Below are 102,493 nucleotides of genomic sequence, written 5' to 3'. Positions count from 1 at the left end.
TGATGTTCTTATCCGAAGCATTTTAACTACTGTATTTCACTCAACAAACGTATTCCCTACCAGTCTGTCAATTAACGTCAACAATGACAATTGCATGCTCTACTCAACTAAAAGGTTTGGATTACAAGTGTGTAGCCTATCTGTACGTACAGGCAGTGATCTCTTGGCCGTTGGTTATTGGGTAAACAGTGTTAAGTTGCGCAATTATTTACTTTCCCTTGAAGCAGTGTCGGTTTGAAAATCACTGCTGTGCTCCTTATCGCTTTTAGTATTTATGATAATGTTTACTTAAGACAACTCCCTACATCTTTAGTTTTAAATTGGAAAAGTGAGAATATAGTCACGGACATCGTGGTAGTAAGTTACAGGTCTGAATCAATACTAACATTTTGCCTACTCTAGCAAGGACGAATTAATACATCAGGTAAGCTTTCTTGGCCTGATTGACTTGGAGAAATGCTCAAGGGAGTGGCAGGTGCACCTGTTGGACCAGTTTGGGACCACATGACTCCGGAGGAATTTGTCTGTGTCGCAGCCGTCCTTTGTTGAGCCTGGAAAGCACCGGAATGATGTCGGAGCCTACAAATCCTGCGGCGACTTCTTTCCCGGCACCAACCATTTCTTTGCCGCTGGGTTTGGACATTTTGAGGACGTACTCTGGAGCGCTTATTTGCTTGGAGATTGTAAGTCAAGTGCTGTTTTACGATTTTGTTTACGTAGGCTATAGCAAATAGCATTGCTTTTGAAGAACATATAGGCCTAATTCATTCTATAGCATAAGCGGGGTTTCGTCATCCACCCATAGGCTATAAACTTAATAAACTTTAAGAACAACAAAAAAGGGTTACGTAGCTTATGTTCAGTATTTATAGTATTTATGATTAAAGATTTGCCGTGTCACTGGTTGTTATCAGTGTACCTCTGACCACAAAAATCCTAATGACCTCAGATTTAAAGTAGCCTACGTTAATAGTTACAAAGTACAATTGTTTCCTAAGGTTTTAATATTATTCTCTTGGCATGATGACATGCCAAGAGAATGCTATGACATGCTAACCCTCACACACTATGCCAAATTGAATGAAGACCAAAATAAATTATAAACATAAAACAGCCTGATTTACTGGTTTGAATTCAAAAATCACTTGTTCCAAGTGTGGCTCATCTTGCTATTTAATGCTGTTCTCCCCTCTCTGCCACCTCCAGGTGTTTGGAGGGCTGGTATGGATCCTCGTGGCTTCTTCCAATGTGCCTGTGCCTCTGCTTCAGGGCTGGGTGATGTTTGTCTCGGTCACCATGTTCTTCTTCTCCTCTGTCTACCTTGCTGTTTTCCTGTTGGGCGTTGCTGACAAGGTCCAAACTGATTGGAACTTTTTGGTGAGTTTGGTATACAGGTCTCGTAGTTTGCAGCAGGTAGTTGTGTAAGTTGGAAATGAACCAAGCTTCTGCATGGGAACCACATCTTCAAATTGACTGAATTTTAAAAGGTCAGGGGAAATTTTTGCTTTACACAAGTAGGACCAGTGACACCTAAAAGGTTCTGACGTAAACTTTTTTTAGTGCCATCAAGTCAAAAAAATCACTTGAATTCAAGGTTTTTCTCCAATTTCAATAGTTAAGCTGTGAAGATCAGTCAGTTTTTACTTTAAAGGTGAACCACCATAATCAGACCAGTCATGTATCCAGTTGAAGGGAATTTTCAGGAATATGAAAAGAGTACAGAATAAAGATTACAGTAAATGCCCCATTCCCTGTCTGATTTCCCTGAAAGCAATGCACACACGGCTCCCCCTCCCCTGTGTATGACCGCATCACTGCTTAGGCCTGAAGAATAGCCCCCTTTTTCCTACAGGTGTCATAGTCACACACATTGGCCCTAGTTCTGCCTCTGAAAAGCCTTGCTTCTTCTGTCTGAACAACTGGCCCATATCCAATGTTGTGCCACTCTTCACCATTGTTTCACTAGAATGTCTACTTTGTCTTCATGTATAACCATGATCGACGCCTACTCATTTCCCTACATGAACACTACCCTCAGCCTAGTTTAAATACACATTAACCATAACATGTCTAGTGAACTACTAGAGGTGACTTGAAGGTCTGCATGGCTTTCTGGAGACTCAGACAGCGCTCAGGTGCAAGGCTACTGCTCTTCTAAACAAACATACTCAAGCATGTGATATATTCGTCAAGCGAACAATCAGTGATAGTGAGCTGAGCTCACACTGATTTCACAATGGACAGTTTGTAAGCCCAGACCCCTATTGTCTGAAAACAGCAACAGAGTTAAATAGACACATTCCGCCTGTGTTGACATTGCAAACAATTGACCTTTCATATTGAGTTGAAATTAAAGAGAGTAGGCAGTTGAAAACAGAAACAACAAAACAGAAAACAGAACAGGATCTTAATGTGTGAAATGTGAAAGGCATTAAAAACATGATAGTTAGTCTTATAAGGAGCATCTTGACTAGCAACAAGACGCTTGGTTGGCAATAGCAACATTACAAATACAATTCTGAGTAAGACTACATGTCTTGATTGCACCTAAAGAGAAAAACATATTTTGCTTTGTACTGTCCATCTGTTCATACAGCACAGGTGCTAAAGCTGAATATGCCAATACAGTTGAAATGCATCACATCAACATAATCAAATTTGTCATTCATTTTGTGCTACTCAGGATGTGGTGTACCACTTCACAGCATTGCTATTCTACTTTGGAGCATTTGTGCTGGAAGCTGCCACCACTGCAGCAAATGGAGGTCGAATCATTGGGACCACCATCACAAACAACACAACACTCTGCATGACCAGACCGAGTGGGAACATATATGCCTTCCTGGACCAGCGACAGTACAATATCAATGTGGCGGCTACGGTAAGGGTTAAAGATTAAGTGTTCTCATAATTGTTAGTAAGCTAACATATAGAACAGCTACTGTGTGGAGGGTTAGCTAAGCCATGGGTTGAACATGGATCCACTCCATACTGGACATGCACTGCATTAGCTTTTCACATACATTTCTAAAACATACTGCAAGGCTCTGTCAAATTCAGGAGATGTTTATATTTCTCTATTTCAGATATTTGCGTTTGTGGTGACTGTAAGCTACGCATGTAGCATGTTAATGGGTTTCAAGAGATGGAGGATGTAATGCTGAACAAGAAAGTACACCACAGGACAGCTTAGGTCCTCTGCATGGCAGAACGTGATATACAGAAGACTACACATTTGTAAACTTAATCTGTATAGTTGTGGATATTCCTAGGGCTAAGATGTGATCTTAGTCATGTTAGCATCATACCAGTGTGTTCACAAAAGATTGAATTCCTGGTATGCTTCTTACAAAGGACCTAAGGTGATCTTAGTCATTATAGTGTTTTGCCTATGTCTTGCACAGAAACCAGTGCTTTGGGGGGGAGTTCACTCCATGGTATTTTTTATGTGCATGTCTTTTTGATACATGTTCAACAACATTATTTAATGAGAATACTAAGTATTATATTAATGGCATTCACATTCCTTTATTGTTATGTGATTAAGATCACCTGTTTATCTTTGATTAGAATGTTATGTATTGATTTTTCAGATGTAACTGGTACAGTACAGGGGGATTTGAACATGCAAGCTCTTGAGCTTTTGCAGTCTAGTGCCCACCATATGACTGACTTTATAATTTATAATTATCTTAATTGTGGTCTGTTTATTGGTGTGTAATTGTAATTGTTATACAATAGTAGTAGAGGAAGCTGAAGCATTTGTAGAATCCTATTCCTAGAACATTGTATAGCTAACATTTAAAAGATTATTGATCAACGTTGAAACAATTATAGTCTTTGAATGATTTACAAAAAAAAGTTTGTACATTGTGCATTGTTTTTAATTGTGTATTTGTGACATTTTTAATGGATTTATGCAATTAAACTGAACTCATTTTCTTACCCTGGTGGTGTGTAAGGTGTGGTCCCTGCATTACACCAGTATGGGGCGTTAGTGTTTAACAATGTGCATTGAATGGAAATCTGTTGCCTCATACAGTACATGAAGAGTCAGTATGAGCACTGTAAGCAGTTAGTAGATCTGAAATTGTAGTATTGTTGTTATTAGATCTTTTAAGATCCTTTCGGCACACACATTTAGCAGTCCATGACTAATCCGGCTTTACCAAGACTCCATTAATAAATATTGAAAGGGGTTAAACTATGCCCTTCAGTCTTTTCTAGAGTCCTAGATTTATCTGTTTACAGTTTGTAAATTCAATTACAAGTAAATAGTCTACATTCCAGGCTAGATAGTAGAATTGCATAACTGATGTGACCCCAGAACCTGAGAGAAACAACCTGGGAAATGTATGTGTCTGGGTCCTCACATAAATGACACCCTCCCATACCAAGGGAATGAAATCTCAGGTGCCACCTAGCTATGTGGAACCTACAACATTGACAGTGTGTCATCACTTTTAACACAACTCATCTCTCTGACCTCTCTGGCTTCTCTGAGCCACATTAATTCACAGCTCTCCTTCATCCCAGACAGGTTCACTTGCGTCAGGGTCCAACCAATGGCTTTGTCTGAGTATTTGCGTATGTGGTGAGAACACAGATTTTTTTTTTAAAGATATAGGGTTGGATATACGCCTTCTTTAGGCCTTGGATGCTACAAAGCACACAGAAGGGTCTTTGAATATTAGTTTCCACCAGTGAAAAGGAAGAGGAATACAAGGGATAAGCATGTCTTTGAGAAAAAAACATTGATAAACCTGTTAAAACGTTTACCTGCGTGTGTGTTTTTGTGTTTCATGTGTTTTTAAGAGTGACCACCCAATATTATGAGCAGACATCCTCATCTGTCTGTCTGCCTTACAAACCTGGCGCCTCCAGCCTCAGGAAGAAGCCACATAGCTGACCACTGACCCGTCCTCCCATAAACAGATGCTGTCCACTTCCATGGTGCTGTCCACAGCTCTCACCCACTCTGCCTTGTCCAGCACGTCTAGGAGCTGCACTGTGGAGCTACATTCATTTCTCATGATAACTCTTTCTCCAAAATGACCCTGAACATTGGTTTTGGCAAAGCGTCGGCCCATCCCTCCCTGGTTCCATTACACACGACCCTACAACCAAAACCCAAAGAAGCTACGCCCCGGTGCTGCTGTGCTGTTCTTTTCTGGAATCTCCCAATTGCCAAGAACATCAGTTGCAGTTCTGTGTTGTCTAATTTATAGAGGACACGGCACCAGACACTTCCACCGAGCAGACGACGACCCAATAAATAATCCCTTTTTCCTTACCTCTCTCTCTTTTCTCTCTACCATCAGAGAGGATGCTGAGCAAACAGCATTTAAGGTTGTGCTGTAAAATGTAGTGCCCCAAAAACTGCATTCATGGCCTTCTCCTAGGGAGAGGTCTGCATTCCCCAGTCATTGCCAAAGAGCATGGAGTTCACAGGACCTACATCTGCCTCAGTAAAGCAGCACATTCTACAGACCAAGGGTCACCCAGGCCTGGTTTCCAAGATCCGGCTGCATCAGAAACAGAACTATTCACCGCCACTGGACAAAAAGCAACTAGGGTCTGCGTCTGCATCACACAACATTCTCTCACCTCTTTCTCACCTAATCCTAACCCAGTGAATGACCAGAAGCACTAAATTGCCTCTAAAATTGCCATGTTTTGTGTATAGACATTTAATGTCAGATTTGACACATGCTGCAGTCTGGATTATCTTTATATATGTGCAATTGGAGGGGTAATAGTTTGTTATATAAATATAACAAATATATAATAAATATAATATTATTCATAAAACTCTCTGTACTGTGCTGTATTATGCCCAGGGAACATCATTACACATAAACATCATAAATAAAGTTCCATAGTGTAATGGCTTTGGGTTAGGGACGATACGTTGTATAGTCTGTGCAGCCAGGAAAGAATGTTGTTACCCTTCAGTCTTGTCCAGGACCTCAAAGGGAGTAAAACGGGCAAATGGATGGCAATCTACTGTTACATGTCAAAGCTGATTTAGTAGGGAACATGGAAAACTAGGCTCACTTTTTCCACCTGAATACATTCAAGGATTTCCATTTTATATCTGGCTGAAGTGTAAGGAATTTGACCTTTTCTTTAAGCTTTTGATAAATCATATCAATGTTTATATTCTAGAGGAAGGTGATGATGCATGACTCTTGAAGGATGGACAAGTTGAACACAATCCAAACAACACAAAAAAGAAGATCCCCTTTAGATGTTCATAGCATGTGTTTCAAGAAAGGAATCTTCTCCATAGAAAGTCAAGTTCACCTCAGAGAAGCCAGGAAGTCTGTTAGAGGTATGTTTGGAGGCAGAAGACAGTCATTCCTGAGAGGAACATGCTGTTCACACTGAGAACAAGAAGTAGCTGTTCACAGTGCTGGCTTTAACTTTCAGTAAGTCCCATAGATGGGACATTTTACAGAACTGTCATGCACATAAGGTAGGAGAGGAGGGCAACCCCTCTCCCTGTAGGTCAAACAACTTGTGTCTTTTATCAAAGGTAGCCAGGCAGAGCATGACATCAATGGCATCCACTTGTAATGTTTTTTTCTAATACAACCCTCAGTAACCATCTGAAGTCAACTAACTAAAGTTCTTCCATGGCCCATAATAAGGTCATACAGAGATGGTCTTCCATGCACATCTCACATGGTAGATTGTCTGCCTTCTTTCCAGTCAACCTTCCTTCACATCCCTGGGTCTGTTTCAGTTTAGGCACATGGTTAAAAATAACACCTGTACATGCAGGTCATAAATTAACTTGTTATTGTTTTCACACAAAAAACTCTAACAACCCCCTGTGTGAAGTGCTACACACTATCAGTACTGAAAACAAACTTCATCACATGGAAGCAGCAGTCGCTGGTTCCATAAACCTGTCTCATGCTGAGGGGAATCAACATGGTGTCCTCTCAAACCAGGCTTGTCCAAGTCCCTCTGGCATATCCAAGCCAGAGGGAAAGAGGGAAAGAGGGAAAGAGGGAAACTAGATTGCTGAAACTGCAGCAAGGCATTGTCAAACAATGGAAATTGTTATGGGCCTATAGTGTGTAAAATTATTTTTTGGGTGCTTTTCACAAAAATGTGTCATTCAGGCCTTGAAGTTATTTTTCTTGTAACTGTGTCTCAGATGGGAGAAACAGTACATTTGACTCCAGTGTTGATTTCCGTTCCACACTCCTTTACGAGAGAAAATCAGCAGTGATTATGTGTTACTGTTTCTCCCACCACCCAGGGCACACAGACAGTCTGTGTCTGAATCCGGTGCCACACATTTTGAGTATCCACCTCAAATAAACTCTGGGTGATGGATTTGTAGTGACCCTTGCTGTGAAAACCACTGTGTTCCCTGTAATTTATGACTCATCTCCATTTGACACTGACCGTAGGAGGAGAGGTTAATGCATCTGTGTGTGGGAGGTAGAAGTAGATTTCTGTGGATGGCTCGCAGTCACTGTGATCCTCATGACATGACCAGAGCACCAGATGCTGGCTACCGTTACGCAAGGAAACTATTTTAGGATCCTGGAACTTTGCTTGATCCCTAATCATGGCCTGACAGAAACTCCCAGAGGGACTTGCTGTATCTAAAAACTTCAGGCCCTTTTCAAGGTTCCCAGTTATTCCTGTTCACAGGAAGTGACTGGGTCAATGCAAGGGCAACAAAAACAAACACATCCATTCAGGAATCTCAATACACTTGTAAACCACTCTTGATTTCGTAGAAATACTAAGGAATACACGTGTTAAACTGTATATATTGTAGTAGAAATCTTTTCTCATTTGTGTACTCTATTCAATTCCACACACCTGTCAGACATGTATTGTAGAGATGTTAGGTACAAGTAAAGGTTTGTTTTCACCAGCAGACAGGGCAATGTAGTAGGTAATCCAATGATATCAAGGTACAGACAAAAGGTCAAAACACTGCAAAAACGAGAGTTGAAAATAGACTGGGTAACATCTTTGATTGAACGACAAAGAACAAGACTTTGCATGGTTAGGATTATTTTTACTTATTCTTATTTTTATATTTATTTTATTTTATATTTAAATTGTTTTATTCTTAGATTGTTTAGTTCTTAGGAATAGTTAAACTTTTGTACTTTTACTTAATTTAAGATTCGTATATGTTTAGTGTTTTGCACCTCCCTGCCACAGTAAATTCCGTGTTTGTATAACATACATGGCGAATAAACCGAATTCTGATTCTGATTTGGAACACGGGGGATATATACATGGACACTCAACTAAACACAGGTGCAGGTAATTACTTGAACTAGTGCACAGTGTCCGTGATGCAGTCGGTGATTAAGATGTCAGCGAAACATGACAGATTCCTTGAACAATAGATAGTGCATAGTTACCATGATAAAATTGGTGGCACACACACACAGATGCCTGGAATTATACATAGACTGAAAAAAAAAACTTGTAGGATATACTTGATAAAATCAATTTGTTAGCTGTATAAAGTTATATTACTCACTATATGGACATTTTCATAAAATTATCTTTTGATAAATGTTACCAAATAAATTTTTCTCTATGCATTCAATATACTTTCATCACAAATCACACAACAAAAATACAATTAACCCTTGTGTTATCTTCAGGGTTAACTGGCACTTTAAAAGCAAAATTGCAAAAAAACATAAAAGAAATCATGTTTTTCTTAGCAGTCTTCAAAAAGTTCCTCTTCTTTCTCGGCAAGAGTTGTATAAGGTTTGCGGATAACAACTTCACGTTTCATCTCAATGCTTTGGTGCTGTGAATAGATTAATGTTGTGTTAGTCTGAATCACAGGGTGTAGGTTTTTGGAGTTAGAACACAAGCAGAGATTTGAGCTCATGGAGTAAGAGCCATGTGTGGATGGATGGAGCATACAGGGGCATTCAATCTATAGAGTGTGAGGATTTGTGCTGTATATGTGTACGCATTGGGCAAAGTGCGTGTGTGTGTGAGTCTCCCATGCAAAAAAGTGAACAAGCAAACTTGACTCAGTTTGTCCAGCAATGGCCTCAGCTTGGTCCCCATGACACCTCCCTTGGCCTTCATCAGGGAAACACGTTTTTGTCTGGTGATCCAGTTTGTACATGAATCTCTGCCTCCAGGGAAATTGTAGTTATTCTCCTGAATTCCTCTTTGATCTGAATGGACAAAAGATTGACAAGTACAACATCAGGAAGCAGGGTAGAGACCGGCCATGACCGGTGTGTAGATGTTTCAATCTATAATGCTTTAAAAGCTCTTAACGTTTTGATGTCCTAAACTCGAAATTTTTGCATGACCATCTCATAATATAAGAGGCCTACTGTTTCTCACTGATGACATCCATCTAACGGACCTCTTACCTGCACCTCAACTTGTATTGGCTCGTCCTAACAGTAAGGTCACCCTGTAAATGAACACACAATTTGTGATATCAAAACAATTATCTAAAACATTTTTCATTTAACATTAACAACAGCAATATTGTTTCATGCATACAGATTTCTACCTGCCTGCTAATGTTACAGCCAATCACTCCTCCAACCTAGCCCTTTACAACTCACTAATAACTGTTGATAGAAACATGTTAAATTACTGGCAGTCTCCTTATCAAGTGCTCTTAAAAACTAACCAATGTTAAAAAAAGAGAGAATAGCAGAAAACTACGGTGGCCCTGAAGTGGACATCACAACAGCAAATAGAAAAATGCAACAGCAAATCATAAAACACAACGGCAAATAGGAAAACATTTCAACAAATCATAAAGCACAACGGCAAATAGGAAAACAAAACGGCAAATAGGAAAACACAACAGCAAGTATGAAAACACTTCAACAAATCATAAAACACAACGACATTAACTTCTACCGGAAAAGGTAGGGCCTATCTAGCAGAAGACGGACCCCCCTGATTGGACAGACGGACTGTCTGTCTTTTAACAGGAAGGAGAGGTGAAAAACGAAAGGCGCCTATTTTGAAAACATGAGTAGTAGAGCCATATAAAAGAGAGTTGACACGCTTTGGTCTCGCCGACACGTGATCACGTGGTTCAAGTAGCTCGCTGTAGTTCCAAAAAAAACTATGCTGTCAACCTGTTTGAATGGTTTTCAACGGGACAAACAGCAGCACCATCTTGATTTACTGACATTTTCGGTATATTAACACATAATATCAATTGGTTACTGGTGTTTTGTATCATGTATATGTCTCATACTTTATTAACATTTATGTATACATGATTAACCTATAAAAATAGGCAGCAATATTGTGAAGCAGAGCTAAAAATGGCTATGCTAGCTACCGTAGCCTAATGAGAACTATTGTTCAACTGAACATTTAACTTTCGACTGTAAATGGGACTTGTTAGACACGTTTTTTTATTCATCAGCCCACTTAGAATTTACCACGTTAACAACATTTATATTTGTAGTACTTGATGCAAGTTGAATCTAATCTAAATAGCAATCACACCAGCAACTGCTCAATTTAAGACACGAATGTGAGTGGACCTGAAATTCCTGCCGAGCGTTGAGAGCTAGCTGGATGATATGGGACCCCTTAATCTGCAATTCATTGTTGCTAGCTCTAATCAGATGTACTAACTAGGCTAAGAGAAGACTAACTTTGTAACAACGAACACCAATAACTATAACTAATTTGACAAACGTGACTTCAAGTGCTTATACTCATCCTGATGCTGTGATTAGTTGACAACATATCAACTATCACATCCTATGTATGCCCTGCATCAAGATAATTCTTATAATAAAAATATTAATAAGAAAATAATAAAAAATAGCGAAAGTATCTTCTGGGGACAAAATAGGCACTTTTCCGTGTTTTTCACCTCTCCTTCCTGTTAAAAGACAGACAGTCCGTCTGTCCAATCAGGAGGGTCCGTCCTCTGCTAGATAGGCCCTACCTTTTCCGGGAGACGTTAATGCTGTTGTGTTTTCATATTTGCTGTTGTGTTTTCTTATTTGCCGTTGTGTTTTATGATTTGCTGTTGCGTTTTTCTATTTGCTGTTGTGATTTGCACTTCAGGGCCACCATAGAAAACAAGGAAAATATTAATCCACCAGTCATTTTTACATTTTAAAGATCCTGTAAAGTGGAATTGAAAACGAGTTTTAAGTTCACCACACCACAGAAGAATGTGTTATTAACTACCCATCCAAATTCGAATACAAAAAAACACCGACAAGTATGTTAAATTAGGCTTCGAAATTGTGAGAAAATCAGCACTCTTCTCTGCTTGAGACCGGAGGTGCGTGTAGCCTGAAGGAGCTGAAGCTCCACCCCTCACTGCCTACCTACGACCCAGATAATGGACGCTACGTCAAGCCAAACAAAATAGTATGGAATTAGAATTTATTTGTTCAATGAGTGAAAAATACAGATGCATATAAATGAAATGTTCCCCTGAGCTGTAACACAGGAGTAAAAATGGACACCAGAGACAGCAGACAGTGAGGTCTCCAACTACTTCTAGCACATTAGCTACCATTTCACCAAAATACCATTATTCTACACCGAGTAGCCTAATATCAAGTTAGAGGTTTGCACTAACTCATAGCAGAGGTACCTCTGGAAAAGTTATCTAGTATAATTATAACAAGCACACAGAACTGAGTGATGAACTGCTGGCGGCGGTGGATGCTCGGTACGGCTCCGCGCTGCAAGAGAAGCCGTGTGTCCCTGAACCCCGTCTGTCTCTGGTCCATGTTCAAACTATCCGCCATGAAATGGTCACTGCAGAGGCGGTTGTTGGAGTTTATCCGAAGCTCTCCATCAGCGTGGCTCTTCACAAAACCAATCCACCTATTTTTCCTTTCCTCATCAGTAGGGAAATTAAATAGCGTTGCAGCGCAGCTGAAGTTCTTGCGTCCAGGAAAGATGCAGTTGCGGATGGAGGGAGACATCCTGAAGCGTAGGCTATGTAGGCTACAATAACAGTACAGCAGGAGGAACCATTCAGTTATCTGACGTAGATGGGTCAAAATGACGTAGATATGTAATTTTTTGGCTCCGCCCATTAAAACCTGATCTGAAAACGGAAGAGAAACTGTTCTACGGTCTAACTCCACATTTCAGTGCGACAAAGTTTTTGCGCTTTGCACATGCTTTTAGGAACTCATTTCACATGTATATAATGTACCGAGAAGCAAATCATGGAATTTGTTTTACAGGATCTTTAACTATGGAGGCATCTGTTGGATAAATGTTTAACTCCTCTGTTGTACACCCAAAATATATTGGGCTAGTTTTGAGCACTCTTTGGGCTCGAAATGTTGGACTACGTTTACTTTCCTGCATTCACAGGTCTGCCCAGCATGTTGTATTATATTTAATGAATAAATGAATTATGTATAATTCATTTAAGTTACATTTACATAACTCACCCACTGAAGTAGGCATCTTGAATACTAAATTAGAGATACATCGTTGGCTAAATTAACGTTAACCTGACTACTTTTTCCATAACGTTGATAGCACATGTGAGAGGTTTGCTTGGTTTCCCATGTGCGGCTAACATTAGCTAGCTAGCAACAATTCCTCATTTCTTTTTAATGTCCCTCTATACTTGTGTGCCTATAGTTTTATAGAAGTCAAATATATAGCGGAGCTTTCCTGCATAGTTACGTGTTACTGATTTGTTACAAGTTACTAATTTGGCCATGTTAGCTAGCTAACATTTACAGCTAGCTCTCTAGGTAACAGAAATGTCTAGCCTAATTTAGCTAACTAACCTTACTGAGTTAGTGATTAAAACTAACGTTAGCTAAGGTAATTGTAAATAGTAACAAGCAAACAAGATAACTATCTTGGGAACTAACTATGAGTCAGGTGGCTGAGCGGTTAGGGAATCGGGCTAGTAATCAGAAGGTCGCCGGTTCGATTGCCGGCCATGCAAAATGACGTTTTGTCCTTGGGCAAGGCACTTCACCCTACTTGCCTCGGGGAAATGTCCCTGTACTTACTGTAAGTCGCTCTGGATAAGAGCGTCTGCTAAATGACTAAATGCAAACTATCAAAATGACCCATTTTAAAAAGAAAGGTAAATATAGCTGCAAGCAGCAATGAGGTGGCCAAGCAGTCAAATGACCCAGAAAACATTTTAGACATCCTTAGAACAGGGTTCCGAGCAGTGTTGCAAAGGTCCGCGGTTTTCCCGCGGAATTGGGCTACTTTTGAAGTGTTGCCACGGGTTGAATTTTTTTCCCGCTGGTTCAGGTAGACCTATTTTGCATGCAAATGACATGAATATCTTTCAATAAAAATCCATATTTTAAATGAAATAATTTATTTATACCCAAATCTTACCAAACTGTCTCCAGATCAGCACGTACACACATGGACATGGGACACGCCCACATACACACACGCGTGTGCTCATGCCTATGCTCTCGATCCCAACTGGTAGTTAGTGTAGCTAGCTAGCTAGCTAGCAACCCCGGGGAGAAACATGACACCCGGTAAGTGGGCAAAATACGGGAAGAAATATACAAAAGAATGGGAAAGTGAAAACGGAATTAAAGAATGGATAAAACGTGTGGCTGGGGATGATACCAAAGCTTTTTGTCGGCACTGCAAAAGCGAGATCCGCGCGCACCACAGTGAGTCCAAAACTACAGCAAAACGGAGAAACACATTCGAAATGCTGCTCTGTTCTCCAGTTGTCGAGTGCGTACATTGTTTGACAGTGGCATAACCACAGTGAGAATTGACCGCTCTGTCAAGTTAGCCGAGCTTAAAATGGCAGCGCACATTGCTTGCCATTCAAGCATTTTTACCGTGGATCACCTGGGAGCGCTTGTTGGTGAAATTGCACAGAAGGACATCAAACTGCACAAGACAAAAGGCTCTGCACTCATACAACATGTAATCGGCCCAGATATGCAGCACCAGCTTCTAAAGCAGGGGTGGGGAATGTCCGGCCCGCGAAATCATTTGGTCCGGCCCGCCATGGCACTGCAGGAACCATATTATTAGGTGCATTATTCGTTGGCAGCAGCACTATTTTAATATGTGGAAGAGGACCGTGGAGGCGCGCAGCGTTGCGTACCAATGTACCAATAAATTTCGCTCGCGCGCTCCCATTAAGTGTGGAATTCCTTTCTAGCACATCAAACCCAGAATACGTTGTTGGTTTGGGCTAAGCCCCAAATGTTTACAACGTATGGCTCCGCGCCTGATTAACACTCAGATCGATAAGCAGTCTCAAAAATTGTAGCAATATAAAAAATAATACGATCCCTTTCCGTAATCCTGATACCCCCCAAGAAATGTTCGATGCACCCCTTGTCAAAGCAGGCTGCATCAGTGCCAGCTAACATCACAAACCTCACCAAAGAGAAGTTCCAGCCATCACATTAGGGGTGAGTTAATTAAATGTTTGACCAAATATAACAGGCACATTCTTAAGTTGATAATACTGTACGGCCCCCGAATGATTTTATAAATATCCAAATGGCCCTTGGCAGAAAAAACGTTTCCCACCCCTGTTCTAAAGGATATAGTGGAAGAACTGTATATTCTTTAGTTCTGAAAGTACCGACGTGGGCATGCAAAAACAGCTTGCTGTTGTAATACGATACTGCAGCCAAACACAGCAGCGCATTCTGTCTACTTTTGCTGGTATCAATTTTTTTTTTTTTTGCAAGAATGCAAGCTGTGTTCAAAACAATGCTTCGGGCTCGCAACCGACGGATGCAATACTGTGTGCGGCAAGAACCATTCACTTCTCACAAAATTTCGAGAGCACAACCCCAACGTCGTGTTTGTGAAATGTGTGTTTCACTCGATTCAGCTGTGCTCATCATATGCAATGCGTGTGTTGCCGAGAAATGTAGAATATCAGATTTCGCAAATTTATGCGTGGTTTTCACATAGTACTCTCTCCCAGCAAAACTACAAGCATCTCTATGAAACGATTAACGTTGGAGAACTCCACAAAAAATCCTCCAACTTTCAGACACAAGATGGCTAGCTGTCAGCGTGTGCCTGAATCGGGTGCTCGACCAGTACGAAGAGCTCAGATTGCACTCAGATTTCCATCTGAAACAAGATTTTTCAGATGGAAAACAGTGGGGAGTCAGGTGGCTGAGCGATTAGGGAATCGGGCTAGTAATCTGAAGGTTGCCAGTTCGATTCCCGGCCGTGTCAAAATTACGTTGTGTCCTTGGGCAAGGCACTTCACCCTACTTGCTTAAGTAAGTCGCTCTGGATAAGAGTGTCTGCTAAATGACTAAATGTAAAACACAAATCCATGCAGGCTTTTCCACAAACTCATCACGTTCTATCTGAGCCTGCTATGAAGAGTCGCAAACATTAGCACCGTGGTCGTGACAGCTCAAGGTGGACAGATATCATAGCCTTTGACGGGGCCATTGAAACCAACCAGCTGCATATCTCCGCTGTTGATTATGGAATTCGGTTCCAGATGGAGCTGGATAACCCAAATCTACGAGCACCAGCAGCAGAGAACGTCAAACAACGTTGCAAAGAATACCTTCTTGAATTTGCGAAGCAAATGAAACAACGTCTGCCTACCAACATGCAACAATTCCAGTCTCTCCGGGACTTGAGTCCATCTACGGTGCTCAGTGTTCAGAAAAAAACTCAGCTTGCATCTATTTCTCCACCTGTACACAGGAAACCTCGGCAAGCTTGATCAACAGTGGAGAGCGCTGGACACGCTTCAGTGGGAGAATACAGAAGACTGCAAAACCGAACAGTTCTGGATTGAAGTGAAAAATCACATGGATGCTGCCGGTGACAAGGACTTTAATGAGCTTGGATCGTTTGCCCTCTCACTTCTGGCATTGCCATTCAGCAACGCAGCTGTGGAACGCACATTCTCGGATATGAATTTGATCAAGACCACATTGCGCAATCGAATGAAAGACAGCCTTCTGGAGAACATCCTTCGCATTCGGGCCTTCATGCAGAGGCATGGAATCTGCTGCCACCAGTTCGAGCCAACCAGAGAGATGCTGGCCTTGTTCAGTACAGACATGTGTGACAAGGACCAAGAGGGCGAGGGGTCTCAAAGTGTCTAAGCAAAAGACATCGGAAATTGAAAATAGTTCAATTTCAAGGAGTTTTTCTCTTTTTTTCTTTTTTATTGTAAGGCACCATCTACAAGTCAAACAGGTAAATGAAATGATTTTAATTCAGTAAATACATAACCTATTTACATTTAGTCATTTAGCAGACGCTCTTATCCAGAGCGACTTACAGTAAGTACAGGGACATTCCCCCGAGGCAAGTAGGGTGAAGTGCCTTGCCCAAGGACACAACGTCAGTTGGCATGACGGGGAATCGAACTGGCAACCTTTGGATTACTAGCCCGATTCCCTCACCGCTCAGCCACCTGACTTCCATTATTACACATGTATGAGCTATAAGTGTATGATTAAAATATAGTGAAGCAACATGATAAGGTGTTTCAGTTGAAATAAGGTATTGCATTAACTACAGTAAATGCATATGAAGTAAAAACAGTACATTCATGTTTTCCAGGCAGGGAGGAAGAGGGAAAAGGGAAGAGAAGCCTAAAGACAAAGCAACAGGTTAGTTTGTCCGTCAGTGAATTGGTCTACACGTTCACAGAGCTATATTTTATTTATGAAAATATACTGTATCTAATTACACAAGGCCATTTTAGGACCTAGGTGAAAGCACTGTTTAGGGAAAACTGCTTTAAATGCTGGCATACTAAACATTTGGTGTTACTTTGTAGATATTACAATACATTTGGCAATGATAGCAATGCTGTTGGACTTTAAAAGCAGTGTATATGGTTTGGCAGGGGCATATTTTGAGTTCTGATTTTGGCCTGGTTTTTGGGCTGGTTTTATTGGCCATTGGGCTGGTTTTGGGCTGGTTTTGATTGGCCATTGGGCTGGTTTTGTCACACAAACCTGGCAACCCTGGTTCTGAGTGCATGCAGTAAGTTTGGTGTGAATCCATGAAAGATTTGCTGAGATACGACCCAACTTCCTGTTTGCTGGCTTAACGGCACATATTGATTGGCTGTACCGGGCAAACGGTTTAGAAAATAAAAAATCCTTGTGATAGCTTTTGTGAGGCTTGGTCTAAAGATAATCTTGAACAAATGTTTTCAGTAATTCAAAATGGCGGCCGCATCAATTCGGCTTGTGTCACGCGTTATCATGTGTCACACACGGGATCTCCCAAGATATCATGAGACAAAGGAATCACTTAATAAAGGCAAACAAATCGAGAGCTATTGGCCAAAACACATTTTTGCTCACTACGGCCACTCCAAGTGGTCACATGACACCAAATTGTTTGGACATTCTCAGAATAGGGTTCCGAGTCGAGGTACCAAGTTTGGTGTTGACATCTCAAAGATTTGCTGAGATATGAGACAACAGGTGCGTTCGACATGGACTGCGGCTGCATGAAACGACCGGCGAAAGTAGCCGCTTGCAGTCGGGGAGGAGTTGAAAAAGGCTCTGTAAAGTCGGACATTCCAGCTTCTCGTGGTTTGCTGCGTTGAAGTCAGTCATGGCCGATCAAGCGCTGTTTGCTTCTTTACTTTATTTATAATTAAACGTAGTCTTTCCGTTAGTGAAGATTCGGACTAAAACCCTCCAACACGTTTTTCAACTCTGTAACTGCAACCAAATTCGGTACAATGGGGCTTAATAGGGAGTGGCAAGGCTCTCCTTAAACAGACTCTGGAGACTCGGGAGAGCCTGTCCACTCCCTATTAATCCCCATTGTACCGAATTTGGTTGCAGTTCCACCAGAGGTCCACTGGGGGTGATCGCGAGCGAGTACATGCTGAATGGGAGTCTATGGAGCTAAACGGCTAAATGTGTCTCTTTCGCCTGATTGTCGTTGAGAAATCTCAGATTCGATTGAAGTTTTTGCATGTTCAACATGGATTATAGGTCAAAAGTTGAATGAACGAGCACTTATGTCCAATTCGATTTCTTACAGGATGAGTCGTTGTTGCCCATAACACGCTAGCATTCTGCTACTGAATGCTAATTGATTAGTGAAGGACTGACTACGACCAGAGATCCCGCTTGATGGTATCCGAAGCAACATCAGAATGTCAGAGCATCAGCAACATTAGCAACAACATTAGCAAGCCAAAACTCTTTCTAGCATGTGTATTGACAGGGAGAGCCTAACCTGTCAGTTGTGTTGTCGATGCCTCGAGAGAAAAAAGGAAGTGACCAGAGCTTGTCGTAAAGCAGTATCTCTGGTCGTATGATGTGTATGACGTCATTGACATTTTAAAAGGCTTTTTAGAACAGAAAAAAAAATCAGAATTCAAATTACTAGACAAAAAATGATATCCTGAGAAAAGTGGATTTTGAGGGTATAGCTCCATAGACCTCCATTCATTCTGCACTCGCTCGTTAGTGCCCTCATATGGAACTAGAGTGGAACTGCAACCAGTTCAGAACCCGGACGTTTCCTGAGAGTGGCAGTTCTCCTCATATTAGACATTCTTTGGTAGTACGGTACCATTTTTGAAAATCAGTCATACGGTTCAAAAGTTACGTGTGTAAACACAAGTCCAAATTTGACCTGTTGGTAGTGCTCTAATGGGAGACATGAAACTTGGTGGAAATAAAGAGGGGCCTGTCCTTAATGAGTGTGCCAAATTTCACAACTTTTTACCATACGGTTCTAGGGGCTGCCTTAGACTCCAATGGCGGAAGAAGATGTGTAATAATAATAATAAGAAAATGTAGCCTGTGGAACTCGTTGCTTGAGGGCACCCTGTCTGTTTTGAGGTTTCTCTCCCCCTTCTCATTCTCTCGTGCTTCTATGACGTCATTATTAGGGGCGGGGAATGGGCAGTGATTGAGACTGACATAAATACAGACACCTGGGGTCCTTAACCAGGTAGCTCTTCCATGCTGTTAGCTCCGTGTTCGTGTGAGGCAGTGTTGTGGGCTCTGTGGCTCGTGCAAGGTGCGTCTAAACTACGTTTCTCCTGTAGCCTTTCAGTCTGTTTGTGCCAACCTATTAAGTGGGTCTCTGTTTGGTTAGTTTGGGAGCCAACAGAGACGTGGCTGTGAATCGTGGTCCCAGCGATGTTCTGATCAGCAGTGAACTAATCAGACTGCACTAATATTGCACAGGTATGTGGAATCACGCCATGGTGTATTGTTGAATGTTAGCTGTGTTATTAGATCATGTAAAGGGATGTGTATTGTGGAAGGCGAACATCATTTTACTGTGTTTTGTTTGTTTTTGTAGACCGACGCAGCTTCACGGTGTGCTAGCTGCTGTTCTTTTGAGATTCGTTGTACGCATGTGTGTGTCTGCTACTCTGAGTGACTGGGCTTTGATTTTCCCTCTAGCCTGGGGACTGTTTGTATGTCTTGGTGAATGTGTTGTGAGCCCCAGTTTAGAGGAATTTTCTTTCTTTTGTTTTGTTCATTGTCTTCCCCATAGTCAGCCCCGGTATTGGTCAAGCCATAACACCCTGTAAGCTTTGGGAAGCCGGTCTCCGTAGTCTAAGTTCACTGAGTGACTAGTGTTGCAATGCTGTGTTGTCCTTAAGCAATTATCCGAGTGTTTCACCAGAACTTGAAGTTTGGAGTGTGTTGCCCTAGGGGTTGTGTGCACTTTATTCACGTGTGGTATCGAGACCGTAGCTTTCATCCTCTCTTTGGCTTGACTGATCTTAACTGGTGGCCGTTAAGATCCCCACCTTTTTATGAATTTATTGACCAACCTGTACGACCTCCTTCAATACATGAAATAAAGAATGTAATTTTGTACTTTTCTAACTTACCTGTGTCTGTACACTCATTGGGGCAGAGTTCCCCTTGCTCTGACACTATTCTATCAGTTAGCTCAAGGGGTGGCATAGTCAGCTGTAGCCTACTGTAGGGGGCGCTACAAAAAGGTAGAAAGCAGCTTTGCTGCTTGGCCACCAATAACACCAATGCAGTTAAACCAAACCGTCTCTGACCAAAGTAAAATCGCGCGTATCTTCTGAAGTCCAAGGGCGCCAGCGCCAACGAAAGCGCTAGTTTTAAGATTAAAATGTACTTAGTATTTTTTGGTGTAGGCCTATGTACAGTGGTCCCCAAACTACGGCCTGCGGGTCGAATACGGCCCGCCCACGCATTTGGACGGGCCCTCTGAAAAATGTCTGAGACATTTTTTATAAGAAAAAGACAAAACAGTTCACACTTACTAATATGCGGAAGTAAATGTTTTGATTTCAATAGCAATGAATATGAAAAAAGGTCATTACGATAGTTATAATGCTCTTTTTTAATAGGCGGATGTACGGTGCATAACAAAATAATAAACTAATCTAGCATAATAAATACATTTAAAATCATAATGAAATCTCCACAATAATACTGGTAGACACTCCGGCCCATGTAATTTTCTGTTACAGACCGACCCGGCCCCACATTAAAGAAAAAAATATCTGGCCCTCGCAGAAAAAGGTTTGGGGACCCCTGCTCTAAAACATTTAAATTGTATTAATAAATGTATGATAACACAGTTTATTCAATGAATTAAATGCGTATAAAATCTGTACTTAAAACAATCTAGTTCACACTGAACCTTAATATTATAATGTACAATTTGACAGTCGAGTTAATATATTTTACTCTACCACAACATTCATTTAATCAGTGTAGATCAAATTGCCAATGCTGTGGTAGCCTACATCCATGCAAATGATTATCTAGCCTTCATTTGTCTGCTGTTTCCTACGTTATAAATTGCTTATGTTGTGTTGATCAAAATGTACTATATTGGTTCTCTGTTAAATTGTCTTACCACAACCAACATCTAAACATTTAGTTCATTACATGCACAATAGTTGAGCAAGTTGTCATAGTTGTAGGCCTAATTCACCTACAGCACTTGTGCATTTGCAATGTGCTGGCAGTTTTGACATCAGTTACAGTTTGACAACACATTGATTTTTGTAACAAAATTCACTGATCTATACTGAAAGTATATCCACTTCATATTGTCGTTCTGTTTGCTAGCCAGCCCCTTTGAAAGCAGTTGATTATCGGTTGTAAAAGCAAATTAGCTTCCAAATAACAAAACAATTTCCCTATTTATTTTTTTTCTACACTTAGTTTCATTTCATTGCGAATGCCTTTGTTAATCGCATTAGTTGAATTGTGGTAGCCTACTGCACTCCAGTGGATTATAAAAAAATATTTACTTAGCAGTGTTTTTTTTTTTTTTTACTTCGCAGAGAATTGCCGGTTCTTGAGAAATATTACCAGACTCGCTGCAGACCAGAAGATCAGAGTGAAGGGGCTGGGACGTGAAGAGAGCAAGCCAAACTGGCGGCTAATTGTTTTTTCATGATTTTTCATGTCGAAATGCTTATCCAAACAACGTCAATCGCAGCACTGCCCTCCATTGGGTCATAAAGAGGACCCATGACGAATATGAACTTTTCAGAGTGCCCGGTTCTTGAGCTGATCGTGGGAAACTAAACCCATTCTAATTGGTACACACGCACACACAGACAGATTCCTGTCATTATGAGAGAGATACACCAGGGAAGCAGAGCACAGCCACCTGGTCTCTCCAGCAGGGGACTTGGGCATGATACCAGGGTAGATGATTTCGGTTTTAGGTTTCTTTGGGTCTAGTATTGTGCTTATCGGACCTCGTTTTTCAACTACTACAGGTTAGGTAAGGATAACATTTCATAGTGTATTATTAATTTTACACTTTTGACGGGGTCTCTATGAACCATCATGATATTTGATCCCCTAAAGAAAATTGACCATAAACACAGTTCCCTAGATAAGACACTGGCTGCTATTATTGTGTAACACCCACTGTTTGTACAATCTTTTGAAGGTCCACACACATGAAGTGTAATTGGTTTTAAACGATAATTACTTGCAAGATTATATTGAAGCTGCTTTGTCAAAAGCCCTACAGTTTAAAGTATCGTATTACAGCATCCACATCTGCTGAAATCATCAGAAACAACCCAGTAAAATAGCACACAATCAAATCTAAATCAGGCACACACAAAAAAAAGATAACCGATCATGTTTACCTTGTCATCCCTAATAAATGGCATTAGTTATGCTGACCATTTAATTGTTTGGCTCTGTTGATGGACTGCAATGGCAGCTGGGTTGACCTTAGTTGGGTGTCTTTGTTTCAAGACTCACTTGAGTTCTCAAATAGTCAAATTTAACTGGTCAGAACAGTTTGTCCGTTTCAAAGATAATTTGATGTGTAACCTCCCTAAACAACGCAAAACCAAGCTTCAGAAAGGGTCAGGCACAGTCATCCTTCTTTGAGGGTTGTTTTAGAACTTAGTCCCTCGCTCCAGGGAACAACGGCAGGACGTCTTATTTTATTAATACCACTTCCAAGATCAGACACACTATCACAAGAAACAGGGTGCTGTAACTACATATACAGTACATAGAATCCCGACAGATTTCAACCAACAACCTTTGGCCAGCCGTGGCCAGCAGGTATAAGGGCAAGAGAGCAGAGAGAGACAGTCGTTCTGAACAGACGCCAACAGCAATAAGACTCAGACGTGCGTTTGGTTAGTCACACTGGGCGCTCTGTCTACCAACCTTCTCCCCCAGTTCAGCGCTCCACAGAAATATTTCACAGCCCACAGAAATGTGCGTAGGTAGACTTCCTACCTCACCCCCCTGAATTATGCCATGAGATACATAATCTGTCATGTTTACCCTGGTGAGTTCTGAGTGAAACATTCCAGAGGATTTGACCAGTGGACCTGTCATTTATAGAAGGAGAGGATGGACACAAGAGTAGACTACAATAACTGGGCCCTGCAACCATTTACCTTTTCAGTGGATACGATTTGAAATTCAGATGATGATTTGAACCAGCAACTTTTCTTTAACGTACAGCTTTGGCAATCATAACAATAACTGCCTTTAGCATTCACAGTTTTCATAATTTCCATCTAAAGCAAATCGCCTGTCAAACACATTCTCCACTTTGGCAAGTATTAAAAAGTTGAAAAAAATTAAAAGTTTGAAACAGACAGCTTGCTGGGCACCAATCGAGAGAAACACTCAACCAGACCCAGTCAGCAAACACAAGACTTGTGAAGTCTGACATTTTTTAACTTCCAGTGAGAGAGGCAGTGAATCAAGCCTTTGGCAGAAAACTGGGTGGAATTACAGGTCATTTATAAGAATCCATCTGCTGCTGCCTTAGTTCTGCTAGTCCTGCATGGAGAGCAGATGGAGTTATACAATATGCTTTTGTTGAGACTGCAAGGAGTGAAATATTTCATTGATTAATACCTGAGAGATAAAGAATGGAGGGAATGTTGAAAACAGAAGAGATGGAATAGATATTAAACTTGAAATGAACTGAAAGCAGTGGTGCCAAAAATATGTTGCTTTTGCCAAGCCAGCATGGAACAAAATAACTACAGGAGTGCAACAAAGTCACCAACCTCACCACAACAACTGAACATTTGATCCGGTCTTTGTTAACAATTGAACACACCCCAGGTATAACATGAATACATGGGTTTGTTGGGTAATGATGGTACTTTAGCAACTCAGTGGTCATGATGAAATCCCAAATCATCGCCTATGAGTCCAGTACATTCCACAGCCCAGTAGATTCCCAACAGCCCACATCGTTGCTACAAAACCCAATGAGTCTCTTCTCAGACACAGAGGCGTCCATTAGAACGTGGCCTGGAAACCCTGGAAGACCCAGCCATGATCTAACAGTGCCGTTCTCTCAGCCATGGAATCAGACACCGCTGGCTCATTTTGTCTGGACAAATACATACACACACACACACTAACCAAGAACCAAACAGACATGTGAAGAGTGTATCAAACACTATGTGTGTATTTGTGTCATGGAATTTAACATTGGTTCCACACTAGTGTGTTTCACAAACACACAAACCAACAATGTAATTTCATTTAACATAAACCTTGGTAAATGTAAAAGTCAGGTGTATAATAATCAAGATAAAGAGTAAGCAAACACTGTTAAATATTCTAAACGACTTCGACTAGAGCAGTATAGTATGCATAACAAGCAGCCTATAGGCTATTCGGTTATTGAGTAGTTAGTTGGATGTCCGATTACTGAAAATATATTTGCAGAACAAAAACTGCAAAGGGCAGGCAACCTGTTTGCAGTTTTTGTGTTTGATGAGCGCTCTTTCAGGATCTCACAGAGAAATGAGACTCCTGTCGTTGTTGCCAGAATTCCAACGCTCCGGGTGATCCCTCCGACATTCCTTTCTCTCGCTCGTCACTGTGTCTTGAGACAGAAGGGTTATAAAGACCAGCGCTTGCTCTGCCACAGCAAACTACAAGGATTACAGAGTTCCCAACACTGTGGGAAGAGAACGCTTAGTTTCTATAAAAGCAAATCTGTAAAACATAACTGAGGATGTCAAAGCTAGCACAGAGAGCTCTTTTTCTTTTCTATGTTTCAACACAGGTAATTCTTTTGAGAAATTCAGATATTTAGGGTGATAGATGAAATTTGTTTATGTATTTGTATATTAATTCGATTTGTGTAGTGTTTTACATGTTCTACTGTTTTATTTTTATGATTTCGTTAAGATACATTGTGGGGTACGAATGGTATCAACATTTCATAAGATTAGATAATTAATTAAATGGCAAAGTGCTAACTTAAATAAAAGTAATCTAAGAAAAAAAGAAAAGTGTATATATTTGAAGTTCCTGTCATCCCCAGGTGTGCACCGAGGTGTGGGCGCAGGTTTGTTCTTCGCAATGCCGCTGTCCTCAGGAGCCTCCTCCATGTGCCCCCGGTGTCCAGCTGATCTTGGATGACTGCGCCTGCTGTCTGGTGTGCGCCAAGCAGAGGGGGGAAATCTGCTCCGACATGAGCCCCTGCGACACCCGCCAGGGGCTGCAGTGTGACTATACAGCTGACGTTCACAAGAGGACAGGCATGTGCATCGGTGAGTTGACATGGGTAGGCTTCTTTTTAAAAACAACTCAGAACTAAGTTACTGCTACTGTTGCTACAAAGTTGTCTGTAAGGCATGTAAGTGCCTTCTTTACTGATGAACCTACTAAAGTTTCAAAGCTGCATCTGCATTAATATTAAGACACTTCTACAGATGCTATATACCTGGACGCATGTACTGACCCAATATTCTCACCCACCTTCTCCAACAGCTAATGAGGGGGATGTGTGCTTGCTGGATGGGTCAGTCTACCAGAATGGGGAGACCTTTTTCCCCAGCTGCAAGTACCAGTGCATGTGTCGCGACGGCCAGATTGCCTGTGTGCCGCGCTGCAACCTGGACGTGATGCTGCCTGGCCCAGACTGCCCCATGCCACGGAGGGTGCAGGTGCCAGGGGAGTGCTGCGAGAAGTGGGTGTGTGAGCCCCAGGTGGAGGCTAGCGCGCTCGGAGGATTTGCCATGGCCGGTGAGGACTCCAACACACACACATGCACACACTGAGATGCAAAGGGATACACTGACAGTTCAGTGAAACTTAAACGCACACAACACTCGTTCACTTTCTGTGACGTTGCTGACACTCAAATGTGATCCACAGTGTCAACAGACAGATAGCTGACCTGAGAGGTTGGGAGATATGGAGAGGTCTTTAAAACACTTTACTTCCACATAGTAAGAGGAACATCTTACTTTATGGAAAAGTTGCCCCCACGTTTGCTAAATCAATTCAAAGTAAAGCTTCAAACTGTTCAGCCTTGACTTGAATTCACACCACAAATATCAACATTGCAACATCTGACCACACCTTGATAATCTGTAAACTTTGCCTCATAACTTTATTGACATCCTCTTATCTTTATGGACATCTCTATTGAATTCTCGCAATTTCCGTTGCCCACCTTTACAGCCTACAGACAGGAGGAGACGGTGAGCTTCGATGCCTGGGACCCCAGCCTCAACTGCATTGAGCAGACGACCGAATGGGGCGCCTGCTCCCGTACCTGTGGCATGGGTGTGTCCACCAGGGTGACCAATAAGAACAGGCGCTGTGAGATGGTCAAGCAGAGCCGTCTGTGCATCGCCCGCCCCTGTGATGAGCAACCACACCAGCAAGAGCCCAAGGTAGCACACATAGAGGCACACACACCCACACGCACACACATCTACATACAGAAACACACATACAAACACACACATACACACACACACACACCTAAACATGCACACACAAGCACATATACACACCTGCACTTTCCATGGTAGCACAGAAGGCAGCCACTCACTTGCCTGCCTGTACTGACAATTCCATCCTATTTGTTTTCTCCCAGAGAGGAAGCAAGTGCCAGCGACTGATTAAGACTACGCTGGCCACCCACTTCACTTACAAGAACTGCACAAGCGTCAAGGCCTACAAGCCACGCTACTGCGGCTCCTGTACCGACAGGCGCTGCTGCACCCCCCACAGCACCCGGACGGCATTGGTGGACTTTCAGTGCCACCAAGGCAAGACCGTGAGAAGGCCCATGATGGTGATCAACAGCTGTGCCTGCCACCACCACTGCCCCCGAGACAATGCCGTCTACCAGTACCAGCAACCGGTAGACCCGGACCTGGTCTACAGCGGCATGAGGTTATAAGAGACACACTTGGCAGATACTGCCCTCTGTTGGATGGTTTAGGGTGTTGGGTTTTAGAGTGTTGTTCGCACATGAGTAGTTGGCTAGGGTGAAAGTCAAGGCACTTAGTGTTAGTCTTTAGAAGTAAACAACGGCACTATTGCCTTCTGACGCTGCTGGCAGGGCAGTTGGGGACCTGCTTGCAAAAGACAGCCTCTGGGGTTGTTTTGAGGTCAGTGTTAAACTGTGTCTGCTTTAGGGCAACGGTATACTGGTTGATTCACAAAAGATCGCTCACAGGGGATTTATAAGAGGTGGGGATTTTAGAGGATGTGAGGAATCAAGACGGCTCCTCCCAAGTCACATATTTGACAGAGTAGTGACCCAGGTGGGGGGTTTCTTCCAGAGCCGAGGTGTGATGACCCACAGGGGCAACCCCTGCCCGAGGTCACGCTCACATTGGTGCGGCAACTTTCACATATGCCTTTCTCAACCCCCCCACACTTGGTACCCCTACCCCCATGCACACAAACCAGACCCTAGAGTCAAAGACTGCAATATTTTTCCTGAAAAAAACAAAAACACAAAGCTCCCTTTTGTGCCTCTGTGGTCCCTTTTTCAAAGGCTTGTAAGTATTTATCTCTACTAGACAGACAAAAGGTATGTAAATACTTGCTGTATAGTTTGTATTATAAGCGTGTATGAAATACACAATATCTGTAATACATTGTAACCATATGTAAATAACTAATGTGTATATAGATATATATAGTCTTTGATAAATATTATTGTATTATACAGCTTTTCATGTAATTAAGAACAATATTGTGCTTTACTCTGTTGGAATTAAATATGTATTTTTTCTATAAAATGGGTATTTATGGTTCTGTTGATAAAGCTGATAAAATGGGGTTAAACAGATAATACAGAGAATATAAAATAATAAGAATGAACCGGTAAGAATAAAGTAACAATCATTTCTTGATAAATTTCAAAACATTCAATGTAATTATATCATGAGTAATGACATTGTATAATTTCAGTTGTGCTTCCTTGAATCACTGCTCTGTTGGTAGACCACAGCCAACTCAAAGAATGGAGCCACATAGTACAAAACTGTTTATTGTATTGAAATACCTGGTTTCTATAAGGCATAAATAAGTTGATCCCACAGGTACATGTTAAAGAACATTATAGAATCATACAAACGTGGTACGCAGAACAGAATTCAAATATGTTTTCTCAATGCTCAGAACCAGCATTTATTCAAATAAAACATAGGCTAACACATTCCAAATTCCAAACACACACACACACACACACCAATCATTTCAAACAAAATCATCATTACAAAAATATTACAATTCATGCTTGTTAAACATACTCAAAGGAGAATGTGCTATGTAGGAACGAGAAATTATGCCTTTAAGGAAAGATAATACATATGAAACACATGTTTATCCTCATAACCCTTCAATAGCCCTATCCCTTGCAGGGGAGGGGAGTGGTGGTGGTCAAGACAGCTAAAAGACTTGATCCTTCAAGTTAACAGAAAACCAATGAGAACAAGCTCTTTTGTCTACGAGCGAACACACTGGGTGTGAGTGATGGCGTGATAATTGTAGAGGTTTGAACACCTTACAAGGCACAGCTAAGGTGCAGGAGGTTATTTGCATAAAATGGAAGCGAGGCGCTTCCAATCCATACACAGCTTATATCGACACACTTTGGGTCAACGAGAGGAAGAGGTAGGAGGATTGGGGGGGGGGGGGGGGGGGGTGCTTGGAGGCCGCAGTGAGAGGTAACAAGAGGTCAGGGGGCTGGCAGGTTGGGGTTCAGGGATGGGGAGGTTGTAGCAGTGGTTCTCCAGATCAGATCTCGCTCTCGTACGTGTGCATGTAGGTTTTCAGGGAGAGAATCTCCGGGTAGCTGCGGCTGGTCCTGCGGTAGAAGTCCAGCCCCGTCAGAATCTCCACGTCTCGGACCCGAGCCGTGTGCATCTTCATCAGGTCCTCCACCCACCGACTCTCATCCTCAGAACTCTGCGTGTGTTCACATGCTTAGGCTTAAACATCACATGTTTAGGGCAAGGCAGCCCCACCTTGTTCCTGACCTACCATCATGCAGGTTTCTATTCCTACCACACTACAGAAGACCTGATTCTAATAATTAGCTGGTTGACAAGCTGTTTCATGTTTGTGACAACTGACGTTGGAGAGAACACCTACAGGAAAGTAGATCTCCAGGAGCTGGGTTGGCATACCCTGTCTTAGGGACCATTTTTTCATAATACGTGTTGATAGTCAAACTTAAATGCACAGGTACATATATACTTAAGACTATATTTATACTATACAGTATATACAGTATTTGTACATCAAATCCCAGGAATTGGTAACTCCTTATTCTACACTAAATATTTTACTTAGTGGTTAGTAGGTAGACAAAAACAAGGATCATGATCCACATCAGCAATCATTTGTGCCAAGTACATATGAGTGGGGCTGGGTATCACTCAGTGGTAGAGGATTTGACTGCAGATCAAGAGGTCACAAGTTCAAATCCCTAACTGTACGTCGCTTTGGATAAAAGAGCCTGCATAACGAACACATTATTAGTAGTAGTAGGTAATGGGGTGTTACATATTTAAGAAGTAATGCTAGAGATGTAGTTTCTTAAATGTCACCCTACATCACAACTTATTACTACATTGACAACGTAAATCCTCTCTGGTGTTATAAATGTTTCTTACTCCTTATGTATGTGGTTTGTATATATACAAAACATGTCTCTATTTATTGAGCCAGTAACCACAGTAAACAATGAACTGTCAACAAGGTAAATCATTAACTATGTATGTAATCCAACAATCTAGCTCTAGGCCGTAGAAATCCTCACAGGAGTGAAACAGAACAAGCAAGGCTGAGTCGGACAGGGGCCTTAAGACCTGCGTTGGCTTTGGCTTTAGCTCAGCTGACTACCAGCCACCACTTTGTGGTAGACTGAGGTCTGGGATGCTGGGGACTCACGTTGCAGCTCTCGTCGTTGTTGGGCCGGTGAGGCAGAATGAAAGCAAAGCCACTGAAAGGCCCCGAGCAGGAGTCCACAGCCTGGGAGTAGTCCAGACAGCTGGTCACCACGGCAAAGTAATGGGTCGGGATGGGAACCGCGCCACTTACATACCTGCAAGCACAGGACAGTTCAACCCACATACTAATGTATCTGTTACATTTACATTACATTTAGTCATTTAGCAGACGCTCTTATCCAGAGCGACTTACAGTAAGTACAGGGACATTCCCCCCCCGAGGCAAGTAGGGTGAAGTGCCTTGCCCAAGGACACAACGTCAATTGACACGGCCGGGAATCGAACTGGCAACCTTCAGATTACTAGCCCGACTCCCTCACCGCTCAGCCATCTGACTCCCATCTGTTATTGTAGTATTTCATAATAATGTTTTATACTACTCATTACTAGTGTTTTATACTACTTATACTACAGTACTGTGCAATATGGAATGATGATACACACAGAGCCACTCACATACCTGCAGGTACAGAGTAGAACTCAACCTCTGTGTTTAGCCCTGTGTTTCTGATCCCTCTATTTTAATGTCCATGAAGCAATACCAGTGAAGACAGATACAACCATGGAGTCAAACAGCCACACAATGTCACAATCTCATCACACACACTTCTTAACATAAACATACAATCCGTATGGCTCTTTGGATAAAAGCGTTGATTTAATGTAAATGTAAATTATGGATTATCATGAATTTCTTTGAGTGACTGTGACAAATTACAGCCAGTAGATGGCAATACAGACTCACTATATTATTCAATCCAACAGCAGTAAGTAGTTTCTTCTCCAAATCAAACTTTCTTTGTATAACCTTTTTTACATGCAACATCAACACAGTACACACTGATTATTTCCTTACTGTTTCATCTTTTCTGCAGAGTCTCTCAGGCCATCATAGTCGTAGTCAAAGATTGGCCCAATAACCACGTTGACTCCATTCCTCTCACTGGCGTATTTCTTCACCAGAGCCTTCTGGAAGTAGCCCCATATCCCTGAGTGAAGTCATTCAGTATGAAAAAATGAATTGTTTCCTCCAATGCTCCAATACAGGACAGTGTGTGTGTCTGTGTGTCTGTGTCTGTGTGTGTATGGGGCTCTGTGTGGTGTTTGTGTGTGTGGCGTTTTTGTGTGTTGCTGTGTTTGTGTGTGTGTGTGTGTGTGTGTGTGTGTGTGTGTGTGTGTGTGTGTGTGTGTGTGTGTGTGTGTGTGTGTGTGTGTGTGTGTGTGTGTGTGCGTGTGAGTGAGTGTATCTGTGTGTGTGTGTATCTGTGTGTGCAGGAATGAGGGTGGTTTAATGGGCCCATAAATAACCCTGAAGGACAGGAGTGGTGTGAAGACCTCTCGTCTATTAAGGTACTTACACACTGGAATGCTCACAGAGCTGAGGTCATACCACCGACCAAATCCTAACTGCTGTCCCACAAACACACACACAAGCACACGCACATGCACACACACCCACCCACACACACACATACACATACACATGCACAAATGCAATTTACCAACCATTACTACTTAGTTGAGTAATCACATCCTTTGCCCTAAAGTCTTATGACAGTTTTAGTAGGTTCTCACGCCAGACTCAACTTAGATTTACCTTCATAGGACACTATATGTTCACTTCACATGGTAGAGTATGTACACTAAGCACCAAGTGTTGTACTTGAGGTTGCATGCACTTACTCTTAAAAGCTGGGTACATGGGTACTGTGTTTGTGATAAGAACAGCATCGTATTTTCCATCTTGCGTACTGGACAATTCTGTTGACACAGTAAAACAAGTCTGAACTTTTAACACTGTTGGGCAGATTTTCTATGTAGATGAAGCTTGGGTCTTTGTGAGGTCAAGAGGTCATACAGTGAGGCCCCACTGAGCAAAATATAGACACGGAACGCACTCGGGCCCAGACTTTGAGGAGACAGTAGGGGGAAAACAGGTACAAATAGGGCTTATGTGAGTAACGACTTGTTCACCTGTTTGTATGTTCTACTGTATCAATGTACTGATCACTGAGACCCTTTAACCCTTGTGTTATCTTCGGGTCGTTCTGACCCATCAGTCATTGTGACCCACCGTCGTATTGCGACAACTTTACCGCATACAAAAATAAAGTGAAGCATTTTCTTTTAACCGTTGGGCTGTCTCAGACCCCCCACATTGCGAAGGTTAAAAGAAAATTATTTTTATTAGTTTTTGTATTGGGTAAAATTGGGTAAACACAACGATGGTTCGTTATGAACCTTTGGGTCATGTGACCCGAAGGCAGCACGAGGGTTAAGGAAATGATTCTGTGCATTCTATATCTGTACTGTCCAGCCATATATAAAGGCCATCTGAGGGACATGTTCCTCACTCATGCTAATCACTCTGTTGTGGACTGATGGTGTGATCCGACGTTGTGTTAATAAAAAACAAGTCAACCCTTCTAACAGACTTCTCATCCTTACACACTCCAACTCAAGTGGTGTGCTGTGTTCAAGTGGTTAAACCCATGAAGGAGAATAAAACACTTGCACTGAGAGCATGATATGGCTAAAATAGGGGTCACCATGAGTGAGGATAGTTGTCAGGGTTCGGTGGTGAGGGTGGTTAGAAGTTGTAAGTAGGGGAGGTTTGTTGGGTAGTTTTAGTGTAAAAGTTGTTGTTAGGGGTATTTGGTTAGTCAATAAGGACAGTTGATAAGGGTGGGGGGGTACTTGGTGTTTTTTTTCATCAGGTTAGCTGTTAGGGGTATGTGCTAGAATTCATTAACAGGGGTAGTTATCGGGGTAAGTGGTATAGTTTGTTTATAGGGTGTTTGGTAGGACTTACGTGGCGGGTAGAGGAATCCATAGGAGATCTGTTTGTCAGCTCTGTATCTGGAGCAAGACTGGCTGTAGGCTGGAGGGATACGCCCATCTGGTCTGACGCAGTTGGTCAGAGCCTCTGGGAGAGGAGTCACCTCTACCTGCAACACAAATGCATCCTTCATTTTTCCTGTGACCTCTCAAAAACCTTAAACCTGAAATTGATAGAGGGATTTTAAATGCTTGCACAGCCCACTCCATTGTTGCAGTACCCCTGTATTTGTACTATATTTATAATATTTATAGTAATGACACTGATTATCTGACCAGGGGGGCGTCATTAGACCCTTTTTACTGAGGCACCTGCCCCAGTATAAATCTGATGTGCCCCAGTAAAATCTAGAGTTTTATCAATTTACTTTATTACTCAGTGCATTCATTTAGATTGATAATCCCGGAAAAAATAAAAGCAGTATCCCAAGCAACGCTTGTAAAATCAAAGCAGTTTAACCGAAAACACAAACCGATGCACTCAGAATTCCATGTTAGCACGCTCTTCTGAGCTTTCGAAATAGCCACAGCACACACACATAAGTCCAGGGGCCTCATGTATAAAGGATTGCGCAGCTTTCATACCAGGGGCCTCATGTATAAACGTTGCGTACGCACAAAAACGCTGGTTTTCACGCACACGGTGTGATCAAGATTTACTTGACGTGAGAATGTGCGGGCCGTCACGGAAGGTTTTGAGCAGACGTGAGAATGTGCGGACCGTCCGCAAAGTCTTGTCTGGCTCTGTAACATGGCGAATTCTAACTGAAAAGTGCCGAAACTCACCAAACATTACAAAATAAAGTTTCCACTATAGTTTCTGTCATACGTAGGCATAACGTTAGTTATTCAAAAAACATATTTGGGCTACCTACGGTAATAAAAGTTTGATCATTAATGGGGATGATCACATCAAAATGCCAAAACCCAAAACGGGAAATGCTGTATAGCCTTCTGTTTAATCCGCCACCACTTAATAACTTCTGTTAAACTTTAGGGTGTCAAACGAACAACAAAATCACTCTGGAAATGCATGTCACGCTAACCCTATAGCTGCCATGCTGTTACTATGCGCCACCACTCGTTTCTTCATTTAAAGTTTTACATCGGACCATTTGTTCTCAAATTCTGCCATGGTCCGGTTCTCTGAACCCACAGCATTTATGGCCCTATAATAATAATAATGATTTTATTTGTAATGCACTTTACATTTAGCTAAATCTCAAAGTGCTACAGGTTAAAAACAAGAAAGGGCGCAAATAGTGACAGTTTTCCACTCCGCCGACTTTCTTTTGTCGCTAATACCTGATGACAGGTCGCCAAACAGGACACATCTTCTCGCCTCCACCTCTGTTGTCAGAACCGTGATCTCACAGTCACCGTGTTTCTTCGAATAAACGCCACGGCGTTTAACGTTCATTTTTGATGCGCCGTTTATTAGAGGGCGGCATTTATTCGAAGAAATACGGTAATTCAGACAAAGAAATGACATCAGGAGAGCATTTATAGTTCATCTGCATATTCATAAATGGGAGGAGGCAAGGCGGGGTCAGTGGCTCCTTCACGTGCGGTCAATCTCACGTTGATTGTGATTTATAAAGGAAAGGTGCGCAGGACCTGGCGTACGACCGGTTTTATACATGTGAATATTTCTGTGCGTATAGGTACTTTTCGAATTTTGGCCGTACGCCATCTTCTGGTATGAAAGCTGCGCAATCCTTTATACATGAGGCCCCAGAAGATGGCGTCCTGTTTGGCGGCCTGTCATCAGGTATTAGCGACAAAAGAAAGTCGGCGGAGTGGAAAACTGTCACTATTTGCGCCCTTTCTTGTTTTTAACCTGTAGCACTTTGAGATTTAGCTAAATGTAAAGTGCATTACAAATAAAATCATTATTATTATTATTATTATAGGGCTATAAATGCTGTGGGTTCAGAGAACCGGACCATGGCAGAAATTAAGAAGAAATGGTCCGATGTAAAACTTTAAATGAAGAAACGAGTGGTGGCGCATCGTAACAGCATGGCAGCAATAGGGTTAACTTGACATGCATTTCCAGAGTGATTTTGTCGTTCGTTTGACAAAACTAAAGAAAGTTCCTAAATGATAGGCATCTTATTTTGACTAAAACATAAAAACAATATTACATGAAGCTAAAAAAAAAACGTATTTGCGTTTAAATGAATGCGAAAAAAATGTGTGCACTTGCAACTATTGATGTCCCTTCCAAAGCTGATATCAAACTTGCGTCCCTGAACTGTTGTATAGTGGGTTAAGCAAGGAGAGTTTCTATAGCCGAGTAGTGCATTGTGCGCAGCACGCTTGGAAAAATGGATATGAATAGGGGCCTGTGCCCCAGTAGAGTTTTATGTCTAACAACGCCCCTGTATCTGACAATAAAACAATGACAATGACAATGAAAATTGAATAAATGGACCACCTACCATTTTGGGAACGGTGTAGGAGGTCCAGAGGGGCATGGACAGAGGCTCACTGTAGCCACTGATATAATCACTGTGGTGGAGGATGCTGTATTTAGTACGAAACAGAACCGCTGGCCGGCCATACGGCAGGTTCTTGCTGTCTGAAAAAGGAGGGCGATGACCAAACCAGGGTTGTAACAAGACAAGGGGCATCATGTAAAACAGCTCACAGGTAACTGTGTATATGTGTTTCTGGTCCCATCGCTCATGATGGTCTATGAACCAGACACATTAAATTAATTTAATACATATTTAAATAAGCAGATTAAATGTAAGAGTCTCAGATATTACATCAATGAGCGGCTCAGGATTTTGGTAACTCCTCAAGCTCTGTTTCTTAAGATGATGTCATATTTCACCTCTATCAAACTGGCAACAGGGTCACTTACAGTTAATAAGTGTACTGGGCCACACTTTATTCTGTGGGTCCTGATGGCCTATAGAAGTTTACTAGCTTAAACTTAATATACAATAAACTAACTATCCACCGGACTGAACTCTAACCTCAACCAGCTGTGGCACCTGGATCGAGTTGCAGTGGAAAAGTTTGCTTGTAGTTTATTGTCATTGACTGCTCATAGATCATCCATAGTGCCCCTCAAAACAAAGTGTAACCTGGTCCAGTTATTAAATGGCTCTGGACTAAGAACTGACCATCAATAGCTTGCCTCAGACGTTGACTGAGCTCCTCCACTTTGTTCTGTAACAGACAGAGCCACAGTGACTCCAGGTTATAGCCTCTTACAAGGGTCACTTTCAAAGCTCTCTGCCCCCTATTTTTTGAACGCAACTGCAAAAGATTGAAGGTGAAAATCTCTTGCCAGAGATCTAAATGATAATGCCCTGCAAAAGCAATGTTACTGGACAGTTCAGTTACAGCAGGAATCAACACACATTGCAGATGGGTGAGACAGCATGCTATCAAAGGAGAGACGAAACTAAAAAGTTTACGTTTGAACAAAGCATAATGGTCACACACACTCGTTCTAAATCATGATTTAGTAGAACACGTAATGTATTTTTTACACTGTAAAAACATTTGTAAGAGACCAATATTTTGGATTGTACTCTTTACGCAAGCATCAAATTATTATAACATCAAGCAATCTTAGACTAGGATTCAATAAACACTCCTTTTATAAAATTACATGATATTATGGAGGTATGATAAAGATTGTAAAATATGGATATACAATCAAGAACAATCTATACATGGTCTATACAGACCAATGAAAAAAAGTAGATACTGTCTGATACAAATGAAGTCTTAATGGCTGACCTTGTCATCACAGCTGCAGCCTAGGTCATCACCCCCAGTGGTGACAAGAATGGAGGGGGTGGGCTTGGAGACCTCCTCTGGCATGATAGGTTTGTGAGACGGGTTTCTTAAGAGGTGGTTCAGACTGCCGTAGGTCCCATTGTTAGGGGCTGGCTTTAACCCCAGGAGATCTGGAATCCAGGAGAATGACTCATTTTGATGGAACTACATATTGAGTAGTCTATGCGGCTACACAAGATCCTAAAGTTAAAGGTTTCCTTGTGGGTTCATTCCCACACCCTCTGTCCATAGCTTTGGATAGAAGTGTATGCTGAATGAATGTGTAAATGTAGTAGAAATTGTCGCCTTACCACACATGACATTGTACAGTTCAATGTTTTCAAAAGCTGGAACTTTGGTCTTGAATTTGAATGTTGGTCCATATCCTAAGAAAATTGTCTGAAATGGATAATTCAACAATTAAGGCTGAAACATAGTTGATAAATGGAGGCCTCTATACATTAATCAATGGATGATGTACAGAATACCTGCATGCTGTTTATCTTGTTGTCATATCCATGATCCCCTGAAAAACCACATTTCCCAGGGTGCCTTTTTGCCTCAGGGGATTTCCTGTTTTAGGGCAAATTAACATGTGGACAATGAGCAATGTGAATATCTAAGCAATTTATGGTTCCCTGTCCACATAGTGACCCCAAATGTCCCTGCCTGGTGATTAGTAAAGTGCTGTCTTTTCTTAGTATCTTAAAAGTGTAGCCAGGGACGAAGGTACTCTAAAGTTCAGAATGAGAAAAGTATATATTGTAAAACCACTTTTTTGGAGGACTACAACCTGACACTGTCCGACATGCATACATTTCTTCTTAGTTTTGTTGTTTATTTTACATAAATGTTGTGGTTTTTGTAGACCCACTGACAAATCAGGGTTTACTGCACCTGCACCATTCCAATCAACGGTGCTCACAGATATTATCAAGTGTTGAGTTCAGCATCAGCATGCACACTAACAATATCTAGCATGACGTTGATGACGTTGATGACGTTAATTAAAAGCAAGAGTTTAACATGAGGCCCTGAGTCAGCAAACCCAACACACTGTAGCCATTATACAGTAGTGGCTAGCAGACCATGGTGTTCACACTGTAGCTCTCCGTGGCCTTGCCCGCTAAACTCACCTCAGCACCGTAATTGACAAACAGACACTTTTTATTAAGTGCGTATTAAACACTGGTCTCAGTGATGTCGGCCCGGGAGGAGAACCCACAGGCACGTAGACCCCGCAAATCCCAAACTGATGGAGCGAACATCGGACAAATACTTCATTTCATTTGCGCCGGTGGTTACAGCATGTGATTCAAACGGACGGGATTACTCTCAACCAGAGGGTTAGGGTTAGGGGGTTCTTCTCATCATTCTGGTGCCTGCAATTAGTCTTTGACTACTGTATCTCAGCGTCAGACATGGAAATCATAGAAACAATTTATTTCATTTTAGCTCTGTGGGTCTCCATTCGTTGGCCAACTTAAACAGACTGACATACCCAGCTGGAGTGTGGCTTGATTTGTCCCCCCCAACCTACCTCCAGGGCCCTCTGCCCTCAACCTTCCGATTCCCAAACATCACCTCTTTCAATCCTACTCTCATCTTCTAGCTTGCTTTTCATGGCAGACAGAAGACAGTCATGACCTCATAGAGTATGGTTTTACTGTGTAAGTGAGAAGTTTCCAGTCAGCTTTCGGGCCCAGTTCACTGATGACACACATGGGCACGGTTAACGTGAGGGAGTCACTGCTCTGCTTCTCCAGCTACTTGAAAGACTGGCTGCCACCCAGCCTTAGAAATCTGATGACTGGGCATTTTCAAGTGTTGATGTTTAAGAGGTGGTTTGAAGCCCCACTCTTGTACCTATCCCTTGGGCAGCCCAAACTGAGATGCTGAAGTAACTTAAGGAACATGCCGTTTTGGTCCATTGGTATACAGTACAATACGGTCAGAGTATGTGACGTACCTCGCGACATGCCACTTCCTGTCCACCATCAAATGGATGTCCTCTATCCGCCGGTTGTTGGCATAGTGCAGCCGTTTGGGGAGGTGTTGCTTAAGGTATGGCTTGAAGTGCTGGTCTGGCTTCTTACACTAAATATAACAGGGCAAAGATTAACACAAACTGTGCATAACATAGATTCTATAACATCTTGTATTTTCATTCTCAGAGAAGTCTAAGAGTAAATATCTGTAGTATTTTAATGTCACATACACTTTCTTGTTGCTTGAGCAGTTTTGATGTAAATAAAAGGTAGACATGGATGCTATACTCACTGTAAGATTTGCAACAACAGATTTTGAATCATCTGGAGAAAAAAAATCAAGAACTTCAAACAACATCCCGAGTTTAGAGTAAGAAATCGCCATAAATTTGATTTGAGTGTAGATAGCAGGACACTGAGCCGGGATGAACAGGTCAGTAATTTGGTAGATTTCTGTACAGCTTTTTGTTGAAGTAAATTTTGCAGCTCAGTACATATTCTGTACAGAACAGTATGTATTCATGTATTCATAGCCAGGGTCAGTGAAGGAAAGATGCCACTGAACAAAATTTACTTTTGTTCTCAACAAATTTGTTTTTGACAATGTTTTGGTCTTGCCTCAAATGTCTGAAAACTTCAAGGGACTTTTTCCCTTCTCTGTCTCTCTACAGTGCTTTCTGTAATATGTATCAGACTTCTCACATGTTATACGTATCATTTTCAACTAATGCACTACAGACTGTTTGCTTAGCATAATGCTACACTTGAAATCAACTTTTCATGATCTCTGCCCTTCTGGACAGCTCACTTTTAGAAAAAGGGTGCAGAATGGGAGTTCAGCTAAAATCTTTCTCCGTTGTCCCTGTGGAATCTGTTCAACTCACATTTGGGGTTGTTAGGGTATCTGGAGCGAATTCTGCCCAAGGAACCAGGGATCAGGATGATGTCATCAACGTTGGACATGTAGGAACTAAGGAACTCTGTTCTGTCACAGTGAGCCTCCTCCATCCCTGAGGGAACACCAGGAACCATCAGCCCACTACAGCAATGTTTATGAGGGCAATCTATGAAGTACTGTGTGTGTCAGGGCATGTGTGTTTGTGTGTGTAGGTACAGTATGTCTGGACCTCACTTCCCATACAGCACAGGTATGTGTGTATGTGTGTGTGTGAAGGAGGCCTGTACCGTGGTCTCCCACCAAGATGATATTAACACAGCGGTGGAGCCTCATCTGCTTCAGTCCATTCATCAGCTGACCCACAATCTTATCAATTTCCTTCAGGGGGTTGTTTAGCTGCACCACAAATCACACATCAGATATCAGATCCACCATCAGATTCTCATTTCACAGGCCTGCAGGTCACGCCTCGGCCAGGTCATGTGTGTGCCTGCATGCATACAGTATGTGTGCATTTGTGTATGGGGTGTAATCAGTATCAGTGTAGCTGCACACAGTGCAGTCACCGTGTACCTGATACAGGTGAATTACGCATGGGCTACTCTGGCGAGTTATAGAAAGCGTGGAATGAATAATACACCTTACAGTTTTATAGAAAATTTGGTGTGCGTATAAACAGGCGTAATTTGTGCATAGTACATTTTATAACATTTGACATGTGTGCATTGATTGACACTGATTACACCCCAGAGTATTACACCTCATATTTGTGTGTATATGTGCGAGAGCGAGCGTGTGTGTGTGTCTGCATCTCTCACACACACCCATCTCACCTCAGGGCTCATGGGCCCCAGCTTGTGTCCAACTGTGTCTGTCTGTTCGGAGTGCATGGCATACACATAGGGCCTGAAACAACACAGACGCTGTCAGCTAAGACCGGCCACACAGCACGGATGGGCTAGTCTGACACCTGGATCAGACACTGGGATGTGACCGTCACAGCCTACATACACAGACACAGAGCATGACACTGAACACCCATTTGGAAAATTGTATCACTAAATGGTGTCAAGAGGGAAATTGGTTCAATAGCAAGTCAACCGCAAACACATGTTTAGATGAACCATAGAAAATAGAACTTTTCTGTGGGGGAGCAGAAAGTATGTGCGTGTGTGTAGAGGAGGGGGCACCGCTACAAAAAAAGTATAAAGGAAGATAAGCAAAATGGACATTAGAACATGCGGAACTTGGTCATAGTGAAAACAGCTGACCTCTCTCCATCTGGAAGGTGGAGCCACTGCAGCATAGTGAGCACTCTCCTCTCTGAAGGGATCACACTGGAACACACACAAACACACACAATCTTTAGGTAGTGCAACGCAAATAAAGCATCTCACTGGCTCATACTTCTACATGCTAACATGTGCAGACTGTTTATCATCCAACCATTATGCACTTTGCTTGTTTCCTTTGCTTAAAATCTTCAATATTATAACTATGTTGGGCTTTTAAACCTCTGCCAGGCCTCTGACGTCAAGAGTGTGGAGATATAACACATTTAAACTCCCCTGCTATCCCACACCCCTCCTTGAAGCATTTAAACCTCAAAGCCTTCCCCTCATGCTCCTACTGTAGTCGAGTGATTGGGCCACCAACAGCCTCCAACCCAACAGGCCCAGCTGCCAACCATCCAGCCTAAGATTGCTGCTCCAACTGGGGATTGAGGCATGGGTGAGCAGGGGAATGAGCTCAAACCTATGGCCTTTAGGGGAGGCTCTCTCTCTTCCTCTCACCTCCTTGTTTCGGTCTCTTTCCATCTCTCTCCCCTGGCCTCACTCTCTCCTTTCCCTTATTTCCCTCCCCCTCCCCCCTCTTCCTGGCTCTAATTCTTCCCCATCTTTATTACCCCTTTTCTATATCTCTCTTGCTTTCTCTGGTAGTGGTGAGGACCTCCCTGCTAGTCGTGGGCAGGAACAGTCAGCAGTCACAGTCCCTATACCCACCTCCCCGCTGCCCCAAATCTCCTGCACAGGGATAATAAAACAGTGCAGATACACTCCCTGCATGTGAACTCAGCGCAGATACACTCACTCCCTGTACAGTTAATCCTCCCTCTGCCTGTGTTGGAGCCACCACAGGAAGTGCACCTTGAAATGCACTTTGGCCCCAAGCAACTTGTCGGTCCGGGGTTCACAGGCACCCGGGGCTTTATGTAAACAGGCCCATTTGCAGAAATTGCAATGAAAACAGTTAGAGTCGAATGCCTCCAAAGAGATTTCTTTCTCAAAGACCTCTGTGTATTTAACTATGGGAGCCTTTATGTTTTGTAGGTTCAGGTTGATACATACGGCTGTACTAAGACTGGGCAAGCTGCAGCTTTGAGCTGAGTGCAGACGTTCCACACATGATCAGGCATGCCTGAGTTCCATCTCAACCTAGAATGCACCACAGTTCTAATATTGTACACGATAATGCGTGGCCTTTTGGCTTTGGTTTTTGTCTGAAGGAACTTGGAGGAGTATTTGGAATTTTGGATATTGAGGAACTGAGGGATTTTGGTGACAAAGAGGAGAGGAAAGTAGCCTGTGTCAGATATCATTTGGACATGGTTAAAGGGACATATAAGAGAAAGAAAGAGAGAGAGAGAGAGTAGGAGAAAAAGAGTAAGAGATAGAGAAGAAAAAAAACTTACACTGGCCAGAAGAAGGTCCCAGCCTTCACGTTTTGTTTCATGGCTGTGATCCAGATCTAGTACCAACACAAGAGAAAACCAGACAACATCTTTTTGCTTTTTACTTTTCTAATATCACAATAGGAGAGTCAAATTATCAGATTTTTACAGTAATAAAGAGGTGCTGCAGAACCCTTTCAGAGGTCTTTCATAAAGGTGAGAGAATGAGGATGTGACAGTACTGGTAGAGCACAGGTGTGGGAAAAAACACAGAAGTGCGGTTGCTAAGGCTTGTGCGTTGTCTCGCACCAGTCCAGACAGCACAAACCAACATGTACACACACAGCTTCAAACACACACATCACTTACAGGCTGGCCACCCCACCAGCGATGATTCAGCTTCTCACGACCTCGCAGGTAGAAGTTGGCATCAAACACAGGGTCATGCATGGAGTTGCCAACTATACCGTGAGACTCCGGGTAAAGACCCTGAAAAAGAATTGACTGAGATTACGAAGAGCTCCACAGCTAATGGCTGTATGTGGTTCAAGCACAAAGCTGTGTTTGACACATTTAGTTCAATTTAGCCAATTCAGTCCAGTAAACAAGTAACAGACTACATACAGTTGCAAGAGAGTAGAGGTTGGGGAACGTTTTGGAGGGGTACATTGGTCTCATGTAAGGGGCATGTGTACCGCACGTTCCTGAAGATGAATAGAGACAACAACAAAAAACAACATTAATAATTTGCGTGACAGAAATCTGTTAAGACATAAAGAATCCACAATGGACAGGAAACGAGCACACTATCTAGGGTCAGTGTCTTACTGAGCTTCTCGATGTTGGGGATCACTGTACTTCCTCTCTTCATGTACGAGGCTCTGAACCCATCGACAGACAGCAGAATGAGAGGGGGCCGCACAAACCTGACAGGAACAGGAACAGGACAGGAATCTGACCATGAACAACAAGAACATACCTGACCATGAATTACAGGAACACACCTGACCATGAACAACAAGAACTACAGGAACACACTTCACCATAAACTACAGGAACACACCTAACCATGAACACACCTTACCATAAACTACACACAACTGACCATTAACACACCTGACCATGAACTACAGGCACACACCTGACCATAAACACAACTTAAAAATGAATTTTAGGAAAACACCTGACCATAAACTACAGGAACAAACCTGACTATGAACTGTGGGTAAAAACCTGACAATGAACAACAGGAACATACAAAGAACGGTCTAGACAAGCATTCAGCTAACACACACCATCACCTGAGCTGTCTATGAAGTGAACTCACAACTTTACAACTGTAGGCACTATGCTCATGCCCTTCCTGTTAGGGCAGATCCTGTTTGTAATATAAGTGCTTACTCTTATTATTAGTTATATTATTGTGTAAAACATAGAGTGCTTTGTATATGCATTTATGTATATTGACTAAGCATACTGTTTTTGCCCATTTGTTTGGCATGTAGAGTATGGGTTATTTGATTGACAATGTGTAGCTCCTCCTCTTAACCTGCATAGAAGCATATAGGCAGGATGCTGTCCTAGGCAGCAGGAAGTCATTGCTGAAGGTGGTGACAAGAATTTTACTACACATGCAAACACACACTTTGGTCTCATCTGACTTAGGAAAATAAATCACGTCTTAAAGTCTGGTAACAATGCCACTCCTCCGACACACTTACCCAGCTGGACACTCATGGGTCTTGATCTCCTCACACTCATCCTGCAACCACGATGTGTCCCCTTCAAGAGAGAGGAGGAATGGGAGATTGAGAAAGAGAGAGAGAAACAAGGTAGGGAGAGAAAGATAGGGAGAGGCATGAAACAACTCGCTCTTGGCGATCACATGCTAAGGTCCTATATTTAATCAAATCCTCAATATTTCCAATATAGGGTGTGAGACACATGGTAGGTGTAAAATTCAGTTTTGAAACTCACCAAGGTCCACTGAATGTCGGCATCTCCTACCTTTGCAGATGGTCCTGTAGTTGGTGCAGCAGTCTCCCTTGGCCAGGCAGTCTTCAGAGCAGTGGCAGGCATGCTGATCTTTACGAGCCTCTCCACAGCGCTCCTTACTGCACTCAAAACCTCCCTCTGGACACAACAAACACACAACCCCACCTATAAACTGTGACCTTGCGACTTTTAGCTAAAAATCAGGGCTGTCAGCCTTTCCCGCCACCAATTCAAAATAACCATGGTGATGAAGGTGACAAGGGTTATGGTCTTTATGTACTTTGATAAGACTATGCGGTAATATACCATAAATACTCAAAGGACATATAAAACCTCACATAAAAACATGAGAGCTGGTTTCCTGGACACAGAATGCATGAAGATGAAATCCTCACAGAGGTCCTGATTTTGCACTATACTGTCACCCATCAGCAAGATTAAGATTAGACATACCTGATTAACACACTTTTTTTTACTTTTGAGAGAGCTTCATGACTATTAATATTTTGCTTTTAGAATAACATATATTGGATTGTGGCAAGTGAAAATCAAACAATGTTAACGTTTTATTCCATTTGTGGAGAAATGTTGGAGAAATATTTAATGTGACCCCAAGCACAATTTGTTTGCATGTGTTGTGTACGAGGTTAGTGTTTATAATGTTTATGCGAGGGTGTGGTGTGTGATACATGTGTGCACATGCAAGCGTGCAAGGGTGTGTGTGCATGTTCCTGTTTGTGTGTATTGTGTGTACCTGTTCTCAGACACAGCTCATCAAAGTCATAGCAGCAGCTGTTGTAGGTCTTACACAGGTTGTCACAGCGACAGTAAGGGGGCTCTGCCTCGTCCAGCTCAAAGCATCTGTTCTTACAGGACCCTGATGTGCTTACCCAGGAGAAATCTGAACGAGCTACAGCACAGGGAGCAAGAGAGAGAAAAAGAGAGAAAAAGAGAGAGAGCAGCAAGGCAAATTTACTGTTGCTTTTTGAGGTTAAGGCTTATAGGCTGCTGTGTTGTCCCATCCTACCATCCAAGACCTGTGTAACTTTAAATGGATACAAACATGCACATGCCAGTGATGTCCTGTCCTTCTATGATGACACAATATACAGAGAAGGACAATTAGCTGATATTGTTAGATCCTGTTTTATTGCATGTAACCAGACTGCAGACTGGCAGACCACTTCCTGGTCTGGAAGGCTGGTGAGTGGATCTCTCAGGACTTGAGCAGTGTTACAGCCATAACAAGATGTTCCTTGTGCTTCTAGACTGAAAAAAACGACATCCAAGCAGGAAAACCATAGCCATGCCAAGAGAAGCGCGTGGAAGAATTTAATGTAAACTACAAATTCACTCCGCCTGCATAGTTTGAATGAAAGCAAGTCATTCTTGTCCACTCTTGACATAGAGAAAATTTAAATTAAGTGTGATAAATAATGAAGATGAGGATAATCTTTGATGGAAATATCTTTTGTTTGGTAGGATCTTTAGGGCTTTATCTTGTGCAAACGCTTCAATTTTAAATATGTAGTGTCAAAGAATCTGGGGCTAGAAAAGCTGAAATACTTTCTTAATATTGACTCAAGGGTAAAGCTAAGTAAACTCTTAGCCAAATATGCATCAACAGACCTATCACAAGCTGGACAGGGCAACAGTGATCCGTTGTATCGTTTAAACAAGCTTCACGTATTTATTTTGCATGCGCTGGCTGGCACTTCAGATAGAAAATAATCTGCAAATAAACCGAGAAAAAAAGGTTTCGCATAATTCCATGTTATTCCTTTTAAAAGCAATCGCCTTCCAGTTGGTGCTCAGCGGAGTCGGGTGATTGATTGCTTTGCCCATGGTGAGTCAGTTAAAGTCTGCTGCACAAATCAAAGCTAGTTTTTTACGTCTGGCATGTTGAACAAGGCAAAAGGAAAGCAGCTTTAGGCATTGACCGTACATTGTCAGCCAAAATACATAAAATGCGTCCAAAATATACTTCAGTCAAAATGGGATTTTTAGGAGTAAAAAAAAAGGTAATAGCTTACTATGCAGTTTTGCCTATGAATGTTTACTAAAGTTGCCTAATTGAGCAGCATATACACAACTAAATTCGTATTATATATTTACACGCAATTCAAATGTGCTCACCACAAACAGTACACACGCAGTAGTCAGGTTAGCCTACTCACTCTCTGAACGCGACGCAGCTTCTTCCTCTGAGCGTTTGGATCGGTTACGGACATAGCCCAAGCAGGTATTGGAACCACAGAGGATGGAGATGATACAGAGAACCTGAGCAAAAACATTTATTAACAAGTAACAAATGTGTTAGAGATTAATTTAGGCGTAGGTTACCATTGAAAACCATCTGATAAATCCTGACTGTTAGAGATACATGGCAGGATAATGCATTAATTGAAACACGAAGTCCTGTTTTATATTCCCTCTCAACAACGATAATATTACCTGTTTGAACGAAATGTAATAATAAATTCCCATAATTTGCGTAAAAGTTGGTGTCTGCAAGCGTCCTGACTGCGCCTATGACCAAGCACGGAGTGGCAAAGTTGAGTATGTTCACTTTACCACCTGCGCAGCTTGTCACGGGGTTCTCAAATTCTAATTCTGGTGTGATGCCAGCAAAACAGGCGGAGGCTGTGGTCCACTGTATGGTCCCCAAATAGTGTGTAATACTGCTGTCACAGTCTACAATACTATGTTTTATTCATAATTGATATTTGGCAACACACTACATTTCATTCATTGGCAATCGCTACCAACGTGCAAACTGACTCCTGTGTAGTAAAGGTGTGGGATACTGATGGTAATTTTCTTTGAGGAAATCAAAAATGGAAATCGGATGTTGGTGATGAAAGGGACTACCGACTGCCAAGAGGTGCATGATGTCAATGACCCTTAACAACCCTTAACAATGACCCTTTGCAAATCACTTTGCACTTTGAAGTGACAACTTGTTTTGCTAATGATTACCAGCATGTGATAATTCGACCGGGTCGACCATGCAGCCAATTTAGAAAAATTAAGGAGGCCTATATTAAGTAGGCTTAGGCTATAGCTTTTAAGCTTTTTTGTTTCAGAAAACACTTTTGCATGAGATCTTTTTTTTATGGGGGAAAGGCTACATTTTATTGTTTAAATTGTCGCATCATACATTGATAACTGGATCAGTTGTACGATTCCGATACCTTCCAATTCACAAACATGGATGCGCACTCCCAGCTAACACATTACCTTGTGGCAACGTTGCCGCGACGTACCTTGGTCGGCTGGATACGTTAATTTTGGTACCATGGGTTATGTTGCCGTTACGTCGCTCTTTGGCCGTAGGACAACGGATCTCGAGTGCATTATGTGGTTTATCCAGAGATGGAGAGATCAAACTGGACTGCTCTCAGGCCCAGACAGTGCATGTAATTCATGTGCAACTCAGTCCCAGCATGTCATTGGTCATCAATTTTCTCATATGCAGAAACGTATCTTTAATAAACAAAAATAAAATGTATCTACTGCAACAATCTTCATCGAAACAAACATGATCCACTGAATGCAGTCCGGACCTTGCTTTTTGCACAACTCAAACCAGAGGGCGGACTGCATTACAAATTCTTCACAAGCGGACTGTCAAACTATAGTAAGGAATAAACTGGAATTTACAGCTGACGTGGGACGACTGTTAAATGATAAGCTTCTGCATCGAGTCCCATAAATTAACCTAACATAACATTGCACAGTAAGGCTAGGTACGATTGTGACAATGTGAAAAGAAAGAGTAGCAAAGACGCGAAATGTTTGATAAGAGGTCTAACAGCACACCACTAAGTCGTTACGGGCAGTGGCTTGGGGGCATTGATTGATTTTATGTTACTTTAAAAGCACTATGATTGGGTCAAACAAGGATAACAGCCCAAACAGTCCTGGAACTGAACAGGACCATGCTCATTTCCTGTTCAAGTTCTGCCTGGAAGTCTGGGTATACTACCTACCACAGCTGATACTAAGTTGAACCCAAACAAGAGTAATTCCACATTCCACATGCGTCTCTATTGCTTTATTTTAACATACATTGTGAATGTATGACAACAGTTCCAATGGCAACGTGGCTATAGAACAGTTGAGTTGAAGTAACAGAAGAATGACTAGGCAATAAAACCAATTATGTTAAAACATGTCTGGTAATATGAATATTATAGAAAACACTTAAGATTTATGGAAAATACTTTGAATGGCTCATGTTTCAGGTCTACAGTATTGTCATGTCATAAAGCAGAATATGCAGAAATCCATGTTCAGTTTGGTTGAGATTTTGATAATCCTACAATTAGAAAAGTTTCTAAGAATGTTTTTCCCAACTTTTATTATTTACAACTACAATTCCGGTGGAAATTCCCCTCTTCACTGTAATGGTAGGCTTAAGGTAACCCTGCAATTAAATTAGCAGTGTTATAAAAAGTAATGACAAGTGGCAGTATAAAAACCAGAAAAGTCAACAACCGGGTAGCATACACATACCCCCAGCCAGGTCTGAGTTTCCCTTGTCCCTAACATGCACACACACACACACACACACACACACAGTTCCCCTCATACCAGTCACACACACACACATCAGCGAGTCTCACTTGTCTATGTGCAGCCATGTAAAAAATGTTGTTGTTGAGCGAGCCTAACCAAGGAGAATGTGAGTGTGTCTAGCCATGAAGGTCCCTGTACTAAAGGACAGGGAAGCAGACAAGCAAGCAAGGCCTCCAGCTGTATGAGTCTCTGTGTGTGTGAGCCTGTGCGTGTGTCGGGAATACCATTTGTGGTCTACCACCATGACACCACAGAATGTGGCTTGTTAAATCTATCTTCCGTCATCTTTCAGGAACACACCTCTATAAGCTAACGAGGAACAGAGTCGAAAAATACAAAAACGGTTGTAGACGCACCGCTGTCTCAGCTGGAGACAGGTTTGCACGCGTTTGCGGCTTCGCCTGCTGACGGGGGCTCAGTCGGACATGGAGGGAGAGCGCATGGAGCGCCCACTGGCTGGGCTGTTGCTGTAGGTATGGGGGTCCCTCCCATCGCGCTCTCTGTCTTTTTCCCTGCTGTCATGCTTGTGCTTGTGCTTATGTTTGTGCTTGTGCTTCTTCTTCTTCTTCTTATGCTCGTGGTGGTGGTGGTGGTGAGCGTGGTCGCCGGCGTGCTTAGTGGAGGACGGCGGCAACGAGGGGGCGGCCTCCTTTGCGAAGGTGGGCAGGGGCGTGGCGGGCATGGACAGCAGGGCCTGCTCCATCGATGGGGGCTCCTTACCTGGGGGTGGGAGAGGAGGAGGGACAAGGGGTCAGGTTTAGAAGGAGGCATGGGTGTTGTTTTAGTGTGTGATTGTTCATGTAGTTGTGGAGTGGAGGTCCAGTATGTTGAAGTGGTGCGAGTGTGTGTGTTGTTTATAGATGTGTGTGTGGTTCGGACCTGGCGTGGAGGGTCTCTCCAGCATGTTGAGGTGGTGGTGGATGAAGGCCTGACTGTCGTGAACAGACTCCATGTCTATGTCTTCCTCCTCCATGGTGTTGAACTGCAAGGACACACACACACACACATCAATAAACAGGTAAATCAAGTTAAAAGTCGCTTTGGATAAAAGCGTCTGCTAAATGTAAATGTAAAAGAGTTCAGTGAAATGCAGGCTTACTCTGGTACTCTTATGGATATTCACATGCATGTGTATACACATGGGTGTGGGTATGTGTTTGTATCAGTGTTGGCATATGGATTCTGTTGATATAAGAGATGCATCCATCCCCTGTTGTATGTATATTTTGTGTCTGGTTGACACAAATTTATGTTATTTAAAAGAAACCTAATAGAAAGTAAAATAAATACATATATTGGTGCTTACTCTGATCTTGTGTCGTCCACGGCTGACCTCGTCCTCCGGGTGCAGCACCTGGCCCGGCTCAGGGGGCGAGCCCAGAGGGGTGTCCGCCTTGCGCTTCAGGCCCAAGGGGGGCAGAGCCACACCGCTGCCCCCGCCTCCAGCAGAGGATACCTCCACCCCCATGTGCTCCTCATCCAACTGGAGGGATTGACAGAGATAGATAAACAGACAGACAGAGAGGAAAGACAGATACAGAGACAGAGACATACAGACAGAGTAAATAAGTCAGTAGGTTTGGGTGTGAGGGTTGCCATTAACCAAAGCAGCTCTTTCAGAGCCCTGTCAGACCGTCTCCCTCTGTGTTGTCACCTCTGGTATACTCACGCTGCTGGTGAAGGCCAGGGGCGGGCCGTGGAGCCCCGCACTGCCAGGCACCTCCGGCATGGCTGCGCCCCCCTGCTCAGGCTTGATGGTTGGGTTGAGGACGGCCTTCTTCTCCTTGAGGTTCAGTACCAGACCCAGTTCGGGCAGGGGCAGGCAGGAGGGCCGCGTCAGGCCAAATAGGGTGTGGTACAGGTTCACCGCATCGCAGCGCAGGCGCCAGTCATGAGAAGTACCTGGATCAGAAGAGGGGGTGGAGGTGTGTGTGTGGAAGAGAGAGAATGAGAGGGGAAAGGGATACATTCAATGTCACATCAGCTTGATTATTGATCGGAGACAAAAAGTACACTTCTGCAAGCTCATCACCCAGGATTTATTTAATTCAATTCAATTTAACTTTATTTCAGACACATAGGTCCACATCAATCCATTTTAACTCAATCAATTGGAAACAGCACTTAACTGGAACATCAAACCCCTAACTGGAAACTGGCAGGCTCACAACTGTAAAGCCGAGACATGTATTTGTGTGTGTGTGTGGTGAGAGAGGGATAGGGGGGGGGCAGGAGTGGCGAACAGGATAATAAAACAAACACTGCATTATGGCCTGGGCCAGGGTATTAGCGGTTGTCAGCCTTGGCCCGAGGCATGTTTGGCTTGGCCACCAGAGAGAGGCTCAGACCCCGGCCTGCTAACAGACCTCCAAGGAGTCAGGTCCGCCTCTGGAACCCCACAATACAATAGAGAGGGGTGCGTTTGCACCCCCCCAGCCCTCTTATGCTAACCACATGGGGCGATGCCGGGCAAAAGAGCGGCTCCGCTCAACAATGCTGGAATTGGTCCAGTAAAGAGAAACACAGTTGTTCTGCCCGCCTGTGAACAATCCTGTTTATTGATCTTGCGTGTCTCAGGGGATACTGGGATCCCTGGTTGGCATTGGCAGAGGAGATGAAAACACAAACCTCACACATACAGCAACACACACACACCTAAACGGACAAACCCTGGGGGTGGCAGGCAGACTTGGAGACAGTTGACATTTCCAGTAAAGTTGTACATGTGCGGCGTGTGTGTGTACATTGATAGGTGTGAGCTGGACCATCTGAATCTCATCTCTCTGTGGCTCCTACATGTGGGGCACAGATGGGGATGTGCTGCTGTGGGCCAAGCTTGACACAAAACCATATGATTTTATTGGCATCTCCCATACTCTTTCAGAACAATACAGACAAGGAGTGGAGACGTTTTGGAACAGGAGTATCTACATGCTGCAACCAACAGGAACATCCAAGTAGCCTTTCTGGGCTAATATTCAAGACGTATTCCGCCAAGGAAACGCTTTCTGAAGCCAATTGAGAATGCTCATTTGGAACTGAATAAAACATGGGGGTTCTTACCACCCCCCCACCCCCCTCCCCCCCAAAAAAGGTTTTCTTATAAAAGAAAGTAAGCTAAACTAAACTGACCGGAGTTCATGAGCTTCCACAGCTGGTCGACCAGGGCCTCGTTGCAGAGGGTGGAGTCAGTTGCCTTGGTGAAGGGAGGGTTCTTACCCAGCATGCTCAGGATCTTGTGTCTGAGCGGACACACCCGAGAACAAAGGAAGCAGAAAGAAGAGCAAGTGAATATCTGAGAAATGACTAGTCAGGAGAGTACATTTTACATTTGGATTCATTCTTCTAGTTACTTAAAGTCTCTCTCATCTGTTGTATAACAAAAAGGCAATTGACATGTTCTCCAAATACTGTGCAGTATAGTCAGAATTGAGAATTGCATTGAAATTCCCTGTGTTGTGTGTGGGCAGAGGTGGCTGACCTGACGTAGTGAGAGGGGTCAATTTGGACCATGTTCAGGAGCCACTGTAACTCCTCTGAGCTCCGTTCAACTGCAAATAAACACACCGTCATGAACACACACACACACACATTCCCTCACGCATCACTCTAAAAACACACAGGTATCACGTTGTAAAACACACACATCACGGCATTAAAAACACACACATGACAAAACTCAGGTTAAGAACACACACACACATATCCCAAAACACACACGCTGAGACTAGGCCGACTGGCCTTGCACACAAAGGACTCATTGAGAGAGAGAGCTGCTGGAATGAACCTAACATTTGATTAATGAGGTTTATATTAGCTAGCTGGCTAGCTAGCAGGGTTGCAGAAGCTAGATTGCAGCATTGGCACTTTAGTTGGGATACACTCTGTGCTAGCCAGCCCCCACCCTTCCCCCACCCACGGCTGTCAGTCAGACACTGGCACATCTTTACCGGAGATAAAGGTGTCTTTCAGTCAGCCATGTGTGGTGGAGAGGGTTATGAAATGTTGAGTGTGCAGTGTGGGGACTGCACTGAATTACCGATCTAACTCAACATTCAAGCTAGCCTGACTTCACAGTGGTTTTCAGATAACCATATTATATAAAATGCGTGTGCTTGGCCTTCTGTTGCTCTTATAGACATTAGGTTGGCTGGGTGTGTGTGTGTGATTTTGGTGTGGGCGTGTGTGATTCCGGTGTGGAGTCTTGAGTGTGTACCTCTGGTGTAGTCCACCACGGCTGCTAAGGCAGCCACGCGCACATCCACAAAGTGTCCGTACTCTGCGTAGGATTTGAACAGAGTCGGGTCGCTGGGGATGTGACCGTTCTTCTGGAGCATCCGGATGGCTCTGAGACAGCTGTGGAAAGAATGAGAGAGCGATAAAGAGACAGAGATAAAGACAGAGAGAGACAGAGAGAGAGTGAGACAAAGAGAGGCAGAGACAGACAGAAAGAGAGACAGAGAGAGCAAGATTAACAAAGACAGAGAGTGAGAGAAAGACAGATGTACAGAGTGAGATACAGTGATAAAAATAAAAAAACATCATCATACGTGATACAATTTTTTTCACAATAGCCCCTTTGAGCGCCTCATTCAGAGAAGGGTCTGGCCTGTTACCTGACTGTGATGGTGTTGCGGTAGCTGGGCAGCAGCTTCTCCATGTTCAGGAAGCGTGTGATCTCCTCCAGGATGTTGCGCACGTCCGCGTTCAGGTTGTCCACCGTGCGCACCTCGTTGCTGATGCTGATGGCTGGGGTCAGGGAGTTGGTCAGAGCGTCGATCAACTCAGCGCGGTAGAAGTTATCAGAGAACTGGAGAGGCGAGAGGGCCACACCGGGGTCAAAGGTCATTGGGACAGGACCGCTCCATATCCTCTGCTGAGTAGAACTCAGGATGGTGTTTATTAAGACAAGACTAGTACAGTATAGCTCTAACCTTGACCAATTAAATGATTACTAGTATTTAGTAGTCACATTATTTTGATAACGAGGTCTTTAACACTAAAATGTGTTAGAAAAGCTAGAAACCTATTAATATGATTTGCTGATTTAACCATTAAGCAGAAAACTCTCCTGACAATCCCCCTCCCTCAGGAATAACTCATGTTGGAATTGTTTTGGAACTTTGAGCTTTATGAATGACTGATCGGGCCCTCTGGAAGACCCCTGCTGTGTCCTTCCTAGTTCTGATGAGTCCCACTGTGTGTGTTTTATAACAGAACTTCCTGATTCTGTCTGGTAGAGGCAGTCCTCGCACCTCTCTCGTTCCACGCTGTTGCGGGTAAGGTTTCATGTTAAGGGCGAATGGGCCCAGATGTGGGGCTTATAAAACAGGGGAAGTGAACAACCCAGGCTCACCTTGTTCTTCCTGTTGTCGTTGTACTTAATGAGGTCCAGAATGAAGTTGAGCACGTCTTTGGGACACAGGTTCTGGATGTCTCTCAGCAACGCCATAGCAACTGGCATGGTCTGGAACACAATGTTGTCGTTTGTTAACAGCAATGTGTACACTTTGCTGCATTCACGTATATGGCAAAGGATGTGCTGACTCGATTTTATAATGAGCACCACTGTGTGTGACTACCTTCTGCAGGAAGTAGCTCTGAAAGTTCATGAAGTTGTTGGTCTTGACGATATTGGGACAGCTCTTGCAGCAGAACATCCTGGTGAACAGAGACTTCATGGCCGGGGGACCCGTCCACGTACTCATCATGGAATTGGCGATCTGCAGGAGGGAGGGAGAGAGCGTTTATAGGAGCATCCCAGACGCAGGTCTCCACTCTGCTTCGCGAGAGATAGGTAGCTTTTCTATTTTTGACAGATGTCACATCCAAGCCACAGAGTGAACTCTGTGAATATCGATACAAATCATTGAGGATGAATGTCTTTTTAACCACTACTACAGCTACAAATCTTTTATCTATGTCATTCATAAGTGTAGCCTATTAACTTTTTCAGTATATCTACAGCACAACAAAGTAGAAAAAACAAAATTATTAACACGATCACCACATTAAACCGGACAACAAAAATAAAATTGCCAACGTAGCAAGTTCTATCAACTTGTACTTAGCATACAAAATCAAAAGGAAGTCAATATCGGACAGGCAAAGTAGTTTACAGTTGTTTGTTGTTCTCACTAACTTGCCAATTCTGAAATGCTGTGGAGGACAGAACAGAACCTCGTCGGAGTCGTAACGCGCCGCAGACGCGTCCGGTGTAAATAGTGTTAGAATCACAGAATGTTCCTTGGCACTAACCACTAGTCCTTCTAGTTCACTTTTAGGTAACACTTTAGATACAAGTAAATGTAATAAGTTTGTTTATAGATAATATCTTAGTAAAGTCTTATTAAGACCTATTAATGTCATTACGCATCATTTAAGGGCATTATTACCTATTGACTAATGCTTCTCTCATCTTATGATATCATTAACTCTAACCCTTACTAATATTAACACTTAGTCTTAACACTAATGTTAATAAGCATCTTAAAATTGCCTTATTAGCTAATAACTAACACTTATTACAAGCACCTGGATCTAAAGTGTTTCACACTTAACTTTGGATGAACATGTCTGCTAAAACGAATACACAATAAATAAATGCTTTTGCAAATACTGTCCCCTTATGGTGCTATGGATTCATGTAACCCAGTACAATTAGTACTAACAGATAGTCCCAGAAGCAAGAAAGGTACGAGCTTGATCTAGGCTGGGGACAGATGCTCATCTGAGTCAGAGGAGATTTGTATGTAACTAAGGCTTAAGGATTGATGAACCCTTGACTGGGCAGTTAAAAACAGCATCAGTTCAGAACAGCATTGGTACATAACAGCCGCAGTCCATGACTTAACAGCATCTTTGGTCGGTTGGTTACTGAGGGGCAGAGCAGCAAGAAAGGTGTCCAGCAGAGATGCTGGCTGGGCAGCATGTCCTAAGAAAGGCTTGGCTACGGGACCTCCATGTTTTCATCACAGACAGGAGAAGCTGGGGGGTCGCCACAGCAGGAAATGAATAAGGATTTTTTTTTTGCGCTCGTGTGTGTTTGTGTGTTGGAGAGAAAGTGAGCAACTAAGTATAGGAGGTGTATAGATACATAGTTAAAGGGGTTCTTCAGGATGTTATCATTTGGTAGGATAAACACAAGGTGTGTGTGTTTTGGGGAAAGGTGGGGTGGGGGGTGTTTGAGAGGGGTGTGCTGCCTGGATTTGCCCCTGAGCACTTCCTGTGCCTTCGTCTCTTTCAACAAAATCACTGAGTTGTGGACCAGCCAAGTGTACGACGGTTAACCAGCGACCATAAAACATCAGCTCCCAGAACTACATGACAAACCATAGTTTGTCCTTCTCACCATCTCCATTCAGTTAGTGCTGTCAAGAGAACCCTGACTCAGGAGGAATTCAATGGAAGAAATGAATAAAAATGTAATGAAACCCACAAACTGTGGCTGATGCTATTTGGGTGGGCGGCCACATTGTCCTTCCCAAAATGAAGGCTAAAGCTGCCCAGACAATTCTGTTCAGTTTAGCTTTTAGTAACAATGCAGAGAGAGGGTCTTCGATATAGAAGCAAATAAAGCATATTTTATTCAACTTTAATCTTTTGTGGTTTCTATAGTGGATTTTCTTTCCATGTTGGCCTTGTCTAAACGCAGAGAGAGAGAGAGACAGAGAGAGAGAAATACAGAGAAAGAAATAACAAAAAGAAAAACTCCCATGTCACCTTTGCAAGGCAGAAGCAGGCCTGCATGCGGACTTTGTAGAAGCACTGCTCGTGCTCCAGGATGTCTGTGAGGGCAAGGCGTGAGGCTGGAGTGGGGAACTTCTCCAGCGCTGAAATGGCCTCCTCCTGCGCCACCACGTCCCGCTCATAACGCAGCTGGTACTGCCACATGAAGTCGGCCTGCTCAAACTCCACCTTGCGCAGGATGGACATGTCAGGGTCGATCCTGATCCACAGCAGTGGCGAGTCGGCGCTGGGGGGAGGAGACATAACTTTAACGTTGCTTGGAACAGAGGCTCCTACAGGTGCATGCCAAGTTGGACTACTGTCGGGCAAATGTTATTCATGGCCATGAGCATGTTTTCAGCAATGACCAGGCTAAATATAAAGTTAGGTCCATAAGTATTTGGATATTGACACAATTTTCATCATTTTGGCTCTGTATACCACCACAATTTGAAATGAAACAATCAAGATGTGCTTTAAGTGCAGACTTTCAGCTTTAATTTCAGGGTATTTACATCCAAATCAGGTGAACGGTGTAGGAATTACAATACATTTTATATGTGGCCCCCCCCTTTTTAAGGGACCAAAAGTAATTGGACAATTGGCTGCTCAGCTGTTCCATGGGCAGGTGTATGTTATTTGGGAGTTCGTTATTTCATTGACAAGGAGCAGATAAAAGGTCTAGAGTTCATTTCAAGTATGGTATTTGTGTGAAGAAAAACCCCTTCACGACAGTTGGCCAGATCAAGAACACTCTCCAGGAGGTAGGCGTATCTGTGTCAAAGTCAACAATTAAGAGAAGACTTCACCAGAGTAAATACAGAGGGTTCACCACAAGATGTAAACCATTGGTGAGTCTCAAAAACAGGTAGACCAGATTAGAGTTTGCCAAAAAACATCTAAAAGAGCCTGTACAGTTCTGGAACAACATCCTATGGACAGATGAGACCAAGATCAACTTGTACCAGAATGATGGGAAGAGAAGAGTATGTAGAAGGGAAGGAACTGCTCATGATCCAAAGCATACCACCTCATCAGTGAAGCATGGTGGAGGCGTGGGCATGTATGGCTGCCAATGGAACTGGTTCCCTTGTATTTATCAATGATGTGACTGCTGACAAAAGCAGTAGGAAGAATTCTGAAGTGTTTCGGGCAATATTATCTGCTCAGATTCAGCCAAATGCTTCAGAACTCATAGGACGGCGCTTTACAGTGCAGATGGACAATGACCCGAAGCATACTGCGAAAGCAACCAAAGAGTTTTTTTAAGACAAAGAAGTGGAATGTTCTGCAATGGCCAAGTCAATCACCTGACCTAAATCCAATTGAGCATGCATTTCACTTGCTAAAGACAAAACTGAAGGGGAAATGCCCCAAGAACAAGCAGGAACTGAAGACAGTTGCAGTAGAGGCCTGGCAGAGCATCACCAGGGATGAAACCCAGCGTCTGGTGATGTCTATGGGTTCCAGACTTCAGGCTGTCATTGACTGCAAAGGATTTGCAACCAAGTATTAAAAGTGACAATTAGATTTATGATTATGTTAGTTTGTCCAATTATTTTTAGTCCCTTAAAAAGTGGGGGGGGGCACATATAAAATGTGTTGTAATTCCTACACCTTTCACCTGATTTGGATGTAAATACCCTGAAATTAAAGCTGAAAGTCTGCACTTAAAGCACATCTTGATTGTTTCATTTCAAATCCATTGTGGTGGTATACAGAGCCAAAATGATGAAAATTGTGTCAATGTCCAAATACTTATGGACCTAACTGTAAGTGTTGTTGCTCAATGTAGGTGGACAACACACTTGTTTGCACCGTCCTCAGATCTGTGGATAGTTGGCCCAACGCTCAACACACACTCTGTGGCAGGCTCTCCTGCATCTTTGAGGCCGTAATGATATAGGTCTGGTTGTGGCATCCATGTTAGAACACTCCTAATGGGCCTCCAGATGTCTCCAGAGGCACTACAGCCAGAGGCTAAAACACACCAGGGGAAAGAAACCTGCCTGGACGTGGACTATCATGCTGCAGACTCCTGGCTGCTGCAATTCTGGCTAGGTGATCACTCTTCACTGACAGTAGTCAATATATACTGGTTAACAACCTATTACGAAATTCTGATCTGGTTGTAGAATCTGACTGCCATGTCATGTGTTCTGACTACTGTGATACATGGAGGACACTCTCCCAGGCACGTTCTAGCTCATTCCAAAGGTAGTTCATGGCTCTTAGCTAGGATTAGAACCACGCTGTCCTGGTGCCGGTCTAGATCTAATAAGGGTTAAGATTGTGTGCCTGTGGCTTGACTGCTGGGTGACGGAGGAGGTAAAAGGAAGGACAGATGGACTGTTGGGGTCTGCCCAGGCTAGGCTTTAATACCAATCAAGTAAAATTTGAGAACAGCTAGAAAGTGGGAGGAAGGAGTGAGAGAGAGGGAAAGAGAGTGGAGAGTGAGGGAGAGAAAAAGAGAAATAGTGGAAAATCTTACTCCATGGCCGAGAGGTCCATGTCAACCTCCTCGCCGTTCATCAAAGGAATCTTTTTCTTCTTGTTTCTGGAACAAACCGTGCACACACAGACACCGTCAACATGAGACTTGAATGCCAAAACAACAAACTTGAGAGAACAGTAGCAGATGGAGTAAAAGACACGCAAGCAGTAGGTAAGCCAGCCCAAACCCAGACCCCGCAGTTCAGGGACTGACCGTCTGCTCTTGGAGTGACAGGGGATGTCATGTTTGAGGCTGTTCTCTTCGATCTGGAGAGTGTGGTTGAATGAGCCATCCAGCTCCTGCACCGTCACCTTGATGGGACCCTGGGGAGAGCAGATCAATCACCAATTAATCTAGGGGAATACTGTGCATCCGGAAAGTATTCACAGCGCTTCACTTTTTTCCCACATGTTATGTTATAGCCGTATTCCAAAATGGATCAAAGTAATTTTTTCCCAAACAATTCTACACACAATAATAATGTGAACGTAACGTTTACAGAAATGTTTGCAAATCTAGAAAATAAAAAAATACAAATAAAAATCACAGCCTTAACCATGACACAAAGTTGAGCTCAGGTGCATCCTGTTTCCACTGGTCATCCTTGAGATGTTTCTACAACTTGATTGGAGTCCACCTGTGGTAAATTCAGTTGATTTGACATGATTTGGAAAGGCACACACCTGTCTATATAAGGTCCCACAGTTGACAGTGGATGTTAGAGCACAAACCAAGCCATGAAGTCCGAGGAATTGTTTGTAGACCTCCGAGACAGGATTGTATCGAGGCACTGATCCGGGAAGGGTACAGAAACATGTCTGCAGCATTGAAGGTCCCAATGAGCACAGTGGCCTCCATCATCCTTAAATAAGAAGTTTGGAAACACTAGGACTCCTCCAAGAGTTGGCCGCCCAACTAAACTGAGTGATCGGGGGAGAAGGGCCTTAGTCAGGGAGGTGACCAAGAACCATATTGGTCACTCAGACAGAGCTCAAGCTTTGCTCTGTGAAAAGAGGAGAACCTTCCAGAAGGACAACCATCTTTGCAGCACTCCACCAATCAGGCCTGTATGGTAGAGTGGCCAGACGGAAGCCACTCTTCAGTATAAGGCACGACAGCCCGTCTGGAGTTTGCCAAAAGGCACCTGAAGGATTCTCTGACCATAAGAAACAAAATTCTCTGTTCTGATGAAACAAAGATTGAACTCTTTGGCCTGAATGCCAAGTGTCATGTCTGGAGGAAACCAGGCACCGCTCATCACCTGGCCAATACCATCCCTACAGTGAAGAACGGTGGTGGCAGCATCATGCTGTGGGGATTTTTTTCAGCGGCAGGAACTGGGAGATTAGTTAGGGTCGAGGGAAAGATGAATGCAGCAATGTACAGAGACATCCTTGATGAAAACCTGCTCCAGAGCGCTCTGGACCTGACTGGGGCAAAGGTTCATCTTCCAAAAGGACAGAAACCCTAAGCACACAGCCAAGATAGCAAGGGAGTGGCTTTGGGACAACTCTGTGAATGTCGTTGATTGGCCCAGCCAGAGCCCAGACTTCAGTAGAGAGATCTGAAAATGGTTGTGCACCGACGCTCCCCATCCATCCTGATGGAGCTTGAGAGGTCCTGCAAAGAAGAATGGGAGAAACTGCCCAAAAATAGGTGTGCCAAGCTTGTAGAATCATACTCAAAAAGACTTGAGGCTGTAATTGCTGCCACATGAGCTTCCACAAAGTATTGAGCAAAGGCTGTGAATATTTAGGTACTTTTTGGTATTTTATTGTATTGAATCCATTTTGGAATAAGGCTGTAACATAAAATGTGTAAAACCGAAAGCACTGTGAATATTTTCCGGATGCACTTGCGTGCTCTTAAGTTCATTGGGTTAAATTTCGTCTCAAACCACCTCCGCTGCGGAAAGCCGCTCACCACATATTTCTGTGTTCCTGAGGAGGTGTAGTCCTGACGGATCTCCAGTTCCAGAACATTCCTTTTCCTGTTGAAGGCAAAACTGCCAAAGAACTTCACCACTGCACTCTGGTCTCTGGGTGGCAGGTGTTAAGGGCAGCACCAAGTTCATTACACTTTTATAAACAACCACCTTACAAATTACACTTTTTTTGTGAGGGTTCCTTTGAGTTTTGGTGTACATTTGTGCAATAACTACATTTGTGTACAACAGTGCTACAGTTCCTGAAAGGTAGATACATACATTACTAGTGTGGCTAAACTAAATACACGGATGAGTGTTTGGCAGTGCAATTCCAGGTGGAAGGATACACCCACTGCTTAATGAGGGGGCCTATGTCTTTGCCGGAGACGTTGGAGATGGACTTGAGGAAGCCGTGGGTGGAGACCAGCATCTGGCTCCACATGTGAGACTGGTACTTCTGGGAGGATGCTGTGCTGGCCAGACTCAAGAGCTTGTTAAACACCTGAGAGAAGAGGTAAAGTGAGATAAAACAGTGAGGTGAGATTAGATGGTGTGTTGAGGTGAGATTAGATGGTTTGTTGAGGTGAGATTAGATGGTGTAGTGAGGTGGAATTAGATTTTTTGGTGAAGTGAGATTAGATGGTGTGTTGAGGTGAGATTAGATGGTGTGGTGAGGTGAGATTAGATGGTGTGGTGAGGTGAGATTAGACGGTGTGGTGAGATTAGATGGTGTGGTGAGGTGAGATTAGATGGTGTGGTGAGGAGAGATTAGATGGTGTGGTGGTATTAGATGGTGTGGAGAGGTGAGATTAGATGGTGTGGTGAGGAGATATTAGATGGTGTGGTGGTATTAGATGGTGTGGAGAGGTGTGATGAAGAGATGGGAGGAGAGGCGAGAGGTGAAGAGACGAAGAGTTATATATGATACAATACCATGCGTCATACCGTGCTACATAACCAATATTATATGCCCCTCTACATAGTTTACTAACAATAAACTTGCAAAGGATCAACATCTAAAACAGAACATTTTCTAGATTAAATGAGGACAGCCGAAGGCGGCCACTAAAGCAGAATGAGGCTTCACAGACCTGTAGCATGAACTCCATGCTAATCCTGTTCTCTATGAGCCTCATGACCAGGTGGGCTTTGCACTGGAACATCTTGTAGTATTCCCATGACAGGGTGTGTGGGTGCTTGATGGAGAAGTGGAGGTGTGGAGTAGGGCTGCACACACACACACGAGTACAACAAAACAAAAAACAAGATGTTTGACCACTGAGTTAGAAGAATTGGACATCATACATTGAAATGGTCAACAACACTCTATTCTATTTCTATCATGTTTGGGCCACTGCTCTCTTCATTAACTTTTTTTAGACCCTGAATTGAAGTTGAGTGGAGTAGGTGTCAATTCTATGGGAACATGATCTATCATAACTGGCGTTTCTGAAGCGCTTAATGCCAACTCCATCCTTCAACCTTCCCCTGCAAGTCAGCAACTCTCCAGAAAAGCATTTGTCTACGGTTACAGGCCAAGTTGACGACAGCCAACGCACAGACATGAGTTAGTGCTGTGGTAATGTGTGAAAAGCTCTCCAAATCTCTTCCCCCCCATCCACACAAAAATAGATTTGATTTACAACAAACACTGGAGTCTGCGCCAGAGGCTTACTGGGTCAGGATGAATGAGACCACTCAACACGCCTCTCCCTCACAGTGTTCTGGTTATGTCTTGGAAAGCAAGACTCTCTTTAAAAAAAGTTTTTAATTAAACTAAATTAAAAAAACACACCGTAAGCAAGGCATGCTCTTGGCATGTGAAAGAGCCCTGCCTGCAAAAAAAAATATGGGTGTATTCCATCCTCTCCTGAGTACTTAAGTGCTACCTGGATGTGGGAGTGTGTATATCGAACTCTAGTGTTTGGTGTAATGTACAGTATTAGTGTATAGCTCTTGGCCACTCATTTTGACATGAGGGCTGGCATATACTGTAAAATATAGAACTGAACTGGTTCAATTAAGGCTGATGCACATTCGCTTGCCCCAGCTAATACAGCCTATTGAAATAATTGACAAAGCAGTCAACCAGAAATGCACTTATTCTTCTATGATGTGGTATTTTGGTATTTTCTTAAAATGTAACTTCTTACATTGACTACGCACAAACAGCCTACTAGTCAATTATCAACAGTCAAGCCTCCTGTACCGGTCTTAGCCTGACTTCACATCGTCCCCAGACACAGATGTAGAGGGTCTCACTTGTCTTTCTCCTTGCCACCACTGAAGGTTGGGTGGAGCAGGACACCTCCCATCTTCAGCTCGTACTCCACGATCTTGTCCAGTTCCTGAGAGTGAAAAAATACATCCAGTTTTTGGGGAATTTGTTGGATTGAATCGTTTGAAAACCGTGTTCCTCGAGAGCAACAGTCCTGTAGGTTTTTGCTCCAACCCTAATGTCGAACACCTAATTCAAATAATTAGCTGGTTGATACCATGGATGGGATTAGTTACATCTGGAGTGTTCAAGAACAGGACTGAGCAGTCCTGTATTAAATGGTTAAACCGGACCACTCAAAATCAAAAAGATAAAACGTCAGTAAAAACTGAGAATCTCGACCTCTTTGATCCAGTGTCGGTACTCGTTTACTCCAAAGGTTTTCTTCAGATAAAGGCCATAGATGTATCCTGAGATCCCCTTCAAAACCCACTCGTCAGCCCTAGGGGGAAACACACACACATGCATGGACAGATACACATACACATACACACACACATCAGTCTTGGAGAAAGATTGCAAGCAATACATAGATACAGATAAGGTCCTACGATGGGCAAAACATGACCCACATTTAACAAACTATAACACAGATTTCATGTCACACAGACCATATTAATTATCAAAAAAATATTATTATTAACTACCATTCCATGCTACCAAAACAAGGTGATTGCAACGTGGTCCCACAACACAGCAAACTTTTATTCAACAATTTTTCTTCATCCTCTACAGTGTTTTTATTTATCAGAGACGTGGTCCTATTGCCTGCCTGTGCACCACCCGTTTGCGAAGCTCGACTAGAACATCGGTAAGGTGAGGCGATGCCAACTTCGAAACATTGAGCTGGCACCAAAAAGCTGCCTCACTTACAGGCCTGAACAGAATCACACTGCGCCATAAATTGTTTGCAGACACCGGCTCTCCCCCGTATCAAAGGAAGGCCTGTTTGATTTTCCCATGGGTTACACAACGCTGCGCGCCAGATAAATAGCGGCGTAACCCGACGCAGGGCCCGTCTCATGTGGTCTGAAACGCTTCTCCAGACAGGGGGTCCATTGTTTGCGAGGGGGTTTGGGGGTAGGGGGTGGAGGATCAAAGTCTTGGACACCTCCGGATAAACTTCAGCATTTCTCTCCAACCTCGCCCTTGCCCCCTCCCCTAGTCCTAGTCTGAGCCCCCATTCCCAGAGGCCTCCTCTGCTTCCCCTTCAGACAGGCTGCCAGCCACACACACATCCATCATGGATGTAATATTCCCAGCCTTGGCCTGGCCTGACTGCCAATGGTGATAACATACCGTCTTGCTGTACGAAATCTCTCTGACCTGAACTACTGCAGTTATACAAGACATATGAAATACAGGACTTGAAAGGGAAGAACCGATGGAATTGTGAGGAGAGAGACAGAGAGAAAAAGAGAGATTAAGATAGAGGGCAAGTAAAAAAGAAAATGAGAGAGAACAAGCTTGAAAGAGAACAGAAGACAGAAACGGATGAGAGAAAGAAGAAAAGGGGTGAGTAGAGAAATAGAGAGGAGGGAGAGAAAGAGAGCGGGGGAGAAGACAGAAACAGGGTAAGAGAAGGGAAAGAGAGGGGGAGAGGAGAGAAAGAGAGGAGGGAGAGAAAGAGAGGGGTAACAGGAGAAAGGGAGGAGTGGGGGGGGGGGAGAAAAAGAGGGAGAGGGACCCCCCTTATTTGACCTCAACATCATACAGCACTCACCAGGACATGCGTGAGATGAAGCAGCCAAAGAACTGCTGGGCCAGAGCCTGGGCCAGACAGCTCCGTGTCAGGGGGGTCTGGTCGATGATCATGCCACTATGGAGCAGGTTGGTGCTGCAAGGAGGGGCAGTCATGGAGAGGAGAGAGGTGAGGTTGGGGAAGATAAGGGAAGGTATTAAGTCAACATCAAATTCAACAAAACCAGCATGCAAAGGCTCCGTGAACACACATTAGCACAGTCCCCACACACACACACAGTACACACACACACACCCACGCAGCCCTACCTGAAGATGCTCATGGAAGCATAGGAGGAAACCTCCACATAAGCCTCATCCACAAACACGGTCTTGAAGCAGGCATAGGGGTAGCGGCAGGTGAGGATCTCCTCATAGAACTCGAAGATCTCATGGAGGAACGACATGGAGTGTTTCAGCAAGGGCAGGAGCTGGGGCAGGCAGAAGTGGGTCACCTGGACGATAAAGACAAAAAAACAAGAGGCTTTGAGATTACGTTTTAAAGTATGGTCACTTGTAGGATATCTGTGACTCACTGGTAATGTCCATAAAGCCTTCAAAAGTAAGTCAACGGTTCAGCACATCGCTATGAAGCACAAGTCACTGGGACGAACAATTGGAGAAGCACTTCCCCACCTAGTGGTCAATATCCAAAAGTACACCAGTAATCAAATACAACCATCACTTTACCAACAGAGAACGCTTTCCCCCTGTAGTCAACACTGATTATTTCCTCCAATTAGGGGTGGAACGGTACATGTATTCGTATTGACCCATACGGTACGGGCGTCACGGTTCAGTGCATGAAATTACACGGAGAATACACGGTATAAAAATAAATAAAACTCAAAATGACAGCAGCGGTGTCTGCCGATATCACAGAGTTGAGGAATTTCTCCAAGCTCGATTTTATTCAAAAAATGAGTTTATAGAAAGAGGGAGGTCTACGCCAGACTTAGATGGACTACTGCAGCAAAAGGGACAACATGTTTTCGATCGTTTCAAACAGACTGGTACAGCATGGAAGAAAAGATTGGCTATGTGGCTGTGCTAACAGTCAGCAGATGTAGGCTACTGCTTGTACTATTTACTGTGTTTACTGTTTTACATTTACATTTAGTCATTTAGCAGACACTCTTATCCAGAGCGACTTACAGTAAGTACAGGGACATTTCCCCCGAGGCAAGTAGGGTGAAGTGCCTGGCCCAAGGACACAACATCATTTTGCACACCCAGAAATCGAACCGGCAACCTTCTGATTACTAGCCTGATTCCCTAACCTCTCAGCAACCTGACTCCCATGTTTTGACATATTAGCCTAACAATAAATTAGGTAATCTGGCTTTCATAACTCAGTGCCTAACCTTTTACTGACATCACCGCACGTCACTGGTTGTGGGGTATGTGAGTGGAAATACATCTAACATTCTAACGCATATAACGCATCTGGCGTGTGCTAAATGACTAAAAATATCCGATGCCACCACCCAGGTGTGCCAATCACTGGAACGAGACAAAAAAAAACTGTCCAACTTCTCCTCCCTACAGTGCTTAACCAGCCATTAGATACACATACAAATAAGGCAAAAAAATCACTGACGCAATCGGAATTTACATGTCATCTTCAATGCGCCCGTATTCACTCGTAGAGGAACTTGGTTTGTTTTGCTTTTCCCTCCATTGTACCGAACCCGTACCAAACCGTGATGTCTGAACCGCGGTATGAACCAAACTGTGACTTCAGTGTACCGTTCCACCCCTACCTCCAATGTATTTATCATTCCAGTGCAAAAGCCCACATTCATAGCAAAGAGCTGTCAAGTCGGTAGGCTATCCTGAACTTCTCTCATGTTGGTGGATACTGCTGGTTTAATATTGTCTTGATTAATCTGTTATTTACCTGCTGTCTGCTCGTTTTTTATGATGAATTTCACCGTTGGGGATAAATAAAGGATTGGTGAATTGATTGTCTGATTCACGGAGAGCCGCCTCACCTCGTGCATGTAGGGGTCCACTAGGATCTCGAAGGGCCCCACGGCCAGGGAGATGTTGGGGGCAGCAGTGGGGATGGGCAGCACGTAGTGGAAGGTCTTCTTCCTCATGTCGTGGGTGTAGATCGTCTCCACCAGGTCGCCACATGACACAGCCACCATGGAAGCGTCCACTGTGAACTCCAGCTTCCAGGTGCACAGCTCAGAGTATGAGTCCACGCAAGGGAACCAAAACCTGGGGTGGGAACAGGGTTGGCAGGGGTGAATGGGTAGCGGAGGGGGGGGGGGGGGGGGGGGGGTTGGTCGCAGGTGGGAGGGGAAGGCATACATTTGCATATGTTTATGGACAAACGTGAGCATATTGTATTGTGGATGATGGAGTCTACTCAAGCATCCCGGGTACTTTCTATGAATTTATGAACTATGACAAAACCTGTTTTTTTGGCCATATGTTGAGTAGACCTAGCCGACTATATAAACTGTTATATCATCTGTTCTGGACGCTTCATTAAATGAAGAAATCCTTTTAGATCTAGAGATTTTATACATTGCAACTTGTGCAGTTCATATATTTAAGGTGCTACCTAGGAATGCGGCATTAACGGAACACAATGTACCGACAACAAAAGTACTGTCAATACTCGCAGCGTCACCTACTATTAGAAACAACCTTTACATTTTTGGGATGACAGCCATTTACAGCCATCTTATTTATTCAATTCTATTCTACTATTCAATGTACCATTTCATAATATAACAGTTTCTTTCTAGAATCACATCATTAATGTTGGTTTCTATTAGTAGTACCTGGTGGAGTTCTGGTAGCCAAATGAAAAGACATGTGCTCCTCTCTCAGCCATGCTCCCCTCTACGTCAGGCACTACAAAGTGCAACCCTCCCTTGGGCTGGTCCAGGGAAAACTCAATGTACACCTTGAGGACATTCATCTCTGTAAAGAAGAGTAGTCAAGACACAAGGTAAGGGGTTGGCTATAGTTAGCAGACCAAGGCCATGTTTCTCATTCCATTTTGATGGAGGATATCTGAAACTAATGATATCTGAAACTAATAATAATAACTACTTACTAACCGAGAGTGAGGTCATGCCGGGAAATATCAAACTGAGGCTTTAACGTATCGACCGTGCGATAGTGATCAAGCCGATATTTCCCGGCATGACGGGAGATGATGGTTGAGGTTAGTAAGTTGTTTATTATATGGCATTTTTAACTCTTTTCATTTTGTAAATGAAAATAAATGGTAATTGTAAATAGAAAACATGTCGTTTTGTTCAGCTCTCAAGTCTTCTCACGGTGTGTTTCAGGTGTTGCCTAGCAACCAATCTGAAATCTGAACAACCAAACCAAATCTGCCTAGCGCTTGTCGTTTTTCTCTCTGTGTTCACACTTTTCTGCTCTTTTAGAAACTTAAACATTATCATCTGGATAGTAAAACTCTGACTCCTCGATATCGCTCATTTTGAAGATGAGGGCAATAAGAAATACGCGGCTGGCATGACTACCCGTTAGCCAATCAGAACACTCGTACTGTCGTTGCCATATAAGAAACATGTTTCAACCTAGTTGAGTTGCTTAAACTTTTTGTGTCAAAAAAACCTGCAAAAAAGCTATCATGGAATCTAGCATGGCAAGCACTATGCACGTTTCTGTATTTCCTGGCAACCAATGACCTAGTCTTGCTCTCCTGTCTCACCGTCTCCCTGCTTCCACAGCTCTGAGGGAACCTTGATGACCAGCTCCCCGTGACCTGCATCTGGGTCCACAGCGCTCACTGCAGCAGTGTATGCACTGGAAAAGTAGTTCAGGTTCCTCCTGGAGGCAGAACAAGGGCAGATGTGTTGAGGGAGGAGAGGTATTACAGCACTGGTGCTGTCTGTCTAATGAGGAGAAGTAGCTATACATACCTACTAGTGTTATTCCTACTTTGCAACAAAATGATTCATTTTTGCCTCAATGTTCAACGTACTAAGCACTTCAATGTAGCAGATGCTGGTATCCAAGGTTACTTGCATTCAGAATCTTTGTGGGACGCACAATACAATGTAGGCACTGCACAGCAGTGCATTATGGAACTTTACTTACTTAGGCTGAGAAGGGTTCAAACTTCTAAAGGCAAATGATGGCAAAGGAATAATGCCTCATCACAGTTCTCTGGAACTGTGTACATGTAAAGTATCTGTCCTAAGTTAATAAACAAACATCAGTTTGATTGAAGGATACTCACTGCTTGGACTCATGATGGCAGACCTCCAAGGTGGGGTCATTGTAGATGAAGGGAGCCTCCAAGTCGTTGACTCTCACTCTGTAGATCCTGCATTGTTTACTGTTAAGTTTGATGCGATTCAGGTTCACCACTGTAGGGAAGATGGTCAGCTCCACATAACCCTGTTACATGCACGGAATGTTCAGTAGAAATTATTCGCGACATATGATGCCATTTGTTGACTCCATTAAGCCTACTTTATATAGGTGCATCTACTTACGATTACAGATTTCCTCTGGAAGTTTATGTTGTTGATGCACACCACCTGATGGGTCGTGTGAACAACAAAACAGGATATCAATACTTAAACCGACCTCAGTAATCGAGTATGTGAATTGTATATTGCCTATGTGTAAAAGTGGTTTCAACTGAGTCACAAAATTGGAGAAAATACTTATAATTTAAAAGGCCGTGGGCTCTCAAATCCTTTATCTTTCTTCCTGTTCATCGTTGTCTTGTTCCGTTTAAAACATGTTTCACGAGAGACGGTTATGTGGACACCGTATCTACAAACACCAAATCTATTGGCAGACCGAGTAATCTAGCTATAGTACATCCACTTTCTAAAACAGCTGTGCTTGCTTGCTGGCTAAACACAGGCTATGTGCATTCATATGTGACTCTTCCTCTTGTTGGTCTATTAGATTGACAATGAGAATATAGACACTTCGACTCTACCAGTAAACCTGTGGTCTTAGCGATGTGCAGGTTAATATCCCACAATGAATGTCACGAGACGGCTAGCAAAAACGCTAGCTAGCTAGTGGTGTAACACGTCAGAGTGTGCAATGTCTTCTGTCCAAGTCACATAAAAGTAATTCCGTGATGCATTCAATTATGGAATAATGGGTTGGATTCAATGAGATAATGTAGTCAAACGATCCATATCAAAATATAAAAAAGAGATCCCGTTTTCTCGAAAGATCAGAGCAATGAGAATCCTCTCAGTAAATTCAGCCATTTTGTTTGTAACCTTTGACCTCCCCTTTCGGAAGAGAAAAAAAACATTAGCTCTACAGTTAATATTTATTAAAAGGCTTGCAAGCTAAATTCACTGTATACCTGTATAATTCGTTAAATGTCTCTTGATATAAATTATTTCCTTAACAAAGGAAATGTTTTGAATCATCACCGGTAGCTAACCATTTCACCAGTTGATGGCACCAAACTGTATCTGATTGTATGCAGTCTTTGGCGCCAAAGCGTGAGATACCTTTGATCTGACTAGTGCACAGTGCCCGTGATGCAGTTGGTGGCACACACACAGATTCATGGAATTATAGTAGACCTAGCCGAATATATAAACTGTCATCTGTTCTGGACGCTTCATTACATGAAGTCAATACTTTTAGATCTAGAAAATGTATACAAAGTCCCATTAAATAAATAAATGTTGTCTTTACAAAAACTTCATTTCATTTGAAATAAGTAAATGTATTTATGTAGGTGAATGGATTCTGCTATATATTTATATGATGCTATATTTATATATTTATTGCCATATTTCTAAATTTCAGGTTCATTTCATTGCCATATTTATTTATTTAGTTATGTATTTATTTAATTTGGAATCAAACGGTGTTCCATATATCCCCACTACATTGGCACTCTACATCTTCTGGATTTTTTTTCTTCTTAATTTATCTCCCCTGGATCTGCGCCCATTACTTTCACTCTTCTGCCACACGGAATTACTCGCCCTATGCTACGTTCATTACGTACGCCGGCCACGTCACAGGCTCCCGTGTTTACATTCCACCTTGACCTCCCACAAATTATCTGTGTTCCATAAGCAGGTCCTTTTAGCATGGTCTCTAATATATAAGCACAATTTCTCTCCACACAGGTGTCTTGTCTGGAATAATAGATATATTTTATTTTAAAAACAAATCACTTTGAGAGATGGAGAGTTAGATTTAGCTGGTGAACCAGCTATTTGATGGAGAGTGGCACTGTTTTTATCAACATACAATATTCCAGTTTCTCCAAAATAATTTGCCATAGTATTTTGATGCCATTCCGTCAGGCATAATAATGCTTTTTAGAAATACAGTCAGACCTCTTATACTTTTGCCAGCAATAAAACTCCCATGTAAATTAATTAATGTAATAAGGAACAACTGTTAGATACTCGTGATCTTTAGGGACACCTAATCTGTTGCCCCGCTTTAGCTCTGATTGGCGCCGCCGTGAGTCAGAGATAGTTGGCAACACTAAGGACAAGTATGGCGTATATGAACCGAACCGTGACTTCAGTGTACCGTTCCACCCTCTTCTCCTTTTTCCTCCTTGTCCTTTCTCCTCTTCTCGCTTTTTATCCCATGTCTATTTTACTCTTTCTATCCTTACTGTTCATCCACAGGTTTACTGGTGTCGGTGATCCCTCCCTCCCTCTTCTTCCTTCCACCTGGGTAATTTCCACACTCCTCTCCTCTCTTGAGCTGTATATGTTTGTTTCACCTCATCTGTGTATCTGCCCCATAGGGAACTTTTGTATGCATGTGACTCCCTCTGTATACCTTCCTACTTCCTTCTACTCCTATACCTATGCACTGTGGGGCAGGAATTCTCAGAGGGCCCATGAGGGCCCATGAGCAGCTGCAGGACCTGCCAAAGCTCAGGGCAGAACAGAGGGGCTGGATGGCCTACCAGCTGAGTTCTACAGGCACTTTTGGGGCTTTTTGGGTCCTAACCTACTGGAAGTATACCAGGAGGCTCTTGTGGAACACATGCTACCAAGCAGCTGTAGGCAGGCAGTATTGTCACTGCTGCCTAAAAAGGGTGATCTAAGGCTGCTCAAGAACTGGCGACCTATGTCTCTTATGTTTGGAGTCAGGTGGCTGAGCGGTGAGGGAATCGGGCTAGTAATCCGAAGGTTGCCAGTTCGATTCCCAGTCATGCCAACTGACGTTGTGTCCTTGGGCAAGGCACTTCACCCTACTTGTCTCTGTCGCTTGTCGCTCTGGATAAGAGCGTCTGCTAAATGACAAAAAATAATAATAATGTTTGGACTACAAAATCTTATCCAAGTTTTTGGCCAATAGGCTGAAGTTGGTGCTAGACAGCATAGTGCATAGAGTCTTACTGTGTTCCAGGAAGGTCAATAATGGACAACATTTCTTTCTCATGTGGCATGTCATTGATTGGGCAATGCTTGGGGGGCATTATTTGAGAATTATGTCAGTTGATTGGGAAAAAGCATTCATATATATCTTTGAAGTGATGGAGTCATTTGGGTTTGGGAATATGTTCATGTCATGGGTGCATTTGTTGTATTGTGATGTTACTGTGATGGTAGGGGTGGGGGGGTTGAGCTGGCCAGTGTCAGTTAGGAGAGGGATTAAGCAGGGATGTCCACTGTCAGGCCAGTTAGCTCTGGCCATAAAGCCAATACTATGCAGGTTGAGGAGAATATTGCAGGGTGTGGCTTACCCAGGGGTAGGAAATGGGGGAGTGATATCACTGTCTGCATATGCTGATGATGTATGTGCTCCTTAGGAGCCAGGGGGATGCTGATGTAATAAAGGAAGAGTTAGAGCAGTATGAGAGGGCTTCCTCAGGAAAGGTTTCTGGGAGAAGAGCGAGGCTTTTCTCCCAGGCTGCCGGGGGGGGCTGCAGTGGGGCAGAGCATGCTTGAAGGTTTTAGGTGTGTGCTTGGGGTCTGATGCCTATCGGGCTGAACTCCGAAGGGGTGTTGGACAAGGTAGTTGTCTACATGGAGATGGTTGTTGCTGGCTGTTGTCCTTCAGGGGGAGGGTGTTGGTTGCAAATAATTTGGCCGCCTCCACTCTGGCATCGTTTGAGTGCACTGGAGCCCCCGGATGGCTTGCTTCGGGAGTTGCAGAAGACCTTGGTGGATTTTTTGGGGTCGGGTCAGCATTGGATACAGCCCCCAGTGTTATACCTGCCAGTGCAGGAGGGGGGTCAGGGCTTGCGGATACAACCTGCACAGAGGTTACTGACACATCCAGATGTAAGGTGAAGGGATGTTGCTTGGGCCCTTTTAATTAAGGAGGGCTGGGGGGCTCAACTATGAGAGACAGTTGTTCCTCACCCACTCCTTTTTACCGGTCTCTGATGCTGGCATGGTAGAAGACTGAAAATAACCAGAAACCTGTCCTCACCGGGGGCGTGGGTGTGGCAGGAGCCATTGTTTCACAACTCGCTTTTCAGGATAGGGCTGTTTCAGTCCAGGAGTCTACGGGTAGGCTGCGTGACTGCGGGAATTACAAAGCTGGGCGACCTTGTCTCGGTGGAGATCAGTGGAGGATATAGCGGTGGCCACAGGTATCAGGTCACTCTGGCTGTTACAGAACGTTCTGGAGAGGGTTCGGTGGGCCCTAAGACCCAGCACAGCTGGATCAGGGACAGGTGGAGGATGACGTTTTTTTCCCGCCCATTACTGTGGCGGCTCTAATAGACAATCAGCAGGAGCTGGGAAAATTGTCCCTATTTTTCAGGGTGGCCGGGTGTGGGGTCCTGGAGTAAGTGAACAGGAAAGCCTTCTACTTGATATCGGTCAAAGTGCGGCATTAGACGACACTGTTGGAGGTTAGGCCCTTAAGTGGACTGTAGTTTTCGTAAATGTCTTATTTGGGCAGGCTAAGCTTGCAATATACATTTACATTTACATTTAGTCATTTAGCAGACGCTCTTATCCAGAGCGACTTACAGTAAGTACACTATATAATATAAAAGACGAGAAGGAGTAGGCGTTTGGCAGTGGGGTCGCTCGATGCCAAAGCAGTGTGGCTGGGGCTGGTCACAGCAAGGTTGCGAATTGAGTTCTCATATTGTAACTGGTGGGAAAGAGGGAGGAGTTTGTTGATGGGTGAGGGTGCTTTGTGCTAAGTGGATGGGGAAGGGGGTTTAGAGCTCAAGTTGTAAGTAGGATGTTTTTTTGCTTAGTTGGTTAGGTTTGATTGAAAAAGGGAAATGGGTTTGTTTTTGAATAAGAAATGGCTGGTGTGGTGAAACTGCTTGGTTAGCTGGCAGTTCTAACTTCCCAATAAAGGTATCTTTTAAAGTAAAGTAATCTCTCCCCCCCTTGCACTCATCACATGCGTGCACACACTCTCTCCCTCACTATTTCTCTTGCAGACCAACACACACACAGATCCCTTGACTTTTTTTTATTTTTCTCTCCCTCTCTCTCCCCCTCTGTCTCTCGCACACTCTATTACTCCCATACACGCCCACTCACATGCTCTCCCTCTACCTCGCTAACCCCCTCTCCCCTGCTCTCACTCTTAAGTCCCTCCCTTGTTTAACCCTTACACCCTCTCTCCTCACCCTCACCCTCTCCCATAACCTTAACCCACACTTGTTCCTTGACCAATCCTCTCCACTTCTTTGGTTCTCTAGCCACCCTATATACATGCACACACACGCCGACTCTCCCTCTCTCTCCCTTCCTCCTTTTCCCTAGACATTTAAATTGAGATTTACCGCTTCTGGTGGGTTGTCCGAGGTCACCGGGGTGAACACAACATAACATTTCAATGCCTACTGGTCTCTCGCACTCCACTCTCTCCCTTGTCTTTTACACACCAACACTCGCACTCTCCCTCCAACCTTAGTGACTCCACTCTCTCTTCTATTGCACCCAACACACATACTATCTCGACCTCCCTTCACTGGACTCTCCCTCTCTCTCTTGCATACCAACACGCACACTCTCTCTCAACCTCTCCTTACTGGTCTCTCTTTCTTCTCTTGCACCCAACACGCGCATATCCCCCCCACTGGTCTCTTCCCCCCCATCTCACGTACTCTCTCTTGACCTCTTGTCTGGTTTCTGACTCTTACTCTAATATGCACACGCTCTACCTCCCCACTGGTCTCTCCGTCTCTAACCCCCTTCCCTGACTAAGTCCCTCCCCTCCATCTTCTTATCCTTATACCCTCGCCCTACCCCCTCTCTCCTGACCCATTCACTCCTTGCCTAACCCCAAGTCCCTCCCCCTCCTGTTCTAACCCTAAGTTCCACCCCTCACCCTACCCTCAGACACTATGTTGTCATTTACAGTGAAGAGATTTAAGTAAAGGTAGAGTTTCAGAGACACAGGAACGTATTATTGAAGGAATAAAATGTACTAAGATTTGCTCTTTCAAATAGCTGTATTTACTCCTGTCCCTTCTACAGATATTAAAACACTTTCGGATATACACAGCAAAATATTGTATAACACGCTCTTCTGCAGGGAAAGAAGTCTTATGCCAAGATTAAATGTAATGACCAGGTGTCAAATGATGAAACAGCAGGTAAGACTGTTTTCTAATCAAACTGTTGACTGAAGTGAAGACTGCATTACATATTTAAACTTCATTTAGAATGTCTCTCTTAGCTCCCTCTGGTGGAGCCAGCTCTCCAGGCCCGTGTCTGAACGGAGCTCTGGTGATCCAGCTTCAGGAGAAGAAGGAGTGTCATGGTGCAGTTGTCTCATATCGGGATGGAGACACCTGCTTCCCCATCCTGATTCAGTTCATGAAGAGTGCGACTGAGGGGTATGTTTCAAGTTCAAGAAGGTTTATATTCAATTAAAAAACATAAGAAGAGTAACTTAAAGACATAAATAAGTTACTCTATCTGCATGTTGGCATGTGATACTTCTTGAAAATAACCAAACCAGTCAATGGACGCGGCAGCTGTGTGAAACACTGTAAATACAACAATATGGAAGATTACCATCTGTGTAGATTAGTGGCATTTCTTGTAAATAGTGCAACAAATATATCTTTTTTTAAACAAATGTCAAATGTCCTCCTTTAGTAGCTCTTCAGAACATTAGATGGGATGGGACTTATGGTTATGGCTCAAAACCCATCCGATAACTATTTAGAACTTGTGCCATCTTATCGCATTAATCTGTGTAAATGTTAGTCGTCATATGTAAAGTTGATATTTCATCTCTTGCATGACCTGTCATAGTTCAAGTGTTGTTGCCAGAGTTCCAGAGTTATTGTAATACATTGTCAGGCCTTCTCTCAAAATATTGGTTTGAGCCAAGAAGAACCTGGTGTATATTAATAATCAATGTTTCTGATGGTGTTTCCCTCAGGCCCAGATCTTTCTGCTGCTGTTGGAGTCTGTGAGAAGTCTGATTACAACAATGGCTTGTTAAAAGCTCAATGCTCTGAAGACAGTGGAGATGGTTGTGGACTTCAGGAAGAACACAGCCCCACTCACCCCCATCACCCTGTGTGACTCCCCAGTCAACACTGTGGAGTCCTTCCGCTTCCTGGGCACTATCCTCTCCCAGGACCTCAAGTGGGAACTGAACATCAACTCCCTCATCAAGAAAGCACAACAGAGGATGTACTTCCTTCGGCAGCTGAAGAAGTTCAACCTGCCAAAGACAATGATGGTGCACTTCTACTCAGCCATCGAGTCCATCCTCACCTCCTCCATCACCGTCTGGTACGCTTCTGCCACTGGCAAGGACAAGAGCAGGCTGCAGCGTATCATCCGCACTGCTGAGAAGGTTATTGGCTGCAATCTGCCTACGCTCGAGGACCTGCACACCTCGAGGACCCGGAGGCGAGCGAGGAAGATTGTGGCCGACTCCTCCCACCCTGGATACTCCCTGTTTCAGTCACTCCCCTCCGGCAGAAGGCTGCGGTCCATGAGGACCAATACCTCACGCCATAAGAACAGTTTCTTTCCATCTGCTACTGGCCTCTTCAACAAGGCCAAGGACTCCCATTGACATTCACTCACTTATTTAACTATTATAAGTCCATCTAATGGCAATTCAGTATGCATAAGCCACTTTATCTCAGTTGAACATTCACGCTGCTCATTCTATTCTTATTTTTATATATATTTTATTTTATATTTAAATTGTTGTGTTCTTAGATTGATTAGTTCTTAGAAATAGTTAAACTTTTGTACTTTACTTAATTTAAGATCTGTATATGTTTAGTGTTTTGCACCTCCCTGCCACAGTAAATTCCGTGTTTGTATAACATACATGGCGAATATACCGAATTCTGATTCTGATTCTTCTAGGACACCCTTTGGAATCCTCGCACAGCTCCCTCCCAGACAGCAGAGCGATTTATATTAAATTTGCACTGTTGTTTTGAGCTAATTTTGCTTGAGAGTTCCAACAGTATCTCTTGAACCGGGACCTTTTCTGCACTATAAAAACAACATCAAAAATAAATGATCAGATATGACAAAATCTTAAAATGAAATAGTTCATATCAACTATCTGATCACATCATCCTCAATTGTTGACACATTCTGTGTTTGTGCTACTCACATTTGACTCTCCATACTGGCAATTATAGCCTGGTTTAATTCCTTATCATCTGAAGACTTATCAGAAAGAGCAGCCATAAGTGTTAAATATGAAGAGTAGTCTTCATCATGACTGCTTGTGCCAGGGTTGCCATCACTTCTTGCAAGGCAGCCTCCATCGTGACCAGTAGTGCCACTTTCTTGCATTGCTGTACGCCTTTCAACAACACTCCTGTTGGTGTGTTGGATGCCAAAGCCATGTTCATCACCTCTGCTAGTGCCAGGGTTGCCATCTCCATCCTGACTGCTAGTACAGGGATCATCCTTACTTCTCATTGCTCTTGTAGCAACCCTGGTGGTGCTATGTCTGCCTTTTTGGATTTGTGGACCATTAACTTCAAAACAGTCTTCATCATTGTCCTTAGCAGTTGCACAACTGCTTAATGTTGATCTGGTAGTGATGTGGGAACATTAATTTTCTTCATCTGAGTCAGTCTGAAACAGAAAAAGACCAAAAATATATATCAAAAGCAAAAATTACAAATTTGAAATTAAATAACCATATTGGAAACAAGTTATTGTTTGACCGATTAAAACAATAAACCTTTGTTTGCGCATTTCTCTGGTTTGATTGCTCTCAAACCTTTGCTTTAATTGAATATACAGTATACTGCTACAAGTAATAAACAGTATATGTTTCATTTTCGAAAGACACAATTCTATTTAGTGAAATGTATTAAAAACAAATTAAAAAAAGAAATCTAACTTACTAAAAGGGTCCTTGATGGTCTCACATACAGGCCTTTGGTTCTAAAAATCTTATGGATTAGCACTCCATTCAGCTCCTGGCCCTCCTACAGTTTAGGGGACACCAGCTTATTGCCACAAGCCATTAGAAACTGGAGGCTACAAAGAAGATGGGGATATTACGACAACAAAAAATGCTATTGTATTATATTTGTAATAATCATGATTGGGTAATTTTGGACCTTGTCTGCACACTATTCCCCATGATGGATTGGGAAGTAATATAACGTCCTTGTTGAAATGGTCATGCTGCTGTGACCTAGCTCTGAAATAAGAATGTAACTCTTAAGACTACATCGATTCTCTTATCGATTCTCCCCTCTACAGCCAACTAGGTCTGTGCGTCCTGCAACACCCACACACTGGTTCTAAAGTAATTTCTCAAACTGGCTTTGACTGGCTCTGAAATGAGCTAATACCTACCACCTCTAGGCCTCTTCAGGCTTCTGTTTTCAAAACAAAATCTAGTCGGAGATAGAAATTTCAGTTTCCTTGTGTTCAAGCTTCTATTACTCAACACCAGTAGGACTTACAGGGGTCCTAACAACAGGGGAAATAACTTCAGTGTCACCTTTCAAAAGAGACCATTTACATGCATGTACTCCAAATGGTTCAACAACAGCTTTCAATGTACTTTGGGTATGTTGTTTAGGCGTTTTCAGCCACATTTAACAGGACTATTAAAAGGTTAAACAATTAAAATCCTAAATTTAATAAGGGATTAAAAATCAATATGCTCAGTTTAATAATGCGACACGCGAACGTTTGCTGATAACACACGCCGCCCCGATAACGTGAAATGATCAATAAGATCAATACTAATGGGAGACGAATGCCGGAGCTAAAATGTATGCTTCAAAGGACGGGACAGAAGATAACTAGATCGACTACACACAAACAAGGCAAATTGATTCACACAGTAACAAGTGGTTGTGATCACTTTTGAGCAGTTTAGCTCTACCTTAGATAGTTAGAGATGAAGCGCGAACGTTAGCTGCGCTGCTGCATGCATCGAACACATGACGTTCCAGTAACTTCATTCCATGCTGTGTGTTCAAATGCTTCTTCATATTTGTAGTATTTCCTCCCTTTGACGAAATAGACTTTTTACACTCGTTACAAGTGGCGTTGTTGTCATTTTGTCGTGTGAAATGCAACCAAACTTTAGAACGCTTCTTCCTAGTTGCCATGTTTGCTGCAGTCTGTCTGAATAAACTATAAAAGTTCGCACATGCGCAACGGCACAGAGAATCGTTAACAGAATTGTTTAGGAATTTTGCTAACGATTCCAAGGAATCGATTCACTGGGAACCGGTTCTAAACAAGAACCGGTTCTCGATACCCATCCCTATCAGGCTGTGAACCAACCCTCCAGCTGCCTAACATTATATAGGCCTATTTCCTCTCGTTTTCAAATATTTTGGTATTTGCTTGCTTGCTTTATTCATAGCTAGCTAGCAAACTGCACACAATGGCAATATGAAAGATAATTTCAAACTCCCGACTACCTTTTTCTCTTCATGCCTTTTGATGTCCATGTGCCGAAGTGCTGCTGCGCTTGATAGCGGGGTGCACAGTCTCTCCTGACTGGACCCGCAGCAGAGAGTGGCACGCCGCTACACTGCCAGGATGGAAAGAGAGCTGCTAGGTGGCTGTCCAATGTATCCACACCTGGAGCTGCTGCAACGATTGGCTGTTGCCGAACAGTTGAGGCATTAGACAGTGTTCTGATGGTCTCGGCAGAGGCCAATATGTTGTTTAGTAACGCCGTTGCTTCGGCTAAATTGCTTGAGGGCTCAACAGCACATGGTTGCGCTGACATCCTTGTACACTTTCCGCTTAATCTGAAACACCTCCCGTTTCAACTGAAACACCTTCCGTTTCAACTGAAATCCCTTCCGTTTCAACTGAAACACCTTCCGTTTTAACTGAAATTTTCATATGTGTGTATGAGAGCTTTTCATGTGTATGTGAGAGCATTTCAGTAGTGTGTGTGAGAGTTTTTCAGTAGTGTGTGAGAGCATTTCAGTATTGTGTGTGAGAGCATTTCAGTAGTGTGTGTGAGCGTATCGTTTTTCAGTAGTGTGTGTGAGAGCATTTCAGTAGTGTGTGTGAGAGCATTTCAGTAGTGTGTGTGAGAGCATTTCAGTAGTGTGTGTGAGCGTATAGTTTTTCAGTAGTGTGTGTGAGAGCATTTCAGTAGTGTGTGTGAGAAGGTATTCTGAATAATGTAACTAGGCTGTGGGAAGCAGGATCTATAAAATGGATAAGATTGTAAACACAAAACAGATGTGTGACAAGTTTACTGAGAGGGAAATAGAAGTTGAATTCTGGTAGGAGGGACCTGTGAGCAGGGGCCTTTTTATATAATATATATTTAGTCATTTAGCAGACGCTCTTATCTAGAGCGACTTACAGTAAGTACAGGGCCATTCCCCCAAGGCAAGTAGGGTGAAGTGCCTTGCCCAAGGACACAATGTCATTTTTGCATGGCCGGGAATCTAACCAGCGACCTTCTGATTACTAGCCCGATTCCCTAACCGCTCAACCATCTGACTCCTATCTTGGCGTCGTGCACTTTTCACTTTGAGCTTGCTGATCGGTCTGGCATCTCACAACCATCCATCAGTCAAACGATGCCTGCTGTTTTACACGCAATCATCAGTAAATCCTGTCAGTAGCCTACATCAATTTCCCGTACACGCCTGTGTACAGATACGGCCTTTTTCCCATTTGATTTGAAATCAAACGCCTTTTTTAGTATTTCTGCAAACGAGCGCCTCTGAGAAGATGCTGCGTTAACAGCAATCGCTACCTTTTCCCAAACAATATTCTTTATTTTGGTGGTCAAACCGTCAAAGCACCGCCAAGTGTTCCAAATGAAATGTTGGGGTTGCACTCAACCCCCGACACCAAAACCTCCATTTCCTTTTGGGAAAAATTATTTTTCTTTCTTTTCTTGCTCCATTTTCATTACCAATTTCTAGTTTAACTTGTTAGCTCCCTTTTTATTGGTGGTGATTCAACTAATTTAGATAATATGGGGCGTTTCGTATGCAAATACTTGTGTTTGTGCACAAGCTTATAGACTAAGAACAGGTGAGATTTATCAAGAAAAATCTCCTAGAAGTGTGCATACGCCGCTTGTACGATGGAATCTTTGATAAATCGCACCTTGAACTGTTCATGGGAATATTCCAAACCTCCACGTGAGAACAATTTCTACGCACGCTTGATAAATGAGGTCCCAGGGCAGGTCAAGTTAATGTGTCACAGAGACTGTCCTTCTAGCCCCGTCATGAAATGTTGACGGAGCTATGGCCTTGACAGACCTCTGGACAGGAGAGTTTATGGCGAAAGGGGCTTATCTCAGCGAAGGAGCTGGAAGTATAAAAGGCTGGCCACAGCAATTGCTCAGGGTGGACATGCTGCTACAGCCCTGAGCCTCCAAACCCTCCACCTCCTCTGCATCTCCTTCTCCTCGCACCTTCTGCCCGTTTCCGCTTACAATGGGAATTGCCTACAGCGTCGAGAGTAAGTGTACACCAGTAAGCTTGTAAGATTCACTTATCTGTGATGAAATCAGTCAAGATTAGGGTGTTATGACAAGTTTACCGTCTCTACCAGCAGAGCCGTTCAAACTTGTTTTTAACGTCTGTTTAAACTTGTTTTACAAATTTGAAATGAAACCTAGGGAAAGTGGATCACTTCTGGGAATCACTAAGCATGGTTTTGTCCTTGTTCGTCCTGAATGAGACACTTCCATGTATTTTAAGAAAAGAAACCTACATGTCTAAAGTAACAGAATTGTATTTCTAATCATCGACTCCCTCTGAAATCGTATACAATCCTCAACCACAATCTTGCTGACCAAATAGTTTCAAATATGATATATTCCTCACAGCATATTGTATCCTTGCATACAATTGCAAATATCTCAACAAAATCTGTGTCCGTCTTCCCAGGGTGGACCAACTCTACACCTTCTTTGTCCAGTGGTCCCTGGACATTTACAATAAAGATCCTGAGAAACCTCTGTACTTAATGGTGAAGAAAGATAAGCTTGCAGCCATTGACAAGTGTACAGAGGTCACTGTTCCCTCTGCCAAAAACTGGGAGGTAAGAATTGTCGTCTAAGTTGAAGGATAATGCACTGAAACATCTGTAGTTATATTACAGAATAATGTTTAAAGTTTAGTTAGTTACATCTCAGTAGAAATGGACACATTGTAGATTGGCTGTATAAACTACAACTATGTGATGTGTTCAAATAAGGTATTTCCTCTGACGTCCTGTATTTCTGTATTTCCTCCTTCCTTCTGTCCACACCCCATATATGGTCATACTTCCATTACTAAACTGCCACTTTCTATTTATGAGAAATGAAGCTCAGCCTCAGATAGGTTTCCACAGGGTGGAGCCATGAGCAGCCAACGAGAATGTAGCCAACGAATTTCTAGTAGTTGAAAGAAACACATGAAGAGTGTGTAACATGTGCAGACCCAGTTAGCAGATATTAAAACTTTCTCGAGATTAAGCAAGAAATACTTTCACAATGAGATCTAAGACAGAAAACTTCAAGATTATGTACTTTGCAAAGCACTGTATGGAACCATATGTACAGGTAGGTTGAATTTCTGTGGGATATATACTTCCTCTTTTTGAGACTAAACAGGTACTGGAGTTGCCGTTATCTTTTGACACTGCCATAATGTGAACTGCAAGTGTCATGCATAATAAGAAAAAAGAAAGTGAAGCAAAAAGCTTTAAGTAAAGAAATAAAAAGACTAAAAAACATTTTCACAAAATTGCACTTTTATACTGCTGCACTAATTCAGAAGACAAAAAATGTATACATAAGACAGTATTCATGTAAAAAAAATATTGTGTGCCTAAGACTTCTGCACAGTAAGCTTACTGTATATTTTACATGAATTGTACATTGCTTGATTTATAATTGTATTCATACATACTTTGTGTATGTTCAATCTTTATGGTGAACATATGTATTGAGTCATTTCATACAGGGTGTTAACATAGTCCCTCCCCCACTTCCAGATTGTTTCTGAAAATGAGGGGCAGTATTGTCATAGCGTGTGCAGCTTAGAAGATGAGGAGGAACCTGTAGAACCGCAGGACCTTCTCCCTGTTTTGCTGGATCCCAGTCAGCTCCTGGATGAACGCCACATAGAAAGTGTGAGTCACAGCACTTTTACACTAGAACACATCTCAAAAACATTTAATGAGATAACAGGCCACATTGACAGTAGCATTTTAGAGGTTAAAAATGAAATGTATGATTGTAGTTGTAATCCTTGATTTCCTCGCACCTGCAGTTGGCCAATCACATGCCGGTGCGGACTCAGGGATATCCATGGCGATTGGTATACAGCACAGCAGTTCATGGCACAAGCTTAAAGACTCTCTATAGAGAAATGGCTGAAGTAGATAACCCTGTATTGTTGGTCATCAAAGACATGGAACATAAGGTAAGCTAGTAATCCAAGCAAGACGAAGACAGGCCAAGGAGACGAGCTGAAAGTATTTTTGACACAAGGATCACACTTTTTCAGTTGAATAAACATGAAATCATTAGGCGTTACAGATTTAGCAGCCATACAATATTACAGTTACTGGAATTTGTCATTTCGGTCCAGATGGCATTTTTTGTGTCGGTGTGGAATTCCGGCCTTGTATAGGCTAATATTTAAATTTGCTGTTACCTCATGAACAAGCAGATCAATTTCGTCAACTTTGTTTTCGCTGTTTTGACTTTGGTGGTTGATCCATGATAGAAAGAGAGAAGGCGGCCCATTCAAATGCACGTTTAAATGCTCGCAATGTACGGTATAGTGGGCGGAGAAAGGTGCTGATTACCCGATGAACTGCAGGTTTGGTAAATACGACGTAAAATGAAGTATCACAGCGTGCGCTTTCGGCGGGTTGGCCATGGCACTGATAACGCTACGTTTGCAAATGTACGTACATGAGGGCCTCAGTCTTTTGCGTCCTCTCTTTCTCTCCCTCTATCTTATCCATATATTTACTGTTATAACACTTGTGACTTTCTGATAGATATTTTCTACTAACTAAAACTAACGGATATAATTTTTTCCAGGTGTTCGGAGCCTTTTCCTCAGATCCCTTTAGAGTGAGTAACTATTGCTACGGAACAGGGGAGACTTTTCTCTACAGCTTCAGCCCTGAGTTTCAGGTAACCAACAAACGCACACATAGAGAGAGCATGTGCATGCTGGTGAGACATTGATGACTGGGACTGACCTCTCTTTGACCTTAAGGCCTACAGGTGGAGTGGGGAGAACTGTTACTTTGTGAGAGGTCACTTGGACTCATTACAGATTGGTGGAGGAGGGTACGTTTTCGAACTAGTTCATTTACGTTGAGTACAACATACAAACCAACACACATTCATACAATGAGGTACAAAATAAACCTCTTTAATGTGTTATTCTATTGTTTGCCTCCAGGGGGAGTTTTGGCCTGTGGCTAGACAGTGACCTGTACCAAGGGTCCAGTTTTGCCTGCTCCACCTTCCAAAATCAGCAGCTGTCCAGCAAGCAGGATTTTAAGGTTCTGGCACTGGAGGTCTGGACTGTTCAGTAAACCCTGACTCAAAGAGCGAGAGAATGACAACAAGAGATGGAGAAGGGAGAAAGACTGAGAGAAAGAAAGAGTATTTCTTCAAATGCGGTACGCCACCCTCAAATAATGGCCGCCGCTCCAAAATAAACGCTGCACCAAAAATGAATGTTATTTAAGAAACGCTGCAGCGTTTATACGAAGAAATACGGTATTGACCTGTGTCTGAGTTTGCCCCATTGTATAGTGCATTACAATGAGCCTGTCATTGGTTTTACCCTTAGTCTCAGGACTGTTGTGACTGGTCCTAAATCTGCTGTGTTAGGCCGAATCCCAATACTACCCTTTACCCCTACCCCTTATCCCTAGCCCTTAGTTTACCCCTAGCCCTTGGCCCTCGAAACTGAGGGGTAAGGGTTACATACCCCTAAGAAATGAGATGCCACTTGGTTACGGTTGCGTCATCTAGCACGTATCGATGTCTCCAAAGCAAAAAGTGTTATGCACTGATATCAAACGAAATTCACTGCTAATGGAGTTTAGTTAAACCTGTAGACATGCTAGTCAGAGAAATGCAGGACTGTTGTGCTAATCAGCAATGTAACGTTAGCATAGAAAACTAGCGATTTTTAAAAACGTTTCAATTAAGAAGATGGTTACAAATATGTGTACAGGACTGTGTATAGTACAAAACAAGACTGTCATAATTCTTAAATCAATATGACATTGATCGGACTCTGGATGATCTGGCCGACATTGTTGCCGGTCGCACAGGATTCACATAGCCCTAGGTTTCAAGTAAGCTCCCGTTTTCACTTGGTTTTAAGGGGTGTATACCCCTTCGTCTTAGCCCTACCCCTAGCTCAGAAAAAGTATTGGGACACCACTTGCTCTCACGTGAACGCGCAAAACTAAGGGCTAGGGGTAATATTGGGATTCGGCCTTAGAGTTGGATAAGAGTTGGATAAAAGTGTATGTGTGGACAGAGAAGCCGGTGCTCCTCATCTGCAGGAGCAGGAGATGGCTTTATTGTTAAGCTATGAACCTTATTCTTTAACTTGACACCTAAGCTTTGAACCTTCAGTCAGTTATTGGCTGTGAGTAGAGCATCACTAAACAAATCTCATTTTTCAGATAAAGGTCCTAAATACATTCACATTATTGTAATGTTAAAAAAATATATATATATATGAAATATTACTGTAAGTCTGTGAAGTTTTATCTTATGGATTCCATGATGAGAAATTTTTTCCAAATTGTTGAAGGCCGAGTACCCTATAAAGATTTAAACTTCAGAAAGGCATTTCTTTAAAAAGTAAACAGGATGTAATTTGCTTCTGTTGCTTTCTTTTGTGTCTTTCTTAACTGTGCCAAGAGATCATTTTTAAAACGTTTTTATTTAAAAAAAAAGTGTGTTTTTTCTATTTGAAATTCAATCCAAGGATGCAGTTTTGTTGTCTGTATCCTATTGGTCTGGTCGAACATGTTTCTTTTCATACTCAGTATGTCTTTTGCTGTGACTGATGGCATTGCTTTGTGCTTGTGTGTCAAAATGGTTTGAACGTCATAAAAAACTATAAAGCATCTCTGGAATTAAATGCTAGTGTGATAATGAATTATTTCAAATCATACAAAGTGTCATGGTGCTTTGTCAATAACGCGATATTTTTTTTTTATTACATCACATTTAGCAGACGCTCTTATCCAGAGCGACTTACAGTAAGTACAGGGACATTCCCCCGAGGCAAGTAGGGTGAAGTGCCTTGCCCAAGGACACAACTTCATTCGGCACGGCCGGGAATCAAACCGGCGACCTTCGGATTACTAGCCCGATTCTCCCACAGCTCAGCCACCTGACTCCCAATCTGTTATATATATATAAATATATCTGTTTATATTTATATGTTTGCAATAGTGGATGTATTCTATGGAACCCCGAGTTATATGGAGGTAGATTAGTTTCATAATTCACAAACAAACATGCAATTCACAACATCGATTGTAATCAAATGTATTTTGTGATTCACAAACGTAACACGATTCACAAATGTATTTTGTGATTCACTGAGAGCGGGGTAATGTGAGACATGTTTTACATTTGCTCCCCTTGAGGCAAGCTAAAATGATATCAGTAAAATGTACACATTTTACATTAATTCAGGATGTTTCCAAGCAATGGAAATGATCGGAATGTATTCAGGACAAAGGGCAGTGAAAACATGATTGTTTTCTAAAAAGTGGTATTGTGTCTCATTTTACCCCAGCTTAGGGGTGACCAGAGAAATCAAGGGGGTAAAGTGAACCAGCTGGGGGTAAACTGACCCACTTACTTTTTCCACTTTAAAACTACCATAACAACACATGTTGTAATAGTTAAAATCCTGACAGCTAGATTGACAACCACACATTCCAAAACTAATATCAGACTAGTAATAGAATCATGGGGATTTGTCAATTAAACACATTTATTTCAACACTTGGACACTGACACTAATGACAGACAGAACCAGTTCAATTAGAACACATCATGGGACCATAATCAGAACCAGCTAGAACAGTCTGGGACTCACACTGGACTAGACCCACCAGGACTAGACCCACTGGATTAGAACATCAGCCTCATACTCTATAACAAGTGAAAAACTCGCCCGTGGCGCCAAATGTGCTAGGACCGCCACTGCCAACGTAACAGAGACTCCTGTGTTTGGTTGCAAAGTTAACTAGGACAGTCACCCACGGACAGATCTGTGTTTCCAAGATCACTTCTCTCATCCTCAGAGCTCTCTTTGTCAAACTCATCATCAAGTGGGACAGGGACATCACTCTCCTCAAATCTGGTATCTATGATTTTCTTTTTGGGTGCTTTCTTTTTCGATTTTCCCTTTTCTTTGCTATTTAGCTTTTTCCCTGCCAGTTTCTTTTGTCTCTCTTCATAAGCCTTTTCTATGATCTGCTTCTCAGGAGTATCAGTTAGGATGGCTGTCTTCACACGCTTTCTTTTGTTTTGTGCTATGGGGGGGACATTTGGGAAGTGGTAGGATTTCACGAGGAGACACATATCCAGGTCTGTTGGGAACACGTGGCACATCTGAGTCAGCTGGCGAGGCACATCCATGTGGACCATGCGCAGTGGATGGATTAGCATCAGCGAGTGGGGCATCTGCAGCAGGTGGTTCATCTGCAGGTGGTTCATCTGCAGGGAATGGGCCATCTGGATCATGTGCAGGGGGTGGATCATCTGCAGGGCGTGGACCATCCGGATCATCTGAAGTGGATGGACCAGTGGATGCAGGCTGCAGCTCAGGATTTGGCCGGTCTGACACCATGGATGGTGCAAACGCTTCATCAGGAAAAATATCTCGGTTATATGGGAAAACCCCAGTGGACTTGGATCCAGAAGTGATATTCCGTGGTGTCACTGCTGACAAGAAGGCCTCATTCACAAGTCCTGCAATCTGGTAGATGGACTGTTTTGCCAGGGTTAGATCTCATCCACCCGTCAAGAGCTCGGCTGTATAGGGTCTTGAACGGGCCATACACGGTCACGTCGAGAGGCTGCATGCGATGGGATGGAAGGGTGAGCAGAACAATACCGTTGCTCTTTGCTTTTTCTACTGCCTTGAGTGAGATGTGAGCTTTAAGATTATCAAGGATTAGCAGCATGGGATGGTCAGGAGTGCACTTAACCCTTGTGCTGCCTTCGGGTCACATTTGTTTAATTTTCTTTTAACCTTCGCGATGTGGGGGGTCTGAGACAGCCCGATGGTTAAAAGAAAATGCTTCACTTTGTTTTTGTATGCAGTAAAGTTGTCGCAATACGACGGTGGGTCACAATGACTGATGGGTCAGAATGACCCGAAGATAACACAAGGGTTAATGTGCTGTATCAGGTGATCAAGGAACTCAGGCCAGGTGTCTTCATTCATCCATCCCGTTCTGGTGGAGGCACCTTTGTCTCCTGGAGGTGCTCCTATCGTGAAGTCGTCCTTAAACCTAACTCTGGGGAAGACAAACATGGGAGGCATGGAATTCCCAGCAGCATTCACTGCCTGTTAAAGAAGACAGGCAAGGGAAAAACCTTATCAGAATCAAAACCAAATCTTACAGGTAAAGCCTCCGTAAAACATTAGCAACTAAATAATTCATTCTGTCACCTGTCCATCACTACAGCCAGATTTTCAAAGAACTCCCCCACTGTAGTTTTATTGAAGGCTGTAGCTCTTCCCATATCACTAGATGGGAAAAAACTTAAGGGGACGGACCCACCTGCAATCGACGTTTGGGTTAAGCCCCGAATGTGTATAACGTCTGGCTCCGTGCCTGATTAACACTCGGATCGTTAAGCAGACTAAAAAATGATAACATAATGGTTATTAAAAATTATACGACCCCCTTCCGTAATCATGATGCCCCCCCAGAAATGTTCACTGCCCCCCCAGTCAAAGCAGGCTGCATCCGGCCCTGCTTCATGCGAGCCTGCAAATGTTTTATTTTGTCTCCATTTATTTTGTTGCGAATGGTAGCCTAATGTAGTGCGCACGTAGCCTATAGGCCTACTTTCAACTTTCATATTTGCCGCAGCAAATATGAGATCCGACTTGAAAATCGCCAGTAATATGTTTGTGAATTTGTGACAAATCTGGTGATAGAGGCAGACTGATAGGTGCACGCACAGCTGGGGAACCAGTTAAATTGGGAACCAGTTGGGACGTAACACCGGTCCGTGAATATGGAGGACCAAACCTGCCATATTTACAAATGAATGAATGAATAAATAAATGTCCACATCCATGCATTTAGACAGAAATAAACGAATATATGTATTAATTAATGCACAATTGTCAATCAATAGTTACATATATTTTACATTAGTGTATGTATTCATTTATTGATTGATTTATTGATTTATTCATTTATTTATTCATTTATTCATTTATTGTTCCCAATATGATAATGAGAGGAGGCCAGTAGGCGTGGAAACTGACGTTCAGACATTGCAATCAATCCAGAGCCATAGATTCGATCTAGCTAACGCCTGGGACACACTGGCTGCGAAGCGCCCTGAAGCGCCACAATCTGCTACGAATGACGCGATGCTGTTCACACTAGACGATTTCTCCACGCTGGTCACCAAGCCTTTCATCTTCTCTGAGCTTTCCTTTTATACATGTAAAGCTGACATGGTACATAAACATGGCATAGGCTACAGGCTAATTAGGCAACTTGTTGCTCCAACAACCGTTGCAACAGCATCCCATTCCCAACATAACGTGGCAATGTTTGGCTTTTGTTGCCGTAGTCTTTGTAAAATACGTGCTGTGGGGCATACAACTCCATGTAGGACTAAGCTACATTTCATCTTTGATGATTAACTTTGTGTCGTCAATCTTCACAAATTTCTCTTCTGCTTGATTGGGGGCTATGACAGATTGTCTATCTCGCTTTTACACACAGGACAAAAATGTTGGTTTGACAATCAACAATCAGATTTTTTTTTAAATGTTTACATTTTGAGAATTGATCGGATATCGTTTTTATCGGGGTACTGTAAACACATGGTTGGCCGGTCAGCGTAGTGAAGTTGGGTGTTAATATATAAGTGATAGCCCACAACTAACGTAGTCAATTCTTTATAACATGTTTGTTTATCCAAATATGTGAATTAAATCTTTGTTTTCAACGAGGTCGGCCAGCCTGGCCATGTTGTCCATAAAAACGATATCCGCTTCGCAGCCAGTGTGTCCCAGGCATTAGCTAGATTGAATATATGGCTCTGGATTGATTGCAATGTCTGAACGTCAGTTCCCACGCCTACTGGCCTCCTCTCATTATCATATTGGGAACAATGAATGAATGAATGAATAAATAAATGAATAAACGAATAAAGGAATGAATAAATCAATCAATCAATAAATCAATCAATAAAAAAAAAATACATACATAAATGTAAAATATATGTTACTATTGATTGACAATTGTGCATTAATTAATACATATATTCGTTTATTTCTGTCTAAATGCATGGATGTGGACATTTATTTATTTATTCATTCATTCATTTGTAAATATGGCAGGTTTGGTCCTCCATACGTGAAAATATGTCTTACGCATGGGACACACTGCCTGCGATCGGCTGCGATCTGCTGCGACGCGCCTGGAAGCGCCTCCTTTTTTCTTTCGGCGCCCATGTTACCAAATGGGACCGACCACACTGGCTGCAAAGCGCCACGATTGCCTGCGATCGCCTGCGTTGAGCTAGCATGCCCGTAGTTGTTTTGTTTGTTTGAGAGAAACGAGTTGTCACGCGTTGCACACAACACACAAGCAGACATAGCCTACCGAGAGAGAACCCCCAAGTCGATTTCTAAAATCAGCATCAAATGAATTCTCGAAGTTGAAAAGCACAGGGAGTTGTTGTATGTTAGCAACAATTTTACAAGGACAACGTAGATAAGTATCAATGCTGGGATATAGCCAATGCTCAGAGTAGCTGAAAGGCTTGGTGACCCGGCGCGGAGAAATGCGCGTCTGGTGTGAACAGCTTTTGCTCAGTCGTAGCCGATCGTAGCCGATCATGGCGCGGCGCGTCCAGGCGCTTCGCAGCCAGTGTGTCCCAGGCGTTACATGAAAGCGGTCCGTGGCGCAAAAAAGGTTGGGGGCCGCTGCTTTAGAGGACGCATCACAGATCATGGCGCTCCCTCAAATTGTGCAAACACTGTTAGAACTAGAGAGGGTACAATTTCTGGGGAAATTGTAGGGTGTGCTTGCTTGCGTCGGTTGCACAGGGGTCCGTTTTTTAATTACATTTTTACAACTAATATTTCTGTATATTTTATATACAAATGCATAGGGCCTACTTATTATTTATAAAGATTACATAGATTTAAAAGCATATTTTTTTTGCTGCTCATTTACAACTCAAAATAAGAGTTAAGTGTAGAATGAAATATGACGTCTTCTCATTTCCCCTGCAAGAGGCAGCCTCATAGCTGAATCAACGAATAAATTTGGCAGACCGGTGTAAAAATTGACCTAATCTCTATGACTTAAACGTCCTTTTAAGTTTTCCCTTCTCGTGATATTTTCAGGCATTTAGCCTACTCATATTGCATTCATTCATTAATAAAGAACCCCCTTTGAAGATTATTCTACGACGTTACCGGCAGTAGAAGATGGAATCGCGATTCAAACATTACCATCTGCTTACTGAAAAATGCCCCCAAAAACGTAAATAAGCTTGACATTTATTTAGTGGAAAATCGCTCATTCCTAAAAAGCTCACTGGTAGCGATCATTGTCAGTAACAACGCAAAATGCGATATAGCCCTGTGTGGAGAAGCTGCCCCGGTAAATTCTACTACAGTACATTACTAGACTACTGCTGTGTTCGTCTTGGTAGCGATTGCGTTGGTTGAATTCGATTTAACGTTCCGTTGTACGGTTTAGGCTGAAATTAATTATTTTCATGAACAGTTCGACAAAGTTTAGGCTAGCTGTGGCAATGAAGTTCAGGTTAGTAGTCAGATGGTTTCACCTATTGAAAGACTTTTGATTTAAGTAAGGGGAGTGCCGAACATGTTCTGTCGCCGTTTGACTTCCTAAACAGCTGTGTAAATTAGATGTTTTTGTCGTGTCTCGCCTAGGCTACAGCGTTGCAGTGAGCAACACTGGTTTGAAACCACAGGTAATGATAATTTCTCCAACAAATCGTTTACTTGTAATGTAATGTCATAATAAATCCTACAAAGAAAACAAATGTATTTGTGAGGAATGTTTATTTTAACGATTGAAAACAGATGCATCATAGACCACTGTGGAATGTGTTGCCCGGGCAACAGAGGCTAATGTCATGCTAATGCTTCAGTGAAATAGTAGACTACCGTTTCCGAAAGTAGATGTGGGCCTACTTCCTTAATAATATCAGCTAATATTGTACATTACATAATTGTGTTTCACATCACAAAGTAAAATGAGTAAATAGTTATCACCCTGGCCTCTTTGCTTGTGGCGTTTCTGCAGCTGCCTTGCAGTAAAGCTATAGTTAGCCTAGCTATCCCCCAAGTTAACAGATGCGAAACGAATGTTCTGCTACAGGTAGTCACGCGTGTTTTCGTGACGTAGTGACGTTAGTAACGTCAGTGACTGTGGCTAGCAAATTAGCCACCGTTAGCTTCACTTTTCACCACAAAAACGCAATTTCTACTTAAACCATGCAACGGAACGTAAATAAAAATACAACCAACGCAATCGCTAACAAGACGAACCTTTTGACACCGCCGTTGTGTATGTAGTCCAAATATTGACTGATCCTTAGGGGGGCGAAAATAAATAATAAAAATAAATAAATATATATGTGAGAGAACAAAGGTTGTGCCTTTGCCGAAGGCAAAGCACACCCAACTAGAGAGGGTACAATTTCTGGGGAAATTGTAGGGTGTGCTTGCTTGTGTCGGTTGCACAGGGGTCCGTTTTTGAATGACATTTTTACAACTGATATTTCTGTATATTTTATATAAAAATGCATACTTATTATTTATAAAGATTACATAGATTTTTTTGCTGCTCATTTACAACTGAAAATACGAGTGAAGTGTAGAATGAAATAGATGTCTTCTCATTTCCCCTGCAAGAGGCAGCCTCATCGTTGAATCAAAACGAATACATTTGGCAGACCGGTGTAAAAATTGACCTAATCTCTATGACTTAAACGTCCTTTTAAGTTTTCCATTCTCGTGATATTTTCAGGCATTTAGCCTACTCATTGCATTCATTCATAATAAAGAACCCCCTTTGAAGATTATTCTACGACTTTACCGGCAGAAGATAGAATCGCGATTCAAACAGTACCATCTGCTAACTGAAAATATGCCCCCAAAAACGTAAATAAGCTTGACATTTATTTAGTGGAAAATCGTTCATTCATAAAAAGCTCACTGGTAGCGATCATTGTCAGTAACAACGCAAAATGCGATATAGCCCTGTGTGGAGAAGCTGCCCCGGTAAATTGTACTACTACGGTACAGTACTAGACTACTGCTGTGTTCGTCTTGGTAATCAGAAAGAAAATCAGAATCAGAAAGGGGGATTTATTCGTCATGAAAGTTTGCACAGACAAGGAATATGCTTTGGAAGGAAGGTGCATACAATAAACATATACCTAAAATTTAAATATGTGGACTAACTATACTAAGGGTACATAAACTAGCAATACTAAGTGGGATAAATATAAGTTGCCGTAAATTACAATATAAAAATAAAAAAATACAAATATTACAAAAAATACAAATGTACAAGATACCATGTTGTGGTGCAGTGCAAAAGCAGAGTGTTTTAAGCAATAAGTCATTTGAGTCAGTGTGGTCCCTTGGCCTTGTTGAAGAGGCCAACAGCGGAAGGGAAGAAACTGTTTTTGTGGCGTGAGGTATTGGTCCTGATAGACCGCAGCCTTCTGCCGGAGGGGAGTGACTGAAACAGGGAGTGATTGGTAGCGATTGCGTTGGTTGAATTGGATTTAACGTTCCGTTGTACGGTTTAGGCTGAAATTAATTATTTTCATGAACAGATTGACAACGTTTAGGCTGTGGCAATGAAGTTCAGGTTAGTAGTTAGCTAGACTTTTGATTTAAGTAAGGGGAGTGCCGAACATTTTCTGTCGCCGTTTGACTTCCTAAACAGCTGTGTACTGTAGCTAGATGTTTTTGTAGTGTGTCTCGCTTAAGCTACAGCGTTGCAGTGAGCTACACTGGTTTGAAACCACAGGTAATGGTAATTTCACCAACAAATCGTTTACTAATGTCAGAATAAATCCTACAACGAAAATGTATATGTGAGGAATGTTTATTTTAACGATTGAAAACAGATAACGCTACATCATAGACCACTGTAGTATGTGTTGCCCGGGCAACACAGGCTAATGTCATGATGCTAATACTTCAGTGAAATAGTAGACTACTGTTTCCGAAAGTAGATGTACTTCCTTAATAATATCAGCTTATATTGTACATTACACATCACAATTGTGTGTCATATCACAAAGTAAAATGAGTAAATAGTTATCACCCTGGCCTCTTTTCTTGTGGCGTTTCTGCAGCTGCCTTGCAGTAAAGCTATAGTTAGCCTAGCTATCCCCCAAGTTAACAGATGCGAAACGAATGTTCTGGCAAAGGTAGTCACGCGGGTTTTCGTGACGTTAGTGACGTAGTGACGTTAGTAACGTCAGTGACTGTGGCTAGCAAATTAGCCACCGTTAGCTTCACTTTTCGCCACAAAAACTTAACTTCAGCCTAAACCATGCAACGGAACGTAAATTCCAATAGAAGCAACTCAATCGCTACCAAGACGAAACTGTTGACACCTACGTTGTCTATGTAGGCCAAATATTGACTGAGTTTTAGGGGGGCAAAAAGAATAAAAATAATAATAATAATAATATATATGTGAGAGAACAAAGGTTGTGCCCTTGCCGAAGGCAAAGCACACCCAACTAGAGAGTATACAATTTCTGGGGAAATTGTAGGGTGTGCTTGCTTGCGTCGGTTGCACAGGGGTCTGTATATTTTATATAAAAATGCATCGGGCTATATTATTTATAAAGATTACATAGATTTAAAAGCATATTTTTTTTGCTGCTCATTTACAACTCAAAATAAGAGTTAAGTGTAGAATGAAATATGATGTCTTCTCATTTCCCCTGCAAGAGGCAGCTGACAGGCTGAATCAAAACGAATACATTTGGCAGACCGGTGTAAAAATTGACCTAATCTCTATGACTTACATTTACATTTACATTTATTCATTTAGCAGACGCTTTTATCCAAAGCGACTTCCAAGAGAGAGCTTTACAAAGTGCATAGGTCACTGATCATAACAACAAGATAGCCAAAAAACATCGCGAGTAGCCAAAACATGAAGCACACATTGTGAACAACCAAAGTAAGTGCCAAAGGGAAGAACCATAAGAGCATGTAGTTAAACAAGTCACAACCAAACAACATGAACAGCTATAAGTGCAAGTGTACCTGTGGGAAAAAGCAAGCAACAGTAATAAAACAATATATCACAGCGAGAACCAAAAATTTAAATCAGTTACCACTAACCACAAGAGCAACAAGTCTCTAAGCAAGAGTCATTGTGATCCTTGAGGAAACTAACATCGGGTCAAGCGAACCGTTCCTAAGTACCGTTGTACTCCCGGAACAAGTGCGTCTTGAGCCTTTTCTTGAAGGTGGAGAGACAGTCAGTGTCTCTGATGGAGGTGGGGAGTTGATTCCACCACTGGGGGGCCAGACAGGAGAAGAGCTTGTGTTGGGACCGGGCGGTCTTGAGCGGTGGGACCACCAGGCGGTTGTCTGAAGAAGACCGTAGGTGGCGGGTGGGGGTGTAAGGCTGCAGGAGAGACTTGATGTAGACGGGTGCAGTCCCGTTCACTGCTCGGAAGGTCAATACCAGGGTCTTGAATCTGATACGGGCCATGATAGGTAGCCAGTGGAGAGAGATGAGGAGCGGGGTAACATGGGAGCGTCTGGGTAGATTGTAGACCAGGCGGGCCGCCGCGTTCTGAATCCTCTGAAGAGGGTGGGTTGCACATGCTGGGAGACCAGCGAGCAGAGAGTTGCAATAGTCCAACTTGGAGAGGACGAGTGCTTGGACTAGCAGCTGGGTGGAGTGCTCAGACAGGTATCTCCTGATCTTCCGGATGTTGTAGAGGGTGAATCTACACGACCGGGAGACCGCAGCAATGTGGGCCGTGAGGGAGAGCTCGTCGTCCATGGTAACCCCAAGGTTCCTGGCAGAGGATGAAGGGGTCACCGTCGCAGATCCCAGGGTGATTGAGAGATTGTGGGAGATGGAGGGTTTAGCCGGGATGATGAGAAGTTCTGTTTTGGCGAGGTTCAGCTGGAGGTGGTGCTCGGTCATCCAGGCGGAGATGTCTGTGAGGCAGGCCTCAATCCTAGCTGAGATCCCCGGATCGGTCGGGGGGAACGACAGGTACAGCTGCGTGTCGTCAGCGTAGCAGTGGTAGGAGAAGCCATGGGAGGTGATGATTGGTCCAAGTGAGGTGGTGTACAGAGAGAAGAGGAGGGGTCCAAGGACGGAGCCCTGTGGGACACCAGTGGAGAGCTGGCGAGGGCCCGACAGTTTGCCTCCCCAGGAAACCTGGTAGGATCTTCCCGACAGGTAGGATGAGATCCACTGGAGTGCAGTGCCAGTGATGCCCATCTCAGAAAGTCTGGCGAGCAGGATCTGGTGGTTAACCGTATCAAACGCTGCAGAAAGGTCCAGCAGAATGATAACGGATGACCTGGAAGCCGCTCTGGCAGACTGGAGGGCAGTGGTGACTGAAAGGAGGGCAGTCTCTGTGGAGTGGCCAGTCTTGAAGCCCGATTGGTTGGGGTCAAGCAGGTTGTTCTGAGAGAGAAAGTTAGACAGTTGGTTAGATACAGCACGTTCAATTGTTTTTGAAAGGAAGGGTAACAGTGATACCGGTCTGTAGTTCTGGAGAACGGCAGGGTTAAGGGAGGGTTTTTTGAGTAGAGGGGTAACTCTAGCCTGTTTGAAGGCAGAGGGGAAGGTGCCAGAGGTGAGAGAGGAGTTTAGGACATGGAGAAGAAAAGTTATGATGGAGGGGGAGATGGTTTGAAAGAGAGGGGAGGGTATAGGATCAAGGGGACAGGAGGTGGGGCGATGAGAGAGAATGAGGTCAGAGATCTCTGCCTCAGACAGGGGAGAAAAAGAGTTTAGACATTTAGTTGGGTCAGTCATGGAGGGTGAGAGGGTAGGAAAGGTGGGTTTAGGGAACCGACTGCTAATGTCGGCGACTTTTTTCTCAAAGAAGGAGGAGAAGTCGTCTGCTGTCAGGGTGGAGGGAGGGGGTGGGGGAGGTGGGTTAAGAAGGGTGGAGAAGGTAGAGAAAAGTTTGTGGGGGTTTGAAGCAGAGTTAATTTTGTTCAGAAAGTAGAGGGTTTTAGCACCAGTTATGTGAGAAGAGAAGGATTTGAGGAGGGAGTGATACTTATCAAGGTCCAGACCGCCTTTGGACTTGCGCCATCTCCTCTCGGCTGCCCGAAGGGTGGACCGTTCTTCACGAATAACATCCGTAAGCCACGGGCAGGAGGGAGAAGATCGTGCAGGCCTGGTTGACAGGGGACAGAGAGAGTCAAGTGATGCAGTTAAAGTGGTTAACAAGGTGTCGGTGGCAGTGTTAGTGGGGTGGGACGAGAACTCGTCAATGGGGGGGAGGGAGGATGTTACAATAGAGGAGAAATGGGAGGGGGATAGGGAGCGGAGGTTGCGCCGGAAAGTTACAAGGGGAGGGGAGGTAGAAGGAGTTGGAGGGAGAGAGATAGAGAATTGGATAAAGTAGTGATCAGAAATATGCAGTGGGGTTACAGAGGTTAAGTCAGTGATACAGTTACGTGTCAGGATGAGGTCTAGCTGTTTGCCTGCCTTGTGGGTCGCCGGTGTGCTCAGCAGCGTCAGGTCGAAGGAGGTCAGGAGAGACAAGAAGTCGACGGCCTGAGTTCCTTGGAGGTGGATGTTGAAGTCCCCAAGGACTATCAGGGGGGTTCCATCATCCGGGAGGACGCTGAGGAGCATGTCCAGCTCCTCCACAAAGTCGGCTAGCGGGCCTGGTGGGCGATAAAGAACAATTAAGCATGCTTTGATAGGATCAGTTAGCATCGCATAATGGTGTTCAAATGATTTGGCAGTAACAGGGAGTGGTGTGGATGTGTATTTAATATGTGGGGAAAGAAGCAACCCTGTCCCACCACCCCGCCCGGTTGAGCGGGGTGAGTGAGTGAAGGAGTGGTTGACGGAGAGAGCAGCTGGAGTTGCAGTGTTCTCAGGGCGGATCCATGTCTCTGTCAGCGCAAGGGCATGAAGAGAAGCATGAGATGCAAACGCTGGGATGAAGTCTGCCTTGTTCACAGCGGACTGGCAGTTCCAGAGCCCTATAGAAAGAGAGAGGGCAGGTGGAGAAGATCTGGATAGGTAGTGAAGGTTAGAAGTTGACCGTATATACTTTGTGATATATCTACGTCTACGGGTAGTGTAATGAACGGGAATGCTGAAGAAACACATGCTAGCTATGAATATGTTCTAGGTGGATTAGAATACAAATAGGGTGATACTTATCAGAAGAGGTGATCCACCACGTCGGCCATCCTCGGTAGATTCCCGCAGGTAGACCCCCTGTCTTTGTTCGACCGAGGCTGCCAGACGAGGCTGCCTCTGCAGTGCTAATCGCCTAAATATGCTAAAGAGCAGCTGACAATGGCCCTAATTATGTAAACAAAGCCAGGGTCTCACTCGGCGGCAAGTACCCTGAAACTCGATCTCTAGCTAGCTACCTATTGACCAATTTAGCTGCTATACCCTTACCCTCTGTCAAAGAAGCAAATAATTAGCAGAACACAAATGAATGAAACAAACTCTGGTTACTTACAGTCAGATGGCAGTCACGAAGTACACTCAGTAAGACACTATTAGCTCTGAATCTGATTACAGAAGTCAGGGCTGATTTAACCAAATTCTACAATGGCCCTAATTATGTAAACAAAGCCAGGGTCTCACTCGGCGGCAAGTACCCTGAAACTCGATCTCTAGCTAGCTACCTATTGACCAATTTAGCTGCTATACCCTTACCCTCTGTCAAAGAGGCAAATAATTAGCAGAACACAAATGAATGAAACAAACTCTGGTTACTTACAGTCAGATGGCAGTCACGAAGTACACTCAGTAAGACACTATTAGCTCTGAATCTGATTACAGAAGTCAGGGCTGATTTAACCAAATTCTACAATGGCCCTAATTATGTAAACAAAGCCAGGGTCTCACTCGGCGGCAAGTACCCTGAAACTCGATCTCTAGCTAGCTACCTATTGACCAATTTAGCTGCTATACCCTTACCTTAGCTGCTATACCCTTACCCTCTGTCAAAGAGGAAAATAATTAGCAGAACACAAATGAATGAAACAAACTCTGGTTACTTACAGTCAGATGGCAGTCACGAAGTACACTCAGTAAGACACTATTAGCTCTGAATCTGATTACAGAAGTCAGGGCTGATTTAACCAAATTCTACAATGGCCCTAATTATGTAAACAAAGCCAGGGTCTCACTCGGCGGCAAGTACCCTGAAACTCGATCTCTAGCTAGCTACCTATTGACCAATTTAGCTGCTATACCCTTACCCTCTGTCAAAGAGGCAAATAATTAGCAGAACACAAATGAATGAAACAAACTCTGGTTACTTACAGTCAGATGGCAGTCACGAAGTACACTCAGTAAGACACTATTAGCTCTGAATCTGATTACAGAAGTCAGGGCTGATTTAACCAAATTCTACAATGGCCCTAATTATGTAAACAAAGCCAGGGTCTCACTCGGCGGCAAGTACCCTGAAACTCGATCTCTAGCTAGCTACCTATTGACCAATTTAGCTGCTATACCCTTACCCTCTGTCAAAGAGGCAAATAATTAGCAGAACACAAATGAATGAAACAAACTCTGGTTACTTACAGTCAGATGGCAGTCACGAAGTACACTCAGTAAGACACTATTAGCTTAAACGTCCTTTTAAGTTGTCCCTTCTCGTGATATTTTCAGGCATTTAGCCTACTCATATTGCATTCATTCATTAATAAAGAACCCCCTTTGAAGATTATTCTACGACTTTACCGGCAGAAGATAGAATCGCGATTCAAACAGTACCATCTGCTAACTGAAAATATGCCCCCAAAAACGTAAATAAGCTTGACATTTATTTAGTGGAAAATCTCTCATTCATAAAAAGCTCACTGGTAGCGATCATTGTCAGTAACAACGCAAAATGCGATATAGCCCTGTGTGGAGAAGCTGCCCCGGTAAATTCTACTACTACAGTACAGTACTAGACTACTGCTGTGTTCGTCTTGGTAGCGATTGCGTTGGTTGAATTCGATTTAACGTTCCGTTGTACGGTTTAGGCTGAAATTAATTATTTTCATGAACAGATTGACAAAGTTTAGGCTGTGGCAATGAAGTTCAGGTTAGTAGTCAGATTGTTTCAACTATTGAAAGACTTTTGAGTAAGGGGAGTGCCGAACATGTTCTGTCGCCGTTTGACTTGAACAGCTGAGGAGTTTTTGTTAGCTACTCACACTATTGTCTCGGGTAGGCTACAGCGTTGCAGTGAGCTACACTGGTTTGAAACCACAGGTAATGGTAATTTCACCAACAAATCGTTTACTAATGTCAGAATAAATCATAGAACGAAAATGTATATGTGAGGAATGTTTATTTTAACGATTGAAAACAGATACATCATAGACCACTGTAGTATGTGTTGCCCGGGCAACACAGGCTAATGTCATGATGCTAATACTTCAGTGAAATAGTAGACTACTGTTTCCGAAAGTAGATGTACTTCCTTAATAATATCATCTTATATTGTACATTACACAGCAAAATTGTGTGTCATATCACAAAGTAAAATGAGTAAATAGTTATCACCCTGGCCTCTTTTCTTGTGGCGTTTCTGCAGCTGCCTTGCAGTAAAGCTATAGTTAGCCTAGCTATCCCCCAAGTTAACAGATGCGAAACGAATGTTCTGCCAAAGGTAGTCACGCGTGTTTTCGTGACGTTAGTGACGCAGTGACATTAGTAACGTCAGTGACTGTGGCTAGCAAATTAGCCACCGTTAGCTTCACTTTTCGCCACAAAAACTTCACTTAAGCCTAAACCATGCAACGGAACGTAAATTCCAATAGAAGCAACTCAATCGCTACCAAGACGAAACTTTTGACACCTACGTTGTCTATGTAGGCCAAATATTGGCTGAGTTTTAGGGGGGCAAAAAGAATAATAATAATAATATATATGTGAGAGAACAAAGGTTGTGCTCTCGCCGAAGGCTTGAGCACACCCAATAATAATATATATGTGAGAGAACAAAGGTTGTCCCCTTGCCGAAGGCAAAGCACACCCAATTAGCTGAGCAGGTATAATCTAATAATATATCTGAGTCTGATGCCCGTGACCGAGTAGAACAAGTCATAGAGAGCTTGGCTGCATACTCTGCCGTCACAGATTTACACATTAATAGTAGCTCTGCCACTGTTTTAGTCATTGTTTGACATCAAGTTGCTCAGTCTGTGATGCGTCCTCTAAAGACCCGGCAATTCAATCAATTTCCCGGCACATTTGCAATGTAATGCAATGCAGATGTGCACACCGCCCCCTACCGAACAAGATGGGTAGCTCGGTCAGCAGGGAGCTGAAGAAGAGCGGCTACTGACGTCACTCTGCTGCGCCGCTCTGAATGCTTTTTCGTTCATTTTGCATTTCTGCAAATGCATTTGAATTTGAATTGTGGTCACGATTTTGCAGCCACGTTCTTAAAATGAAAATGCATTTCTGGAAATGCATTTGAATTTGAATTGTGGTCACGATTTTGCAGCCACGTTCTTAAAATGAAAATGCATTTCTGGAAATGCATTTGAATTTGAATTGTGGTCACGATTTTGCAGCCACGTTCTTAAAATGAAAATGCATTTCTGGAAATGCATTTTAATTTTCAAATTTTACATTTCAAATTGAATTTTGGTATCTATGCTGGGGCATGTTTTGAAAATTAAATCTCAAATGTCTATTTCATTTTCATTTTAATTAAGTGAAAGATTGAGCACTCTTGAAGAAGAAAATTAAAATGCAAATAGGATGATTTATTACTAATTTCATTTGAGTCAAATAATGCAGCCACATTCTTAAAATGCAAATGCATTTCTGGAAATGCATTTGAGCTTTGGTAACGATTTGCTTCCATACAGATCTGGGGAAGGGTACACAAACATTTCTACAGCATTGAAGGTCCCAATGAGCACAGTGACAGTGAGTAAATGGAAGAAGTTTGGAAACGCCAGGGGTCTCATTTATGTAGCC

At 43.0% G+C, this 102,493-nt stretch overlaps 4 protein-coding genes across 7 annotated transcripts; 2 read left to right on the top strand and 2 right to left on the bottom strand.

The window, feature by feature from the left end:
* Positions 1-219: 219 nt before the first annotated feature.
* On the top strand, positions 220-26,929 carry mal2 (mal, T cell differentiation protein 2). 3 transcript variants are annotated; one of them, XM_067237793.1, is made up of 7 exons: positions 220-683; positions 1,207-1,377; positions 2,684-2,881; positions 24,766-24,994; positions 25,215-25,469; positions 25,911-26,125; positions 26,332-26,929. In XM_067237793.1, the coding sequence occupies exons 1-7, from the start codon at positions 567-569 to the stop codon at positions 26,638-26,640; spliced, it is 1,494 nt and encodes a 497-aa protein (XP_067093894.1). In that variant the 5' UTR covers positions 220-566; the 3' UTR covers positions 26,641-26,929. The 3 variants fall into 3 exon arrangements, with proteins under 3 accessions (XP_067093894.1, XP_067093896.1, XP_067093895.1); XM_067237794.1 differs by lacking the exons at positions 220-683; positions 1,207-1,377; positions 2,684-2,881 and adding an exon at positions 24,454-24,504; XM_067237795.1 differs by lacking the exons at positions 24,766-24,994; positions 25,215-25,469; positions 25,911-26,125; positions 26,332-26,929 and adding an exon at positions 3,087-3,943.
* Positions 26,930-27,731: 802 nt separating this feature from the next.
* On the bottom strand, positions 27,732-47,198 carry enpp2 (ectonucleotide pyrophosphatase/phosphodiesterase 2). The gene is made up of 25 exons (XM_067237443.1): positions 47,139-47,198; positions 46,076-46,178; positions 44,653-44,808; positions 43,911-44,036; positions 43,625-43,685; positions 42,732-42,829; positions 42,528-42,607; positions 42,273-42,392; positions 41,925-41,980; positions 40,504-40,569; positions 40,066-40,138; positions 39,520-39,628; positions 39,219-39,344; positions 38,627-38,658; positions 38,316-38,443; positions 36,835-36,919; positions 36,658-36,745; positions 36,308-36,477; positions 35,683-35,728; positions 34,990-35,129; positions 32,520-32,655; positions 31,391-31,468; positions 30,564-30,696; positions 29,649-29,802; positions 27,732-28,661 (listed from the first exon to the last, which is right to left on the bottom strand). The coding sequence occupies exons 1-25, from the start codon at positions 47,196-47,198 to the stop codon at positions 28,491-28,493; spliced, it is 2,595 nt and encodes an 864-aa protein (XP_067093544.1). The 3' UTR covers positions 27,732-28,490.
* A 694-nt stretch (positions 47,199-47,892) lies between these two features.
* taf2 (TAF2 RNA polymerase II, TATA box binding protein (TBP)-associated factor) lies at positions 47,893-69,866 on the bottom strand. 2 transcript variants are annotated; one of them, XM_067237781.1, is made up of 26 exons: positions 69,318-69,866; positions 69,140-69,194; positions 68,881-69,041; positions 68,350-68,468; positions 67,445-67,586; positions 66,641-66,872; positions 64,917-65,101; positions 64,630-64,743; positions 63,249-63,348; positions 62,891-62,976; positions 61,720-61,855; positions 60,976-61,130; positions 60,625-60,739; positions 58,915-59,024; positions 58,699-58,764; positions 56,202-56,454; positions 54,062-54,202; positions 53,836-53,946; positions 53,096-53,289; positions 52,696-52,835; positions 51,961-52,030; positions 51,612-51,721; positions 50,134-50,381; positions 49,786-49,962; positions 49,359-49,461; positions 47,893-49,199 (listed from the first exon to the last, which is right to left on the bottom strand). In XM_067237781.1, the coding sequence occupies exons 1-26, from the start codon at positions 69,365-69,367 to the stop codon at positions 48,895-48,897; spliced, it is 3,678 nt and encodes a 1,225-aa protein (XP_067093882.1). In that variant the 5' UTR covers positions 69,368-69,866; the 3' UTR covers positions 47,893-48,894. The 2 variants fall into 2 exon arrangements, with proteins under 2 accessions (XP_067093882.1, XP_067093883.1); XM_067237782.1 differs by having other exon boundaries at positions 50,149-50,381.
* Positions 69,867-82,426: 12,560 nt separating this feature from the next.
* On the top strand, positions 82,427-85,722 carry ncoa7a (nuclear receptor coactivator 7a). Its single transcript, XM_067237811.1, has 6 exons — positions 82,427-82,595; positions 83,030-83,167; positions 83,308-83,460; positions 84,090-84,185; positions 84,271-84,344; positions 84,460-85,722. The coding sequence occupies exons 1-6, from the start codon at positions 82,527-82,529 to the stop codon at positions 84,593-84,595; spliced, it is 666 nt and encodes a 221-aa protein (XP_067093912.1). The 5' UTR covers positions 82,427-82,526; the 3' UTR covers positions 84,596-85,722.
* The last annotated feature ends 16,771 nt before the right edge of the window (positions 85,723-102,493 follow it).

This window comes from Osmerus mordax, chromosome 6, assembly GCF_038355195.1.
Source record: "Osmerus mordax isolate fOsmMor3 chromosome 6, fOsmMor3.pri, whole genome shotgun sequence".
In the NCBI taxonomy this organism is placed as follows: domain Eukaryota; kingdom Metazoa; phylum Chordata; class Actinopteri; order Osmeriformes; family Osmeridae; genus Osmerus; species Osmerus mordax.
The sequence above is the reverse complement of the archived record's forward strand: the minus strand, read 5'-3'. Positions and strand labels throughout refer to the sequence as shown.

What these genes read in the sequence shown, in the direction of transcription:
- mal2 (XM_067237793.1), top strand. Translation starts at nt 567, where the DNA reads ATGATGTCGGAGCCTACAAATCCTGCGGCGACTTCTTTCCCGGCACCA. An exon ending in CGCTTATTTGCTTGGAGATT is followed by an intron (nt 684 to 1,206) that starts GTAAGTCAAGTG and finishes TGCCACCTCCAG; the next exon opens with GTGTTTGGAGGGCTGGTATG. An exon ending in AAACTGATTGGAACTTTTTG is followed by an intron (nt 1,378 to 2,683) that starts GTGAGTTTGGTA and finishes TGTGCTACTCAG; the next exon opens with GATGTGGTGTACCACTTCAC.
- ncoa7a (XM_067237811.1), top strand. Translation starts at nt 82,527, where the DNA reads ATGAGATCTAAGACAGAAAACTTCAAGATTATGTACTTTGCAAAGCAC. An exon ending in GTATGGAACCATATGTACAG is followed by an intron (nt 82,596 to 83,029) that starts GTAGGTTGAATT and finishes CCCCACTTCCAG; the next exon opens with ATTGTTTCTGAAAATGAGGG. An exon ending in ATGAACGCCACATAGAAAGT is followed by an intron (nt 83,168 to 83,307) that starts GTGAGTCACAGC and finishes TCGCACCTGCAG; the next exon opens with TTGGCCAATCACATGCCGGT.
- taf2 (XM_067237781.1), bottom strand. Translation starts at nt 69,367, where the DNA reads ATGAACAGGAAGAAAGATAAAGGATTTGAGAGCCCACGGCCTTTTAAA. An exon ending in TGGACCCCTACATGCACGAG is followed by an intron (nt 65,102 to 66,640) that starts GTGAGGCGGCTC and finishes TTTATCGTCCAG; the next exon opens with GTGACCCACTTCTGCCTGCC. An exon ending in GCAGCGTGAGTATACCAGAG is followed by an intron (nt 49,963 to 50,133) that starts GTGACAACACAG and finishes CAATCCCTCCAG; the next exon opens with TTGGATGAGGAGCACATGGG.
- enpp2 (XM_067237443.1), bottom strand. Translation starts at nt 47,198, where the DNA reads ATGGTACCAAAATTAACGTATCCAGCCGACCAAGGTACGTCGCGGCAA. An exon ending in ACCTCTACTCTCTTGCAACT is followed by an intron (nt 42,393 to 42,527) that starts GTATGTAGTCTG and finishes ATTCTTTTTCAG; the next exon opens with GGTCTTTACCCGGAGTCTCA. An exon ending in TCTGAGGCAAGCTATTGATG is followed by an intron (nt 35,130 to 35,682) that starts GTCAGTTCTTAG and finishes CTCCTTTTTCAG; the next exon opens with ACAGCAAGAACCTGCCGTAT.